The 131,235-nt window shown below is 43.2% G+C and overlaps 1 protein-coding gene across 1 annotated transcript; it reads right to left on the bottom strand.

Moving 5' to 3' along the window:
• Window positions 1–22,434: 22,434 nt before the first annotated feature.
• On the bottom strand, window positions 22,435–116,229 carry shroom3 (shroom family member 3). The gene is made up of 24 exons (XM_071205072.1): window positions 116,099–116,229; window positions 59,834–59,959; window positions 54,445–54,648; window positions 52,975–53,294; window positions 52,657–52,885; window positions 50,899–50,954; window positions 50,344–50,788; window positions 49,851–50,129; window positions 49,021–49,414; window positions 48,765–48,898; window positions 48,523–48,672; window positions 47,299–47,789; window positions 46,443–46,670; window positions 46,086–46,281; window positions 45,205–45,532; window positions 40,236–40,309; window positions 37,883–37,962; window positions 36,702–37,386; window positions 36,356–36,584; window positions 35,804–35,943; window positions 35,266–35,365; window positions 34,786–34,951; window positions 34,577–34,698; window positions 22,435–23,805 (listed from the first exon to the last, which is right to left on the bottom strand). The coding sequence occupies exons 2-24, from the start codon at window positions 59,875–59,877 to the stop codon at window positions 23,413–23,415; spliced, it is 5,487 nt and encodes a 1,828-aa protein (XP_071061173.1). The 5' UTR covers window positions 59,878–59,959; window positions 116,099–116,229; the 3' UTR covers window positions 22,435–23,412.
• Window positions 116,230–131,235: the final 15,006 nt, after the last annotated feature.

Below are 131,235 nucleotides of genomic sequence, written 5' to 3'. Positions count from 1 at the left end.
TCTGAATGACAGTTTTGGAGAGAATCAAGCATAAATCTGTCAAATGTTAAAAACAGCCTTGTTTCACTGAAATAGCCTCAAAATCACAAACTGACATTCAGAATACTTATGGAGATAGTTAAGCATAAATGTCATCTGAATGGCAGTTGTGGTTTTGAGGTTATTTCATTGAAAACAAGGCTGTTTTGGACATTTGACAGATTTATGCTTAATTCTCTCCAAAAGTCATCTGAATGGAAATTTGTGATTTTGAGGTTATTTCATTGAAACAAGGCTGTTTTGGATATTTGACAGATTTATGCTTAATTCTCTCCAAAAGTCATCTGAATGGACAGTTTTGGAGAGAATCAAGCATAAATCTGTCAAATGTCAAAACAGCCTGTTTCACTGAAATAGCCTCAAAATCACAAACTGAAATTCAGATTACTATGGAGATAGTTAAGCATAAATGTCATCTGAATGGCAGTTTGTGATTTTGAGGTTATTTCATTGAAACAAGGCCTGTTTTGGACATTTGACAGATTTATGCTTAATTCCTCTCCAAAAGTCATCCTGAATGGCAATTTGTGATTTTGAGGTTATTTCATTGAAACAAGGCTGTTTTGGACATTTGACAGATTTATGCTTAATTCTCTCCAAAAGGTCATCTGAATGGCAATTTGTGATTTTGAGGTTATTTCATTGAAACAAGGCTGTTTTGGATATTTGACAGATTTATGCTTAATTCTCTCCAAAAGTCATCTGAATGGCAATTTGTGATTTTGAGGTTATTTCATTGAAACAAGGCTGTTTTGGATATTTGACAGATTTATGCTTAATTCTCTCCAAAAGTCATCTGAATGACAGTTTTGGAGAGAATCAAGCATAAATCTGTCAAATGTTAAAAACAGCCTTGTTTCACTGAAATAGCCTCAAAATCACAAACTGACATTCAGATTACTTATGGAGATAGTTAAGCATAAATGTCATCTGAATGGCAGTTTGTGATTTTGAGGTTATTTCATTGAAACAAGGCTGTTTTGGACATTTGACAGATTTATGCTTAATTCCTCCAAAAAGTCATCTGAATGGCAATTTGTGATTTTGAGGTTATTTCATTGAAACAAGGCTGTTTTGGACATTTGACAGATTTATGCTTAATTCTCTCCAAATTCATCTGAATGGCAATTTGTGATTTTGAGGTTATTTCATTGAAACAAGGCTGTTTTGGATATTTGACAGATTTATGCTTAATTCTCTCCAAAAGTCATCTGAATGGCAATTTGTGATTTTGAGGTTATTTCATTGAAACAAGGCTGTTTTGGATATTTGACAGATTTATGCTTAATTCTCTCCAAAAGTCATCTGAATGGCAATTTGTGATTTGAGGTTATTTCATTGAAACAAGGCTGTTTTGGATATTTGACAGATTTATGCTTAATTCTCTCCAAAAGTCATCTGAATGACAGTTTTGGAGAGAATCAAGCATAAATCTGTCAAATGTTAAAAACAGCCTTGTTTCACTGAAATAGCCTCAAAATCACAAACTGACATTCAGATTACTTATGGAGATAGTTAAGCATAAATGTCATCTGAATGGCAATTTGTGATTTTGAGGTTATTTCATTGAAACAAGGCTGTTTTGGACATTTGACAGATGTATGCTTAATTCTCTCCAAAAGTCATCTGAATGGCAATTTGTGATTTTGAGGTTATTTCATTGAAACAAGGCTGTTTTGGATATTTGACAGATTTATGCTTAATTCTCTCCAAAAGTCATCTGAATGGCAATATGTGATTTTGAGGTTATTTCATTGAAACAAGGCTGTTTTGGATATTTGACAGATTTATGCTTAATTCTCTCCAAAAGTCATGAATGACAGTTTTGGAGAGAATCAAGCATAAATCTGTCAAATGTTAAAAACAGCCTTGTTTCACTGAAATAGCCTCAAAATCACAAACTGACATTCAGATTACTTATGGAGATAGTTAAGCATAAATGTCATCTGAATGGCAGTTTTTGATTTTGAGGTTATTTCATTGAAACAAGGCTGTTTTGGACATTTGACAGATTTATGCTTAATTCTCTCCAAAAGTCATCTGAATGACAGTTTTGGAGAGAATCAAGCATAAATCTGTCAAATGTTAAAAACAGCCTTGTTTCACTGAAATAGCCTCAAAATCACAAACTGACATTCAGAATACTTATGGAGATAGTTAAGCATAAATGTCATCTGAATGGCAGTTTGTGATTTTGAGGTTATTTCATTGAAACAAGGCTGTTTTGGACATTTGACAGATTTATGCTTAATTCTCTCCAAAAGTCATCTGAATGGCAATTTGTGATTTTGAGGTTATTTCATTGAAACAAGGCTGTTTTGGATATTTGACAGATTTATGCTTAATTCTCTCCAAAAGTCATCTGAATGGCAATATGTGATTTTGAGGTTATTTCATTGAAACAAGGCTGTTTTGGATATTTGACAGATTTATGCTTAATTCTCTCCAAAAGTCATGAATGACAGTTTTGGAGAGAATCAAGCATAAATCTGTCAAATGTTAAAAACAGCCTTGTTTCACTGAAATAGCCTCAAAATCACAAACTGACATTCAGATTACTTATGGAGATAGTTAAGCATAAATGTCATCTGAATGGCAGTTTTGATTTTGAGGTCATTTCATTGAAACAAGGCTGTTTTGGACATTTGACAGATTTATGCTTAATTCTCTCCAAAAGTCATCTGAATGACAGTTTTGGAGAGAATCAAGCATAAATCTGTCAAATGTTAAAAACAGCCTTGTTTCACTGAAATAGCCTCAAAATCACAAACTGACATTCAGAATACTTATGGAGATAGTTAAGCATAAATGTCATCTGAATGGCAGTTTGTGATTTTGAGGTTATTTCATTGAAACAAGGCTGTTTTGGACATTTGACAGATTTATGCTTAATTCTCTCCAAAAGTCATCTGAATGACAGTTTTGGAGAGAATCAAGCATAAATCTGTCAAATGTTAAAAACAGCCTTGTTTCACTGAAATAGCCTCAAAATCACAAACTGACATTCAGAATACTTATGGAGATAGTTAAGCATAAATGTCATCTGAATGGCAGTTTGTGATTTGAGGTTATTTCATTGAAACAAGGCTGTTTTGGACATTTGACAGATTTATGCTTAATTCTCTCCAAAAGTCATCTGAATGGCAATTTGTGATTTTGAGGTTATTTCATTGAAACAAGGCTGTTTTGGATATTTGACAGATTTATGCTTAATTCTCTCCAAAAGTCATCTGAATGACAGTTTTGGAGAGAATCAAGCATAAATCTGTCAAATGTTAAAAACAGCCTTGTTTCACTGAAATAGCCTCAAAATCACAAACTGACATTCAGAATTACTTATGGAGATAGTTAAGCATAAATGTCATCTGAATGGCAGTTTGTGATTTTGAGGTTATTTCATTGAAACAAGGCTGTTTTGGACATTTGACAGATTTATGCTTAATTCTCTCCAAAAGTCATCTGAATGACAGTTTTGGAGAGAATCAAGCATAAATCTGTCAAATGTTAAAAACAGCCTTGTTTCACTGAAATAGCCTCAAAATCACAAACTGACATTCAGAATACTTATGGAGATAGTTAAGCATAAATGTCATCTGAATGGCAGTTTGTGATTTTGAGGTTATTTCATTGAAACAAGGCTGTTTTGGACATTTGACAGATTTATGCTTAATTCTCTCCAAAAGTCATCTGAATGGCAATTTGTGATTTTGAGGTTATTTCATTGAAACAAGGCTGTTTTGGATATTTGACAGATTTATGCTTAATTCTCTCCAAAAGTCATCTGAATGGCAATTTGTGATGTTGAGGTTATTTCATTGAAACAAGGCTGTTTTGGATATTTGACAGATTTATGCTTAATTCTCTCCAAAAGTCATCTGAATGACAGTTTTGGAGAGAATCAAGCATAAATCTGTCAAATGTTAAAAACAGCCTTGTTTCACTGAAATAGCCTCAAAATCACAAACTGACATTCAGATTACTTATGGAGATAGTTAAGCATAAATGTCATCTGAATGGCAGTTTGTGATTTTGAGGTTATTTCATTGAAACAAGGCTGTTTTGGACATTTGACAGATTTATGCTTAATTCTCTCCAAAAGTCATCTGAATGGCAATTTGTGATTTTGAGGTTATTTCATTGAAACAAGGCTGTTTTGGATATTTGACAGATTTATGCTTAATTCTCTCCAAAAGTCATCTGAATGACAGTTTTGGAGAGAATCAAGCATAAATCTGTCAAATGTTAAAAACAGCCTTGTTTCACTGAAATAGCCTCAAAATCACAAACTGACATTCAGATTACTTATGGAGATAGTTAAGCATAAATGTCATCTGAATGGCAGTTTGTGATTTTGAGGTTATTTCATTGAAACAAGGCTGTTTTGGACATTTGACAGATTTATGCTTAATTCTCTCCAAAAAGTCATCTGAATGGCAATTTGTGATTTTGAGGTTATTTCATTGAAACAAGGCTGTTTTGGACATTTGACAGATTTATGCTTAATTCTCTCCAAAAGTCATCTGAATGGCAATTTGTGATTTTGAGGTTATTTCATTGAAACAAGGCTGTTTTGGATATTTGACAGATTTATGCTTAATTCTCTCCAAAAGTCATCTGAATGACAGTTTTGGAGAGAATCAAGCATAAATCTGTCAAATGTTAAAAACAGCCTTGTTTCACTGAAATAGCCTCAAAATCACAAACTGACATTCAGATTACTTATGGAGATAGTTAAGCATAAATGTCATCTGAATGGCAGTTTGTGATTTTGAGGTTATTTCATTGAAACAAGGCTGTTTTGGACATTTGACAGATTTATGCTTAATTCTCTCCAAAAGTCATCTGAATGGCAATTTGTGATTTTGAGGTTATTTCATTGAAACAAGGCTGTTTTGGATATTTGACAGATTTATGCTTAATTCTCTCCAAAAGTCATCTGAATGGCAATTTGTGATTTTGAGGTTATTTCATTGAAACAAGGCTGTTTTGGATATTTGACAGATTTATGCTTAATTCTCTCCAAAAGTCATCTGAATGACAGTTTTGGAGAGAATCAAGCATAAATCTGTCAAATGTTAAAAACAGCCTTGTTTCACTGAAATAGCCTCAAAATCACAAACTGACATTCAGATTACTTATGGAGATAGTTAAGCATAAATGTCATCTGAATGGCAGTTTGTGATTTTGAGGTTATTTCATTGAAACAAGGCTGTTTTGGACATTTGACAGATTTATGCTTAATTCTCTCCAAAAAGTCATCTGAATGGCAATTTGTGATTTTGAGGTTATTTCATTGAAACAAGGCTGTTTTGGACATTTGACAGATTTATGCTTAATTCTCTCCAAAAGTCATCTGAATGGCAATTTGTGATTTTGAGGTTATTTCATTGAAACAAGGCTGTTTTGGATATTTGACAGATTTATGCTTAATTCTCTCCAAAAGTCATCTGAATGACAGTTTTGGAGAGAATCAAGCATAAATCTGTCAAATGTTAAAAACAGCCTTGTTTCACTGAAATAGCCTCAAAATCACAAACTGACATTCAGATTACTTATGGAGATAGTTAAGCATAAATGTCATCTGAATGGCAATTTGTGATTTTGAGGTTATTTCATTGAAACAAGGCTGTTTTGGACATTTGACAGATTTATGCTTAATTCTCTCCAAAAGTCATCTGAATGGCAATTTGTGATTTTGAGGTTATTTCATTGAAACAAGGCTGTTTTGGATATTTGACAGATTTATGCTTAATTCTCTCCAAAAGTCATCTGAATGGCAATTTGTGATTTTGAGGTTATTTCATTGAAACGAGGCTGTTTTGGATATTTGACAGATTTATGCTTAATTCTCTCCAAAAGTCATCTGAATGACAGTTTTGGAGAGAATCAAGCATAAATCTGTCAAATGTTAAAAACAGCCTTGTTTCACTGAAATAGCCTCAAAATCACAAACTGACATTCAGAATACTTATGGAGATAGTTAAGCATAAATGTCATCTAAATGGCAGTTTGTGATTTTGAGGTTATTTCATTGAAACAAGGCTGTTTTGGATATTTGACAGATTTATGCTTAATTCTCTCCAAAAGTCATCTGAATGGCAATATGTGATTTTGAGGTTATTTCATTGAATCAAGGCTGTTTTGGATATTTGACAGATTTATGCTTAATTCTCTCCAAAAGTCATCTGAATGACAGTTTTGGAGAGAATCAAGCATACATCTGTCAAATGTTAAAAACAGCCTTGTTTCACTGAAATAGCCTCAAAATCACAAACTGACATTCAGAATACTTATGGAGATAGTTAAGCATAAATGTCATCTAAATGTCAGTTTGTGATTTTGAGGCTATTTCAGTGAAACAAGGCTGTTTTTAACATTTGACAGATTTATGCTTGATTCTCTCCAAAACTGCCATTCAGATGACTTTTTGAGAGCATTAAGCATAAATCTGTCAAATGTTCAAATCAGCCTTGTTTCACTGAAATAGCCTCAAAATGACAAACTATCATTCAGATGACTTTTGGAGAGAGTTAAGCATAAATGTCATCTGAATGGCAGTTTGTGATTTTGAGGCTATTTCAGTGAAACAAGGCTGTTTTGAACATTTGACAGATTTATGCTTAATTCTCTATAAAAATTGCCATTCAGATGACTTTTTGAGAGAATTAAGCATACATCTGTCAAATGTTCAAATCAGCCTTGTTTCACTGAAATAGCCTCAAAATCACAAACTGCCATTTAGATGACTTTTGGAGAGAATTAAGCATAAATCTGTCAAATGTCCAAAACAGCCTTGTTTCAATGAAATAACCTCAAAATCACAAATTGACATTCAGATGACTTTTTGGAGAGAATCAAGCATAAATCGTAAATGTTCAAATCAGCCTTGTTTCACTGAAATAGCCTCAAATGACAAACTATCATTCAGATGACTTTTGGAGGGAATTAAGCATAAACTGTCAAATGTTCAAATCAGCCTTGTTTCACTGAAATAGCCTCAAAATGACAAACTATCATTCAGATGACTTTTGGAGAGAATTAAGCATAAATCTGTCAAATGTTCAAATCAGCCTTGTTTCACTGAAATAGCCTCAAAATGAAAAACTATCATTCAGATGACTTTTGGAGAGAATTAAGCATAAATCTGTCAATTGTCCAAAACAGCCTTGTTTCACTGAAATAGCCTCAAAATCACAAACTGACATTCAGATGACATGTATGCTTAATTCTCTCCATAAGTAATCTGAATGTCAGTTTGTGATTTTGAGGCTATTTCAGTGAAACAAGGCTGTTTTTAACATTTGACAGATTTATGCTTGATTCTCTCCAAAAATGCCATTCAGATGACTTTTTGAGAGAATTAAGCATAAATCTGTCAAATGTTCAAAACAGCCTTGTTTCACTGAAATAACCTCAAAATCACAAATTTCCATTCAGATGACTTTTGGAGAGAATTAAGCATAAATCTGTCAAATGTCCAAAACAGCCTTGTTTCACTGAAATAGCCTCAAAATCACAAACTGCCATTCAGATGACGTTTATGCTTAATTCTCTCCATAAGTAATCTGAATGTCAGTTTGTGATTTTGAGGCTATTTCAGCGAAACAAGGCTGTTTTTAACAATTGACAGATTTATGCTTGATTCTCTCCAAAACTGCCCTTCAGATGACTTTTTGAGAGAATTAAGCATAAATCTGTCAAATGTCCAAAACAGCCTTGTTTCACTGAAATAGCCTCAAAATGACAAACTATCATTCAGATGACTTTTGGAGAGAATTAAGCATAAATCTGTCAAATGTCCAACACAGCCTTGTTTCACTGAAATAATCTCAAAATCACAAATTGCCATTCAGATGACTTTTGGAGAGAATTAAGCATAAATCTGTCAAATGTCCAAAACAGCCTTGTTTCACTGAAATAGCCTCAAAATCACAAACTGCCATTCAGATGACATTTATGCTTAATTATCTCAAAAAGTAATCTGAATGGCAGTTTGTGATTTTGAGGCTATTTCAGTGAAACAAGGCTGATTTGGAACATTTGACAGATTTATGCTTAATTCTCTCCAAAAGTCATCTGAATGGCAATTTGTGATTTTGAGGTTATTTCATTGAAACAAGGCTGTTTTGGACATTTGACAGATTTATGCTTAATTCTCTCCAAAAGTCATCTGAATGGCAATTTGTGATTTTGAGGTTATTTCATTGAAACAAGGCTGTTTTGGACATTTGACAGATTTATGCTTAATTCTCTCCAAAAGTCATCTGAATGGCAGTTTTGGAGAGAATCAAGCATAAATCTGTCAAATGTTAAAAACAGCCTTGTTTCACTGAAATAGCCTCAAAATCACAAACTGACATTCAGATTACTTATGGAGATAGTCAAGCATAAATGTCATCTGAATGGCAGTTTGTGATTTTGAGGCTATTTCAGTGAAACAAGGCTGTTTTGGACATTTGACAGATTTATGCTTAATTCTCTCCAAAAGTCATCTGAATGGCAATTTGTGATTTTGAGGTTATTTCATTGAAACAAGGCTGTTTTGGACATTTGACAGATTTATGCTTAATTCTCTCCAAAAGTCATCTGAATGTCAGTTTGTGATTTTGAGGTTATTTCAGTGAAACAAGGCTGTTTTTAACATTTGACAGATTTATGCTTAATTCTCTCCAAAAGTCATCTGAATGGCAATTTGTGATTTTGAGGTTATTTCATTGAAACAAGGCTGTTTTGGACATTTGACAGATTTATGCTTAATTCTCTCCAAAAGTCATCTGAATGGCAGTTTTGGAGAAAATCAAGCATAAATCTGTCAAATGTTAAAAACAGCCTTGTTTCACTGAAATAGCCTCAAAATCACAAACTGACATTCAGATTACTTATGGAGAGAGTTAAGCATAAATGTCATCTGAATTGCAGTTTGGGATTTTGAGGCTATTTCATTGAAACAAGGCTGTTTTGGACATTTGACAGATTTATGCTTAATTCTCTCCAAAAGTCATCTGAATGGCAATTTGTGATTTTGAGGTTATTTCATTGAAACAAGGCTGTTTTGGATATTTGACAGATTTATGCTTAATTCTCTCCAAAAGTCATCTGAATGACAGTTTTGGAGAGAATCAAGCATAAATCTGTCAAATGTTAAAAACAGCCTTGTTTCACTGAAATAGCCTCAAAATCACAAACTGATATAATATCATATATTTCCTTATCTGAGTCAGCTTCTCCAGCCTCATCTGGCCGTGCAACACTCACAGTGTCACAGACTGTATGCAGAAGTATTATTTAACACATTATGTTGACGAAACACTCGAGACAAATGTAATTAAAGTCAGATCCACTCGTGTCTTAGACGTGAACGCGCTCTCAGCTGGAGAGAGAAACCCTGGCTTGATTTACCGAGTTGATAACCAGCGTCGTAGGACCGCTTAGCGAGATCTCGTTTGTTAGTTTGTTGTTGTTAGTTTGTTTGTTACTCAAACATATCCAGGGTCTGTTGAACTGGCTTCGTAGTACAGGGCACAGGTGGCTAGCAGCGCTAATGTCAAAGACACAGACATTATACATTATATTTGTATTTTACCAGGATGCAGTGACACAAATATTTACATATTTACATTTACTATCTACAGCACCCGCCGCCCCTGACATCCCCCACTCCCCTCGTTGACAATTTACTAGCGGTACCGAAGTGGGCCGGTCGAGAGTCCCGGGATGATTTTTAGTCCCATTCCACCACTGGCTACATGACCATATGATCGCCCATATTGACGCACCTCATTCCTAAACTTCTAACAGATACAACATAAACCGATCCTTCAGCCTCATATGAGCTCTCAGACACGTTCAACATTAACCTGTCATCGCTGTCTGAGCTTGCTGTTGTGTGCGCCGTCGTGCGTTTACATCTGACTGTATATATATATATATATAAAGGTTTACATGCAGATGCTGGGATCCTGGACGGTGCAGCTGGAGCGCTGTGCCCGCAATGACGTCACCCATCATTTGGCGGGACTTGAAGAATCCGCGAGAAGATCCAGAAAATTGTCAACATTGAAGGCAGATTAATGGTTATCAAAGTACAAATATCCAAAATCAGTTCAGTAACGGTTTTCAAGGGGACAATATGTACTCAAATTGATGGGTTTGGATGATGGGGGAAAACCGTGTCACAGGCTCTTTAACCAGTAGGTGGTCTGGGTTAAAAAGCTGTAAAGTTTACAGTGTTAACAAAATAAAATATACTGCTGTTTCCGGTTTAGTTTACGACGAATATTATTTTGTTATTGTTTTGATATTTGTAACACAAAAGCGATGGAAAAAACCCATAGCAACACAGAAAAGATGGTCTTAACATGACCCAGTGGTCTAGTAGTTAATAAAAAACAATAATATCAAAACAAAATATGACTACTAACTTTATTGTGAAATTAAAACAGAACAGTAAAAGAATAGTTTCCGGTCTATTCTGAGCCCGATCTCTGTAGATACATAAAGAACTACGACAGATGTGTAATATTTAATGCAGCCAAACCATTTATTACAATGCATTCATGTGATGACTTTCAAAGAGTAAAGCAAGCACTGCTGAATAAAGTATGATTTTCTCTTTTACGAAACCTTTTTTTTCATATGGAATGCAGTTGGAGGTCAACCAATCAAAGAGCTTGAGGACTGATCACGGGGTTTGTCAAGCTAAGCACATGGTGTAGTCCCAAACGATAGCTGAGGATTCTGGGTAGTGTAGTGTCTTCTGACATCCAAAAACTCCGAAAAAATCTTTGTTTCTCCGAATCGAAGGGGGAAAATACAAAAGCATTGTACAACTAATTTAATAAAAATCACAGTTGCATTACACACAATGCACTGTTTTTTGAGAACACAAATTCGTAACTAATGTAATTTTTACATTCTGACGAAAAATAAAAATTATTATGAATACAAATAAAATAAAAGAAGCCTCCCGTGAGTTACTACAAGCTATAAAGTAGATTTAAAAAAACGTTTTATAGAATAAAAAATCACTGCGGGACGTTGTAGAAATGCGTGTGTGCACCACGACAAAGGAGCCTCATTCACTTTATATAGGGGTTGTTTGCGTGGTGCCGACATGTAAATGTAACAAAGTTCGTGACTCCACCACGCATTGTGGTGTTAAGGAGTCGTGGTGGAGTCACACATTCTGGTGAGATCAGGCTGCAACTGATGGTTCCCAAATTACCCAGAGGTGAGTCCGCTTGGACTTTATTTTTTTAAATCTCTCTAAAAAGGTCAAATTTCACTTGTTTTGCATCAATCTTGATACAGGGTACTTATTATATGTTATAGTTTGGATTCCTAAAGCTTTTAGTCTACTAGCCCATAATTCAAGGGTGGTTTTCACTATAAGTAATGGGTTTTTTTTAGGCGGACATTAGAATTTACATGTTTTTACTGTGTTTACTTTAAAATAAAAACATCTATATTGATTCTGACACTTCTACATCCAACTCACAGATGTAACCTTGCTTCGAGAGAAAAGATTATTAATTTACCCCTTTTAGAAGTGAAGATAGTCTTTGTTGTGTTAGTGGCATTTTCAAGCCTGAAACCTGAAAAACAGGCTCAGGGCTTAAGAGGTTAATGAAAAGCAAATCCCTTTATCACTGTCATTTGCATAAAAGGTTTTACATTCATACTTTATATGATGAACATTTATGACATTAATGTCTATGGTGCTATTTTATGCTACATTCCATGCTGGCTAAATATACTGTATATGCTTGCAAGCTGTCCATTCAATGTTAAAATTAAGTACACTGGATATATCAAATCAAGTTTTATTTATATAGCACATTTATAAACGATTTTTGGTCGAGCCAAAGTGCTGTACATATAATAAAACTAGCCTACAGTAGAGACACATTACAGCTAATACAACAGCACAGTTTGTTCAGAATATCATATATAATATAAACTCCCCAAACAGGTGAAAACCTACCAGTTCCACCCACTGTCTCTGCCACCTCCCTCCATGCCTCGCTCCTCCGGTTTGTATCCTGGTAGATGAACAGAGACTGGTCATAAAGCACCGGGTGATTCAAAATTCAACGCCAGCAACGCTCCACGTCACTTCCCAAAATGCAGTTCGGCTAAAAGTGACGTCACCCCATTCAAAGTGAATGGACAGAAGCGTTGGAAGCTTCAACGCACGCCGCTGTGTGGACGGGCCGTGAGTGATCGAAGCAGAGAAAGAGGAGAGGAGAGCCTGATAGTTTAGGAGGTCGTCACGGTGTTTGGATTTCCACCGTTTCCGCTCTGCTGCCCGAAGGACGGTTCTATTAGCACGCAGTGCGTCATTTAGCCAGGGAGCAGGAGGGGACTGACGAGCCTGCCGAGATGTGAGAGGACAGAGAGAGTCCAGAGAGGATGAGAGAGTAGAGATGAGAGTTTCTGCAGCAGAGTTTGGAGGCAGGAGTTGGAACGAGTCGGAGGAAGGGAGGGCTGAGAGCACCGATGAGGCAAAGGTAGAGGGGGAGAGGGAACGAAGGTTACGGCGGACAGGTGCAGGATGAGAAGAGATTCGTTTGTTATGTTTGGAAAGCGGTAGAGAGAATGAAATGAAGAAGTGATCGGATGTGTGGAGCGGGTTTACAGAGAGGTTGAAGTAGCGCAGTTCCTTGAGAATATGAGATCAAGGACACTGCCAGCTTTATGAGTTGGTGGGATGGAGACAGTGAGAAAGCAAAGGCGGTTAACAGAGATGTTAGTTCGTCTATCTTCCCTGTCTGGAGGTTGAAGTCTCCGAGAAGTACAGCGGGAGGGCCAGTTTCAGGGATGTGTGAGAGGAGATTATCTAACTCCTCCAAGAAGTCCCCCAAGGCGCCTGGTGGACGGTAAAGAACAACAATGGCTAATTGTATAGGATGGGTTACTGTGACGGCATGGAATTCAAAGGTGGAAGGAGTGAAGTTAGGTAGCTTGAAGAGGGAACAGCTCCATTTGGGAGAGAGCAGGAGACCAGTGCCACCTCCTCTGCCAGTGGGTCTGGGTGTATGGGAGAAGGAATATGCTGTGGAGAGAGCTGCTGGGGTGGATGTGTTGGATGGAGTAATCCAGGTCTCAGTGAGAGCAAGGAAATCCAGGGTCTGCAGGGAAACGTAGCCAGAGATGAAGTCAGCCTTAGGAACAGCTGACTGGCAGTTCCACAGGCCGCCTGAAACTAGATGTTGGATCTCAGTGGAGCACGTGGGATAGACGAGAGCAGGCCGGTTATATCGATCAGGGGTCCCCAAAGTGTGAGGCATGCCTCCCCTGGGGGGCGCCAGAGAGCTTCAAGGGAGGCGCAGCCGCCAGAAAAAAATAAAGAGAAACAGTGAAATCTAGCTAGTTAACTTCAGCTAAATGTATGCGAGCGGCGAAATATGGATAGATTTTTAGTGAAGTTACCTAAAGTGAGAGAGGAGACAGCTGTCAAAAAACGGAGGAAGTATGACAATGATTATTTGAATCATCATGACACTCCACTGCCACAGTGTGTTATCTGCAACGAGGTGCTAGCTAATGACAGTATGAGACCATGTAAACTCCGGCGTCATATTGAGACGAAACACCCATGTTTGGTGACCAAGCCACAGGAGTGTTTTGACCGGAAGCTCAAGGAATTGCAGTCACAGAAAAATGTCATTGACACATTTAGCACTGTGAATACAAAAGCAACCGAAGCATCATACCGAGTTACGGATAGCTAAGGCAGGTAAACCTCACAACATTGGTGAAACGTTACTCCTCCCTGCTGCTAAAGATATGGTTTCGGTAATGATGGGAGAAGCTGCTGCTGCCAAGCTAGATGCGATCCCAATGTCTAACAATACCATCCACCGCCGCATCTCAGACATGGCATCCGATGTGAAGGAACAGGTGCTGGACGGTATTCGTGAAAGCCCTTTTTTCTCCATTCAGCTGGACGAGTCTACCGACGTCGCTCACTGTGCTCTGCTAATGGCGTATGTGCGCTAAATGGGGGGGTGTTAACCAGATCTGTGTGTGTTGTGTTGTATTCTAAGTTAGCTCGGCTGAGCGAAAGGATGCACACAGTGCGGAGGAAAATAAACCATGCCCAAGGGCTAAACAGTTCATCATCTCCGTCTCAACTATTTCTCTCCGAGTGCAACGTATGAGGAAGATGTCATCCTTAACATGTTTCAAACATAAAGATAAAGAGGTTTAAAAAAGCTATTGTTTAATGTTTTAAGGAGGTGACGCTCAGCCAATCAAAAAAGAGGAAGGTAGCGAGCATTTTATGACATTTTCTCTTACTGGACCTCTTTGAAATGCAATTGAATACCCCTGCACTATAGCAAAATCAACAACAATAATAATAATAGCAATAATAATTGGGAGGGGGGGCGCGGCTGTGATTATGTTCTCTGAGGGGAGGCTCACCTTCCCACACTTTGGGAACCCCTGGATTAGGAGATGCACGGGGCCAGTGATGATTGCGAGAAGACAAATGAACAGGAATGGAGAAAATACACATGTTTTTAGCAAGAGTGGATAAAAACACCAGTGATACTTCGCTCATTTAAAGTAGGATTTACCTCATCTTTGCCTCCCTCGTGACTCCAACAGGACTCTATTGTCTTTGTCCATTTTCTTAATGTCTTTCATTTTTTGTAAAGCACTTTGAATTGCCTTGTGTTGAAAAGTGCTATATAGATAAACTTGCCTTGCTTTGCTTTGCTTTGTCTGACGCTCCAGGAAAGTGCTACCTAAAATGGACACCTGATTTCTGAGTTGTCACAGCTGTGGGGCCACGCCCCTTTAATTAGTTAACTCTCTGCAGCTGGTGGCCCTCAAAAGGAAAATGAGACTGCGTCACTCCTGAGTTGTTATTGTATTTTCAGTGGCACAATAGTTTACAATTACATTAAAACCTAAGTTATAAACTTATGAGTTTAACCCTTAATACAGTTACACCTACTCAATAAAGCTCTTAGTATTCTACAAATGTTTAAATCAAAGTTAACCCTAGCAGTCAGTTAGTTCAGTTTTAAGGTTTCAGTCAAATGAGTTGTCCCAAGTTTCTGCCTGACAGATACTGTAGCGGTTTTGAGATTTAAAATCACAATTTCAGTCAGATCAACTACAGAGCATTGATACAGAGTACACACACTGAAACAGAGAAGTCTAAAAACAGAATGTTACTCACACAGTTCTAGAAGTCACCAGTTGTTATCCTGTCAAAATCGAGTTGCACACTGAGGCCCCGGCCACACGAGGACGAAAACGGTCGTTTGCGTTACTGTTTAGTGTCATATAGACCATTCGGCCACACGAGGACGACAGAATACGGCACTAAACGACTGCGGAAACGATAACGGGTCCCAAGGTGGATAGAACGGCATACGCAACGCTCTGGGGGGTCCAACGGCTCCGTGTGTACGCCCTATACGATCATTTTCTGATAATGATGAGGCAATAGCCCCGCCTCTCCCCACCTCTGCTGCTCACCCCCGCGTCAAAGTAAACTGCACACTGAATTCAGATTATTTATCTTTCTCTCGATATGGACCTAAACGCGAGTGAAGTGTAATCTGACAGGACGGAGACACGCAGCTCTGCTCACCTGCAGCTCCTCCCGCTGCAGCAAAACACACACTTCAAGTCAGATCATCACCCTTAGCTATTTTAATTACCTCTCAAACTCCCTAAACTAGTTATAAATATGTTTATTTTTACTGTCGGCCGGGCCACTCATTACTGGATCAGCTGCTGCATGAGACAGACACTGACGCTGTCCGAAGAGAGGGAGGAAAAAGAGAGGCTCCGTGTATTTTATTATTATATTATATAGAGTCGTTATTCATTTGTTTTAAAGCTCAATAAATAACAAAGAAGACCTTTGATCGGCACTTTTATCATTTTGTCCGGAAGATTTAAACTTTAATACACGTTGACTGGCGAAAAACTCTGCCCGGTTCCCTCGGCCCCCACCGCGGAGAATAAACAGAAGGGCAACCATGACAACCTTCTTCTTCGCTGCTTTTGTGGAGGAAGTTACAGCGCCACGTACAGGCTCGGCATATGTACTGCAGCTTCTCCAGCGGTTGGAGCTAAACGGAGCGGTCTCGTGTGGGCAGACACTATCCGGATAACTATTGCGTGTGGACGAAAGCTTGTTTGCGATTGCGTTTGCGTTAATCCTATGCGTTTAGCCGTTTTCGTCCTCGTGTGGCCGCAGCCTGAGAATTTAGTGATCAGACTGAGAATTAAATACAGTTTCTGGGGGGAAGTGGCCACAGATCAGAGCTGATGGGCCTCTATTGAAACTGGCTCCCTCCTGAGTTGTTAATGAAACTTTTCAGTGGCACAATAGTTTACAATTACATTAAACCCTAAAGTTATGAGTTTAACCCTTAATACAGTTACCCCTACTCAATAAATCTCTTAGTATTCTACAAATGTTTAAATCAAAGTTACCTCTAGCAGCCAGTTAGTTCAGTTTTAAAGTTTCTGTCAAAATAATTGTCCCAAATTTCTGCCTGAAACTGGAGATCATGATTAATTTGACAAGTATTTTTTAGAGAGACACACAATACAATTATTATTATTTACCTGGATGACATACTTATATCCCCTTACAGTCTGTGATTGTATTGTAATACTTTCAATTCTGTATATTTCTCATTTCCGTTTATCTTTACCTCCAATTCGCCCTTCACCTGTGTATGAATGAATTAAAACGTGAAATAATTCCAGACTGATATGCAGACCAAAGAGTTTGGGTAGATCATGAAGTAGATTGAAGCTCCCTGATCACAAATCTGCCTCCTGTGGCTCACCCATAGACTGTATATATAAAGGGCTCACCCCACCCTCCTAGAACCATTGGTTCTTGTTCCATTGTCACAAGATCCGTTGAAGTTAACAGAAAAATCAAGTCTGCTGTTCATCAAGTACGCATTTATGTATTTACAGAGTTACACCCTTGCCACACCTGATCGGTGCGCATTGTTGGGTGGAGCGTGTGTGTAAGCACAACCTTCATTGAGTTATAGAAACCTGAACGTCAAAGAAGAAAAGCAACGACTCCCATAAATCTCCCTTTCCGTTGGTAAAAAAAGAAAAGATCTTCTCTTTTCCAAAATATAGCTTTGTATATGAGATAAAAAAAACTGTAAATGAAAAACAGTTAAGATGTACAGGTCAGGAAAGTATAAACAGGACTTCCGTGTGCTTCCTCGTTTGCAATCGTAATATATTGAACATTTGTACATGTCATGTTCGTGAACGCAAATTAAAAAAAGTTCTGTGTATAATCACAGCAATTTGTTGAAATGCAAAATATTTTGTATATGGTTTCTGAACTCCATCAGAAGTGCCTAAATGAACACATATAATATATAACTTATGTAACTGCCATTGTTTCTACAAACTGTGGACTTTTTGATGGGTTGCCCTTAAACCTGGTTCAGACAGTCATTGTCCCCAGAGGATGAACCCTGATGGCTTTGTTTTTTCCCTCCAGGAGATTCATGGCTGCAATTTGACCCTCTTATAACAGCAACAATTAGGTCACAACATCAACGTAATGGAACAGCATAGCAATACTTTTTAAATAAAGCAAACCAGAAATTAGCACCATTATTGATTCCCACAAAGCAATTGAGCAGCTAGCTTGTAGCGTTAGCATGTTAGAAACATGTAGCATGCATACAGTTACAACCCAGTCTCATGGCATTTCGTGTTCACCCACACGATTTTTAATCTATTGATTCGTGTTCACCAACACGATTTGCCCCTTTTTTCCGTGTTGCACAGCACGATTTTAAAAGCAATGTATTTCTACTGGTAACGTGTTTCGTGCCTGCAGCACGTCTTTTTCTCCAGTCGGGTCGTGGAAGACTGGAAGCTGTGTGGTTCATAAAAACATGTTCTTACTCAATAGCAAGCCACAATTATTGCTTTTATTTTAAATCGTATAATTTCGGACTTTTGTTGCCGTCTGTGAGGAAAATAAATGGGACTCAGAGCCTCAGAATACTGAAATCTGTATTTTTTAAATCTTTTTTTCCTTCTAATTTGTTATTCTTTTCAAAATAACACACTGTTATTTACTCACCAATAACACACAATTATCCTTGCTTTTATTTATTGGTTTAATTCCATAATCTCGGGCTTTTTTGGCGTCCGTCAGGAACTGAATTTCAAAATAAAAATAACCGGAAACAGACGTAGGCATTTCGAGCGATTACCCAATATCCTCAGCTATGGTTTAAGCTCGCTGATTGGATGGTTTAGCCGCAATGCATGCTGGGATTTGGTGTTTATATGATATGAAATCCGGAAAACATTTTAAAAGAATAAAATAATACTTAATTCCGAATGTTCTTGCTTTTCTCTTTGAAAGTCATCACATAACGGCATTGTAATACACGGTTCGGCTGCATTACATATTACAGATCTGCCGTAGTTCTTTATTTATAGAGCCCTGATGAGAAGACCTTTGGAAAAACTGGAAGAAATGCCGCCGAAACTGAATACTTGGATCATAAATATATCAACAATTAAATAACATCTTCAATTTCTCTTCACACAATACGTCTCCTTGCAGTATCAACACTAATTCGGCTGACTTTTACATTTGATCTAATTCATAGAGAGGTTGTATTTACACCATAACGGTGCACAGCTGATATAAAAGGACTTGTAGTTTTTAAAGATATTACTGATTTTCTTTGAATATAAGAATCTAAATACTGAGTCTGAAATAGTATAGCAATATGCTGTAAAATGATGTGAAAGCATGAATAAAACTACACATCTTCAGATGTTGTACATACATAAGTGTCCTACACTAATAATACAAAGTTATTATGGCTGTGTGTACCTTGTGTAATATAATAATACTTTAGATTAAGGTCTTCTTTTAAATAAGAAAAGAACTTTGGGGGTATCTATCTACAGATAAATATTAAGCCTGACAAAGTACTTAACGTCTAATATATTGCTTTCCTGCAATGTTAAAGGTGGGGTAGGTAATTTTGGAGAAACCAGCTCGAGTGCGCTAGAATTTGAAAATACACAGCCGGAAAACATCTGCCACTTCCTCTCCAACACACGAACGCGAACATGACCAATGAGGGCACGAGATAAGTTTGTGCACAAACAAAAAGTGTATCTCGAGCTAGTTTCTCAAACTTACCTACCCCACCTTTAACTACACTGAACAAAAATATAAATGCAACACTCTTGTTTTTGCTCCCATTTTTCATGAGATGAACTCAAAGATCTAAAACATTTTCTATATACACAAAATAACCATTTCTCTCAAATATTGTTCACAAATCTGAAACAATCTGTGATAGTGAGCACTTCGCCTTTGCCGAGATAATCCATCCCACCTCACAGGTGTGGCATATCAAGATGCTGATTAGACAGCATGATTATTGCACAGGTGTGCCTTAGACTGGCCACAATAAAAGGCCACTCTGAAACGTGCAGTTTTGCTTTATTGGGGGGGTCTGGGGGGGTCCGAAAACCAGTCAGTATCTGGTGTGAGGGGTAGGGTTAGGGTTAGGGTTAGGGTAATGTTGTGTATGGAGTGGCCTGTGTTCGTCGTCCATACCATACGCCTGCCCATACCATAACTCTACCACCACCATGGGCCACTCAATACCGGATTCCGGAGCCAATACCTCATTCACACCAACTGTGTTTCAGGGCCGGTTCGGAGCTGGAGCTTGAAAAGCAGCGGAGCAGCCTCTTAGCTCTGGAATCCGTTTCGTTTCAAGCACCAACAAATTGTCCGGCCAGAGCAAAAGCACCGCATACGTCACGCTTACGTTGAGGCGGGGGCAGGGGCGGGATCAACTCCTGAACAACAACAACAAGCCGGCGTTTTATCCAGTTTGTACACAACAATGGAGAAACTTAACAAGCAGCAGTGGTCCACTGAAGAGACCAGCTACCTACTGGGAATCTGTTCTTCCGAAGAGGTATAGAGGAAGCTGGAGCACAATCGGCCATTGTTGTTGTTGTCAGTGTCAGCTGTGAGGGGTTTCCGCGGCGCTTTGGCTTTATGAAGCAGGCAAGCAAACGGTTACATCATGACGCAAACGATGACGCAATTACGCAGCACCAGTCGGACTCTGGGTGGTGTGAAAAGAGCCAGAGCTAAACCGAAGAACTGGTTCTGAACCTAAAAAGCTCTAGCACGGAGCTTAAACCGGAGTTGCGTTGGTGTGAATGAGGTATAAGAGGCTGCTCCGCTGCGGTGTGAACAGGAAAACCCCGTGCTTTTCAAGCTCCAGCTCCGAACCGGCCCTGCAACACTGTTGGTGTGAATGAGATAATGTCTTTTTAATGTCTGTATATTTTGTACTGTTGAGTTCTGCACCTTTTCGTGGGCAAAATAACAATAGCACATATTTGCAACATTTACAGTATAAAAACTAACTAAAGCCGTTTTTGGTTGTGCCAATTTTCTTTGTTATTTAAGTTTTTCATGACCACACAATAACTAGTTCCTAGTTCCTTTTACAGTGAAAAGTGCTGGATAATTAAATAAATACAAAAAGTGAATTCATTTTGACAGTGGCAGTGCAGCTCATTAATACTATGGACAGAAAGGGCATCTGCACCTCTGCTGCCTTGCATTACATTTCCATCTGTTTCTATCAAGCCCCCAGCTTTAAAGGAGTGAAGCACAACACTGCTGCAGTGCTCCTTTAAAATGTGCTATAGCCTTCATCTTTGAAGAGTTCAAGAAAACATGAGGAATGATCCCACGAGTGTCCTTGTGTGATCAGTAACTGAGAGAGTCTGAGTAGATGTTGATACTTTACTGAATAAAAACACTTAAGAAAGAGATTTAAATGAAGTATTTTGTTTCTCATTTATGAAACAAGTAATAGCAGTAGTGTTAGTAATGAATTCCAGTGTTGTAATGTGCAGCCTGTGTTTCTCTGACAGTTTGATCAGAACAGGACTTAAAACTAGATTACTAAATATTGCTTTATTTCACATATACAAACAAACAACACTAATGAAATACAATAATACAAAAAAACGTTCATCTTTCATGTATGGTAGTTTCAGCAGCTGAAACAGAGCGAGTTTAAGGATTCAGGCGATTTACATCTGTCAGCATTTTCATTGATTGTTTAATTGTTGCTTCCTTTCTGTTTTTCTTTTATAATATGCATTAAATATTTGTTGGCATAGTTAATTGTGGAATTTTGAAATTCTTGGTATTTTATGGATTAAATATCTGACCAATTTATCAGAAACTGAATAAGCGATTATTCAGAATTTAAGATTTTTGGGATTCAGTTGTGGCTCTTGCTAATCTTGAAACTTTGAACAGGGAAAAAAAAACATAAAATCAAATCCAAAATTAAACAATGTTGATGCAAACAACTCATCCTGTGAACATCTTTGGAATACAAACTCCATTTTTGACATCAAATGTTTCATCACATCAGCGTTTAAAGAGGCAGGAAAACATCATTCAGTGTAAGGTCTCAACAACAGTTATCGATGCAGGAGCAGAGTTACAGCAGAGTTACAGTAGCAGTGTTACAGGAGCAGAGTTACAGTAGAGTTACAGTAGCAGTGTTACAGGAGCAGAGTTATAGTAGAGTTACAGTAGCAGTGTTACAGTAGAGTTACAGTAGCAGTGTTACAGTAGAGTTACAGTAGCAGTGTTACTGTAGCAGTGTTACAGTAGCAGTGTTACAGTAGCAGTGTTACAGCTCAGAGTTACAGTAGCAGTGTTACAGTAGAGTTACAGTAGCAGTGTTACAGTAGCAGAGTTACTGTAGAGTTACAGTAGAGTTACAGTAGCAGTGTTACAGTAGCAGTGTTACTGTAGAGTTACAGTAGAGTTACAGTAGCAGTGTTACAGTAGCAGAGTTACTGTAGCAGTGTTACAGTAGCAGTGTTACAGTAGCAGTGTTACAGTAGCAGAGTTACAGTAGAGTTACAGTAGCAGTGTTACAGTAGCAGTGTTACAGTAGCAGTGTTACAGCTCAGTGTTACTGTAGCAGTGTTACTGTAGCAGTGTTACAGTAGAGTTACAGGAGCAGAGTTACAGTAGAGTTACAGTAGCAGTGTTACAGTCGCAGTGTTACTGTAGAGTTACAGGAGCAGAGTTACAGTAGAGTTACAGTAGCAGTGTTACTGTAGAGTTACAGTAGCAGTGTTACAGTAGCAGTGTTACAGTAGCAGTGTTACAGTAGAGTTACAGTAGCAGTGTTACAGTAGAGTTACAGTAGCAGTGTTACAGCTCAGAGTTACAGTAGCAGTGTTACAGTAGCAGTGTTACAGTAGAGTTACAGTAGCAGTGTTACAGTAGAGTTACAGTAGCAGAGTTACAGTAGCAGTGTTACAGTAGCAGTGTTACAGTAGCAGTGTTACAGTAGAGTTACAGTAGCAGTGTTACTGCAGTGTTACAGTAGCAGTGTTACAGTAGAGTTACAGTAGCAGTGTTACAGTAGCAGTGTTACAGTAGAGTTACAGTAGCAGTGTTACTGCAGTGTTACAGTAGCAGTGTTACAGTAGAGTTACAGTAGCAGTGTTACAGTAGCAGTGTTACAGTAGAGTTACAGTAGCAGTGTTACAGTAGCAGTGTTACTGTAGAGTTACAGTAGCAGTGTTACAGTAGCAGTGTTACAGTAGCATGTGACAGTGATCAGTTACTCTTCAGGATCTGCACACTCAGTTTTGATTCTTCTCGTAGCAGTAAAATAACAACAGTGCCCCTTACATTTTGGTGTTCATTTACTTGACTGTACATGTGCAAAAACTGGGCTGATTTTGTGAAAATCCCTAAATATTTAACAAGATGACAAATGATATCTTATTCTGAAGATGATAATATTTTGTCTTAAAAAAAACACCAGTTTACTGACGAAAAAGTTCCTGGAAGAACGTCTGAATAAGGTTCCTGAAAGCACCGTCAGGGTGGTGTAAAGACAATTCCAGAGTGATCGTGACTTTTCCTATGTTACATTTATATCAGGGTGCTAATGTTGTCGAATCAGTCTGCAGTATAATAGCTAGTTTGATTAAATCCCTTCGGGTCTTCAGACAGGGTGTCTGAAGAGGCAAGTGAGAATTTATTTTTCGGGTGACCCATTTTCTCTGATCTAAATCATTTCTTGTGAAGATGTGACAAAAAGTCGTGTTGAGCCACAGCGTGGGTTGCTGATGTTTCGGTGAGGTTAACATACAGTCAAGTGTTTATAGAACGAGGCACATTAAAGGAGTTTATTCTTCATGTGTAAAGTCTGCATAGTTGTTTACTATTCCTCCATTAAAGCTCCTTCTCTTTATGGAGCCAAAAGTCAATCCTTCCCAACCTGCTACTTGTAACTGTCGGTGACATCACAGTGAAGTCACAGTGGTGGACCTGGCTAAGTGGGCGGGGCCTGGAATCACAGCAGGTTGATAAGCAGAGGACCAGTGGGCGATGATAGATGACGAGAACAGACACCCTCTCGACCAACCGCGGGCCTCTGCCAGCTCCTGCGGCAGGCTCTCAGCTAATCGCGTCAGCTGCTCCTCCCCCTGCCGGATGAGCTCGTCCAGGTGCCGCTGGCGAATCAGAAGGCATGGTTTGGTGCTGACGAAGCGCTGGTAGACCTGGAGCTGCGGCTCAGTGAGGTAGCTGGACACGATGGTGTGGACCACTCGCTGTCGCCGGTCCAGGTTGTCCTTCAGCTCCCGGGCGTCTTCGGTCTGAGCGAGGAGCAGAGAGCGCTTGTGATGGAGGCAGTCCTGAACAGGAGGAGACAGCCAGATATATACGTCAGCTGACAACTCATATTTGATACTGTTCATGGCAACATGGATCTGCATTTCAAACAGCAGCAGTGTCCTTCTCGGACCTGCAGTCCCTTTGATCCTCTGGCATGATGGACACAGTGGACATTCAGCCATGCTGCAGTTAAAAGCAGGTAAACTGTGCTTTTCCAACTGCAACATAGACTCTGATTAAGTTCAGTATCAGGGTCCTGGTATTGTGCATGCTTGCTCCAGTAGAGATCCCGTTTTTAAAAGGCTTCATTCCATAATGCAATTCAGGACTGTGACTGCAATCCAGGCTAGCCATGATCAGAATCATTTCACACTCTTTTTTTATATAGATGAACCTCATTAATAACCTTAATAACATGAGTTATATATACGATACTAAATGAAGTACTCTATTGAATTGAAATAAATGGAAGCCGGGACTTAAATGATGCTGCACTTCCATCGTCATGGAGACATGCAGAAAATTTGGTTTCTCTTCAAGAATTTAAGGGGAGTAATTGATAAACAAATGGCCACTCTGTTGATGAAATATTTCTTCAAAGTCACAGTTAAACATGAGCAGACACATAGATGGGAAGGTACATAGGCTCACGGGTCACAGAGTCACTGAGTCACTGAGTCGCAGAGTCACTGAGTCACTGAGTCGCAGTGTCGCAGAGTCCCAGAGTCGCTGAGTCACAGAGTCGCAGAGTCGCCGAGTCACAGAGTCGCAGAGTCGCTGAGTCTCGCAGAGTAGCAGAGTCGCAGAGTCACAGAGTCGCAGAGTCACAGAGTCGCAGAGTCACAGAGTCACAGAGTCGCAGAGTCACAGAGTCACAGAGTCGCAGAGTCGCTGAGTCGCAGAGTCGCAGAGTCACAGAGTCACTGAGTCACTGAGTAGCAGAGACACTGAGTCACAGAGTCACAGAGTCACAGAGTCGCTGAGTCTCAGAGTCACTGAGTCACAGAGTCGCTGAGTCTCGCAGAGTCACAGAGTCACTGAGTCACTGAGTAGCAGAGTCACTGAGTCACAGAGTCGCTGAGTCTCGCAGAGTCACTGAGTCACTGAGTCACTGAGTAGCAGAGTCACTGAGTCACAGAGTCACTGAGTCACAGAGTCACTGAGTCACAGAGTCACTGAGTAGCAGAGTCACTGAGTCACAGAGTCGCTGAGTCTCGCAGAGTCACAGAGTAGCTGAGTAACAGAGTAGCTGAGTCACAGAGTCGCAGAGTCTCAGAGTCGCAGAGTGACAGAGTCACTGAGTAGCAGAGTCACTGAGTCACTGAGTAGCAGAGTCACAGAGTCACAGAGTCGCAGAGTCGCTGAGTCACAGAGTCGCAGAGTCGCAGAGTCTCAGAGTCACTGAGTCACTGAGTAGCAGAGTCGCTGAGTCTCGCAGAGTCACAGAGTCGCTGAGTCTCACAGAGTCACTGAGTCACTGAGTAGCAGAGTCACTGAGTCACAGAGTCGCTGAGTCTCGCAGAGTCACAGAGTCACTGAGTCACAGAGTCACAGAGTCGCTGAGTCTCAGAGTCACTGAGTCACAGAGTCGCTGAGTCTCGCAGAGTCACAGAGTCACTGAGTAGCAGAGTCACTGAGTCACAGAGTCACTGAGTCACAGAGTCACTGAGTAGCAGAGTCACTGAGTCACAGAGTCGCTGAGTCTCGCAGAGTCACAGAGTAGCTGAGTCACAGAGTCACAGAGTCGCAGAGTCTCAGAGTCGCAGAGTGACAGAGTCACTGAGTAGCAGAGTCACTGAGTCACTGAGTCACAGAGTCACAGAGTCGCAGAGTCGCTGAGTCACAGAGTCGCAGAGTCTCAGAGTCACTGAGTCACAGAGTCGCTGAGTCACAGAGTCGCAGAGTCTCAGAGTCACAGAGTCGCTGAGTCACAGAGTCGCAGAGTCGCAGAGTCTCAGAGTCACTGAGTCACTGAGTAGCAGAGTCACTGAGTCACAGAGTCACTGAGTCACAGAGTCGCTGAGTCTCGCATAGTCACAGAGTCACTGAGTCACAGAGTCGCTGAGTCTCGCAGAGTCACAGAGTCACTGAGTCACAGAGTCACAGAGTCGCTGAGTCTCAGAGTCACTGAGTCACAGAGTCGCTGAGTCTCGCAGAGTCACAGAGTCACTGAGTCACAGAGTCACTGAGTAGCAGAGTCACTGAGTCACAGAGTCGCTGAGTCTCGCAGAGTCACAGAGTAGCTGAGTCACAGAGTAGCTGAGTCACAGAGTCGCAGAGTGACAGAGTCACTGAGTAGCAGAGTCACTGAGTCACTGAGTAGCAGAGTCACAGAGTCACAGAGTCGCAGAGTCGCTGAGTCACAGAGTCGCAGAGTCGCAGAGTCTCAGAGTCACTGAGTCACTGAGTAGCAGAGTCACTGAGTCACAGTGTCACTGAGTCACAGAGTCGCTGAGTCTCGCAGAGTCACTGAGTCACTGAGTAGCAGAGTCACTGAGTCACAGAGTCGCTGAGTCTCGCAGAGTCACAGAGTCACTGAGTCACAGAGTCACAGAGTCGCTGAGTCTCAGAGTCACAGAGTCGCTGAGTCTCGCAGAGTCACAGAGTCACTGAGTAGCAGAGTCACTGAGTCACAGAGTCGCTGAGTCTCGCAGAGTCACTGAGTAGCAGAGTCACTGAGTAGCTGAGTCTCGCAGAGTCACAGAGTCGCAGAGTCTCAGAGTCACAGAGTCACTGAGTCACAGAGTCACTGAGTCACAGAGTAGCAGAGTCACTGAGTCACAGAGTCGCTGAGTCTCGCAGAGTCGCTGAGTCTCAGAGTCACTGAGTCACAGAGTCGCTGAGTCACAGAGTCGCTGAGTCTCGCAGAGTCACAGAGTCACTGAGTAGCAGAGTCACTGAGTCACAGAGTCACAGAGTCACAGAGTCGCTGAGTCTCGCAGAGTCACAGAGTCACTGAGTAGCAGAGTCACTGAGTCACAGAGTCACTGAGTCACAGAGTCACTGAGTAGCAGAGTCACTGAGTCACAGAGTTGCTGAGTCTCGCAGAGTCACAGAGTAGCTGAGTCACAGAGTCACAGAGTCGCAGAGTCTCAGAGTCGCAGAGTGACAGAGTCACTGAGTAGCAGAGTCACTGAGTCACTGAGTCACAGAGTCACAGAGTCGCAGAGTCGCTGAGTCACAGAGTCGCAGAGTCTCAGAGTCACTGAGTAGCAGAGTCACTGAGTCACAGAGTCGCAGAGTCACAGAGTCGCAGAGTCGCAGAGTCTCAGAGTCACAGAGTCACTGAGTAGCAGAGTCACTGAGTCACAGAGTCGCTGAGTCACAGAGTCGCAGAGTCGCAGAGTCTCAGAGTCACTGAGTCACTGAGTAGCAGAGTCACTGAGTCACAGAGTCGCAGAGTCACAGAGTCGCAGAGTCTCAGAGTCACTGAGTAGCAGAGTCACAGAGTCGCTGAGTCTCGCAGAGTCACAGAGTCACTGAGTAGCAGAGTCACTGAGTCACAGAGTCGCTGAGTCTCGCAGAGTCACTGAGTCACTGAGTAGCAGAGTCACTGAGTAGCTAAGTCTCGCAGAGTCACAGAGTCGCAGAGTCTCAGAGTCACAGAGTCACAGAGTCACTGAGTCACAGAGTCACTGAGTCACAGAGTAGCAGAGTCACTGAGTCACAGAGTCGCTGAGTCTCGCAGAGTCACAGAGTCACTGAGTCACAGAGTCACAGAGTCGCTGAGTCTCAGAGTCACTGAGTCACAGAGTCGCTGAGTCTCGCAGAGTCACAGAGTCACTGAGTAGCAGAGTCACTGAGTCACAGAGTCACTGAGTCACAGAGTCACAGAGTCGCTGAGTCTCGCAGAGTCACTGAGTAGCAGAGTCACTGAGTCACTGAGTCACAGAGTCACTGAGTAGCAGAGTCACTGAGTCACAGAGTCGCTGAGTCTCGCAGAGTCACAGAGTAGCTGAGTCACAGAGTCACAGAGTCGCAGAGTCTCAGAGTCGCAGAGTGACAGAGTCACTGAGTAGCAGAGTCACTGAGTCACTGGGTCACAGAGTCACAGAGTCGCAGAGTCGCTGAGTCACAGAGTCGCAGAGTCTCAGAGTCACTGAGTCACTGAGTAGCAGAGTCACTGAGTCACAGAGTCGCTGAGTCACAGAGTCGCAGAGTCGCAGAGTCTCAGAGTCACTGAGTCGCTGAGTAGCAGAGTCACTGAGTCACAGAGTCGCTGAGTCACAGAGTCGCAGAGTCTCAGAGTCACTGAGTAGCAGAGTCACTGAGTCTCAGAGTCACAGAGCCACAGAGTCACAGAGTCGCTGAGTCACAGAGTCGCAGAGTCGCAGAGTCTCAGAGTCACTGAGTCACTGAGTAGCAGAGTCACTGAGTCACAGAGTCACTGAGTCACAGAGTCGCTGAGTCTCGCATAGTCACAGAGTCACTGAGTAGCAGAGTCACAGAGTCGCTGAGTCTCGCAGAGTCACAGAGTCACTGAGTCACAGAGTCGCTGAGTCTCAGAGTCACTGAGTCACAGAGTCGCTGAGTCTCGCAGAGTCACAGAGTCACTGAGTCACAGAGTCACTGAGTAGCAGAGTCACTGAGTCACAGAGTCGCTGAGTCTCGCAGAGTCACAGAGTAGCTGAGTCACAGAGTAGCTGAGTCACAGAGTCGCAGAGTGACAGAGTCACTGAGTAGCAGAGTCACTGAGTCACTGAGTAGCAGAGTCACAGAGTCACAGAGTCGCAGAGTCGCTGAGTCACAGAGTCGCAGAGTCTCAGAGTCACTGAGTCACTGAGTAGCAGAGTCACTGAGTCACAGAGTCACTGAGTCACAGAGTCGCTGAGTCTCGCAGAGTCACTCAGTCACTGAGTAGCAGAGTCACTGAGTCACAGAGTCGCTGAGTCTCGCAGAGTCACTGAGTCACAGAGTCACAGAGTCGCTGAGTCTCAGAGTCACTGAGTCACAGAGTCGCTGAGTGTCGCAGAGTCACAGAGTCACTGAGTAGCAGAGGGACTGAGTCACAGAGTCGCTGAGTCTCGCAGAGTCACTGAGTCACTGAGTAGCAGAGTCACTGAGTAGCTGAGTCTCGCAGAGTCACAGAGTCGCAGAGTCTCAGAGTCACTGAGTAGCAGAGTCACTGAGTCACAGAGTTGCTGAGTCTCGCAGAGTCACAGAGTAGCTGAGTCACAGAGTCACAGAGTCGCAGAGTCTCAGAGTCGCAGAGTGACAGAGTCACTGAGTAGCAGAGTCACTGAGTCACTGAGTCACAGAGTCACAGAGTCGCAGAGTCGCTGAGTCACAGAGTCGCAGAGTCTCAGAGTCACTGAGTCACTGAGTAGCAGAGTCACTGAGTCACAGAGTCGCAGAGTCACAGAGTCGCAGAGTCGCAGAGTCTCATAGTCACTGAGTCACTGAGTAGCAGAGTCACTGAGTCACAGAGTCGCTGAGTCACAGAGTCGCAGAGTCGCAGAGTCTCAGAGTCACTGAGTCACTGAGTAGCAGAGTCACTGAGTCACAGAGTCGCAGAGTCACAGAGTCGCAGAGTCTCAGAGTCACTGAGTAGCAGAGTCACAGAGTCGCTGAGTCTCGCAGAGTCACAGAGTCACTGAGTAGCAGAGTCACTGAGTCACAGAGTCGCTGAGTCTCGCAGAGTCACTGAGTCACTGAGTAGCAGAGTCACTGAGTAGCTAAGTCTCGCAGAGTCACAGAGTCGCAGAGTCTCAGAGTCACAGAGTCACAGAGTCACTGAGTCACAGAGTAGCAGAGTCACTGAGTCACAGAGTCGCTGAGTCTCGCAGAGTCACAGAGTCACTGAGTCACAGAGTCACAGAGTCGCTGAGTCTCAGAGTCACTGAGTCACAGAGTCGCTGAGTCTCGCAGAGTCACAGAGTCACTGAGTAGCAGAGTCACTGAGTCACAGAGTCACTGAGTCACAGAGTCACAGAGTCGCTGAGTCTCGCAGAGTCACTGAGTAGCAGAGTCACTGAGTCACTGAGTCACAGAGTCACTGAGTAGCAGAGTCACTGAGTCACAGAGTCGCTGAGTCTCGCAGAGTCACAGAGTAGCTGAGTCACAGAGTCACAGAGTCGCAGACTCTCAGAGTCGCAGAGTGACAGAGTCACTGAGTAGCAGAGTCACTGAGTCACTGAGTCACAGAGTCACAGAGTCGCAGAGTCGCTGAGTCACAGAGTCGCAGAGTCTCAGAGTCACTGAGTCACTGAGTAGCAGAGTCACTGAGTCACAGAGTCGCAGAGTCGCAGAGTCGCTGAGTCACAGAGTCGCAGAGTCGCAGAGTCTCAGAGTCACTGAGTCGCTGAGTAGCAGAGTCACTGAGTCACAGAGTCGCTGAGTCACAGAGTCGCAGAGTCTCAGAGTCACTGAGTAGCAGAGTCACTGAGTCTCAGAGTCACAGAGCCACAGAGTCACAGAGTCGCTGAGTCACAGAGTCGCAGAGTCGCAGAGTCTCAGAGTCACTGAGTCACTGAGTAGCAGAGTCACTGAGTCACAGAGTCACTGAGTCACAGAGTCGCTGAGTCTCGCATAGTCACAGAGTCACTGAGTAGCAGAGTCACAGAGTCGCTGAGTCTCGCAGAGTCACAGAGTCACTGAGTCACAGAGTCGCTGAGTCTCAGAGTCACTGAGTCACAGAGTCGCTGAGTCTCGCATAGTCACAGAGTCACTGAGTAGCAGAGTCACAGAGTCGCTGAGTCTCGCAGAGTCACAGAGTCACTGAGTCACAGAGTCGCTGAGTCTCAGAGTCACTGAGTCACAGAGTCACAGAGTCGCAGAGTCGCTGAGTCACAGAGTCGCAGAGTCTCAGAGTCACTGAGTCACTGAGTAGCAGAGTCACTGAGTCACATAGTCGCAGAGTCACAGAGTCGCAGAGTCGCAGAGTCTCATAGTCACTGAGTCACTGAGTAGCAGAGTCACTGAGTCACAGAGTCGCTGAGTCACAGAGTCGCAGAGTCGCAGAGTCTCAGAGTCACTGAGTCACTGAGTAGCAGAGTCACTGAGTCACAGAGTCGCAGAGTCACAGAGTCGCAGAGTCTCAGAGTCACTGAGTAGCAGAGTCACAGAGTCGCTGAGTCTCGCAGAGTCACAGAGTCACTGAGTAGCAGAGTCACTGAGTCACAGAGTCGCTGAGTCTCGCAGAGTCACTGAGTCACTGAGTAGCAGAGTCACTGAGTAGCTAAGTCTCGCAGAGTCACAGAGTCGCAGAGTCTCAGAGTCACAGAGTCACAGAGTCACTGAGTCACAGAGTCACTGAGTCACAGAGTAGCAGAGTCACTGAGTCACAGAGTCGCTGAGTCTCGCAGAGTCACAGAGTCACTGAGTCACAGAGTCACAGAGTCGCTGAGTCTCAGAGTCACTGAGTCACAGAGTCGCTGAGTCTCGCAGAGTCACAGAGTCACTGAGTAGCAGAGTCACTGAGTCACAGAGTCACTGAGTCACAGAGTCACAGAGTCGCTGAGTCTCGCAGAGTCACTGAGTAGCAGAGTCACTGAGTAGCAGAGTCACTGAGTAGCAGAGTCACTGAGTCACAGAGTCGCTGAGTCTCGCAGAGTCACAGAGTAGCTGAGTCACAGAGTCACAGAGTCGCATAGTCTCAGAGTCGCAGAGTGACAGAGTCACTGAGTAGCAGAGTCACTGAGTCACTGAGTCACAGAGTCACAGAGTCGCAGAGTCGCTGAGTCACAGAGTCGCAGAGTCTCAGAGTCACTGAGTCACTGAGTAGCAGAGTCACAGAGTCGCAGAGTCGCTGAGTCACAGAGTCGCAGAGTCGCAGAGTCTCAGAGTCACTGAGTCGCTGAGTAGCAGAGTCACTGAGTCACAGAGTCGCTGAGTCACAGAGTCGCAGAGTCTCAGAGTCACTGAGTAGCAGAGTCACTGAGTCTCAGAGTCACAGAGCCACAGAGTCACAGAGTCGCTGAGTCACAGAGTCGCAGAGTCGCAGAGTCTCAGAGTCACTGAGTCACTGAGTAGCAGAGTCACTGAGTCACAGAGTCACTGAGTCACAGAGTCGCTGAGTCTCGCATAGTCACAGAGTCACTGAGTAGCAGAGTCACAGAGTCGCTGAGTCTCGCAGAGTCACAGAGTCACTGAGTCACAGAGTCACTGAGTCACAGAGTCGCTGAGTCTCGCAGAGTCACAGAGTCACTGAGTCACAGAGTCACTGAGTAGCAGAGTCACTGAGTCACAGAGTCGCTGAGTCTCGCAGAGTCACAGAGTAGCTGAGTCACAGAGTAGCTGAGTCACAGAGTCGCAGAGTGACAGAGTCACTGAGTAGCAGAGTCACTGAGTCACTGAGTAGCAGAGTCACAGAGTCACAGAGTCGCAGAGTCGCTGAGTCACAGAGTCGCAGAGTCTCAGAGTCACTGAGTCACTGAGTAGCAGAGTCACTGAGTCACAGAGTCACTGAGTCACAGAGTCGCTGAGTCTCGCAGAGTCACTGAGTCACTGAGTAGCAGAGTCACTGAGTCACAGAGTCGCTGAGTCTCGCAGAGTCACTGAGTCACTGAGTAGCAGAGTCACTGAGTCACAGAGTCGCAGAGTCACAGAGTCGCAGAGTCGCAGAGTCTCAGAGTCACTGAGTCACTGAGTAGCAGAGTCACTGAGTCACAGAGTCGCTGAGTCACAGAGTCGCAGAGTCGCAGAGTCTCAGAGTCACTGAGTCACTGAGTAGCAGAGTCACTGAGTCACAGAGTCGCAGAGTCACAGAGTCGCAGAGTCTCAGAGTCACTGAGTAGCAGAGTCACAGAGTCGCTGAGTCTCGCAGAGTCACAGAGTCACTGAGTAGCAGAGTCACTGAGTCACAGAGTCGCTGAGTCTCGCAGAGTCACTGAGTCACTGAGTAGCAGAGTCACTGAGTAGCTAAGTCTCGCAGAGTCACAGAGTCGCAGAGTCTCAGAGTCACAGAGTCACAGAGTCACTGAGTCACAGAGTCACTGAGTCACAGAGTAGCAGAGTCACTGAGTCACAGAGTCGCTGAGTCTCGCAGAGTCACAGAGTCACTGAGTCACAGAGTCACAGAGTCGCTGAGTCTCAGAGTCACTGAGTCACAGAGTCGCTGAGTCTCGCAGAGTCACAGAGTCACTGAGTAGCAGAGTCACTGAGTCACAGAGTCACTGAGTCACAGAGTCACAGAGTCGCTGAGTCTCGCAGAGTCACTGAGTAGCAGAGTCACTGAGTCACTGAGTCACAGAGTCACTGAGTAGCAGAGTCACTGAGTCACAGAGTCGCTGAGTCTCGCAGAGTCACTGAGTAGCAGAGTCACTGAGTCACTGAGTCACAGAGTCACAGAGTCGCAGAGTCGCTGAGTCACAGAGTCGCAGAGTCTCAGAGTCACTGAGTCACTGAGTAGCAGAGTCACTGAGTCACAGAGTCGCAGAGTCGCTGAGTCACAGAGTCGCAGAGTCTCAGAGTCACTGAGTCGCTGAGTAGCAGAGTCACTGAGTCACAGAGTCGCTGAGTCACAGAGTCGCAGAGTCTCAGAGTCACTGAGTAGCAGAGTCACTGAGTCTCAGAGTCACAGAGCCACAGAGTCACAGAGTCGCTGAGTCACAGAGTCGCAGAGTCGCAGAGTCTCAGAGTCACTGAGTCACTGAGTAGCAGAGTCACTGAGTCACAGAGTCACTGAGTCACAGAGTCGCTGAGTCTCGCATAGTCACAGAGTCACTGAGTAGCAGAGTCACAGAGTCGCTGAGTCTCGCAGAGTCACAGAGTCACAGAGTCGCTGAGTCTCAGAGTCACTGAGTCACAGAGTCGCTGAGTCTCGCAGAGTCACAGAGTCACTGAGTCACAGAGTCACTGAGTAGCAGAGTCACTGAGTCACAGAGTCGCTGAGTCTCGCAGAGTCACAGAGTAGCTGAGTCACAGAGTAGCTGAGTCACAGAGTCGCAGAGTGACAGAGTCACTGAGTAGCAGAGTCACTGAGTCACTGAGTAGCAGAGTCACAGAGTCACAGAGTCGCAGAGTCGCTGAGTCACAGAGTCGCAGAGTCTCAGAGTCACTGAGTCACTGAGTAGCAGAGTCACTGAGTCACAGAGTCACTGAGTCACAGAGTCGCTGAGTCTCGCAGAGTCACTGAGTCACTGAGTAGCAGAGTCACTGAGTCACAGAGTCGCTGAGTCTCGCAGAGTCACTGAGTCACAGAGTCACAGAGTCGCTGAGTCTCAGAGTCACTGAGTCACAGAGTCGCTGAGTGTCGCAGAGTCACAGAGTCACTGAGTAGCAGAGGGACTGAGTCACAGAGTCGCTGAGTCTCGCAGAGTCACTGAGTCACTGAGTAGCAGAGTCACTGAGTAGCTGAGTCTCGCAGAGTCACAGAGTCGCAGAGTCTCAGAGTCACAGAGTCACAGAGTCACTGAGTCGCAGAGTCACTGAGTCACAGAGTCACAGAGTCGCTGAGTCGCAGAGTCGCAGAGTCGCCGAGTCGCTGAGTCTCGCAGAGTAGCAGAGTCACAGAGTCGCCGAGTCACTGAGTCACAGAGTCACTGAGTAGCAGAGTCACTGAGTCACAGAGTCACAGAGTCGCAGAGTCGCCGAGTCACAGAGTCGCAGAGTTGCTGAGTCTCGCAGAGTAGCAGAGTCACAGAGTCACTGAGTAGCAGAGTCACAGAGTCACTGAGTCACAGAGTCACTGAGTCGCCGAGTCACAGAGTCGCTGAGTCGCTGAGTCTCGCAGAGTAGCAGAGTCACAGAGTCACTGAGTAGCAGAGTCACAGAGTCACAGAGTCACTGAGTCACAGAGTCACTGAGTCGCTGAGTCGCAGAGCAGCAGAGCAGCAGAGCATCCTGTCTCACCCTCTCGCCGGCCCTATCCTCCTGCGTCTGCTCCTCTCTCTCCAGAGCCAGCAGAGCTCTGTGGATCCTGGACAGCCGGCTGCACAGAGACAGCAGCAGGTTGACCATCCTCTCCAGGTCCCCTGGAACACAGGCAGCATGTGATACACTGTGATACACGGCAGCATGTTGACATATTTCTGGCTTCTTAAACCCATTCTGCCGCGTACCTATGAACATGCTGTACTTGTCCCTCTCGTTGGGTCTGAGGTGTCCCTGCAGCAGCGTCTCCACGCCGGCCCCCAGCTCCTGGTGCCCCCTCTGCTCCTCACTCAGCGCCTCCTTCTCCTGCCGCAGCGCCGCCACGCTGCCCCGCAGAGCCTCACACAGCTCCAGCTGCTCAGCAAGTCATACAGTTAATAATACTTTTTATAGTCTTTATTATAATCGTTAAAAGCTAATATGTATAATATTAATAATAAGAATATATTTTATAATCGTAACTATAATAGTAATATTTAATAGCTAATATTTATTATAGTAATAATAACAATAATATCATATTTATAATAATAACAATAAGAAGAATATGAATAATACAAATAGTTTTTATAATCTTTATTATATTATATATGATTATGAAAGAATACAATTATGAATACAATTATGATAATTATTATTGTGATGATGAAATGAGAGAGGCCTCAGACCTTCTTGGTGTTCAGGTCCTTCTCATGCTCATCCAGATCCGTCTCTCTCCCTGGAGCAGCCGCCGCGCTCTGTGCAGGATCACAGACGCCATCTTGGATCCTAGGCAGGGAACGTCATACATTACAAGTGTTGGGGAAATACTGAATGTACTCTTTCAAGGAGGTGCACATGATACCAAAGGCATTGCATTTGAATACTTTGAATACTGCTTTTATATTATGACTAAATAAACAACCTTGAACCTTGAACTATGTTCCTCCATCTTGTGACTGTGTGACTCCCTCTCTTGTATCTCAGCATGTGAAGGACACTGTTCAGGAACTACTTGATGCTCTGTATGTGATGACTACTTCCCTTCTTGAGAGGATAATAAATACATGGATCCTGTTTTGAAACTCAAGCCGGTGACCAGTGAGATTTTTCTTTTTCATCAGTTCACGATCAGGAATATAAATGAAACATTCACGCAGAAAAGAGTTTTGATAATAATAAAAAAAGTAGAAGAATATACAAAGGCAAAACACATGAGGGAATTACCTGTCCTCCAATCTGACACTGCCTTGCCACAGTGAGTTAGCAACCAATCTGCTGTTTGGAAAAGTCTCCTCCATAAGCTCTACGGTGGATTTACCCCCCCACGTGTCCAGGAGGGGCGCCAGAGAGCTGTCCTGCAACACCTGGAAACAAAGACGTGAGAGTTACAATAAAGTGTCCAGCGGATAAATGCTGTAAAACCAATCCATAGGCGCAGTGTATCTGTACATGATCTCAAGTAAAATGTTGAAATACTAATGCTAAACCAGAAGAACTAAGACATCAGCACTTAAACCATGGATGTATCAAGGATTAAATGGAAGTTTGAAAATGAGCGGGGATACATGAAGTGAATTTTACTACACAGAAGGAGTCAGAGGACACACGATGAGTCATCATTTTGGACAAAACAAATAACGTTTGATCCAAGTAAAACAGAGTCAGAAATAGATGGACAAAAACAAAGGTATTATCAGAAGTAAGTATGAGTGAAATCAGCTGTATAGAAGGTACAGCATCCTTTATCCAAACAAAGGTCTGACTGGAGGAACCCACCAGCTGCCGGGCCAGCGCCTCCACTCGCAGCTCGTCCCAGGTCTTCTCCCTCCTGGGCAGGTGCTGGTACTCCAGACTGAGGCTGTCCAAGGGTTGGGTGGATGTGGTGAAGGTTGAGGGCTGTGGCGTCAGGGTAGGAAGGAGGATGGGTTCAGACAGAGGAGTTGAGGAGGAAGAAGGTGACAATGGAGGGGAGGGCAGGGAGTTGTTTAAGAACTCCATGCTTGGACTGAATAAAGGGACAAGAACAGAGAAAAAGTTAATTAATTCAGTCAGTAAAAAAATAATCTAAAAGGTCCATAATCATTATATTTAGATTGAGGTTTAAAATCATTCTTCAACAAACCTCCCAACAGTCTGGTGTCCAGCTTCCTCCTCCAACTCCAGGGGAGGAGGGGGAGGAGGAGGAGGGAAGTCCTCCAGGAGGCTTGTCTCTTTGATATGTGGTGATGGAGGGTCAGGATTTTGAAGGAACACCTCATCAAAGTCGTCCAGCGGTCGGCCTGGCGTAGACTCTACCGGCTGGTCGCTGCAGCTGAAGAGGCTGGACTCAGAGATCCGCAGGGAGGACAGGTGCTGGGGGATGGACGGATGGTAGGATGGGGGCGGAGACGATGGAGTGGTTCCGCTGTCCTTCCTGTTTGGTGGGGATGCCAGCTGGATATGGGGCAGGTGTGTTGGCATCACCGGTGAAACTGCTATCATGTCTAAACTGGATGCTCTCTCTCTACAGATGTCTCCCGCGGTGTCTTCTAATCCTCTGCAGTCACTGAAACTGTGTCTGGTCTGTCCGTCCGTCACCAGGGTCGTGTTGCTGAGTGTTCCGGGGAAGGTGATGGCGTCCAGGTTGGCCTGGCTCAGCCGCTCACTTGCATGCCACTCAGCGCTGCCACTGTCCAGAGCTCCAGGGGGGGAGAGGGGCGAGGGCAGGCCCACAGAGGCCGCCAAGGTGGAAGTGCTGCTGGCTCTCTGCCGCTCGCTGAGCCTCTGTCGCTCCCTACAAGTGACAGGAGTGTGGGAGGAGCCTGGGTCTTGGATCAGAACACAAGGAAGAGTCACAGAGGAGTCAGTGCTCTCACATATGTCCATGTGCTCAAGATGCCAGATTCAAAGAAATCTCATCCGGTCGTGCCCTAAAGTTATATATTTTTGGGGGTCAATTCGAAGCGAGATTAAGAAAGTGTTGGGTATAGATTCATCTCAAAATAGGAACTGGTCCATATAATAGCACTATACATGAGGGACGAATGGTTCAGTGTTATAACTATAGGCATACATCTAACGTTCTTTTTCTCATTTATTTCTATCCTGGTCTGGTCTGTTGTGTGGGTTTTATTATGTGTTGTTGTTTTGTCCTAAATGTTTTAGTATTGTATCACTTTGTAACTGCTGAAAATAATAACATATTTTTTTTAAATGACAGTTTGACCCCAAACTAGAAGAACATCAGAATGTGAGAGACATCTCTGTGTGCTCAGACATGTGTCTTCTCAGTTTAAATGCAGTTAACAGAATGTTTTGAATCACCTTGTGAAGGCCCTGCAGGCTGGACGGAGTTCAGACTGTTTCTGGAGCCTCGCAGAGAGAAGAGTGGGACCACTGCAGGTCTGAAAGACAGACACATGTAGAGACAATTAAAGAAATGGGGGAACATGCTGAAGGTAATATGTTTAGTTGAGTTGTTGCTGTGTCAGAGAATTACATTTGACTTCATTTAACAATCGAATATGGTTTAGAAAAAGACAAAACAAAAAGAACATCTAAGAGCATTGTACACAGTTCAAAACAAACCATACCGAAGAAAGATATTAGAGAAAAACTAATAAATGTTAATGATATTGTTATAATATGTCCGGGTCACATTCCTTCCTGCTTGTAAGCTTCATCTGTACAGACTCAGGCGTGTGCTTGGTTCTGATTGGCTGTAATGACCGCCACAGTCTGTGGGGGGTGCTGACAGGTTGGAAAGGAATCAGGCCCGGTTCTACGGGGGTGCATACGGGTGTCGTTATGCACCCTCATTTGAAAAATGAAAAGTGAAAAAAAGAAAAAAAGGAAAAGTGAAAAAAAAAAGTGAAAAATATTACATATATAATAATAATAATAGTAATAATAAGAAGAATTTAGTTGAAATAAAATACATTGTAATTGTGGTTAAATAACAGTCTGCTGCATTTATTTGGTCAATTTAAATGGTAAGTAACGTTATTATTATGTCAGGTGTGCGTGACCTGTGCCGCTGCGCGTTCGTCACCTGCAAGGTGCTTACACAGCAGTCAGTGATGGACATCAGAAAATGGTTAAAACAACCAGCCCTTATCGCCAGCAGTAACACTGCATCTACTGCAGGTATAACAGTTTAGATCATGGGGATATTACGTTACCCGCGGCCACTGTCGTGGACACTAACGCCCGACTCGTCGGCGTTGCCCGCCTCGCCCACGGAGGTGGAGCAGCCGCAGCCGTTCTTCCCAGGGGAGCATGTCCCTGGACCCCCCTAGAGGAGGTGAGGACCCCCCTAGAGCAGTGTTTCTCAAACTTTTTCATACCAAGGACCACTTAACCAATAAAAAAACACTCGCGGACCACCTAACTCCACAAATATCCAAAATCACATCGTTTCTCTAGAACAGATTACAAATCGCCTGAAAATGGTACAAACAAGTTGCAACATGTGTGACGAAGGTGTTGCGCTGGGCTATATCATACAATCAAAAGTTAAACTTAAGCTCGCTCCATTGCGGAGATATTCCCGCAGGAGTGCGTAAAACTTTAATTTATTTAAAATGTGAAATTGTACCAATATACTCACGGACCACTAGGGGGCGCTCGCGGACCACCCTTTAAGAAGCACTGCCCTAGAGGGTGTTAGGTCCACTCCCCACTTATAAAAATAGCACTTTACCACTGCACCCTCTCTAATCTCAGATGCAGAGTCACTTTGTTCTGGAACCGGGCCTGAAAGGAATACATCTAACGTTTTAGAAGTGTTGTGTATTGGAATTGTCACTTTCTTATTTCTTCAGCCCAGAGATCATTCACATTCCTGAAGTGACCTTTGACCTTCACATTTATAGGGGGAACATATTTGAGAGTTTCAAGTGAATTATGTCGCTGGACTTGTTTATTTTTCTTTCTCCGTGTCAGGGAGTTTTCTCTGCTTCTTTAGATTCCTCAGTTCCTCCCTTCTTCACTCCTCTCACTCACTCTGCCCTTTAGAATCTCACTCCTCTTAAATCTTTCTTCCCTTCTTTCTTTCTGGTCATCTGACTCCTTGATTTCTTTGTCTCCTTATTCACCTTCCTCCTCCATCTTCCCCCTGTAGCTCCTTTCCAAGGACCTTTCCTTCTTGTTTCCCCCATTTCTCCTTCCTTTTCACCTCATGCACTTCCCTTCATTACATTCCTTGATTTGCCCTTTACCTCCTTCACATCTACCTTTTTACTCTGTCCCTTCTTCCCTTCATCTATCCTCCGCAAAATATTTTCTCTTCTCTTATGTTTAATCTTCTGGCTGGAGTGGACCACAGCCACACATTCTAAATAGAACTAAATACATTTGGGTTTTCTTCGCAGTATATTTGAATATCTCTATTAAGAGAGATACACGAGGTACATGATGGCCACGATGAGGGTTACCAAAGCAAACACTTAGAACAATTATCCTGAGAATATACATTCCTAGCTTTTTTAAACCCACTTGTTTTCATAGATGACTTCATAGAATTAGTTTTGGATCATCAGAAATAAAGATCATGCCTGCCCAACATTTACTGAACTGAGAAACAAGATAAATGAGATGACAGGGAGGGGCAGGTGAGGGATTAGAACCATCAGCTGTTTGTTCACGATCACATGACCAGAGTGTGGATGGGACCGACCTGTCCTCAGCCAGAGAGGGGCGTCCAGGTTCAGGATAACAGACCCCCGACATCCTGCCGTCACCTGCAGGGTCCTGCCACACACACACACACACACACACACACACACACACACACACACACACACACACACACACACACACACACACACACACACACACACACACACACACACACACACACACACACACACACACACACACACACACACACACACACACACACACACACACACACACACACACACACACACACACACACACACACACACACACAGTGAGTCATTACTATTGTAAACCCCCCTGAATCAGTAAGGTTTGATCCTATTGCATTTTAAAAGCCATGTGCAATCTTTGTCTTGTTCTCATCTTCTTCATTTGAATACTCCAATAGCTTAAGAGCATTGCTATACTGTTGAAGTCATCATGAGAGTAGTTTAGTGCATGCATAAATCAAGAAAAGCATCTGTCATGTCTCCATTCTTCCCCCTCAACTTTATGGTATAATAACAATGGGCTTTTGATAAGGTTTTTTTTATGGTTGTAATAAATATAAAAATAACTTCAACAGGTTGTGGTTGTTGGCTGGGCACTCTCTATAGTCTGTGCTAAAACGTGAGCTCGATTGCAGCAGCAGAGTTAAGCAGGAGAAGGAGGGGGACAATGAGCAGCAGAGGTCTGTGGCTTGAATTGAACAATAATGATTGCATTCAGACGGGATGTGTCTTAACCACCAGGTCCCCGGGTGCCCTGATATTCATTTGTTCCTGGAACTTTATTGTTTACCTTTGTTTAATTGTACAGTTAATAGTACCAAATTATTGTTTTTAATGATGTGTTTTTAAAATATATATAAACCTTACGCACCTGCTGCTCTAAACAAGTTGTTGCTTCTGTGTCTCTTACGGATTGGAAAACAAAATCCCGGTAGTGGCCTCTGCGATCCCTAAGGGACCACAGACCTCATCACACACTAAACTGGAGTGTGACGCTCCTGACTCAGAGCTGTCAGTAGCTTCAGTGCTCAAACCAAAACCACTGGTGTCAAGTAACTAAGTACATTTACTCAAGTACAATTTTGAGATACTAGAACTTTTTGAGACTTTGTACTTCTACCCCACTACAATTCAGAGGTACATGGTGTACTTTTCCTCCACTACATGTATTTAATACCTTTTAGTTATTTCACAGATGTGGATGAATGATGTGAAATCTAACCAAGTGTTGAATCAGACTTTAGTTCCACCTGGAGTAAATCCACCAGCTACCCTGCAGTCTACAAAGTACTTCAGACTAGCTGAACCTCCACCAGCTACCCTGCAGTCTACAAAGTACTTCAGACTAGCTGTACCTCCACCAGCTACCCTGCAGTCTACAAAGTACTTCAGACTAGCTGCACCTCCACCAGCTACCCTGCAGTCTACAAAGTACTTCAGACTAGCTGCACCTCCACCAGCTACCCTGCAGTCTACAAAGTACTTCAGACTAGCTGCACCTCCACCAGCTACCCTGCAGTCTACAAAGTACTTCAGACTAGCTGCACCTTCACCAGCTCTGAGAACACTTTCATGATCAATCATTATAAAACATATCTTATATATTATTCTGAGATGGACCAATCTCCACAACGACTACTTTGATAATATTTTGATGATAATACTTTTGTACTTTTATTTGAGTAATATTTTGAATGCAGGACTTATACTAACAGAGTATTCCTACACTTCTACTTTGACTTTAGTACAATAAAGTTGCTTCCTACATTGAGTATTTAAAATCTTAAAATTGGGCATACATATTCCAGTGTGGTAAAACATACACCAAAGCAGTGAGTTGTAGGGTTAGGATACAGCCTCCAAAATGGTCCTTGCTGGTATGTTCAAAGACTTCTTAATTAAAAACATCAGAGCCTTAGGCTGCAGTGAGATGTATTGTTTAACCAGGGGTTTTCAAAGTGTGGGAAGGTGAGCCTCCCCTCAGAGAACATAAGAACAGCCGCGCCCCGCCTCCCAATTATTATTGCTATTATTGTTGTTGTTGTTGTTGTTGTTGTTGCTATAATGCAGGGGGTATTATTATCCAGTGGAATGCCCTTACCTACTGGCCTAGTTAAATCAAAGCGGTTACTTTCTTTTGGCTGGGCAGTGTAGTTTTACACACCGTCTTATTTGACTTTCTCAGGACTTCAAACTGTTTTTTGGGGGCAGACCCCACAAAGAAAAAATATATTTACAAGCGTAAGGTCATCATCTTAACAGTTTGTTATGCTTATCGAGTCATCCGTGAGCAGAGCATCAAGTTGGCATGCCTATAACAGCTGAATGCGGCGATTGCCATCTTGTTCAGCAAAACGCCTCACAAACTGATTAAGATCCAAAGCTTTAGTGCGTTTTGATTCAATGCTGAGTGCAGCCACACTGACAGGCTCTTCTGTCATTGTAAACCGCAAATACCTCATTCCTTCAGTGCTTGAGTCCGAATGCGCCGTCCCGTTCAAATGAAATCGCCGCCAATCACATTTCCTCGCTCGCGCCAGGGCCGGGGGAGGGGTTACAAGGCTCGCGTCTTGTGCTGCATTCACTTGCACTCGGACATTAGGGATTTTCTCTCATAAATGTCCGATGAGCCACAACTTTTATTTCAAAACAAAGCTGATGTTTTCTGCCAGACGCTGTCTCCTCTCTCACTTTAGGTAACTTCACTAAAAATTGATCCATGTTGCCGCTCGTATAAAGTTAGCTGAAGTTAACTAGCTAGATTTCACTGTTTCTCGTTATTTTTTTCTCACGCTGCGCCTCCCCTGAAGCTCTCTGGCGCCCCCCAGGGGAGGCGCGCCTCACACTTTGAAAACCGCTGTTCTATACGATAGAGAACTGTAGTGGATACAACGCGTTTCGTCTCTGTGTGGACGGGTCTAAAGTTAGAGGACAGAGTGTCTGTTTGTCTGACTGAAGTGTAATGATGTTTATGTGGCACAGCATGCTCTGATCACTGAAGCAGATAGAAGAGCAATTCATCCTTTACTGCATTCTTTAAGAACTCTGTAGACGTGTGTATGATGAAGTTATGTGTGTTATCTTTGCAGTCATCCACATCGGACAGCGCCCAGCCACCGGCTCTCTGGCACCTCACAGGAAACGTTGAAGACTCTGGGTATTTCCTGTGTGCCTCTGCGCCTAATGTCCCTTAATGGCAACATGTCATGAATGAACTGGATACACCATGAGGGCCGGGAATGTCTACATCCATTCTTTACTCCATTTGAGTAGGATATTTTATTTTGGACCAATAGGTGGCCAAAAAATGTATACTGGTACACCTTTATTGTATCCTTATTAAACATTATACTATTTTTTGAAGCAATATGTACAGTTTGTTTTTATTAAGTATGCCAAGAAGTTGACTAGATGTTCCTCTTGCTTTGTGTGTCTGAATGTCTGTTAGCAGGAGTGAGGAAAAACTGCTGGCCCGACTTCAGGACATTCAGTTAACGATGGAACGAGGATGAATACATTAAATGATGGATCTTAATCATTGGCGGTTAACACAATTATGCTTCACTTTCGTTTATATTGCGAGATATGGAATTTGTGCTGCATGTGATGTTGAACATATCAGAACAATTATTTAGCGGCTACTTGTGTTGCTGATACAGGCAGGTTCTTGTGTATGTAATGTAGCATTTTAACCCGCACTTACATTGTACGGAATTTGAAATGTCCTTCCTCGGGGTCCCTGCTCTTGTAACGGCAGAAGGAAAAGGGAAAGTAGACATGTTGACTAAGTAATCCCTATAAGAACTTTATCGGACATACAGATACCAAACAGAGGATACAACTATCATACATAACTATAAACGCCTTATTGAGCGAAAATACTGGAACCTAAGTGACAATTTAGCCCGAGGGAAGAGAACAGGAAGCACAGGGTCAAACAGGCACCCCACTGGACTATGCACACATTGTAATGAATCACATATTGTCAAACATGTACTAAATCTCAGTATTCCATTGGGGAACTCTCCAGGAAACGCATTAGAGAAGGTTCCTGTTTCTCCATGTGCTAGTTGCAGTAAGGCACTTGGTAATGTAAACGCTGACTAACCTCAAAAAGGTGTCGGCCAGTTTGAACGTGTCCTTTCTAAAGCATTCATCAAACCTGATTCACACACTTGAAAGGGCTCTGAGCTGGTTGAGGCCACAGACTCACTTCTAAACCCTTCGAAGCAGCCACACAGGCACATCTCTAGCAGGCACTGCACTTTCACTCCCGAGTAACCGTCTGCGCCAATAACCAGCCGACACCTAATACTGGCATGATCAACAACTACCAGAGGCTGGAGAAGTACTCAGATCTTGTACTTGAGTAAAAGTAGAAGTACTCAGATCTTGTACTTGAGTAAAAGTAGAAGTACTCAGATCTTGTACTTAGTAAAAGTAGAAGTACCAGAGTGTAGGAATACTCTGTGACAGTAAAAGTCCTGCATTCAAGATGTTCCTCAAGTGAAAGTATAAAAGTATTCTCATCTAAATATAGTGAAAGACAGTAAAAGTAGTCGTTGTGCAGATTGGTCCATTTCAGAATAATATATAAGATATGTTTTATAATGATTGATCATGAAAGTGTTCTCAAAGCTGGTGGAGGTGCAGCTAGTCTGAAGTACTTTGTAGACTGCAGGGTAGCTGGTGGATTTACTCCAGGTGGAACTAAAGTCTGATTCAACACTTGGTTAGATTTCACATCATTCATCCAGATCTGTGAAGTAACTAAAGGGATTAATACATGTAGTGGAGGAAAAGTACTAAGTAGCAGACAATGGAAATAACTACACTCATCAACAAATCATTTCATATTATGATTATTTTATTTCTTGGTTATATTATAATAGGGCAAATATTTGTCCTGCTAACTTGCAACTCGCAACAACGATAGTGATCATTTGAATGGATTATGAGTGGGAGCAGTGTTACCTGATGGCGTCTCTGGGCCGTAGGGGAGGAGCGTGAGCGGCAGTGTTGAGGAGTCATCTGTCTCTCCTCAGACCTCCCCAGGAGGTCCTCAGTGGAGGCTGACCTCCCAGAGCCTCGAGCGGAGCCAGCCCTCTGCAGAGCCCCGTTCAGCTGCTGGGACAGGCCCAGGTGGAGGGGGTGCTCTGAGGCAGACTGCTGCAGGTCTCTGCTGCTGGAGGTCTGTCTCCTGAGCCCTGCTTCAGGAGGGACATCCTGGAGGAGCCCGTCCTGGAGGAGCCCGTCCTGGAGGAGCCCGTCCTGGAGCTCAGGGAGGGAGTCAGAAGGAGCACTGGGAGAACAAACCAGGAACTTTGTCATATATTCATTCATTCATTGACATTATATGAATCCGTTTAAGTCTACCAGACTAGAACATTTTTCATTTATAACTCATAATGTGTGTATATGTCTACATATCTGTATGAGTATGTACAGTATGTGTATATATATATATATAAGGGGGTGTTCAGATGTGTGTGTAAGTATGTATATATACGTATATATTGTTATATATCCTTATTCTTGGGGACAGTGACAATAGCACTTTGGTCTCCCTGTTTGTATCACACACACAGAGAACTTGAAAATAAAGTGACTTGGACTTGGAAGGAGTTCACCAATTGTAATAATACTGTACAAGTTTAACAACAGAAGTTTAGTTTGTCAGTGAATGATTGAACACTTTGAACTGCTGGAGGTCTGAAGTCGTCCATGTTGTTGAGATAGTGTATTTTAGTCTGGCCCACAGGGATAGCCCTCCCCCTGAAAGGCCAAAGCAAACAAGCCTCATTGCTGGCATGGCAACACATTGGTGTTCGATGCAGCTGGGTGGTTTCTATTACCCAGTAGATGAGTGCGATGCTGGCCTTGGAGTGGTCACCCTGCCCGGGTAGAAGAGGTTGGACTGGAGGCTCCACAGGTCCTCTCCAGGAGGGAGGGCGGAGCAGGAGGAGAAGCTTCGATCTGCAACAGAGTCCTGGAGGGAGAGCAGGCTGGAGGTGGGGGAGAGGCTGCGGGTGTCTGATTGACAGGAGGACGCTGGAGAGATGGAGGGAAAGAGAGGAAGAAGATAAGAAGAGGAAACAATCAAGAACACAAAGGTTGGTCTATCAATTCAATATTTACTTCATCTCCCACCTATCCTCAATCCATCCACCACGCCTACATCCTGCTTCTACTTCCCTTCCTCCCCAACCCACCTGCATGGCTGCTGTTTGCAGGCTGCAGATAGGCACTCCGGGGCCTCAGTCCACTCCTCTGTCCTCCCTTGTCTCTTTTCACGCTTCTCTTCCTCTCCATGTAATCAGCCAGAGCGTCATGCTGAAGCTGTCGCAAGTCGGGCCTTGAAGTGGCATTCTGCAGAGGCCCGCCCCCGACTCCATTCGTCTCCAGCTCAAACATCCTCCGACGCTCTGCCACGCTGGTATCTGACGACAGAAGATCAGAGCGCATGGTCGGTCACATGCGGACACTAAATGATATATCTGTTACATATAATGTATATTATATAGATGTTATACTGTATATATATATAAATATATATCTATATATATATATATCTATATATATTTATAAACAGCATATACCAACAAAGACATTGGTTCTCCTTAGGGCTGGGCTCAGTCTTTGCTAAACTTAGTATTAAATAACGTTTCCAGAAGTAAACCTTTATTAGGTACAAAATTAAATTATGTTAATATTTGTTTTTGTCCAATATGAAATAAAAAGCCAATCTTATTAAATGCATTGATGCTGAACATTGTCAACACATAGCAGTCGTGCAATAACACTTTATACATAAGATAACTGCAGCTAGGTCACCACTGATGTGAACTCTTAGCAAGCCTGATTTAGCAGGACAAGTATATCATTTCTGGAAACCAAACGCTTGACTCATCATCATTACTTTTTAACCAACGTGTGGCTAGTTTGTGCAAAAACCTAGCTACGTTTCTGACAATGCAACAGATAACTATATGCCTCTCTAAGCCAAGCCCCTAGCGTGTTGTCAACACCGTGAGGCATGTCGAGCAAGAGTTACTCTGCTTCACTTACCTCCTCCACGCCTGAAGAGGGCAGCAGTCTCAGCATCTGAAACCCCGACCTCGTTCATGTTCTCTGGCTCCGAGTATGATCGCTTCTTTTGGTCTAAATTCAGACGTTTGCGGCCGCAGATTCTCGTCAGACCAGGAGGACCAACGGGCGGGACATTGGGGAGGGCAGGCGGGCTCGGGCCTCCAGTCTCCGGGCTGACCACATGCCGCTCCTTCGGAGTGTGAAGGGAAGTGACCAGGGGGAGCAGCTGTGGTGCCATGACGACACCCTGTGGTTTGGGCATGGTTTTTGGACCTTTCTTCTCCAGCGAGTGGTTCTTGGCAGAGACATGTTGAGTCTGCTCGGTGATAGAGGACGAGACGGGGGGAGGAGCTGTGGGAGGGGGAGCCGGAGGAGCTGTAGGGCTGATTGAAGAGCTCAGGTCTCTCCTTCTGAAGGAGGTGGAACCCAGGACCTTAGACTGGGCATCTTTCAAAGAGTCCCTGTAAGATCTGATAGAGACATGTTTCCTGTGTGAGACTCATGGTACTGGTTAGAATAATCTGACCTGTAGGAGGACCCTGACCTGGAGGAGGACCCTGACCTGTAGGAGGACCCTGACCTGTAGGAGGACTCTGACCTGTAGGAGGACTCTGACCTGTAGGAGGACCCTGACCTGTAGGAGGACCCTGACCTGTAGGAGGACTCTGACCTGTAGGAGGACCCTGACCTGTAGGAGGACCCTGACCTGTAGGAGGACCCTGACCTGTTGAAGGACTCTGAGCAGTTAAAGGACCCTGACCTGTAGGAGGACCCTGACCTGTAGGAGGACCCTGACCTGTAGGAGGACCCTGACCTGGAGGAGGACCCTGACCTGTAGGAGGACCCTGACCTGTAGGAGGACCCTGACCTGTAGGAGGACTCTGACCTGGAGGAGGACCCTGACCTGTAGGAGGACCCTGACCTGTAGGAGGACTCTGACCTGTAGGAGGACCCTGACCTGTAGGAGGACCCTGACCTGTTGAAGGACTCTGAGCAGTTAAAGGACCCTGACCTGTAGGAGGACCCTGACCTGTTGAAGGACCCTGACCTGTAGGAGGACCCTGACCTGTAGGAGGACCCTGACCTGTAGGAGGACCCTGACCTGTTGAAGGACTCTGAGCAGTTGAAGGACTCTGACCTGTAGGAGGACTCTTACTTTTTTGGTGATGCAAACTAAAGGCCTCTGATCTGTGTAAGACTGACCTCTTGAAGGACGTGTCCCCCATGGGGCCCAGTAGGTCCTGGATGTCCTGTGTGCAGGGGAATTCCTTACTGCTGTCGACCTCTCTGGACTCAACAAGCTGGAAGGTGCTGCGGCTCCTCTGGAGGGCTGAGCTGGGATCTGCTGGGGTCCTACATGGTAGGGTGGGAACTCGTCATAAATGGTTACTAATACGTATTGTGATAAATGATAGTAACTATATCTATATAGTTGTATCAGTTACCTGTATTTCGGGTGTTCACAGCTGCCTCCTCTGTAGCTCAGAGTCCGGTGGGCTTTAGTCCTGCTGTTGCTTCTCTCCAGCATATTTCTGAGGTCATCTGGTCCACATGGGGAGTTACGACCCTTCTCAGTCATCTAATTCAAAATCATAAACAATCAAGCAGTGAAACAGTGTCACAGCCAACAAGGGCCAAGCACTTCCAATCAGAGAGGAGTTGCGCTGAATTGGTGACCGCATCACAGCTGGGTGGAGTTACCCTCCGATGTGAGGCGTTGTCCTGTGCCGTGGTGGTGCTGTGACTGCGCTGCTTCCCGGTGCGGTCCCGACACTCAAAGCGACTGACCTTCTCCAGGACAGAGAGGCTGCGTACAGGTCCCTGGCTGCCATCGCCAACGCTGCTGTTGCCATGGCTACCTGCAGAGATGACACTGTTGGGGCTAGAGCCTCGCTGGACCTCAGCAAGGGCGACCTCCAGACGGGTCAGTGGGTGTTCTCTGTCTTTGTCCTGCTCTCGGTGGTCCCAGTCACTGAGGTCACTGAGGTGGGGGGGGCAGGAGAGGGGAGAAGGTGTGTGGGTAGGAAGAACCTGTCCCTGTGCGAGCCTAGGTGATGTCACTGGCTCTGAAAGAGTACTGGTCTGGTCCATTGATCTGTAGGGCGATAGGAAGAAACCATTGAGGAAAAGTACAGGAGGGAAAATCATTTCTGATATTTATTGATTTTGCCTGATACAAAACATACGAGCATTGAATGAACAACACAGCCATTAACCGTCAGGTCGCGGCTGTTATAGATAGACATGTGTTGAACACAGGGTGTGCTAGTGTGTTGTTGTGGCTGTATCTGGCTGCGGTGCCTAGCAGCATGATGTTAGTGCATGAGTTTAATGAAAAAAAAAGCCTCTCCAATGGTTAAAAGATTACAATCCTTGAGCATGCTTTTGGTTTTCTGCAAAGATATCTCAATGTGGAAGCCTCCTATGGACCACGTTGAAGTAGTCTAACTAGAATTCTGACCTAAAGAAGTCTGGCAGATCAATGAAGGACTCTGGTTTCAGTCACCAAAAGTAATTCCTCAATACTTGACCTTCTCCTGTCTCCCCTCGACTGGACAGGTATGCAGGGGTCCCTCCATTCTTCTGAGGATGGAGCCCTGTGTCCAGCGGCCGATTGGATGTGGGGAATATTGAAATCCTGGTTCTCTTCCTGGAACACTAAGCTGTGGGGTCTCTTGCTTGTTTGAACTTGGGACCCTTGGAAGCTTTGACCATGAGGTCCCTGGCGGGTTGTGTGTTCCTCTGATGGATCTCTGGCTGTTTTCATGCAGGGTCTGTCGAGTTCAGAGTAAGACTCTTCCTGGTGAGGCCTGATAAAGGTAGAAGACTGAGTTAGCATTATAGAATAGAATATTATAGAATCGGAAACACCAACAAATAGCATGAAGTTGTGCATTTAGCAATTATTTTATTTAAGTATGACTCTTGGGAACGAACTACACACTAAGCTACACAACTGCTACAGCTACTGGTAGGAAGTAATGACACGAAAAGCACAGCTTTTTGTCAAAAGTATAGCATTACCTGTCTGCCTGTTGTGCTGGAGGCCTGGGAAGAGTGCAGGGAGCTGTGGACGAAGGGGGGTAGGAGTACAGTAAAGAAGAAGGGTTGTTTTGGTATCCGTTTGCTGTAGCTGATATCCTTCTTTCCTCCCGTCCCTCGGTTGTTCCTTCCTCTCTCCCCTCGATGCCCTGCTGCTGCTGGGTGGGGGCAGGGTAGCCTCCCAAGGAGCCTGGCCCCTGGATAGGACTGGGTATCTTTGCATTGAGGGGCTGATGTTGGGGGACATGGTCTATCCCTGTGGGCACAAAGAGCTGGGGGCCGGGGCCTGCATGTCCAGAGGTAGGGCCAGGACAGGAGGGGGGGCTGGGAAAGCCTCCGCCCTGCCGGGGCTTTATGGTGGGGCTGCTCTCCGGACTCTTCTCTATCACGGTGTGGAGCTGGCCCTCGGCCCCGTACGAGCATTTCGCTGCAACCAGAGGAACCGAGTCAGTGATGTTGGGGGTCATTCAGGGGAAGAAGAGCAACCTTTAGCAGATTCAAAAAGTGTACCATCATGGAGATAGAATTGATATCTACCTGCACTTGATGCTACAGGGCCACTGGAGTGGTGCCAGGAACCTTTCTGCAGAGACCTGAACACAATATATAAAACACAATTCATTATAGTGGAAGTTCATTTTACACAAGTATTTTACAACAACAATTTATACTAACTGTTTTATATCATATTGTACCTTACAGGGCAATTCTATAATGTATCGTGTCATAGTGGATCGTAGAGAATGGTAACATAGCCCAGCATATTGCATTGTGTTGCATTGATTTGATCCAAATGCATTTAATCAGAGCATTTTATTGCAGATTCTATCTATTGTATAGTTTTATAGGATAGCAGCATGTTGTTGCGAGATGTTTCTTATCGTATCATGATATCCTAATTGTATCATAGTGTAATGTGTTAATATCATTGTATCATATATTGCATGTTTACTGTACTTTAGCATAATAGGCTATGTAATGTATCTTAGAATATTTCATAATGTATTCAATTGTACAAGTCATTTCCTTGTCATTTACAGAGGTTGTTGTTTGTTTAAAGGTGGGGTAGGTAAGTTTGAGAAACCGGCTCGAGATACACTTGTTGTTATATCCCATGGAATGCTCTTAACGTCCCGATAGCAATGAATATCTGAAGTGCTTTGACAAAAAATCCATAAAAACATAATCTGTGGAAGCCGTGGTTCTGTAACAAGCACGACCAATCATCTGAGCCGGCTAAAGTAACTGGATGGCCTACCTGCCTGTCAGCCTTCCATCTGTGCACACACTTATCTCATGCCCTCATTGGTCACGTGCGCGTTCGTGTGTGTTGGAGGAGGGGCTCTGTGAGGAAGTGGCAGATGTTTTCCGGCTGTGTATTTTCTAATTCTAGCGCACTCCAGCTGGTTTCTCCAAAATTACCCCCACCTTTAACTAGTACTTTACAAACACCTGTATTTTTTACTCTACTACTTAACTTATATCACCTGGTCAATACAAAAAGATATATAAAAACCGTCACATTATTAGCCCATCAGCTATGATGCACATCATTTATAAATACAAGAATAAAATAATGAGTTGATTTTACTGTAAATGAATTAATACCTATTTAACTTAAAGGGGACCTATCATGCAAAATGCACTCTTGTACATCTTTCATACATGAATGTGTGTCCCCGGTGTGTCAGAACACACAACCCTCTCTCTTTTCCTCCGTACCCAAATCTCTAAAAAGGGGCTGTAACGGATCTGACACAGACTGATGCTGACGTCAGAACGGGGTGCTCCGCCTATATGGACAACTCTCCACCTATCAGGGGAATGAGAGGTTGCGTGGCATGGTAACAGCATGGTAACAGCATGGTAACAGCATGGTAACAGCATGGTAACATGACGCTCGTGCCTCGCCCCCCTGCAAAGGTCAGCTGCAGCTCATTTGCCACAGAATCAGCCCTTGCAAAAACAGGGCTGGAAAAGAGCAAATAGAGCGAAATGAGGCATGGCTAAAATGCATGATCTGTTTGGTATTTTGAAAAAACTTCACAGACATGTTTTATATAGGTATGGCCCTACAATATATGTTTCAAATATAGCATGATAGTCCACTTTAAGAGACAGGGTAGCCCAGCTTCATATCTGCATGTCTGGAAGCTTAAATGGATGTAAAACTCATTTTGGAAGGCGAATGACTGAAGTTGGGGCGGACATTGTGCTCTTCATTACAGGCTCAGCACCATTGTTTTGATGAGAGTGCTGTTGGAGGAGAATGGATATCCCTCTGATGTGACTGACCGTAGTGAGCGGGCGTGATCCAGACTGGACCAGGAGTTGGGTCTCTCGTGGTTCCTGATGGCTGCGTAGCTATCGCTGCGCATCGGTGGAGCTGGCGCCCCCTTCAAGTTCTCGTATGAGCAGCGGCTGGCTGAGGGGCCCCATATTGGCCCCACACTGTGTCTTTGTGATGCCGGTACACCCCCACTGCTGCTGCCACTGCTGCTGCTGCCACGGTAACAGACCCCACCTAAAGCACCGAGAACACAAAGAGAAGAAATGATGTCATCAGATAACAATTAGAACATCCCAAAACTATTCCTGAAACAGGAAGTTCACCTTGTTGCTCTCTGCTGTGCCCCGGCCTCGCTTCTCCCTCGCCTCTGGAATCTCTGTTGCTTAGCAATGCGGTGGAGGTGGAGCTCAGCTGGTGTTCGTGGCCCCTCTGGACGTCATACACCGTCTGGGCGTAGCACACGTCCGCCTGCTGCATCTCTCCACCTCTTCTCTCTCTCTGAAGGACCGTCTCGAGAGAATACGAGCGCTCCGGGCTGAAGGAAGGCGTGGAGGCCAGGTACTCTGGGATGCTGGAGCTGGTGGAGAAGGAGGAGTAGGCCGAGTCTCGCTTGCTGTGCAGGTGGTCGATGCTGTTGGAGGACCTGGAACATGACGAGAGATTCCATTTCAAGTCATGACATTGAGATATCTCCAGCTCTGAAGCAAACGTCAAATGGCTGGTGAAGCTGGACTTTGTATTTTCAGAAGGCAACCGGTTCATTATCCAAAAGCTTAATGCATCGTACTAATAAAGCTCCCATGGTCCTTTCATTCTTTCCTGTAGTGTCTCAGCGGTGAATTGGGAAATGGGTTGAATAATAATGAATACATACTTGAATAATTGTGATGTCATATGTTTCTGTATGGTTGTTGCTTTATGTTTTAAGGCTTAATGTGGGCGGGGGTTGTCAGTGGAGCAGCGATGACCCCCAATCATAAAACCTTTAACTAAGTATGACTGGTGAAAGCTTCAACACCAACTTTAGTTACAAGAACAATGTCCCCTTAAACAATAACGTTCCTATACAGAAAAGAACATTGTCAATTAAAGGGAAAGTGTTTCCTCCCAGATGACGTTGGGTTTCACCGTCCTGCTGCATATGTGTGATAAAGAAGACAGGATGGATGGATGAAACAACAATGGATTTCACCCATGATACCAGTATTTAAGTGTGAAAAAGCAGTCAACGTTCACTTATTCTAATTTACGCCTGTAACTAAAATAATGTAACAAAAAATATTTTAAGCCAAACCAGGACCTATGTACGTATGTTACCTATGAACCTATGTTAGCTATGTTACCTATGAACCTATGTTAGCTATGAACCTATGTACCTATGAACCTATGTTACCTATGAACCTATGAACCTATGTACGTATGTTACCTATGTACGTATGTTAGCTATGAACCTATGTACCTATGAACCTATGTTACCTATGAACCTATGTACCTATGTTAGCTATGTTAGCTATGAACCTATGTACCTATGTTACCTATGTACGTATGTTACCTATGAACCTATGTTAGCTATGAACCTATGTTAGCTATGTACGTATGTTAGCTATGAACCTATGTTAGCTATGTTAGCTATGAACCTATGTTAGCTATGTACGTATGTTAGCTATGAACCAAGCAAGTAGTTGCGTCTCCTCAACATTAGATAATAGAGGCGCTTTTCTGTCTCAGCTAAGTCAGACAGAAGCTGTGCTCTGTACTTCCAGACGGTCAGGCGGTAACAGCTGGGGGGGCACCTGGCAGAGGAAAGCTGGTGGCAGGAGGAGTAGGCGGGGTGGGGTCCGCTGTTTGTGTGGTGGTTCTGAGCTCCGGGGTTAAGGTGAGCGGACTGGGGGGGGTCCAGGCTGTCCATGCTGCCCCTCGAGCTGTACTGGTCCGGACTCTTCCTCAGGGAGCTGCCGCCGGAGTCGTAGCCCCCGGACAGGTCTGTGGTGGAGGCACTGACACAGAGACACAACATTACTCCTTCAGAAGGAGACTCAGAAAAGCTCTGGCAATGGGAATGTTGCTAAGTTACCACACAGACTTAAAGGTCTCCTATTATGCTAGTTTTAGGCATATGTAATAGGTGTCAGATATATACAAATGTATACAAAACATGTCTAAGAACAGATCACTCGTTCTAGCCGTGCCTCATAGCCCTCTGCTTCAGCCCTGATAGAGAAGTGCAGGTGTGGGGTCCTTAGCTTTAAGAAGAGAAAGAGGGGTAGTGGGAGCTTGTGCCTGCTGGTCAGAAACTCAGCTAAATGCTGCCGTGATGAAACGCCATGTTCAAGACCTCATCGAGAATGATCTCTGAAACAGGATGCAGCTCAAACGCTTTTCTCTCTCAGGTTTACCACAAGGTGACCTCCTTTCTAGATCCTGCACACTCTCTCCAGCACAGGTTAGCTCGGAGTGTTAGCCATGCCTGCTAATGTAAACAAAGACCATATTACTTCCAAAACACGTCGCACATTGTTTCTGAAACAGCAACGTTTCTGATAGGGCCGTGGGCGTAAAGCCAGCACACATTTTAGTGATGTCGTCAAGACCGCAGCAAATCTGGATCCGCTCCGTTGTAGCCCAGTTCTTTAAGACTTGGGTACGGAGGAAAAGAGAGAGGGTTGTATTTTCTGACACAAAGGGGACACATATTTATGTATAAAAGACATAACAAAAAAAGTGCATTTTACACGATAGGAGACCTTTAACCTGAAACACAACTGTGCTCACTAAGGCCGACGGTAACATGCTGATATTTAGCAGGTCAACTCCTATATCCACATCGCTCAGTTCGGCATGGTAATTACGTTTTACACTCACATTAACATTCATCATCAGCGCTAAGCACAGCGTACAGGTTAGGCTGATGGGCAAGTCAACAGTACTTGACTTTTGCATATTATGGTATGTATTTGTTGATAATCATCTCAATGTTAATGATAATCTGTACTGCTTTGGAAATAAAGGTTTCCAATAAAGCTTATTTAAAACGTAGAGTGAATTGAAATACTCAGAAAATACTATTAAACAGTTTTGCTTACGTTTAATTTCTTAATCTATGCAATGAATGAAATCAAGAGGGGGTCCTGCTGCAGTGTTTAGTTTAGTGTGTAAATATTCATGCAGACAGGTAACAGGTTGGAACAGGTCAGATTGGCGTCGTAACAATTCCAATTAAATAAAAGAAAAAAGAAATTAGGAATATTTGATACTAACAAGATAAATGATGTAACCACTCGCATGTTTCAAAAGGACGAAAAGTCTGTGATTTTCTGCTGAATCTGCTGGAATTTTAATGTGTGTGTGTGTGTGTGCACGTCACAGTTTGACCCACCAAGTCCTTCAACCGAACACAATGCAATTACTGGAAAGTGGACAGTCTCCGTCTTCACCAGTGTCTCATGTCTCCACTCTGTACTCCCTGTCTCTCTTTCTACTTTCTGTTTCCTAACTTCTGTTAAAGCAGAGCTGCAGAAAGGTCCCCACAAACCTTTTATTAAAATCCCCACTTTACTAACATGACACGGCATTCAACAGTGTGTGTGTGGGGAGATGTTGTCATGGGAGACCGGGAGGTGGGGGGAAGGGCATGCCCCTTACTGCAGGCATCCACGTCAATGCCCTATCACACACACACACACACACACACACTTTTATTTTCTCTTCACTGCTGTTTAAAATAGATAGTGGTGTAACTCCTGCTGAAGCGGCTCTGCTTCACACACAACACTAAATAATGATATGTTTTACCCAACAGTAAGATGACGTCGAAAACCATTGTCAAAACCTTCCAAAAATGTCCTCTCTCCCAGGAAGTTCCTTACTTTCTGAAACAGTCCTCTCTTTCCCAAAGATATCCTCACTTTCCAAAAAAAGACCCATTTCCAAAAAGACCCTCTCATTCTGAAAATGTTCTTTTCCCAAAGAATTTCAATCACATATTGTGAGGCGTAATGTCAAATCTTGGGGTCAGTGTTGGTACAAACAGATAGTTTCACTTCAGAATGAAATCACAGCGTGTGCACAGACAGTCAGATGTCAAAGGTCACATCATACCACAGACAGACAGCAGCTGAGAGCTCCTCACATTGATCCGTCATTATCGTGTTAACGGCGGTAATTAATTTTTTGAATTAATTGCGTTAAAATATTTAACGCATTTAACGCATGTGCAGAATGGCCCGCCCCATACGTGCCACCAGTGGCAGCGCCAGGATATGGCTGGGGTAGGCTACACCCATACCAAGAAATGGCTTAGCTCCACCATGAGACATGATGTTAAAGTAAGCTAAATAAAGTCTGCCAACTCGCGCGGAGTAAATTGCACAGACAGCAGTTAGTAAGATTGATTTCAGTAGCCACGGTTTTGAAAACTTTTGTCACGGAGTGATCGTCTTCTCAATAGAACATCTTTGATAACGGCGTGGTGTTGTTGCAGGAAGTCCCGACGGAGAATACTTTTGCTGTAGTACAGGGCAGAGCCATATAATACTAATAATATGGCTCTGGTACAGGGGTGCACATAACTGGTACGCAGGTTATGTGCTTAATCTGAAATGCATACCGTCACTTGTGTCACAAAGCGCATTTGCGTACCGACGTACTTGTGAAGCTTTTCCAGAAGGCGGTTCGATCACCGGACGACAGAGTCGGTCTCCGTGTGCACATACAGGGCTGCTGTTAACGTCGGTCTGTACAACGGAACTATGCCAACCGGCTGCGGAGGGAGACTCCCCCCCTTCACTGGAGAACTGCGCTAAAACAGCTGATCACAACGTTCACACTCTAGGCTTGTTTGAGACACATTGCGGCTTGCCTCGAAAGTAGACGAGAGTAGCCGATCGCAGCCGGGGGAGGTGTCAAAAAGCTCGTCTTAAGTCGGACAGCTCGGACTCGGAGTCGGCTTGACTGGCTGGGTTTGCAATGGCGGAAATTCCATTTGACCCACTGTAGACAAAGGTGATCTCCATTGCTTTATATAGGTTTGTTAATTCAGTCATGATGATGAACCACACCAGTGACTGGGTTCCATAATTAGAAATGCTCCTCCCTCTTAATGTTTGCAAACTGATAGGTGGACAGGCTACAAATGATCAGTCCTTCAGATCCGCACACATGAAGCTTCATGAGCATGAATTGAACAAACCTGCTGCTGTGTTAATTCTTTAGCTGCCACTTTAAGCTTTATGATGTGTACAACATGGATGTCATTTGATTTAATCTTGCCATTTTAAATGATGTATTCAATAAATAAGGTTAAACCAAATCATTACATTACAATAGATTTTATTTTAATGATTTGGTTTAACTTAAAGAGAAACTTTATTGTTATTGCACATATTACAGGTACTGAGACAACGAAATGCAGTTTAGCTTCTAACCAGGTGCAACAAGCAGTGAAGTGGAAAGTAATGTACACAATCTACAGAATAACATATAGAATGAATTGAATGATGAATAAACAGTGGGGTATGAATACACTAGATATCAGCCTGAGAGCAGTATGAACAGTGGGGTATGAATACACTAGATATCAGCCTGAGAGCAGTATGAACAGTGTGGATGAATATATAAAGTATGAAAACGGTAAGCAGTATAGTATAAAAGATATAGATATTAATTTCATGATGATAAACATTGTGGAACAAAGATGAAAAATGGGAATGGATGTGGCGACGTAAAACTGACACAAAACAACAACAAACTTTTGCCAGCCAATGGGAGAGCTTCATCAGCAGCACGTGGTAAAACCCACCAATGAGCGCTCAGCTCGAGATACCAGCGAGCCGTTTCCCATCAAGCATTTCGCTTCCGCAGCTCGTGGAGAGCAACTGCACCACCTCGCCTCGCTCTCAAGGCTGCGGGCGTCTTTGTCCCGCGAGATTTCAAAGTCTCATGTGGGACAAAATGACTAACCATCATGCAACGCACTAGCAAGACGTTGATCGCAACTGCGCAGGTCTGCGCAGGTCTTGCTTGTCTCAAACAAGCCTACTCTGTGGTCACGAAGTACTCCACTAGCCGCCCCCCTCTGTCGACTTTCCTGAAGTACTCCCCGTTGATAGAAATCAACACGTAATGAATTAAGACCCCACGGTTTGATGATTGATAGGTGTGTGGGTTGTCTTTCATTTTGACATGCAGAAAAATGTTATAATAAACATAGATACTGTGTTAAATGGATATATCCGCCTTCTTTCATTTATCTTTCCATTCCCACAACAATACACATAAATAAATGGCATATTTTGGACATAGTTCGAATGGTGATTAATCATGATTAATTAATTTTTAAACTGTGATTAATCTGATTACAAATTGTAATCGTTTGACAGCCCTAGTATATACATTTCAAATGGAAACACTGTGCATGTTCAGTAAAAGACTAAATCATCTGCGTGGGTAAGAGTAACCGTGATGAGACACTGGCAACGTCTTTAAATGCACACTGTGTTTGTGAGATCACAGTTAAACCTAATTCCAGAACACCAGAAGGCTTCTCATGACTTGCTTGTCAACGTTTTCTTGTGCAGTCAAGAACTGTTTCTCCTGCGGGCGACAGTAAAACACATGGAGCACCATGGCAACGGTACCAACAAGTTCAAAACACCTGCAGAGATCATTCATAGGTCTTTGAGCTAGGAGCATTGATATAAGGTGTGACGTGAATGTGAAAACAAGGAGACATGTCGTATCTTTCAAGACCGTAACTCAAACTGTTCTTGGGGGAAATATCTGGGTTGCATGGTTTCCATATTCACATCAGTGTCATTTAACATATGTTGTTCTTAAAATGGATCTTTGTTATTGAATTTAAGCAGTTTTTGTATATTGATCTTGTGTTTTATATACAATTGGGATTTTTTTATATTATTTAGGTGGAAGTTTTAAATAATCCCAATGGGTTTTTTGCCTCATCCGGCACTATTTATCATGTATTATCTGTTATGTATGTGTATTTTTAAATGGTGCAAAACCATTAAATACAAAATAAAAAAATACAAAAGGCTGCTGTCTCTATTTGGCCCTGATTTTGACAGATTGACCTCTGGTAGCTACACAGCTAGCAAGAGCTCTACCAAGGGCCCTAACGATGGATATGCATTGTCGAAGTGGTCTGTTTTAGACATGTAGACAGACCTGGCGTGGTAGTTGTGGTGCCAGGCGCTGCTCACGGTGTCCATCCCGCCCCGGTCCACCTGCTGCGGACCCTCCCCCAGCTTCGTGGAGTGCCAGGAGTGAGGCCGAGACGCTGGCTCACTGCGTCTGAGAGAGGACACACAGAGAGAGGGTTTGTGTACACGCACTCCTTTACTTCCTACAACTCGAGGAAAGTGTATGGCTAGCGGGGACGAACACCATCACACAGTCAGCCATGACATAAACAGCTCTGTGTCATTTTCTGTTCCACCATCGGCACATGACGCGAGAGAAGAGCCTCATGTGAGCGTGCACACATTACTAAATGAAAGAAATCAACATAAGAGGAGAAATGCAAAAGAGCCATAAAGGAATAGTGTCTTTTTGGGAAGATTGATTAACAAATCATCACACCCCCATATCTGTACATCTGCAGCCGAGCCAGCGCCAGCTACGATCAGTATGTTTCAACAAAATAAGAAAACACTGGATTTAACGGAAAAAAGCCACCAGGCCAAGAAAGAAGAAGCACATGTGCGGAGGGATCCGTTTCTGGAACAAGTCGATGAGCACAGTCATGGTTTCTATCTTTGATCTAGTTTGTGTCCTTTCCTTCTTGCACAGATCCTCATTCAAAGAAAGTCTTTTTTTTAAAGCTCCGCCCAGAAAAAAGACAATTTCAACATTACAAATGTTGTCCTCACGCATGCAGGGCACGCACACACGGACACTTGACACACTGTTTTCTGTAAACCCAGACTCAATATGTCCTGAATGTTGTCTTGATAAAGTATAATGCCAGTTCACAGAGAAACAGTCCTATCATCCATTCTGTTCTTTCCACTTCCTCTTTGTCTTCAGTCAATGTGTTGCCATTGGTAAGCTGCGGTCACTGAAACTCAACACTGCACATAGTTCACATTGACAGCTCTCATGTGGCTCAAGGGCAGCATGAGAGCTTCTCTGACTGACGGTTCATGTCAATAGGGTGTTTGAGAAGAGTTGATTTACCTTCATGATAATCCAAAGAGAAATACAACATCTGTCCTCTGTAACAGCAATGTAATGTGATGTGAAGTGAAAAGTACTGTGTGTGAATGCCGCACATTGTGAAAAATATAAAGCAGCGGCCTCGCTGGCGCTGATATTCATTACATTGGTACATGTTTGTGTTTAGTTCAAATAAGAATATTTATGACCTCACCATCGTTATTTGAATGTGTTGTGATAAGAGAGACGTTGTGGTTACAATACTCTTCCCTCGTCTGATGTGAAATGTTCTGTATTTATCCACACAGATAAACAGGAAGAGATTGTATCTGAGTAAGTAGGAGACAGAGACATGTCTGCGGACAGCAGGAACCTGGGTACAGCCGGACGCGACTGGAATACCTCGACAAGTTATCATGGCTGTGACACGTGTGCACATATCCACCCTCTCTGGGGACTGGCCTGAAGACAGTGTGGTAACATTTGAGTTTTACCACGGAGTTTTAAATCAAAATATAATTTTTGAAACCTGGACGTCCTGACGCTGCATTCAGAAGCAACCAGGGTCCAACACATAGATATCCTTTCGGAGTCCGTATGTCATGTCTGAGTAATGAATGTCACATCCTGTCATAAATGTTTTGGCATATCAAAGTTAAAAATGTAGTTTGTTGTCCTAAATACATATCTCTTTCCAGTTATAATAAACCCCCAGTTTACTTGACTTGTCTTCCATTAACTGACCCCCACCCACACTGTGTGGAGCCACACTCTGCCTCTGATCCTTTCTGTTTTAAAGATTGTAAAAAAGCAGAAGAGGGTCAGGTAGTTGTTTTAGTTTGTGCTACAATATAAGTCCAGAATATTCAGTGTGCAATGAGTCCAAATGAAAAGGTTAGGACTAAAGTCAGACTCCATTTCGCCAGCAACCATTATAATTAGTTTGATCCAAGCCAACTGTTATGGATTGAGTTACAAAGACATCCTCAAACAGTTTTCTTTCTTGCACAAATACTAAAGCATAATGCACCAGTCTATTGTTAAGTTACTTACTTCTGAGTATTTATTATGTAAAATCTCTTTCTGCAAAACGTTTCTTGAACAGATCAAAGCTAATCCAGGCTTCCAACGTGTCTAAATGTCTTCTGTGTGCAGGTGCCCTGTTACCTGGAGGTGAACCGCAGGACTCTGGAGATGAGGCCGGTGGCCAGGACGCTGACGTTGGCCTCGGACGGGGATCGGCAGAGCGCCCCGTCAGACCGGCCCAGCTCCGCTTTCTTCTGCTTTTTCCGGAGCTTCCTGCGGTAGAACGCCTCCAGCAGTTCCATGGCTACAATTCAAATGACTCTTCTCTCCAGCTTCCTTCTTAGCTGTACTCTTCCTGTCAAATTGTTTCGTCTTCTTTTAGAAAATCCCAGAAAGTCCCATTTCCACACCCTTGAAATGGTACTGTTTGTTTGGTGCTTCCTTCTAGAAAGCTACAAGAAAATATATGTTGTCTGTGTCAACTGCACCAACCCAACAGCTCACATGATCTCCTGAGTCGAAGAGTACTTCCAAAAACCTTTTGTTCTCTCATGAAATTAGAATACTTGGATGCATAGTCCACTACACAACTTGGACCTTTATTTTCTTTGTTTGCGATATCTTTTCTTACCTTTGTGCTGTACTTTCCCTCTTTTAGACTTTAACCTAAGATACCCTACCTGCTTCTTCTCTGCTTTAACTCAATCAACTGTAGATGGAATTCACCCAAACACCTCTCTCTTTGTTAAACGTGTCCACATGCTGCAGTCCACTGTCAGCCAATCCTTTGAAAAATGTGCAACCCAGAGAAGAAAAATGGCCTATCTTCAGCTATTCCTCATTTCCATCAGAAGTCCTTTGCAGAGACTCTGCACTGCTGATCCGTCTCCACTGTCCTCTGATCTGTCTCTTTGCTGTTGCTCCAGTCTAGGGCTGCCTGGTCAAGTCGCGTTGCATTGGTCCCTGAGCTCGTTAAGCAAACGGAGCAATTAGAAGTCATTAGGCTGTATGATAAAAGCATGAAGTAAACATCCTTGGACTGGCTTGTTCTGGATGGTAGCTGTTGATACAGTGTGTGAGCGAGGGACATTCAGAGTCTGAAGAGAGAGAGAGGGAGGACGGGTACAAGATAGTGAGAAAGAAGGAGTAGCAAGAAAGGGAGGGGAGATGGAGGGAGATAAGAGTTGTTAGGGAGAAGATACTGTGGAATGAAGCAACTGAAAGATTTTCAGAGACATGCGGAAATAGGGAGAGAGGTAAAGGAATGGGAAGAGAGGAAAGACAGGAGGACGAGAGAAATGGAAATCCACAATATCTTCTTTCCTGTCGAACAGTCTAAAAATAAAAATAAAACAGAGAATAGCTTGAGGAAGTGCAAGTGCAAAGAGAGATAGAGTTTGTGAACAGAGGACAGCTGAGCAGAGCCGCGGGGGGGAACATGTCCCATGATGCAGCGTGTGCTCCACACCGAACAATGAACTGACTCTTATTTATTGTTAGATTGTCACTGCAAGACTGGAGCCCAAAACACAAGAACACACATGATGTCAGAAGATAGGAATCACTGACCAGTGGTGGGGAAATCCAGCAAAGGACTTTCTTAATGGTTCCTTACTTTGAAAAGTGATTATTTGGAAGGATATTTCCCTTCAATGCAACTTGACAACTATCAGATGGATGGCCAGGACATTTGCTACAGACACACTAGAAAGTAAATGCTAGTGACTTTGATGATACTCAAGCTGTCCTCTGGCAGCATCAGGTCAACGTTTCAATACGTCCAATATAACGAAAGACATTCCCATCATCCTTAGTTGACTTGTATGTGCTAACTAGCTAATGCTAGCATGTAGCTCAGAGCATCGCCTAGTGCTGCTTGCCTCGTTATGGAATCTTCATTTTCTTTCAATATTAAAAACGAGCTGAAACCAGTAACCTTTAAAAACTAAAATGACTAAATGTTTTCGGTCCTCGCGGTGAAACAGTCCCTACTCAAAGACCTCTGGTAACTTCTCAAGGATCTCTGGAACTCGCTCTGGACTCCACTTTCCTTAAGGAATATTTTCATCACTTCTACAACCCACTGAAGGACTCGATGCTTCCTCAAGAACATCTTTCATTCACCAACGGTAAAGGAGTCTGTGAGGACAACTATGATTTATTCGAGGACTACTGGACCTTCCTGGGGAGATCTCAAGGTCCCTGGAATCAACGCAAAAACCCTAAGCTTTCTCGAAGACCAGTGCATTTTCTCGTAATGTCTTTGGACCTCTGTTACAACATCTGGTAGCCTTTTAAGGAACCCAGCATCTCTCCTGGGACCACTAAAGCCTCCTCAAAGACGGGTGGACCACCAGGACCACCTTTGAGTAGAACTAGAGATGAGACTTCATATATCAGTCAATACTCATTGTTGTGTCTCTGCAGATTTGTTAATATTATTTCTCTGTTTAGTTTATATTGTCAAGTCTGCGTCTGCTAACCCTTTTTGTTGTCTGCCATTTCCTGTTTTACTTTGTCATTTCCTTTCTCATTTCAGGTAGTTCGACTCCTACCTTGTCACTATGCTCACTGACCTGATTACCTGCCCCGCCCTTATTGTTTGCACCTGTAGAGTTCTTTGTATGTGTATATATTCTGTGTGTTCCCTGTGCCCAGTGCCAGATCGTTTTCGACTATTGTGTTGCCTGTCAGCCAGTTGTGTTCTGTGCTGCAGGAGATTTAGGTTAGCTTTTTTGAGAAGTCATTTGTGAGTTTGTGTATTTCCTTTTTAACCCTGAGAGCAGCGCTCGGCTCTCAGGCTCAACGCCTGCAGCAACAGGAGGAGGTCATGAAGGCCTTAAACCAGGGAGTGATGACCCTGACTAACAGCCAGAGTGAGTTTCGTGGCGCGGTTACGATGCAAATCAATCACCTGTCTGGCTCCATAATGTACTTACACGTTTGGATAGTGTGCCCGCCGCTCCTCCCGCCGTGGCTGCCCCAGCCCCAGAGACTACAGCTGATTTCCCCAGTGTTCAGGCGAGTCTGGTAACTGCAGTCCTTTCCTAACGCAGTGCGATCTACATGTTACCTGCCAGCCTGCTGCTTTCCCCAGCGATCTAGCCAAGGTGGCGTTCATTGTTTCCCACCTCACGGGAAGAGCGGAAGCCTGGGCTACGGCGGAGTGGGCACGGAAGTCTCCAGTGTGTAAATCACTACAACTATTCACGGAGACTATAAAAAACATCTTTGACCGAACCACACCGGGGAGAGAAGCTGCCAGAGCCCTGACACAGATCTCCCAGCAGAATCAGAGTGTGGCTGACTACGCCATTGATTTACGCACTTTGGCCACGGACAGTGGATGGAATGAAGACGCACTATATGATGTGTTTTTCAGCTGACTCAGTGACTGTGTGCGGGATCTTCTTGTTCCTCTTGATCTTCCGCCGGATTTGGACAGTATGATGTCCAAATGATCGCCTTGGCTATACGCACAGACACTCGGCTGCAAGAGCGACGGAGGGAGAAAGCCAGGAAAGCGCCACCTCCGCTAACTAAACGAGGAAGCTCACCTCCTGCACGATCTCCATGACAACCCGGATTTCGTACCCACTATCCCTCCTCTACCGTGAAACCTGCTTCGTGGAACACAGAAGAGGAACCCATGCAGCTCGGAAGGGCCAGGCTGTCTCCCGAGGAAAAGCAGCGGCGTCTCCGGGTGCGTTTATGTTTCTACTGTGGGAAGCAGGGACATTTCCTGGGAGCCTGCCCGTTAAAAGACGGGGCTCACCAGAAGACGGAGGGTGATGGTGAGCCGACTGACAACCGCAGATTTTCCTTCACGTTCCATGACCCAAGTTGAGGTTAGTAATAATGAGCACAGCATAGCTTTGAAAGTACTTGTAGATTCAGGGGCTGACGCTAATCTTATGGACTGGGGGTTAGCTAAACGTTTGAAAATTGCCTCCGTGCCATTGACTCAGACACTTGAGGCTCGCGCTCTTGACGGTACTCTCATGTGCAAAGTGACTCATAGAACCATGCCTCTTAAAATAACTATTGATCATGAACACGCAGAACATATGACTTTCCATCTGTTTGATTCTGCACAACATGCAGTCATTCTGGGCTATCCCTGGTTGTGCAAACATAACCCTCACATTGATTGGCGGACTGGTAAAGTTTTGGGGTGGGGAAGCGAATGCTCTCATTCGTGTTTCAGGGGTAAAATTACTGAAACTATTAGAGAGCCCATAATAGACACTGACAGGGAAGATGAAAAGAACCAAGACTCAGACTTCCCCGACCTTTCGAACGTGCCCAGCTGCTACCGAGATCTCAAGGAGGTGTTCAATAAGACTAAAGCGACATTCCTTCCTCCTCACCGCACCTATGCCTGCGCCATCGATCTCCTGCCTGGGTCCCCCTTGCCCAAGGGAAGACTGTACTCTCTCTCAGCTCCAGAGAGAGAGTCTGAGGGAGTACATAGACAGCTCTCTCAAAACGGGTCTCTTCCGTCCCTCGTCATCTCCCGCTGGAGCTGGTTTTTTCTTCGTCGAGAAGAAAGATGGATCCCTGAGACCCTGCATCGACTACAGCCCCCTAAACGACATAACCATCAAGAATAGGTACCCCCTCCTGCTTATGGCCTCAGCGTTTGAACTTTTGAAAGGAGCTAGAGTTTTTTCAAAACTTGACCTGCGTAACGCTTACCACTTGGTGAGGATACGGGAGGGGGACGAGTGGAAGACTGGTTTTAACACTCCAAGCGGACATTATGAGTATCTGGTAATGCCTTTTGGTTTAACAAACGCACCTGCCGTTTTTCAGGCTCTCATAAATGATGTGTTGAGGGAGTTTTTGAATCATTTTGTTTTTGTCTATCTTGATGATATTTAGATTTGTTCCCGTGATGAAGATTCACACGTTCCGCATGTTCGCCAAGTATTACAAAAGTTGTTGGACAATCAACTTTATGTTAAGGCTGAAAAATGTGAGTTCCATGTTAGTTCCACTGCGTTTCTGGGTTTCCTCCTGGCTCCTGACCAGATAATGATGGATCCTGCTAAAGTGAGCGCTGTGGCTGATTGGCCCACACCCTCTTCCAGGAAAAAAAGTCCAACAGTTCCTTGGATTTGCTAACTTCTACAGGAAGTTTGTTAGGAATTTTAGTGCTATTGCCGCACCTATGCATGTACTCACCTCTCCTTCTGTTCAGTTTGTGTGGACCCCACAGGCAGACCAGGCCTTCCAGAAGTTAAAAAAAGTTTTCACAACAGCTCCAATACTTACCATCCCGGATTCCCAACGGCAGTTCACGGTGGAGGTGGATGCCTCCAACGAGGGCATCGGGGCAGTCCTCTCACAGAGGGCAGAGAAAGACAGTAAGCTCCATCCATGTGCCTACCTTTCACGTAAGTTGACTGCTGCTGAAAGAAACTATGATGTAGGCAATAGAGAGTTATTAGCCGTGAAGGTAGCACTGGATGAGTGGAGGCACTGGCTAGAGGGGGCAAAACAGCCATTTATTGTGTGGACAGACCACAACAATTTGGAGTACATACGCAAGGCTAAGAGGTTAAACTCCAGACAGGCACGATGGACCTTATTTTTCAATTGGTTTAACTTCACTCTCTCCTACCGTCCTGGCTCACAGAACACCAATTAGCGTTATCCAGGCTTTTTGACCCAGAGGCTCTTTCCAAGGAGACCGAATCCATTTTACTGCCCACTCAGGTGATAGGAGGGGTGACAGGGCCAAATGAGGCTAAGGTAAATCAAGCTTTAGAGGGAAAAACTGTACCCAGCGGTAGTCCCCCTAACCACCTCTTTGTTCCCCCATCTGTCCGCTCTGATGTGATTCACTGGGCTCACACATCTGTATTAACATGTCATCCAGGTATCAGATGAACTATGTACATGATAAAGCAAAGGTTTTGGTGGCCTAAAATGGAGAAGGAGGTTACTGTAGCAGCCTGCACTACCTGTGCTCGGAATAAGACCTCTACCCAGTCTCCTATGGGTCTACTGCAACCATGGTCTGACATCTCGCTGGATTTTGTCACTGGACTGCCGCCCTCTGCAGGTAACACCACCATCTGCACTGTTGTTGACAGATTTACCAAAATGACTCACTTTATCCCCATGCCCAATTCACCCTCTGCTAAAGAGACAGCAGAAGGGCTCATCTCATGTTTTCAGGCTGCATGGATTTCCTCGAGATGTGGTGTCAGACCGTGGGCCGCAGTTCGTTTCCCAGTTTTGGAAGGAATTCTGCAGCCTGATAGGAGCCACTCCCAGCCTCACATCTGGTTACTACCCACAGGCTAATGGTCAATCAGAGAGGATCAACCAGGAACTGGAGACGTGTTTACGGTGTCTGGTGTCCCAGAATCCCACAACTTGGAGCAAGCAGCTGATATGGGTGGAGTATGCCCACAACACCCAAACTACATCTGCCACGGGTCTCTCCCCTTTTCACTGCGCCTATGGTTACCAACCTCCTCTTTTTCCAGAAGTAGAGAAGGAAGTGACTGTACCGTCAGCACATGCCCTGGTGAGGCGGTGTCGCAGAGTCTGGGCAGGAGCTCGCCAGGTTCTCCTGAAGAGTGCTGCTCGCATGAAGAGGGCAGCAGATCGACATCGTCGTCCGACACCTGCCTACAGACCCGGGCAGAAGGTTTGGCTATCTACAAGAGATCTGCCCCTGTGTGTGGCCTCCAGGAAGCTGGCTCCGAGGTTTGTGGGTCCGTTTCCCATAACTAAAGTTGTTAACCCGGTGGCTGTTTGCCTGCGCCTGCCCAGGTCCCTGAGAGTCCATCCGACCTTTCATGTTGCCAAAGTCAAACCGGTTCGGGAGAGTCGTTTGGTTCCTCCATCCAAGCCCCCTCCTCCACCCCGGATGTTAGACGGCGGTCTGATCTACGACGTCAAGAAACTGTATAGCAGTCAGGAAGAGAGGACGCGGCCGACAGTTCCTTGTAGACTGGAAAGGATACGGTCCAGAACATCGGTCGTGTGTACCAGCATTTTAGACCCTCCAGAAAAACGCGATTCTGCGATCGCAGAATTTACCGTATAATCAGCAAAATGGCGCAGATTTGTAAAAGTCCGCATATTTATCAAAAGGCTGCATAATCCCCGCATTTTTCCACACAAAGTTGAGAAAAAAAAAAAGTTAACTCCTCTTGACGTGAAGTGATGATGTTGACGCGACGTCATCAGCTCGCGCATCACAGAAGGTAGACAACACCGTAGAGTGAACGTGTGGAGCTCACACCAAGAAAACACCAAGATGAAAAAATCTAATCCATCTCATTTACCGACGAACATTTCTGCTAAAGACCGGGCAAAGCAGTTCCCCGATGTCTTGCACGAAAGTGGGGGGAAACTATTCTGCACCCCTTGCAACTGTGTTGGAGCATAAGAGAAAATCCACGGTGACGACCCACTTTGATTCATTCAAACATTCCAAAATGCTTTCTGCTGCTGCGGACAAGAAAGCCAAACAACTCACGTTCACCGAGGCATCGACCTCCAAAACCCTTTCGAGGGCTACAAGAAACGAGGTGAGTAGCCTACAAGATTGAAGCTGGTCAGATAACGAACGAGTAAATGAAAACAGAATGAGGCGGAGAAGTGTGTGTGTGTGTGTGTGTGTGTGTGTGCGCGTGTGCGTGTGTGTGTGTGTGAGAGAGAGAGAGTGTGATTAAAATAGCCCAATTGCTTTTACAATAAATACACATTGAATGTGTTTAATTGAATAGTAAAGGGGTTTAACGTTAGTGGCAGGTTGTGTGTGAGAGAGAATAAATAAATAAGACAGTCCAATATTTATTTTTTCCGCATATTTCGCAACTTTCCGCACATTTCGCAACTCCCCGCAATTTCACCGCATAAAATCACATAAAACCCCGCATGTTTGATCGCATAATTAAGGAGTGTGTGTGTGTGTGTGTGTGTGTGTGTGTGTGTGTGTGTGTGTGTGTGTGCGTGTGTGTGTGTGTGGGAACCTTATCTGTTGCCTTGGGAAACTGTTCCTCAAGAATAATAATCTCTTAGATCTGCTCTGAACCAAAATGGGAGAGAGTAGGTGGGCTAGAGTGGATACTGGGGACACTCCACATGTTTGTGAGACTATGCCAATAGCTTTCCTCTGTGCAGGGGCGGACTGGCCATTGGCAATACCGAGAGTTTTCCCGGTGGGCCGGTGCTGTGCGTAGGGCCGGAGGGTCAAACAAAAAAAAATTAAATATATTTTTTAAATTTTATAATTTTTTGCTTACCGGCCCACATTTGTAAGTGTTCCGGCCACTCCCTGGAGGCCCAGCCCAGCCCAGTGGGGTGTGGGCTGGGCCGTTTTGATAGGCTACCTATGTTCTATCTATCAGATAGTTTCACTTTCACACATCAGGCCCGTAGCAGCTGTCACTGCACAGTGAACGATCAGGAGTGAGTGACTGAGAGACCTAGCTGGCAGTTGCTTACAGATGGATAAACAAGCTCCAAAGCGTAAAGACGTTTTTGTATAGTTTGTGTATACAGTAGGGGTGTAACGGTTCACAAACATTTCGGTTTGGTACGTACCTCGGTTTTTAGGTCACGGTTCGGTACGTTTTCGGTACAGCAGAAAAAATTATCACAAAACATAAAATATTTGTTTTTTTTAATTATTATTAAACTGTGAATAATGTATTCACTCAAATAAATACAACATATAATAAAATAAACATTAAGGTGCAGCATTTCGGTGAACTGAAATAATCTGTATTTGAACTTTACTGTACTAGTACTCACAAAACATAAACTATTAGTTTTGGGTTTTTAATTATTATTAAACTGTGAATATTCATTCAAATAAATACAAAATATAATATAATAAACATTAAGGTTCAGCATTTTGAAATAATCTGTATTTGAACTGTACTGTACTAGTACCTAAGCAGCCAGTTTGACATTAGGACTTGCTTGTCATTGTATTTTCCTGTTTTTTTAAAGAAAGATGAACTTGTCCACATTGCTTTCCGAAAGGGCAGATCTGCTGGCACTAGCAATGTCTCCTGCTGTGGAGAACACCCTCTCGCTAGGGACAGAGGTAGCAGATACAGCCAGGTAGCGCTTTGCTACCATGGCAACATAAGGATATTTGGCGTTTGTAATAGCTTTGGCTCGGTCTGAACTTTTTGCGAGTGGTGGAGGCTTAAAGAGCCTGTGACAGCATCCCAACAACTGTTGTGCAATGAAATATTGGGCTACTAGTCATCTCGAACCGTCAGTTTAAAAAAGAAAAAGCGATACCGCTCCGTTAAATATCAATAATTTCGAACATCGCGGGGAAATTCCTTCGACTCATTTTGAAGTTTTGGGGGAAGCCGGAAGTGACGTCAATGCGGGAACGCTTCGAGAGCCAAACGCGGACAAAGTGTGTTGTCATGCGTAGAGATGGTGAATTACTGAGATTAGGCACGTTAATAACGCTGTAATGAAGTTGACTACAGTATATTCATATTTGTCAGTGCTTTCATGTCAATTCGGCGACATAAACATAAATGATCGTGGTGAAGATGATGATTACATTAGGATTAAAAATCGGTAGTGAGAGCTGCTGAATTTCCTCCCGTCGGATGTGATATAAAAACAAATCGATTATTTTTGTAGTTGTAAACTCAAGTGGATGAAACTACATTTATTAGTGCTTTCATGTCAATTCGGCGAACATATGATACATTACATGATCGTGAGGATGATGATTAAAAATCGTTTGTTTGTGCCGGTCTGCATCTCCTGATGAGAAAACAAACCGATGCTTTTTGTAGTTGAACACCAACATGGATTAAACGTGTGGTTTTTTTACCAGAATGTTTGGGAAATTAATGGATAAAATGCACGGATTATTATCATTATTATTCCCACTCCGATCGGGACACTAGGTCCACCGTTTCCCCGCAGCGAGGCTCCCCCCGTTGACAGGTTACGTGGGCTGGGTGCAGTGGCGGACTGGCCATCGGGACGAATCCCGATGGGCCGGTACCGAAGTGGGCCGGTCGGATAAGTAACTAGCACATCCCCCATAGGCGGCGCGTGAGGCTCAGGTTTGGGAAGGCTAAATAACTTCTTTTACCTGACGCTGCCCGCCTCCGGCGTCTATAGAAAAGAGATCAACTCAGTGTGCGGAGTTTAAATCTCTCAAGTCATATTACAGGATAAAGGAAATACAGTTTAAACTGCCGTATGCAGAGAAGACGCCGACGTGTCGCACTTATCATTCATATTACATCATCAGTCAGATCATCGATCATATAATATCATAATATATCATATATTTCCTGATCTGAGTCAGCTTCTCCAGCGTCATCTGGCCGTGCAACACTCACAGTGTCACAGACTGGATGCAGAAGTATTATTTTAAGCAACACATTATGTTGAGGAAACACTCGAGTCAAATGTAATTAAAGTCAGATCCACTCGTGTCTTAGACGTGAACGCGCTCTCATCTGGAGAGAGAAACCCTGGCTTGATTTACCGAGTTTGTTAGTTGTTTGTTGTTAATTTGTTTGTTACTCAAACATATCCAGGGTATGTTGAACTGGCTTCGTAGTACAGGGCACAGGTGGCTAGCAGCGCTAATGTCAAAGACACAGACATTATACATTATATTTGTATTTTACCAGGATGCAGTGACACAAATATTTACATATTTACATTTACTATCTACAGCACCCGCCGCCCCTGACATCCCCCACTCCCCCCGTTGACAATTTACTAGCGGTACCGAAGTGGGCCGGTCGAGAGTCCTGGGATGATTTTTAGTCCCATTCCACCACTGGCTACATGACCGTATGATCGCCCATATTGACGCACCTCATTCCTAAACTTCTAACAGATACAACATAAACCGATCCTTCAGCCTCATATGAGCTCTCAGACACGTTCAAAATTAAACTGTCATCGCTGTCTGAGCTTGCTGCTGTGTGCGCCATCGTGCGTTTACATGCAGAAGCTGGGATCCTGAACGGTGCAGCTGGAGCGCTGTGCCCGCAATGACGTCACACATCATTTGGCGGGACTTGAAGAATCCCCGAGAAGATCCAGAAAATGGTCAACATTCAAGGGCAGATGGTTATCAAAGTACAAATATCCAAAATCAGTTCAGTAACGGTTTTCAAGGGGACAATATTTACTCAAATTGATGGGTTTGGATGATGGGGGAAACTCGTGTCACAGGCTCTTTAAATGCTAGCGGGAGTTGGGTTTGCACTTCAGTCTTTTTTCTTTTGGTACCGGTGATATTCACGTTCGGGTGATGCCTTTTCAAATGAGTGTGAAAGTTTGATGTATTGCCAGCCGCGTAATACATTTTAGTTGAACAATGCCGACAAACAGCTTTGGTTCGGTCCACCTGTCTTTGTCCGTCATCCTTGTACGTTACTGCGAAATCAAAATGTTCCCAAACCGGAGACTTCAATGATGCTGGAGGATTTTCAAGCTCAACTTTATCTGCGTTCGCCATTTCGACAGTTCCTCAAATTACTGACTACATTTTAACGCATCCCTCTGACCAGCTCTCATAGTATGCCTCTCGTCCAATGAAATGACTTGGTCGCTCTATGACGCGTTGAACCCAATGTGAGCAAATTACTCTGAATGCTGCGACGCAGCACCTGAGATAACTTCCAAAAAGTTGTTCACGTTCTCAATTGTTTACGTTTAACGTTATAGTTGTTCGGTACACTTCGGTACACACGTGTACCGAGCCGAAGGGCCCATACCGAGTAATTTGGCAGGGAAACGGGGTTCAGGGGGAGTGGCTGTACCCGTAGGATAGAAAAGAGGGAAGTGACGTCTGATTCAGAGGTCGCGCGGCTGTGGATAAGAACGTGTTGCCCACATTCTGTTACTGAGTTTAGGCTAGTTAGCTAGCAGGTGTATTGTTTTGGGTGCAGTCACTTTTGCCTCCACTTGCTGTTCAAATAAATGTTGAACGAAAAAGTAAATCTGTTTACAGTTCTGTTTCATATGGGTGTTGAGAGATGTATCCATAGATGTAGTCCCAAATGTTGTTCTCAAAGTGCACCAGATTGACGCATTTAACTTCAACATTTAAAAAAAAAAAAATCTGCCTGGGGGAGCATGCCCCCGGACCCCCCTAGAGGAGGTGAGGTCCACCACCTGCCCACACCCCCTGTTAAATGGTCTCACCCACATTGAGGATGTTTTATTCCATGCGTCAAGTCAGGCAAATTGGGTCCAAATGTTATTGTATCAATGAGCTGTTAACATTAAAATCACTAAATATATGCTGTAACTATTCTGCTCTAGGCAACTCAAGGGCTCAGGTAATGTGATTACTATATGAATAATGGTCCAAAATAACATAAAGTGCATAGGGTTTTTTGTTAAGTAACATACTTTCGTCGCCGGCCGGCCGATACATGCCGCGCATTAAGTGGGCCTGTCTGTCAATTAATCCCCGGGCCACTTTTTCCTCCCAGTCCGCCCCTGCCTCTGTGTGTAAAATATATATGTAAATGCTGTGTCTATGAAGGAAATGTATCGTTACTAATCCTGTTTTTTGATTGGCTGGCAACAAAGTTCTAGTCACCAATTGAACCACTGCTACACTTGGCACTGAAACGGCAAGAAGCCAAACAACAGTTATTGATCATTATTGGACATTATTGATCCTTCATACCATGTTACCAGGGGATATTGTAGGCTAGGTACAGCATGGGAGTGCCGTAGGGGGTCTAGGCACCACCTAGACCAGGGGTAGGCAACCCGTGGCTCTAGAACCAGATGCTGCTCATCAGCCACTATGCCGTTTCTTCTTGTACCTTTGACATAAATAAGAGCTATTTTTCCAGTGGACAGCTAAAATATGCCTCACATCCCACTACGTCTATGGGGGAGGCTAATCCTACATTTTACGAAAACTAACCATGAATAAATCCAGAAAAATAGGTTACAACAATGCTGGTATGCTATGCTTGATACTGTTTGGGATAAATTAGCAAACTACAAAAGTGTAATTTTGAAAGACATTTCCAGGTAAAAATAGCAATAGACTTTCAACATGTTTCTGCGTTGTCGATATATAAGTTTGCAGATGCTACAAACTAGTTATTGCATATAGTATACAACTTGAGAATCTGTGTTGTCAAATATGTCTTGGGCTCCAGACATATTTCATTTTGTGGCAAAGGGGGCAAAATGCCTTTTTTGACAGTGAAGGTTGCTGGACCTTGACCTAGACAGGCTAGATGACACGTCAGGCGACAGGAAAGCAGCAGGTTGTAGAGGACACTCAGAAAGGCTGATAGATGTGCCGGAGCGTTCTGTACGCGTGCTGCCGGAGGACGTGAGGGGGGAGGGACATGGAAGTGTCTGACAGCTAACTAACAGAGCCCAGCTGTGCGTGTGTGAGGGAGTGTGATGGTACTGCGCATGCATGTGTTTTGTGCAATTACACAATGATGTAGTTTTAGAAAAATGTGATGATTCAACTAAAGAAACATGTTCGGAGAGGAAAGGAGAGATTAGGAGAGGAGGAGAAGGAAGAAAAGAGAGATTAAGGACAGATGAGAAGGACAACACAGGAAAAGAGATGATGGGAATTGAAATATGGAGAAGTGAGGGGATGAAACAGGGAAGAGAGGAGGAGGAAGAGCAAGGTAGGACAGGAAAGGAGAGAAGAGGAGAGGAAAGGAAGTGAGGACAAAGGGAAGAAAATGAAAGGAAAGAAGGAGTCAGATACACACAGTGTCCTCTCAAAATAAACACCCAGCCCACTTCCTGCCCACTAAACCCCCTACTCTCTCTTTTTGAATCTGATAGCCACCCAGAGCCCAGGGGATTGTGGGTGGAAAGAGCCAGAGCTTCATTAGCATACATTTTAACAACTCTGTTGTTACAACCACCTGCAAACATGTTGCTGCTTAAAGGCACTTCAGCAGGAGGCTGAGGAATACCTTTAAACCTGCAAGACGTTCAATAGAACTGTCACCCTTCCAACATAAAAGTATTCTAAGTATCATGGAGCTGTGAGTTTTCCAGATCACAAGACCATGTATCTGTAACTTCACAGTTCAAAATATTTCAAGTATTTGAACTACTTTGAGCAATGAGAACCTCTCCTACTTAAGGGTTTAGAAAGAAAAGAAAACAGGGTAAAAGTCTGTAGTGACACTAGCACCCTCCAGAGGCTGAGCTGTTCACCACACACACACACACACACACACACACACACACACACACACACACACACACACACACACACACACACACACACACACACACACACACACACACACACACAAAGTGTGTTGACCCTTTCTTGTTCATATGTTATGTCATTATTATATTACAGCTTGATGTCCGATATAATAAGGGGAGGGACCACTTTGAGTGACAGGTGGGTGCCATCTAATGTCTCTAGCTGCTTGCTGTCTGCCCATCTCATTTAACAGATGATACCCATTTTAGATGATCTGGAGTTAGATGCTGGCGTCCCCCCCTCTCCCATATGTAAACTGTCATCCGTCCAAGAAATGTGGAAATGCTAAATAATAGAACAACATAATAGTACTTTTGTATACAGTTCCAATTGCACTGCTGCACATGTTGACAGAGACGTTTCAAACACAGGAACCCCACAAGGTTGTGTGCTTAGTCCCATTCTCTTCACACTCTTTACCAACGACTGCACCCCCATCCACACCTCCAACTCCATATTCAAATTTGCAGACGACACCACAGTAGTCGGTCTTATTACAGTTGCTCTCCCTGAGGTTTCTCCCATTTTTCCCTTTAAACTGTGGGTTTTCTCTGGAAGTTTTTCCTTGTACGATGTGAGGGTCTGAGGACAGAGGGTCTAAGGACAGAGGGTCTGAGGACAGAGGGTCTGAGGACAGAGGGTCTGAGGACAGAGGGTCTAAGGACAGAGGGTGTCGTATTGTCATACTGATATTCTGTACACACTGTGAAGACCACTGAGACAAATGTAACATTTGTGATATTGGGCTATATAAATAAACATTGATTGATTGATTGATTGATTGATTGATTGATTGATTGATTGATTGATTGAATAAGGAGAGGTGGAACATCTGACTGACTGCTGTAAGGAACACAACCTTGTCCTTAACACCTCCAAAACTAAGGAGCTCATCGTTGATTTCAGGAGGACAAACAAGGAAGTCCATCTCCCCTCCACATCCATGGAGAAGCAGTGGAGAGCGTGGAAGACCTACGGTTCCTTGGAGTCAACATCTCCAATAAATTAACATGGACCTCAAACACCTCAAACCTGGTGAAAAAGTCTCAGCAGAGACGTTTTTTCCTGAGGAAACTGAGACAGGCCAGGCTTCCACAAAGACTGCTGGTAAACTTCTATCGGTCGACCATTGAAAGCACCCTGTCCAGCTGCACCAACAGACTGAAGAACAGCTTCTTCCCCAGAGCTGTGGCCTCCATCACTCCCATCCCTGTCCAACCACAACATGCACTATAACATGCACACACACAAACACACTACTTCCCATCAAAGACTGCCGCCTAAAATGCCATATGTTATTTATTTGTATAATTATTAAATATCAAACAGATATTTTTAGTAACTATTTATATTTAAACATTGTAGCTTTTCTTTATTAAATAATCTTTACAAATGTATTTTAACATTCTGGTAACGTGCATTTAAGTGATGACCCTGATTATACTATCTCTGCTTTATCACTGCTTTTATGGATGTGTTCTTATTTATGTACTGCAGTGAGAGATGCCAACTGAATTTCGTTACACTGATGTGTGATGACAATAAAGATATTCTATATTCTATTGTAAAACAGGCTTTTTCCTCCTTCTTTCTAGAGAAAATGTTCCAGTCCACAAAAGCACGGTTTTCCCTGTAGCTGTGACCTCTGTAGCACGTTCCCCAACATAGTGGGTATTAACTATACTTTTATGCGTAAACATGTAAACCCTCCTCTTAGCGAGGTTAGAATCAGCACCACACTGTCCATGTCCACTGTCTGCACCAAATATTGGCTTCTAAAAGTGAATAACAGATCACACTGAAGTTTCAAGTTTCCTGTCTAGAGGCCATCGTCTGAAGATATGTACCTGAAAGGAGTTCAACAGATGCACCGTTTTCACACACCTACAACACTATTCTGGTGTGATATTTAAATAATGAAATGTCAGTACTATGTCATACACATAATATACTATTGTGTAAATAACCTGATGTCTTTTAAATAATGTACTTACTTTACTTTCCCTGTTTTGATTCTTATCCCAGCTTCGATCATATTCAGGTCAATATTTGGATGGAACATCACTTTTCGGTTACTGATATCCCTATAGTACATAAATGATTCTTGGACAGTGACAAAATCACAAACTAAAGCAAACTAACAAACAGCTGAACTGAGCAGCTAATAGAGACACAGGAGGTGGTTACCATAGCAACTTATCAGACTGCTCGCACAGTTTGTTTTTCTTTCCAAACCCTGAGTCACAAACACACAACAGTGTTAGGGAATAATTTTGTCTTTACTTAAAATATTTGACCTTTCGGCCTGTTGACATTTACGACAAAGCCTAAGTCTGTTATCTGTCTTAAGGAATGGGAAGTCTCAGCTATTGCTGACATTATCAGTTTTATGACCGGTCAACTCTCGGTCACAAGAGCCATAGAGTCTGATAAGTGATTCAGTGTCTCCAGGTGTTCACATATACCTTCCCCCAATATGCTGATTAGCTCTCTGTAAACTAGTTAAAAGGTCTATCGAGAGATAGGCTGATCAGAATTGACATGACAACCCACCCATGCAGTCAGAACCTTTTGCTGCTGTGACTTGTGATATGAATTCTCCGACCGATGCTTGTAATAAACTACCAGTGTTTGACATCAGAACTCCTGCTCGTCCTGTGTCTCTCTGAGTCCTGACTCTCCATTGCTGCAGAAGTTTCCCTTACAAATTGGCGTTGTCGGCAGGATACCAATACATCTTCAGAACTGGTAAGTGTAATTTCAAATCCACATTTGGACATTGCCTTACCAGAATCTGTGATTGACGGTATCCTAAAATTACCTGTGAAACTGAGCGGTTGTGTTTCGTTTTTGGTTAATGAACATTTGGCTGATTGCCTCTGTGCATGCTGCTTGGGACGAAATTACCATACAAGCATGCACAGCTTATGTTCAGAGTAACCTTAAAGAAATACATCAGTAAAGTGGAGCTTCTGTATGAAAGCAATGTAAAGATTTGTATTGAACAAATCGCCGAATTCTGGGGGTTTCAGCGGCCAAACACAGCAGTTAAAAATAAGCAGCCAGAGATATTCCCCCCCATCGCCTCTGTGAACACGGCTCTAGCAGCAGCCGCGGGTGTGTGTGTGTAAACATCCCCCGTGTCTGGGTGGCTGCAGCCGTGCAGCTGAGAGGAAGAAAGTCACAGCCTTTTTGTCTATAGCTTTAACTCACACCACCGCCGTCTCTATTAAAAACGAGATGGTCTAAAAGCACTCGTTGTTTGCGACCATCTTCTGCATTGCTGGTAAGACCGGGGCAGCGCGAGGTGCGTGCATCGCCCGATGCGCCACAGCTCTCTACTCTGCTCGAGGAACATTTCCTACGTTGTTTGGAAGCGTTCCCTACGTTGCTGGACCAGCTGGTGGCGGTCCGGGGTGCATACATAAAATTATAGGCTAATTGATCACGGGTGGGCAGTGGCAAGCAAGCGTAGAAACAAAACTGTGTTTCATCGTTGTGATGAACTCGATGGTGGGTGTATAGGCTGGTCGTGTAGGACTACAGTTAACTGTGCTGTTGTTGGAGAGAAAGGGTAGTGGAAAAAAGTCATGTTCTCCTGGTCGGGGGGGCATAGCGCCACTAGAATAGAGTAGTGGTTGTCGCAAGAGGATAAGCTAGTTATCGCTTTTGGACGGTCTTCAGGCACGATCTTAGCACTTGTACAAGGGTGGAAGCGCGAGTAGGTGCTCCATTTCTATAATTCCCTACCCCCTCTGAAACCTCTTAATTCGGACTAAATTGAGCTGAATGAACTTTGCTGTCGCGCTGGTGTTTATTGCGAGTTCATGTTTGTTTGTCTAATTGTTTCTATATTGGTTTGCCTACCCGCCGTCTTGTGTATGCTTTGTAACAACTAATAATGAATCAGTCCACAGCCAGGGTAAAATGAACTAAACTTTAGTTATCTCACCAAAAGTAAATGACTTGAGAAAAATAAATAATGTAAAGATGTAAAGCAAAATTATATATTGTAGTATAAATGTGCTGCAAAAGGAAAATAAATAGCAAAAGAGTGTTTTTATGTCCTGCATCTGTCTTACACCCGGGACCCTCAGAGGCATCACTGCTGGTCATAAAGACCTGCCTGAGGAGATCAGGGTTGCAAAAATCTGTCTGCTAAAATAGGTCAATGTTGTATTATTTGTTTCATTTATTCTTAATCTATGTATTGTATGGTAATAATGAATAAAAACGTAATGTATTGAACACATTCCGAAACAAAGCAGATAAGACAGAACTAGACTCAGACATGATACTAATTGTGGTTGAAACCTTTTGCGCTGTTGCTGCAAAATGGAAACTTTGTTGATTGTCTGTTCCAACTGGCCACTGGAATCAGATAATTGATATAAGTTGAAGTTCAATTACAGTTTTAAATATAGTTTAACATTCTTTATTAAACTGTTTCAAATTATTTCTAGTACAATTGGTCTACAGACATTACTACAATTATAATAGTTGTTAAACTACTGAGCTTATGAACAATAGAGTAAAGGTCGCTGGTTAAGCCAGGATCAATATATTTGTTGAGGTTTTTATTGTGTGCATAATAAATGTGTTTAAATGAATTGAGCAATTTTTAAAGAAGTATAATGTTGCAATCTCTTTAAGATAAGTAATTGCAGTTCCAAGATAGATGTTGTTTTCCCTGGGCCTCTCCTTCACAGGCCCACACAATAAATCATGAGACTTCCAAATCCGAACAGACAGAGATCAGTATCACAAATCCATGAAGGGGTTCTACTTGGCACAATTTAAATACCATAAAGAGAGTATTCACCCAGCTGTTTTGATTTCTTTAAAAAAAAAAAAAAAATTCAGTCTAGTTTCCTTCGAGTTCAGTCTAAGCTACGAATTGTTTCTCATAAACATTCGCATTGCTGGTTTTAAACCTTGAGCAGACAAGCTGCTCACACACACACACACACACCCCCCCCCCACACACACACACACACACGCACACACACACACACACACACACACACACACACACACACACACACTTTGGATGAGTATTTGCACTTTTTGCCTTCTTTAGAGTTATTAGTAATTCAAGATTAATTATTACATTGAATGTGCTACATAAGATAGAATACTGAAGCTTTGACTTGATCATTTCATTCACAACATTAGACCTTGTCATCTCATCTCTACTAGAATAAGATACGTGTGCATGTTTGGGTGTTTTAACACTCCTGTAATGTACCTAGTCTTGTCAGGGATGCAAACTCATCAGGTATGAAAAAGGTGACAAGGATCCGAGCCCCCCGACCCCACGGAATATCAGCTTTAAAATGAGGAATAACAGATGATTTTAGCAGTCAGAACAACTAAAGCAGCAGTGGTAATTATAACAGAAACGCTACATCTAATATAAATATACAAAAGCATTTATTTTAATTGTGTAGCAGTCAGGTTATAATTTTGGCAGCACTGTTGAGCATTTTGAAAATGTATTTTCATGCCTCTGCAAGGCTTAGTCTTTCTATCTGTATAGCCACTGGTGTAAAGTAACTAAATTCATAAACTCAACAAGTACTATACGTGGGTACAATTTTGAGATACTGGTACTTTATTTAAGTATTTAAATGTTTTGCTACTTTGTTCTTCTACTCCACTACAGTTCAGAGGTACATGGTGTACTTCTACTCCACTACATGTATTTAATACCTTTTAGTTATTTCACAGATGTGGATGAATGATGTGAAATCTAACCAAGTGTTGAATCAGACTTTAGTTCCACCTGGAGTAAATCCACCAGCTACCCTGCAGTCTACAAAGTACTTCAGACTAGCTGCTCCTTCACCAGCTACCCTGCAGTCTACAAAGTACTTCAGACTAGCTGCACCTTTACCAGCTTTGAGAACACTTTCATGATCACTCATTATAAACATATATATTATTCTGAAATAAACCAATCTGCACAATGACTACTTTTACTACGGAGCCCTGGAGGGTTCATAGAGAGAAAAATAAATAAAACGTGGCCACGCTTTAGTAACTCGTGCGCACGAGTTACTAAAGCGTGCGCACGAGTTAATAAAGCGTGCGCACAAGTTACTAAAGCGTGGCCTTGTTTTGTGTGTGTGTGGGCATTTGTTTATGATAGTATCGTTCGTTCCGGTGCACTCCGGCAGGACTATAGCACATCGAGATTAAGATTAAACACATTTCTTTCACTTGGGAATACACATATAACTATGGAGAACCAGATTTGTGTAAATGACTATTCGTGGGAATTTGAAAACAAATGCCGGGGGTGTCGGACACACACAAACACACCGAACACGCACACACAGAGCTGAACACACACACACACACACACACACACACACACACACACACACACACACACATCATGTGCCCCGGTGACAGGACATCTCCTTCATAAAACGAGGGGGAATACTCTGGTAGTTCGATGTGTGTAGAGGTGTGTGTGGTTGAACGTAGCAGCCAGCGGTTCTAATGCAAGTGAAGAAACGCAGTGAAGTAAACAGTAAAAGGCACCGCTCTTTGCAGCTGGTGCTGCTCTTCTCAGATTCTGCTGGGTTACACGTTACTGCCTCCAGCACCCTGTACGACGAAGCCAGTTCAACAGACCCTGGATATGTTTGATTTACCCGGCTTAACAAATCCTAACAAACGCGATGTCGCTAAGCGGTCCTACGAAGCTGGTTCTCAACTCAGCAAATCAACCAGGGTTTCTCTCTCCGGTTGAGAGTGCGTTCACGTGAAAGGGACGGGGTTACCAACATTTGACCAATCACAAACATGGAGACGCGTGCTGACAGCGCAGCGTCATACTTCATGAATGAATAGTGTAAATAGCAAATCCTGCTTCGTAGTACAGGCCACTGGTGCCACAGAGATTTCATAAAGTGAAGGATGTTTTCCTTCTATAAAACAGCTGTGGGCAGCAGCAGATTCTGTGAGTCACGGACAGGAATCCCTCAATTTAAATAAAACGAGGCCATGCTTTATTAACTCGTGCGCACGCTTTATTAACTCGTGCCCACGCTTTATTAACACGTGCGAACGAGAAAGTAAAACGTGGCCACGTTTTATTTATTTTTCTCTCAATGAACCCTCCAGGGCTCCGTATTTTACTGTCGCTATTTCCACTATATTTGGATGAGAATACTTTTTTTTAGTTATTTTAAATAAAACGTTGAAAACTGAACTTGAAAATTGTTTCCTCTTTTTATTTTATTTATCATTTTCGGGACGAGGAGACGTGGGGAGACGTGTGTGATTAAAAATTAATTTGCAGAAATGTAAAGTGATCTAAGTTCTATTCATATTCTAGACGGGAAGAGCTGTGTAAATGGGTGGCCATATATGCATCTGAAAAGCAATATAAATCACACAGTTATTATACAATAGGCTATAAAGGCACCATCGATAACCATTACCTTTATCCAATTCAAACTTTGGACGGGAAAAAAGGAAGGTGTACATGGTTGGGCTGTACTGTAGGCCTACTGTACACATACAAAGGCCATTCAAGCTAGAGTTCTTCTGGAAATGTTCACATCAGGCCAGAGTCCTGCATCGGGTGACCCGCAAAAAAGGTGATTCGCGGGTGGTATTTTTTCAAACGCTTTTTTCCGGGTTCGGTTCTCGGTAAAACAAAGATGATGCGGGTCGGGTCGCGGGTGTTGCATAATAAATATATTCAAATAATAATAATTTAGTTTAATGTTTAAATCCTCAGACCTCTCCCCCGCGGGACCGTGCATAATCATAACCTCTGCAGCGCATCAATCTGCTGCTGTGTGCGCCACTTTCGAAATGGCTGAGGTGAAGCTCTCTAGTGGAGAATACAGCATTTTCAATAACACTTCCTCAAGATCGAAATCCAACGTCTGGGAGGCTTTTGGTGTCACCCTAGATGGAGAAAAGAACCAACATCCCACACTTTTTGAGACAAATATGCAACTGCAATAAGAATTGCACGTTTTCACTACTCATATATAGGCTAGGCTATGCGGGTTCGGGTCGGGTTGCGGATCTTGTGCCGACGGGTCGGGTCGGGTTGCGGAACTAATTGGCAATATGTGCGGGTAGCGGGGCGGGTTCGGTATTGCACGTCGCGGGGCGGGAGCGGGTCTTGAAAATCAGACCCGTGCAGGACTCTGCATCAGGCACCTTCAAGTTAAACAATACTACAGTAAACAATTAACACAGTAGGCCTAAATTATGTGGATTAAACCACATTTATTTCGTTAAAAAGAAACGAAATATGATTTTGTTTGAAAGATTAAGTCATCAGGCACCTTCAAGTTAAACAATCAGGTGCACACTTGAATGTGCCGCCACCTCCGGACTCGGCTTGACTCGGTTTAAAGAATGCACAAATGTGTTTAATCGTTTATGTCAGATATGTACTAAGTAGCCTAAATCTGCTCAAGATTAGATTCAACTTTATTGTTATTGCACATATTGCAGGTACTGAGACAACGAAATGCAGTGTAGCTTCTAACCAGGTGCAACAAGCAGCGAAAAGTAATGTGCACAATACTACAGTAAACAATTAACACAGTAAATTATGTGGATTAAACCACATTTATTTCGTTAAAAAGAAACGAAATATGATTTTGTTTGAATGATTAAATGTAGGGTGAATTGCCCTAATGTGGGACATTTTTGCATTTCAGACTTCGGGAATTTATTGCGATATGAAGCCGATACAATAAATCAAAATCCAGTACCATTCCGAAATCGCCAGTAATATTAGACACTAATAATACAGTAAACTATGAACACTGTACATATTATTGTTTGCCCGTGGGATTAGGATGATCTAGTGAGAGCCGCTGCATTTTCCTCCGGTCGGATGTGATGTAAAAACAAAGCGATTATTTTTGTTGTTGTAAACTCACGTGGATTAAATTTAGTGCATTCATTTCAACTCGCGAACATATGATACATTAAATGATTGTGAGGATGATGATTGGAAATCGTTTGTTTGAGCCTGGATGCATTTCCTGATCTAAAAACATAGCGATGGTTTTGTACTTACGCCAACGTGAATTAAACATTATTTTGTTAAATAAAAACATGGTGATGTTTAGTAAATGATTATATGTCTCTTATTTAGCACAGAATATGATCCTATCCGTGACATATGGATCTTAACAAATATCCGCTATATCAGATACCTGTAGATCAGCTGTTTATTTCACATGAGTTCCAGTGTGGCAGCTTTTCACGGCTCCCCCTGGTGGATCCATGATCCATTGCAGCTGGTTTCATTATAATTAAATGTATTTATCAAGGGGGCGTTTCAAGTTCTGCGGCAGGGTTTTCCTTTTCAGCCGGGGCCCACCCCGTGCAGATCACGGACCCGCACGGGTAGGCGTCTGAAATGAAGCGCTACATCTGTACGTGGTTCCATTTTGTCTATGGCCGTGGACGGCTTTTCTAAGAGTCACCCAGTTCTGCCCTGCTACAGTCCGGCTGAGTGCAGTCACAGAGATGCTATGGCTGCTCTACATGACATTAATGGTCTGGTCCGAGAATGGACACCATTCCCTGCTCACAGAGAGAATGACACTCCTCAAACTGAACATTACAGCCGTTGATACTGTCTCACATGGGTCTGCTTCCCCCCCACCGAGCCATGAACTGAAAGCTTGACATCTGCTTTGAACACTTGGAAGCCTCCCTGTCACACCAACCCTTGGGTCAGTCAGATGGGACTAACGGCTTCACTTAGGGCATTTGGTTCAGATACATGACTCTCGTTACCACGGAGTGGGTTGTTTGTTTTTTTAAGGCTATTCATACTGCTATGCAGAGGATGCCTGTAAGTTGGCAAACTGTTAAAAGTCCCTACTATTTTTAGTATAGGCCTAATGTCAGGGGCCTCTTACAGTCTACTTCTGCATGTATTCACATTGTATGGACCATGTTTCCACCTGGTGAAAATAGAGGCTGCACGAAACTCAGGCTACAATACAACCATTCTGTTCTGCTCTGACGATTCAATTGATAGATTCTAAATCAAAACAATTAGCTTTTATTGTTTTCCAATGATAACGTCAAGTGGAGGAATGCAAACCTGTTTTCAAATGTAAGGTTTTGAATTTGTTTGACATTTCTCAGTAATGACACCCACTATCATTCATGCTATGCCTTCAGTGGTAACTCAGATGTTAAGGGGGATGAAGCTTTTCCTCCCAAATCGGCTATGCCTTGTTTTTTCAACAAAGGTGTGCATTTCCTGCATAATATATGTTTCTCACAATTGTTTTTTGTTAGCTGCGCACAGCTGATACTGAGTCTTCTCGAGTAATGGATTATGACCTCTACCATGCTTACATGGACTTGTATGTTGTATTTCATATCTAACAGAAGTGAGAGAAGAAAGACATGGGAAAGTAAGAGAAGAAAGACATGGTAAAGTGAGAAGAGAAATACATGGGAAAGTGAGGAAAGAGGGAGATAAGGATGAGAGGGAGATAAGGATGAGAGAGAGATGAGGAAGAGAGAGGGATGAGGAAGAGATACTGAGTTTTCTCGATTAATAGCTTATAGACAATACCATGTTTAAATAGACTCCGACGTTGTTATTACATATGTGACATATGTAAGAAAAGGGAGGGGAGAGTCAATTATATTGAGTAATTGATTTCATATCGGAACATTTATTTCAAATGTATTTCTGATAAACTAATCTTTTATCAAACGGTAAATGGTGAATTAATATAACATTTAGAATCATTGAGAAGGGGTTATATCCACAGGGACAAGCTCACCTTTAACTTAAAATAATATTTCTCTGCTTTGGACTGATGAGTATATGATTCTTGCATGTTAAATGACTAACACAAACATTACGTTTATGCATGTGCATGTGTCAGGAAGGCTCCCAAATCATTCTGAGGGGCCTATCCTATTTTTGTAATTGAATGATAATGTGCTAATCCATTACCTTGAGTTGTCTTCACTCAGGAAAACATCCCTATCAATAACTAGGACAGCTCTGAGGGCCAAGGGTCAGAGAGAGAGGATCACACTCTCCGGCTGCAGAGAGCACCCCCAACCACGGGCAAGGAGGCACGAGGTCGTTCGAGATGAGGATTATAATCTTCAACTTTCTGATGAGATTTATCTTTCTGCTCGGTGGGCTTAAACAGACAACTCTGCAGGACGAGCGATGGCTTCAGAGGCTTCTATAATACAAGGTTCCATGTTTCTTGGAGGAGCAGATGTCTTCCTAACCTCTCCCATCACGGGGGGGCATCTGGATGTGCCACTTGGAATAGGCTCTGCTCTCAAGCAGATAGCAGAAGGAATGCAGGCAGATGAGCCTCCGTTTCATTGGGGGATCATACAGTGCTCACTGAATGAGCCACAAAAGCAGAGCAATTGGGGGGGTTGAAATATGGCGCTCTGATGAAGAAGAGTTTTGAGCCAATCAGCACCTCAGTGCTAATTTATACAGTATCAGGATGCCTTTACACACACCAGACATTCTGTGTCATAAAGAGAGGAGGAGGACGAGTCAGGAGGACATGTTCTTCCAGCTCTTGTACAAAGATAACATTTGAATTGAATGACCAGATGTTTACAGATGTACAATTAATGATTGTTCTTATATTTCCGATGAACAGACATGTGTTAAATAGTGGTGATAAATACATTTTGTCAGATCAGATTACACTTTCACACTAAACAAAATAAATTAATTGATATTTTCAGATTATAAGGTATTGAACAATAAGATATTTCTAATATTATAACAGATAATGTTACTATCCTTAATTGTCCAGCAATCAGGTTTAACAACACTACTCTTCAATGTATTATCCATGCACAGAAAGACCTACAATGATGTTTCAAGTTTTAAATGTTTAAACCTTCCTTTCCAGGTTTTTTCCAAAAGTCTTTGAATATTTGCCTAACTTTTCCTTTTCAGATTGTTAAACGTTTTGAGAATTGTTTAATTTTCCTTTCAAATTTTGAACAATGTACTTGATTAAAATGAAGGTATTGATTTCATTAAAACTGAGTGCCTTACCCTTGATTTAATATGTAATGAAGTAAACGTAAAGTAATCCTAAATTGAGGACACTGTAATTTTGCAGATTACAAATTGATCAAATCACCACTGTGAATTGTATACCTTAACTGATTGTATACCTCACCTGGATCTCTTATGATCCTATGTTTTAAATGCATTTGACTAGTGATTGCCTTAAACTAAATCTTTAAACTGCAAGCTGGTTTTGATTTTATAGTTTGATAAGTGAGATCAACATGTTAAAACATATTATTTTAAAGAAGATGTTCTTGCTATTATGCGTCTGTGTTTTATGTGTGTTCATTATTGTGATTTTGACAACAGATGATCCAAACATTGATGAGAGATGATTTTCTATTGTGATTGTCTGTGTCAATCATTGTGGTTGAATGTTTCAGTCTTATTCTACTTTGTGATGTAAATTGATGTACAGTAAGACCACATTCAAATCCGAAGACACCTATTGATTTAAGTATTGACCACATTATTATTAGACTAATGTTTTCAGGTTATCATAAATGATAAAAAGAGTGGACTGTTAGGGAATAATTTTGTCTTTACTTAAGATATTTTGTTGAGATTTAAGACGAAGCCTAAGTCTGTTATCTGTCTTAAGGAATGGGAAGTCTCAGCTATTGCTGACATTATCAGTTTTATGACCGGTCAACTCTCGGTCACAAGAGCCATAGAGTCAGATGAGTGATTCAGTGTCTCCAGGTGTTCACATATACCTTCCCCCAATATGCTGATTAGCTCTCTGTAAACTAGTTTAAAAGGTCTATCGAGAGATAGGCTGATCAGAATTGACATGACAACCCACCCATGCAGTCAGAACCTTTTGCTGCTGTGACATGAATTCTCCGGCCGATGCTTGTAATAAACTACCAGTGTTTGACATCAGAACTCCTTCTCGTCCCGTGTCTCTCTGAGTCCTGACTCTCCATTGCTGCATAAGTTTCCCTTACAAACAGGACAATGATGAATCCTCTGCCTCTGCAGGACAAAGGAAGCACCGACAGGACATGCTAACCCAGAGATGATGACCTCTTCAGCTTACCGCACTAAACCTGTCCCTTATCTGACATCACTTCCTGTTTTAACCCGTACAATAAGGTTAGAAAAATAAGAAGATTTATCTATGACAGAAGAAACTGTTATCAGCTTCCAGACAGGAGGCGACAGCTACTACTCTGAGGGCTTTCTTTGAGTTGTCTCACATGGGCCGTCCCTCTCTCTCTTCAAATCACTTTTTTAAAATGTATTATAATTGGCATTTATTATTTGTATTTACATTTTCTTTCAGTTTAACACTACAAGAGGAGAGATTTTAAAGATGAGAACTGCAGTGCAAACGTGCTACAGCAGCCCAAAACATTTCCATTCAGAAAAACAGATTGCCCTTAAAAATACACAAATGTGTGGTGCACTAGATGTAAATGAAAAAAGATATTCACCAGCTTGACAAAAAATGTGCAGCATTTACTAAAAGCGCTGCTTAAACCAAACGCTGATGTTCAGGGATGATGAAGTTGGCCAAATGTAACTGTGTCACTGGAAACTTACCTAAAATGTTTAATCGGCTTATTTTAACAATGTGATCACATGACTCCTTCTGATGTTACTGGAGATCTGCTGTAAGCTAGCTAGCTAGCTAACGTAGGTAACCTAGTCATTTCAGATATACTGACAAACACTTACTGTTATGAGACAGACTAACTCTGCAACAGAGAAAGTTGTCCAGCTTTATAATCCTGAACGTAACCAAGCGCTCTGGTCCCAGCTGTGTGCCTCACTTTTTAGTATCCCCTGGTCTCCCAGCTGTGTGTATCACTTTTCAGTGTCCCCTGGTTTCTGTTGTGCTTTGAGCTATTGCAGCGTTTCGTTTAGGCAGCGCTTTGAGTAAACGCTGTTCGTGTTTCGTCAAGTTAGTGAAGATGTTTCTTATTTGAATGTGCTTTGCCACATTTGTGTTTTTATATTTGAATACATTTTGAAAGTGTAGCACGTTTCTCCTAATGGAAGTGTTTTTGGCCGTTGTAAAAGCCCTGACACACCAGGCCGAAATCGGCCGTTTTCGTTAGTCGGACGACGAAGCGTGCCCTGTCGCCCAAACTCAATTTAGTGTGTCCCGCACCGTCGGCCGTGACACGCCTTATTTGGCCTTTCGTGGCTGTCGGACAAAGAAATCACTCTGATTGGCTGTTCAGCTAGCGAATCAGTGCATGAGTAGCGAAACGGTTGCTTGAGAATGTCTTCCACAAGCAACACTCCAATGACAGCTCCAGTACCGCACGAAACATGTTTTCGATGGACGAGAGTACAAATGGAACGCACACGCTATTTGTTGTTTGTTTATATCACATAGTCTGTTCTTCTTCTCTGTCTTCCGGTTGTTGCCTCTTTTGAATGACGAATACACACTACCGCCGCATGCTGGTAAGGAGAGTTATTGCCACTCACGCATGCGCAGTTCGTACGTGCTCAGCTGAAGTATTTGCGGTGTGTTCCAGTGCGACACATGGCCAAGACGCAGGAGAACACGGCAACGCAACAGTCGGCATCGGCGAGTTCTCTGGTGACTGCTTGGTGTGTCAGGGCCTGTCTGCCACCATATAGGGAACTGGTCACTGTGTGTGCTGAGCACTATATTGAGGAGCCAATATTAGCTAGGATTGATGGAGTGTTAAGTTAAAAGTCCAACAGAGCTGGACTGAGCTGCTAACAGTAGCCTAAACTCTGATAGCAGCCACGAGGGAGGGTTCAGGGTCTCAGCCGTCTCCTACCTTTTCTTGATGTGCAGTTGAACTCCTCCTGACGAGCATGGTGTACTGTGGTGGGATGAGGGTGGTGATGGGGGTGATGGGGGTGACGGTGATAGAGTGGATGGAGGAGGAAGAGCAGGCAGAGAGGGACGTGAAGTACCACACTCCTTGATGTATCCTGGATCCAACTCCCTGAGGAGAGAGGCACAACGTGGTTACGGTCCCTCCTCATGCTGCATGTTGTTTCATCATTTATACACTGGTTTACATTTGAAGCAAGAGGTTTGCTTACATATGTTTATAATGTAAATTTCCAAAATAAAAGCGGATCGCCAAATGGCTCAACATTGAAGAGAGGTGGAAAACTCCCAAAACAATTCTGCCTCAGAGCAGATTGGCTAATCTACAACCATCACTCACATGACTGCCAAAATAAAGCAGGCCTGCTGCGTTCAGGTCCGACCGGTTCAAACAGGACTGTCTGCATGTCTGATTCTCTTTCACTTCACATCACATTCATAATTTGGTCAGAACAGTGGCTCATGGAGCTGTAGTCCCAAGATGGTTGATGGTATCAAAAACAGTGAGAGAGAGTACAGGTCACATTATCCTGGCAGTAGAAAAACTCCTTTAAGACCTTTAATTATCCAAACAAACAGATAAGTAAATTACCTTCGGTTTAAGTATTTGAGCCAATCACCTGTCAAAAAACACAAACACACACACACACACACACACACACACACACACACACACACACACACACACACACACACACACACACACACACACACACACATACCATGTATACATCACTTCAGGGGACATTACATTGACTTACATGCATTTCCTGGAGACTTATCCTAACCTTAACCCTAACCAACACATGTCTAACCCTAACCCTTACCCTTAACCGTACCCTTACCCTAATCCTAATCCTAAACCTAACCAAGTCTTCACCCTAAAATGCATACGATCATTAGTTATAAAAAAAACAAGACAATAAATGAAAAATAGTTATGAAATAGCCTACTATATGGCAGTAAAACAAGAATACAGTTTGAAAGGGGAGTGATTTGTAAAATGTCCATAAAGAAAAAGAAAAAATCTGTTTACAGTTCTGTTTCATCTGGGTGTTGAGAGATGTATCCATAGATCTCCTCATGTTGCTCTCAAAGTGCTCCAGATTGATGCTTTCAACTTCAATATTTAAAAAACAAATCTTCCCGGGGGAGCATCCCCCCGACCCCCCAGAGGAGATGAGGACCCCCCTAGAGGATGTTAGGTCCACTCCCCACTTATATAAATAGCACTTTACCCCTGCCTATATGCCGTGAGCTGATTATCGAGCCTTCATTAACAGTCGTGGGTACACTGTGTGTGTGTGTGTGTGGGGATTGTTGCAGTAGAAAATTCCACTCTAGCGTCCGGTACCTAAATGGGAAACCCTACATGTTTGAGCACCCTCTATGAAACGTCAAGCTACCCCACAGCACCCCCAAAAGAAAATCTCTGGCGCTGCCACTGTGGGCTAAGCCCGAATGTTTCCAGGTCCAGGAAACGCCCCTGGTGGGTACGTAGGAAAAAATAAAGGGTTTTATTTTCTGATGCTGCGTGAGTTCCCCGACACATAGGGGACACATATTTAGGTATAAAAGACATCAAAAAGTGCACTTTGCATGATAGGTCCCCTTCAATGTTGTATCCATTATGTGACTTATAAATCCTTATAAGTTATTATCAGTTTTTGTTTGATTGTTTTTCTGATTTGTGGATTGTTATGTAGTTATGTTATGTATTTAAGTGTTTTTTTATAATGTATGCCTTGTAATCAAATAATTTCTTAAAATGCAGAAAAGAAAAAAAAAGAGAGAGAGCTTGGGGCCACTGATGGTTAGAGCAAGTGAAGTTAGAAGTTCATATAGTACTTGTTGTATACATTGGATTTAGAATATGTGACAAAGCTCTGTATTAGTATGTAGTATTATACAGCTCAGACCCTCACTACGGACCCTTTGAACGTGAATGCTGGGGGGATTTACTGCAAGACACTACAGTAGGCGATGAGAGAAACAAAACCCTACTGGATAGGCTCGTCTCACTGCCATAGAGATATTTCAATAAACCATCTTCAATGAAGTCAGAGCTCTTCCTCCCTCCACCCAGCAGAGCCATTTAAATCTACAATCCTTTTCAACAGAGAGAAGAATACAGACAATACACAACTGACAAACACACACAGTAACACACCCAAAGATATATTATTCGCCGGGGACATTCCACTGATGAGTATTCAGAACAAAGTTGTGTTCAACAAACACACACGCACACACACACACACCCATTAGAGTGAAACCTGTCGAGCTGGTCAGAAGAATGTGTGGCAGCCACAACAACCTGAACACACCTGGGGCCTGTTCTACGAAGCTGGTTCAACCTAACCTGGATGTGTTTGAGTTAGCCGGTTGGCCTAATCCAAAACATACGCGCTCTCGCTAAACGGTCCTACGACGCTGGTTATCAAGTGGATCGCTCAAGCCAGCCGTGTCCTATCTAGTGAGGTGCGCGTTCACATGAAAGGGGTGGTATCTGGAGCATTCGACCAATCACAAACATGGAGAAGCGCACTGACAGCGCAGCGTCATACTTCCTGAATGAAAAGTCAACTCTAATATTAGACATATGAAGAAGTTAAACTTTAAACATCCATGACTTGATGACTTGATCAGGATCAAAGCCTCAGAGCTGCACCTGCAAGGTGAACACAGCTGGGAACAGAACACGTGTTTGAATGCGTACATTAACAGGTTTATGATATCACTGCCCGTCTAAGACACGATCTGACTTTCATTACATTTGACTCGAGTGTTTCGTCAACTTAATGTGTTGCTTAAAATAATACTTCTGCATACAGTCTGTGACGCTGTGAATGTTGCACGGCCAGACACGGCTCAGCTGACTCAGATCAGGAGATATATGATACATTATGAAGTGATATGCCGCGGACTGTACTTAATGTACTCTGATCCGGTTACTTATGTTGTGGCCGATATTTAAGTAAGCTTTCTTAACGCTAATGTTATAATAGTCAGATTGCTCTGAAGATGGAGGTGATATTCTATTAATGTTCACGTTCACACAGTCTGTGATTTTTGCCGGCCGTCTTTCCTGCAACGGCAGCTTTTCTGTATTTCCTTTCTCCTGTAATATGACTTGATCGCTTTAAACTCCGCATACTGAGCTCTGATTGGTCAGCAGGCGGTGCTTTCACTGAGTTGATCTCTTAGCCTGCAACCTAACCTGCTCCCGACCAGGTTAGCCGCTAAGCATAAGTTACCATGGAGATCTAGCCTGCTAAAAAGAGAACCAGCTTCGTAGGACCGGAAAGCCGGAGTTTTCCCTGAATTTAGCCGCTAAGCGAAAATCCTGCTTCGTAGTATACGCCCCAGAACACACACACACACACACACACACACACACACACACACACACACACACACACACACACACACACACACACACACACACACACACACACACACACACACACACACACACACACACACACACACACACACACACACACACATAACCTCAGGTTGAACCTTGTACCTCGTGCTTTTTTGTGAAACCTTGTTCACAGTATGTTCATTCAAATTAAAGAGGAGATGCACAAGTTTCCAAATATACAAGGCTGCATGAGGCTGTACATTTGTATGGATGTGAAATAAAAAATGGGGGGGGGGGTACAGGTCTCTTCTGCGTGGGGCCCGCAGAGTGTCTTGAGACAAAACCAACCAGAAAGGCTGAGCAGCTCAGGGATATTTTGCTAATCGTCCTATAGCAGCAGACCATAACAGATAAATACAATGTGGTAACATCATCTAAAGAGGAATACAATTGGTAATATTATTATAGATTAAGTACGGAAGAGGATTAGGGCCACATAAAAGGTGAGATATTAATTTAAACTTTAATTAAAGTCAGAATCCTGGGAAAAAAGTCTGAATTCTGCGATTTTCAAGAAAGATAAATATTAAAAAAAAGAAAATCTGGAAAGAAAAGGTATTTATCTTCTTCAGAGAATAAATACCTTTTTCCTCAGAATTCTGAGATTAGAGACAAAATGCAGATTTGTTCTCAGAACTCACTCTTTTTTTAAAACTATTTGTGACATCCCAAACATGTTTTCTCGTGTGGCCCTAATTCTCTTCTGTACTACAGCCTGCCGCCCACTGAGTTAAACAAAGTTATAAAGCTCCTTGAAAAGGTTGTCCTAATTCCTACGGTAAAGGGCTAGGAGCCACCGGGCCTGGTGGGTTACATGTTAGCTTTGTGATCCTCTCCACAGCAGGCTGACTTTAAAAGACGTTTTAGGATCACTAACATGTACACAGTGATTCCCTAAAAGAGGGCTGACAGATGACCCCTCCCCCCGTCCCTGTGGGGGAGCTCTGAGTCCCACAATGCTGTCAACACACAGACACGCACATAGAGCAGTTGCCCAGGAAACGGTTGTGCTGTAATGACTTCTTCCTCTTCTTTTTCAGCGAGAAACTCAAACATTCATTAAGCTCCATTACGTCAAGCAACAACAAAAGAGCACAGAGAGATACTGGAGATGAATGGAAGAGGACAAAGAGAGAGAGAGAGAGAGAGAGAGAGAGAGAGAGAGAGAGAGAGAGGGAGAGAGAGAGAGAGAGACGGAGGGAATACCTGCAGTCAGCCTCACACTGGCTGATAATATGAGACAGTGTTAAAACGTGTGCATTTACATATACATATATATATGCACCCAGAAATATGTGTAAAATATGATATATTCTTTTCCTAGTACACTGTATGACTGAAGTACTGTGCTGGGGCTTTTGAGCTGGCTTTGCGTGGGCATGACGACACTGACTCTTCAGTCAACCCTGGCATTTTCAGGGGATTGGTGGATTTAGCTTCCTCCCTGCACCCTGTGCTGGGGGAGCACCTGAAGACCGCCACCCTTTTTAAAGGCACGTCAAAGACCTACACCACATTGATTTTAAGAATAAGAATAATCATTATTAGTTTGAAACATCTTCAGCTTTTTGTATTACTGTTGACTATGCTGTTGTTCTGTATATATATATATATATATATTATATACATATATACATACATGCATACATATATGTATGCAAGTATTGCTAATGCCATTGTTTTTAAGTTTTTGTACATAGTCCTAAGTCTCAAATGCTTAAATTGTTTATGGAGGCATTAAAATGTAAGACTGGTAAATGAACACTGAAAACTCCTGTTTTCTTTGCATGGAGTCGTACTGGGATGTTGCTGAAATGGATTGCATGTGGCACGGCCCTACCTAGACAACATTCCACCAGCCGCCACTGGGGCCAGTATAATACCGGCATAAACGAAACAGGCACGTTTCCATGAACTGGTTTGGAGTTAATAAACTACGCTACCACTACCACTTCCTCTCAGCATCAATCCATACTATTGATTTGACAGCCCTGAAGGAGCCAACATGCTCATTTAGCTGGAATACATTATATGTATTTATTCCCACCACGTTTGTCACATGGGTGTGGTTTATGAATTCACCTGTTGCATGCTGGTTTTGTGGATGACAAAGAGGGGGAACTTGCCCATATGTTCTGTTGACTGAGTGGTCCTACTAGTTATGGTTTGTTTCTTTGTTAAACCAACGTTAACTTTTCCACTTTACAACATAAAGCCGAAATTAGTGGGAATTGAACCGACACAAGCCCAATATCACAAATACACATCTGTCTCAGGGGGCTTTACAGTGTGCAGAGCATACGACCCTCTGTCCTGAGACCCCCGCAGCGTACACGTTCATGCTGCGTAGTGTATATCAAAGTCACTATGATTAAAGGTATCGTGCTCGTCATGGCAGAAAGGTTCTTTAGTTTATTGGGTGGAGGTGAATCTCCGTGGTTTGAGACAAATCTTTCCAGAACACACGGACTGGCCCGGTTAGCTTTGCATTCTGTCTGAGTCACACACACAAAACAAACAAAGAACATGCAAATACTCCTGCAGAACAGGAACCCTAACCCCCCGCTGCTCCATGACACCAGCTGACCGACTGCACGGTGGGGTCATTCATATGGAGGAGAAATCTCACCACATGCTGAATGTCATACGGCTAAATTAATGGAAAATCAACAAGTCACATTTGTTATTTGTCCAAAGCTTTGGTTTATTTAAAGATGGATTTAGGTGAGATGAATGAACAAACAGGAAGCTTTAAACACACAGAGGCGCTGGGTGGTGATCAGTTCAGAAATATGTGGAAAACTGCATCCCTCAAAATGAAATGAAAGTTTGGCCTTGGATCTGAAAAGGCACGTGCAGTCCGTACTCTATAAGGGTGGGACACAGTGGACTGCTCTGTTGGTTACGTATAAAACATGGCAACATTACAAGCTGCTGCAGCTCACAGAGGCAGCGCTGCTGAGGACCACTACAGACCAGACTGAGAGCATTCACATGCTGACCCGCTGAGTTCGACCCGAAAGAACCAAGCCATTTCTGAGGTTAAAAGCTGGCCCAAAATGTGAGTTTAGACATCCTGCTCTGACACAAAATATTGCAATCAGGGAATTACTTAAAATGATACATGCTATTGGAGTAGCTCAGGTGCCTCCAGGAAAACAAAAACTCTTCATGTGTAACCAAACGCCATGAAGAGCAGACTGCTAACAGGATCAAAGACACACACACACACACACACACACACACACACACACACACACACACACACACACACACACACACACACACACACCCACACACACACACACACACACACACACACACACACACACACACACACACACACACACACACACATAACCTCAGGTTGGACCTTGTACCACAAGTTTTTTGGTGAAACCTTGTTCACAGTATGTTCATTCAAATTAAAGAGGAGATGCACAAGTTTCCAAATATACAAGGCTGCATGAGGCTGTACATTTGTATGGATGTGAAATAAAAAAATGGGGGGGGGGTACAGGTCTCTTCTGCGTGGGTCCCGCACTGTCTTGTCAACAAAACGATTGACTACCCTCACTATCACCACAATGAAACACATCCAGAAGAATGTCATGCAAAGCTGCCTGCCTGCCTTCCTTTGATTCTCTCTGAACTGCCTGGTCTTTTTAATATTTAATGTCAACCATTTGTGCAGATAGCGTGAAGTAGAAAAGATCGCCGATCGCCGATGCTAGCGTTAGCATTTCTACCCCGGGCTTAAATTGTGTATTATAGAATGAATGATCACACCGGTGTGACAGTACTCTTCAAAGGGTTCACGAAATATGACTACTACTCTTACTGTTTAACATTTTGGTTTACTTAATGTTACTTCATATTAAGGCTAATAAAAATGACAAGGCTGTAATGCTAACTAACGTGCTAGCTACTAGCTAGGTAGCTAACTTGATCCAGCCACTCCTGGTCCTTTCATCAGACGGGAAGCGAAAGAACGAGCAAGACCCATTGCTGGTATGATAACAACCTGGTACTAAGCACACAGGCATCTTGTTAAAGTGATCTTATCTTAGCCAGCGCCATATAGATAGATTATATCTATATGGCGCGGATCTTAGCTATCTCTTAGTGGAGGAAAACAATAGAGAACCGCAGTGACGCGTCGTAAAACCCGGAAGTAAACTTCTTCCGGTTCCTTCGTGAAAAACCAATGCAAATTCTCCACAGGATTTTGGAAAATAGCTCGAAATTAGGTCTGTGGTTGACACACATTTAAGAGAGGGATCACGTTTTGTTCAGCCGGATATTATCCACATGTCTCCCCTACTTTTATAATTTTTGAATCATAAATCTAGTCGCCAAAAGCGAAATGCTAACGTTATGCTATAAACGAACTACAAGCCAGTACAGCAGCAGGGTCGCACGACTTCAACGTCACGCCAACTTAAGATCGTTTCAACTGACTTGCACTGAAACTGCACTTTAAATATATTAACATTTTAAACTGTATACCCTGGTTATCTAGGCCCGTTTTGTTTTGTTTTATGTATACATGTCACACTGTGGGAAACGATATTTCGATATTTCTGGATGTATAACATGTAGAATTTTTGACAATAAAGCTGACTTTGACTTCCGCGTGCTTGCATATTTTAACAAAGCTTTTCATTTTAGCCACACTGAATTTAACTAGAAGTCATGGCTGTGTCAATTACCAGTCTGATATCGTTTTACAAAGATGACAAGAAGAGTGTAGATAGAGGAGAGAACCACTACAAGTCAGGACACGTACAGCAGTGCAGCCTAGATGAAGGTGTGCTTACCGGTGTTGTCAGGGCTAGCATGAGGGACAAGGTTTATAGAGTGTCGGTGAGTAGTTATAGCAAGAGTACCGTTAACCTAGAGTTCATTTATTCACATTAATTCCCATCAACAAATCCATTTTATGTGTCACATGAAATCTTTATTAGGCAAGGCAAGTTTATTTATATAGCACTTTTCAACACATGGCAATTCAAAGTGCTTTACAAAAAATGAAAGACATTAAGAAATGGCATTTAAAATCAGTCATTAAAAAGAAAAGCTAATAAAATAAACATTAAAAGAAAAAGTACATGGATAAAAGTTACAGTGCAGTTTAAGATATGAATAGTTCAATTAAAAGCAGCGACAACAAGAAAAGTCTTCAGCCTGGATTTAAAAGTAGTCAGAGTTGCAGCGGACCTGCAGGTTTCTGGGAGTTTGTTCCAGATGTTTGGAACATAATAACTGAACGCTGCTTCTCCATGTTTAGTTCTGACTCTGGGGACAGAAAGCTGACCAGTCCCTGAAGACCTGAGAGATCTGGATGGTTCATAGTTTAGCAGGAGGTCAGAAATGTATTTTGGGCCTAAACCATTCAGTGCTTTATAAACCAGCAGTATTTTGAAATCTATTCTTTGACACACAGGAAGCCAGTGTAAAGACTTCAGAACAGGAGTGATGTGATCCACTTTCTTAGTGTCAGTGAGGACTCGAGCAGCGGCGTTCTGAATCAGCTGCAGCTTCCTAATAGATGTGTTAGTGAGACCTGTGAAGACACCTTTGCAGTAGTCCAGTCTACTGAAGATAAAGGCATGGACACGTTTTTCCAAATCCTGCTGTGACATTAGTCTTTTAATCCTAGATATGTTCTTTAGGTGATAGTAGGCTGATTTAGTAACTGTTTTAATGTGACTGTTGAAACTCAGGTCAGAGTCCATGACTACACCTAGATTTCTAGCTTTATCTGTTGGTTTGAACATTGCAGACTGAAGCTCAGCGCTAACTTTTATACGTTCTGCCTTGGCTCCAAAAACCATTACCTCAGTTTTATCTTTGTTTAATCGGAGAAAGTTCTGACACATCCAGTCATTGATTTGTTCAATGCACTTACTCAGTGTTTGAATTGGAGCATAGTCTCCTGGTGAAATGGTTATGTAAATGTGTGTGTCATCTGCATAGCTATGGTAACTTATTTTGTTGTTCTTCATTATCTGAGCCAGTGGTAGCACGTAGACGTTAAAGAGAAGAGGCCCCAATATTACAAATATTACACACCAGAAAACACAGAAATATCCATGAAATAAACATACAGTAGGCTATAAACAATTAAAGGGATAATTGGGAAGGCATTACAAATGTAAATATATTTTAAATAATAAAACAATCCCACCACCACAGGTATCTACAGGAGAAGAGGGAATTCTCTCCACAAAATGTGAATGCCCATGTGGAGAATGGAAATGCAGTCATGCGGCTGCATTAGCCATCTTTGCCATCCACAGTTTCAGCTGCACTGACACCCCCTGTCAGTGGAAGAAGCCAAAGGCAGCTAAACGTACGCATTCAGTGGAGCAGCTATTTCCTCCAACCAATAACTCATTCAACCCGCTGACAAGAGAGCCCACCTCCGAAGATCGTGACTGGCTGAGGAACAGACTCGGGGGCAGGTTCTCAGGAATGTCTTGGCTTCTCTCCCCCGAGCCAGAAGAGGAACACTACAGCTTGGAAACACTTACTGTTCCTGAAATTCTCAAATCTGTTGGGCATCAGGGACCTGAGGCAATTGTGGCAAGCATGGCATTGTCTGAGGAGCAACAGAGGGCAATTCAGGTGGCTACACTGGTCAGCGAACCAACCCAAACTGGCATTTGTTCAGGAAAGGAAGGTTGACTGCCAGCACTGCTCCTAACACTAGGATGGGTCAAATGCAGAGAAATAATTTCCCCATGAGGGATTAATAAAAGTTCATCTTAACATCTTAGCAACGTTGGAGCTGTCCTGAGGTCAAAGCGTGTGACTGCTTCCCTTAGTGCCAGGGTGCTCGGGCAACAACAGACCCTTGGTGGTGTTTTGTCTGTACAGTGCGGGACTATGAATGAATGTGAGGGCGTCAGGGCATTCACCACTGCAACCCAGATGCAGGTCCATGAGTCAGGTTTGTGGCTCTCCCAATCAGGAGTGTTGGGGGCATCTCCAGATGGTCTGGTAGGGTCTCCCGCTGTGCTGGAGGTAAAGTGTCCCTACGGAGCCAGGGAAATGACAATTAGTGAAGCATTGCAAGTCAAGGGCTTCTGTGTCAGTAAGGAGGGAGAAACATTCAGCCTGCGTGAGGAGCATCCTTACTGGCACCAAGTGCAAGGTCAGCTTCACCTCACTGCAAGAGAGAAGAAGAAATTAAAAAATTGTGAATCGTTTTTAATTTACATTTACTCGCCTTTGCAATGTTGTGGTTGTTAGAGTGTTAGGCTTCCTGTCAGCTCGTCTGTTGGGAAGATATCAAATATTAGTTTCATGGAAGTCACACCGTCACATATAAGAGCATTAAGACATACAGTACATAGGCTAAAACAAAACATCTAAAGATATAACCTTGCACTTTGTCTCGTGAACATTTTCACTATTTTGACATTTTTATAGATGAAAATTGAACTAAAGAAATAAATGGTAGATTAATCCATATTGAACATAGGTGTCAGCTGCTACACTAATTATAATAGTTATATTTCTTAATTAATTAAGATAAGATATTACTGTATTGATCCCAATTTGGGAAATGTTTGTGTTGCAGCAGCATAACAAGAAAAACAAAATATAAGTTATTATATATACAAAAGTATGTGAGGGATGGAATATTAAATTGAATATAAATGTAAAATGTACATGTGATGTTACGTCCAAGAGAAGCTATGGAGCAGAGAGTTCTCTGCCAGCCAGAGGTGATTTGTTATTAGTTCAATATGTCAAACTGATTTCCCTGACTACAATCTTTAGTTACATGGTGAAACGTTATGCTGCTTGTACTAATTAGACTTATCATATAAGCCACACAGGTTTTAATAGGATGTATTCATTATCTTTACTTATTTTGCGGTCTTTTCAGAAGCGCCATCTCTAAAACGGCGATACACTACCCATCATTTACCTTTCACCGTGACATGGACAACAATGTAACCTCAGCTTACCTCATGGCACGAATCCAGACTCTCCTTTGGAAAACATTGGCCGGGAAACGATAGAACGAGCACGTTTCATGCGAAGACCTGTGGCTGCAACCCGGAGCAAAGCAACAAACCATTGCGTAGCTAACTAGTAGCGCTAGCTTTAGCTAATGTTAGCTAACGAAACGAACTGCGGAGTAAAATTGGAAAACACTGGTAATTAATTATTCTATAATTTGCAAAACTACGGTGTTAAAAACGACAATTTCAAAAATACAGATTCTAATGGTCAGATATAGATATACAGATACTAAAGATAGGCAGGTACTTGCTTTCAAGCAGAACACAGGGGAAAACAAACTTAGCGGGAGTGTTTACGTGTTCGGCGTAATGACGTACAACGGCCTCGACAATTTCTGTAGTCCTATTCAGCCACTCGGTAACAACCATCGTTTTTCAGACACGTAAACTCTTCAAAAATCACCAGTGGGGTCACTGCTGATGTATTTAATGTCGTAGAACAAAACGTGATTTATCTCTTAAATTTGTGTCAACCACAGACCTTATTTCCAGCTATTTTCCAAAACCCTATAGAGAAAATGCATTGCTTTTTGACGAAGGAACCGGAAGTGCTAAAAATGCTAACTTACTTCCGGGTTTTACGACGCGTCACTGCGGTTCTCTATTGTGACATCACTTACGCGACTCTGGGATTTGTAGTCTTTCTAGTTGCGTATTTTTCATAGTCTTATATTTCAACAGTTTTACGACAAACTGTGACTTTTTTGACATGGAAATCATTTTTTTAAATTGACAAACATCATATGTGTAATTCATGGCACATTTCAAACGGGATCGAAAGATAAGTTTTCTCTCTCCATTGACTTCAATCCATTATTTTTCCGAAATAAGGTCCCATGGACCGGAAGTAGATGGGCGTGACTTTGCCACTCTATTCTTGTCTACTTTCGAGGCGAGCCGCAGCTCGTCTCAAACAAGCCTAGTGTGTTTGTACCGGGGACAGGGTTGCGTTCCAATAGTCCATTTAGCTTAGGAACCTTCCTAACCAAGTGAAATGACCCGGAAGTCCCTCAGTGGCAGCCATGATAAGTGCCGTTCCAATTCTCCAAATGAAAGGAAAGGAGGTTTCAAACTTCCTTTATAACCTCCTTTAGCTTAGGAACCACTAGACCTCCCTTGACGAAAGGAGAGGAGAAAATGCTGCCCCACAATGCATTGCAGCCACTGCATTTGCCGTCACACAACAGTCGGCCGTTCACGGAAACAACCGATTATGACGGAGAAATGATATCATGTTACGGTGCTTATTAAGCATTTTAAAACGTAGGTGGTAAGTTGCCAAAGTGCTTTGTTTTGAACGTTCATCAGTATTATAATCAAAAAGAGAAATATGAACGTTAGTTTTTACTGACATGATCAAATACAGTCAACATTTCACAGTCTTTACTGAGCTGTGTAGTTTGTTCAACTTTTAAAAGATGTTTGAATGGTGATATACACAGTGATAGATGTTAAAGACTAACGTTTATAATAAATACATTTGTATTGATTTTAAGATCTTTTCATAGTTCATACAATCATACGTATTGGGATCATTGGTATTAATGTGGACCGGAGGGAGAGGGTGACGAGCATAAGTTTGACTTTCCTTTTTTATTTCAACTCCAACTTTGGTCCTGAAGAATCTGTTTCTCTGTTGTCCATGTTCATAAAGCAAAGCAGCAGCATCAGAGCACGGTGCAGAGTCTCTAGATGAATTCACAGTAGTCCCTCGTTCTTATTAAACATCCATGTTGTATATCATGAGACCAGGAGGCAGAGTCGCAGTCTTACACGCTTCTCTGCGCTCTCTCCTAGGCAGTCACCCATAGGAATCCCGAACCCAATAAAATACCCAATATTAGCGGTGTGTGTGTCTGCCCAAGGACAATTTAAGGTAAAACCTAATAGAGGTGTCATACATAATAACCTAATAAAAGTAAATGTAACAACTACTACAGTGCAACAAAACAGGAAGATTAAATGTGGTCTCTTAAACATAAGATCTCTAGCATCTAAAGCAATATTGGTAAATGATTTAATATCAGATTATAATATTGATATATGCTGTCTCACTGAAACTTGGTTGAGACATGAAGAATATGTCAGCATAAATGAGGCCACTCCACCCAGCCATGTCAACACTCATATTGCTCGAGGCACGGGCCGAGGAGGTGGAGTTGCAGCAATCTTTGACTCAAGTTTACTTATCAATACTAAACCAAAATGTAATTATACCTCTTTTGAAAGCCTCGTTTTTAGTCTTACGCATCCGACCTGGAAAACTTTGCAGCCAATCTTATTTGTTACAGTGTATCGTGCACCAGGTCCTTATTCAGAATTCTTATCAGAATTCTCTGAGTTTTTATCAACTTTGGTTCTTAAAACAGACAAAGTAATTATCGTAGGTGACTTTAATATTCATGTTGACGATGATAAAAATAGCCTTACTGTTGCATTTAACTCTATATTAGATTCTGTTGGTTTCTGTCAGAGTGTAAATAAACCAACCCACTGTTATAATCACACTCTCGACCTTGTTCTGACTTATGGTATTGAAATTGAGCAACTATTAGTCGAACCGCATAATCCTGCTTTATCCGACCATTTCTTAGTAACTTTTGAAGTACTGTTACTAGACTACAAAGCATTAGTCAAAAGCTCTTGCAGCAGAAACCTATCTGTTAGTGCTATAGCCACATTTAAGGAAGAGATTCAACCAATACTTAACTCGATAGCATGTCTGCATGTAGGGGAGGAAACTTATACAAAATGTACACCACCCCAAATTGATCATGTTGTTGATAGTGCTATAGATGCGCTGCGAATAAAATTAGATTCTGTTGCTCCTTTGAAAAAGAAGAAAATAAAACAACATAGATTAGCTCCATGGCATAATGCCGAAACCCGCAAAATAAAGCAAAAGTCTAGACAACTTGAAAGGATATGGCGTTCCACTAAACTTGAAGAATCTCGTTTAATTTGGCATATTACTCTCAATGAATATAAGAAAGCACTGCGTAAAGCGAGAGCAGCCTACTACTCTTCATTAATAGATGAGAATAAGAATAATGCAAGATTTCTTTTCAGCACTGTAGCCAGGCTGACAGAGAGCCACAGCTCGATTGAGCCTTCTATTCCCTTAGCACTCAGTAGTAATGATTTTATGTGCTTTTTTAACGATAAAATTGTTACTCTTAGAAACAAAATTAATGACCTCTTGCCTTCGACCAGTATAGTGTTATCAACAGCTCCCGGAATCGTAAGTTCTAATATTACACTAGATAGTAAACTAGAATGCTTTTCAGCCATTAACCTTGAACAATTACATTCAATGATTCTCTCTTCTAAACCATCAACGTGTATGTTAGACCCAATTCCAACTAAGCTGTTGAAGGAAGTTTTTCCATTAATTAGCACTTCTTTATTAAATATTATGAATATTTCTTTATTATCAGGCTATGTTCCACAATCATTCAAAGTAGCAGTGATAAAACCGCTTCTTAAAAAGCACAACCTCGATCCAGAGGTTTTAGCCAACTATAGACCTATTTCTAATCTTCCGTTCCTCTCAAAAATTCTTGAGAAAGCGGTCGCAAAACAGTTGTGTGATTACTTAAAAAACAATGATTTATTTGAAGATTTTCAGTCTGGCTTTAGAACACATCATAGCACAGAGACAGCTCTGGTTAAAGTCACAAATTATATTCTAATAGCCTCAGACAAGGGACTTGTCTCTATTCTTGTTTTGCTCGATCTTAGTGCTGCATTTGATACTATCGACCATGATATCCTATTGCAAAGACTAGAGCACTTAGTTGGCATACAGGGAACTGCTTTAGGCTGGTTTAGGTCCTATCTATCTGAACGCTCTCAGTTTGTACGTGTTAACGATGAATCTTCCACGCAAACCAAAGTTAGCCATGGAGTGCCACAGGGCTCAGTGCTCGGACCTATTTTGTTCACATTATATATGCTTCCGTTAGGCAATATTATAAGGAATCATTCTGTAAACTTTCATTGTTATGCGGATGATACTCAACTATATTTATCAATCAAGCCTGATGAAATTAATCATCTAAATAAAATTCAAGACTGCCTTAAGGACTTAAAAACGTGGATGACCTTAAACTTTTTGATGTTAAACACGACCAAAACTGAAGTTATTGTACTTGGCTCGAAGAATCTACGAAACAAATTATCTAAAGACATACTAACTATGGATGGCATTCATTTGGCCTCCAGTGAGACTGTAAGGAATCTTGGTGTTATATTTGATCAGGATTTATCCTTTAACGCCCACATAAAATCAATTTCAAGGACCGCCTACTTCCATCTACGTAACATTGCAAAAATCAGGCATATCTTGCCTCAAAACGATGCAGAGAAACTAGTCCATGCATTTGTTACTTCTAGGCTGGATTATTGTAACTCTTTATTATCAGGGAGTACCAAGAAGTCAATCAAGTCGCTTCAGCTGATTCAAAATGCTGCGGCTCGTGTACTAACCAGAGTTAGGAAAAGGGACCACATTACTCCTGTTCTGGCTGCCTTACACTGGCTCCCTATAGAACACAGGATAGAATTTAAAATTCTTCTTCTCGCCTACAAAGCCCTTAATGGGCAGGCGCCATCTTACCTTAAAGAACTCATTATACCCTACTGTCCTACTAGGGCATTGCGTTCCAAGAATGCAGGGTTGTTGGTTGTTCCTAGAATCTTTAAAAGTACAATGGGAGCCAGAGCCTTTTCTTATCAAGCTCCACATTTGTGGAATCAGCTTCCAGTTTGTGTTCGGGCGGCAGACACCCTATCCGTTTTTAAGAGTGCGCTTAAGACCTTCCTTTTTGATAAAGCTTATAGTTAGGGCTGATTAGATTCAGCCCCTAGTTTTGCTGATATAGGCTTAGTTTGTCGGGGGACATCTTACTTCTTCCTTCTCTCTGTCTATACCCGTGTACACTCATGTTCCGATTAACCCAGCTTCCCCAAATGTCTTTCTTTTTGGTGTCTATATACGCTGGGATCCGGAGTCATGGATGATCCTGCGGTCCTGTGTCCTGGATCGCGAGCGCTGGATCTTGAGTCGTGGCTGTGGTCCTGGATCATAGGTCCTGGATGGATATCCTCGTGGATTCATCTTCCTATTATACACACATGCATTTCCAAACATTTGGACTACCTATGTTGCAAATGTATTATCTTTTCAATTTACACACGGCATCTATTGCACGTCTGTCCGTCCTGGGAGAGGGATCCCTCCTCTGTTGCTCTCCCTGAGGTTTCTCCCATTTTTCCCTTTAAACTGGGTTTTCTTTGGAAGTTTTTCCTTGTACGATGTGAGGGTCTAAGGACAGAGGGTGTCGTATTGTCATACTGATATTCTGTACACACTGTGAAGACCACTGAGACAAATGTAACATTTGTGATATTGGGCTATATAAATAAACATTGATTGATTGATTGAATGGTTGTAGTCCGCTGTATAGAAAACTGTAGTTTCCATAGTTCCCCCACAGCAGCAGACGCACATTCATGACGTCCGCTGGCGCATCATAAACATGTCAGATAGCGAAAGTGCATTCAGATTCTCTAAAGTACCGCAGTCTCTTCTCCTACTGTAAGTCCTTTTGAATTCTCCTATCCACTATCCCTTAACCCCGTGGCGTTTCACTCAGAGGTCGAGGAATAGGAGATAGGGTTAGAATTTAGGAGCTGATTTTTGGATTATCGGAACGCAACCCAGGAGAAACCCCCTTGATGAGAAACTCTAAGAAATGATCGGGGAATCCCTCCGGAGTGGAGTCATGACGACTGGATTTGAATACTTTTTTTGTATTTGGTGGTTTCTGTTCCAGCTGTCGAAATACAACTAATGTGTTGTGTTATATTAGCTGTTCAATTTACCACATAGGTGTTCTTAGTTTCATACCTCCTGTGTTTTACGAGCGACTTATCAAGTAGGCGGCGAACGGCATAAACCATGATTAAACATGATAGTATATAAAACCATGCTCGTATCTACAACCTATAGAAATGCAAAACGGCGTCAGTTTAGACATAATTCTGTCCTCCTGCTTACCGCATCATTTATGAGAAAACATTTCATAACATTAACACAACATATTCGAGGTGGTTTTAAATAACATATCCGTATTTATTTATTTCTCCAAGTTATGTTTTTGTGTGCACTGAGGAGTCGCAAACAGGCGTTTGTTTAAACATTTTAAGATTGGCTTTAATCAATGTTTGAAAATGAATTCTTCATATATGATAAATGAGAGGTAACATTTTATTTATGGTATTATTTCCACATATTTCTCTCCATTCTTCCTTCTGCCAACGGTGTCGCAGTTTCTCGTCTCTCCCGTTGTTGTGCTTAGTGCGTACGCATGGGTTAGAGTTTGCGTGGAGGACCGCACGTTTTCCCGTCAAGTTAGTATTTATTGCAAATATTGCATAGAAACTGGCGTACGCCATTTTTTGAGCGTATATCCCTTTATAAATGAGGCCCCTGATGGGTTACATGTTAGCTTTGTGATCCTCTACACAGCAGTCTGACTTTAAAAGACGTTTTAGGATCACCAACATGTACACAGTGACTCCCTAAAAGCAGTGGCGCCAGCAGGGGGGGCCAGGGGGGACATGGCCACCCCACTGGCCCCCCCAACACACACACCGCCTCACCAGTCACATATGCAGTTTATCTGATATTTAACAACAAATACACAGCCAGCGAGTCGCTTGATTTGAGCTTCCAACGCTCATGAAGCCCCTCCCTCTCCCTACTACTGATACTTGCGCGCACCACTCTGAGATTCGCACAGACAGCAGCAGGTTGCAGCAAAATGTTTCTTTCGAATGACTTTTCTACTGACTTGATAAAAATCCACCAGACTTCTAGAAGGTAAGTCATATACGTTTGTTGCCTGTTAAGCCCCACAACACTCTAGGCTTTAGCCTGTTAAGCCCTGAGCCTGTTTTTCAGGTCTCAGGCTCGAAAATGACATTCCCAGAACAAATGACCATATCTTCCCTTCTAAAAGGGTTAAATTAATAATCTTTTTTCTCAAAGTAATGATAAACCTGTGAGTTGGATGTAGAAAAGTCAGAATCAATATAGATGTTTTTTATTTTTAAAGAACATTCAGATTGAACATGGTAAAAAACTGTAAATTATAGTGTCCTAAAAATATGTTGTACTTATAGTGAAAACTAACCTTGGATGATGGGTTAGTAGACTAAAAGCTTTAGGAATCCAAAGTACAACATATAATAAGTACCCTGTATCAAGATTGATGCAAAACAAATGATATTTGACCTTTTTAGACAGATTTAGCAAAAAAAACCTCTTCTGGTGCCATTTGGGTGGATTTTCCTTATCTCTGGCCCCCCTTCTTCGATTTTGACATGTGACATCTCTTCCTGACCGTTAGAGCCAATAGAATCGAAGGGAAATCGTCCTGCACACACTCATGTTATAAAAAAAAAGATAGCGTCTCCGCGCACACAGTTTTGTTCCAGAGTGAAGCTGTCTCTAGGTCTGACATCTCAAAACTGAAAAGCAGATTTATTGCTCATGGATTATCAGAAATCATTCAAAGTGACACAGACACATTGGATTAATCTATGGATTAACTTCAGCAGCGTTTTTATCGTTTTAATGCCATTGAAGACCACTTTTGACCAGACTACCACACAGGTGAGCCATGTTAGCGTTTCTCCTAGCTCCATATGTTTGATGTTGTATGATGTGTTTTCTTGTCATTATCTCCGAGAATTCGTATAATTGAGTGATAATGAGGGTATCCATAGATTCTGTGTCACCTCACGATGTGAAACGATGGGTTGGATGTGCAGCAAAGATAAATAATAAGGTTTTATGAGTGAATTTTGGTGCAGTCATCTGTTAGCAGTGTTCGCTCGTTGCTAATTCAGAGGCTCAGCGTTAGCATTGTGGGGGTTTTTTTGAAAAAAAAATTAAAATGATCAGTTAGATGAGTTTCTTCCCGTTACATGGATATAAAACATTCATAGTTTATTAAATGAACATGGCCTCAGACACTGTTTTCTGCAAGATATTGCAGGAGGCCCCCGTTATCGGGGTCTCTCTGGCTTAACAGGTTAGTGTGTTAGCTATAGGTAGCAAAAAACGGAGATATGCTTACCTTTAGCTGTTATGCTGATCAAAATGTGTGTTCAATGGCATTAAAACGAGAAAAACGCTGGAAGACCTGGAAAACAGGCTCGGGGCTCAGTAAAGGCTGGCTTGGCTTCAGGTATAATTCGTCTGTAAACACACTGGCAGATCTATCCTAGTCAGCGTTAGTTTAGCTTGCTAAGCTAACGTTAGCTGATGTCGGTATGCTGGGCTGGTGTAATGCGTAGGCTACTATTAATCACTGCTGTGTGTAATGTCAATCTGCAGAACATGAAGAGAGAGTCAACAGACATCTCTTCTTATTTTAAGAAGAGATGAGTAAAGGAGAGACAGAGCTGGCAGGGGAGCAGCAGCATAGGGCTCGTGAGGAGATGGCCATACATGCTAGAAAGTACACGTGGAACTCTGTTTTGTAAAAGTGAAACTAAAACCTAAGTACAGTTTTATTAATGTGATTGTGACCTTTGTAATCATTTAAGTCTTCTACACACTTTAGGTCTGCAGCTGCTTCAAAATGAAACGAGAATCTATGCAGTTTTTCCTCTTCTGTGTTCTGAGGTTATGAGCCGACCATTAGTCAAGTTTGTTTTCATAATGTGCTGCATGCTCATTTAAAAAAAGGGTAACCAGTTTGTTTATAAAGTATAAATATACATTTTCAAAACAAATGGAATACAAGCTATATGTATTACTCTCACCACAGTGGCCTCATCTAAAAAATAGAAATATGTTTCGTCACCTATTTTTTAAGGTGGTGTTTTGTATCATTTATAATGTTTTGATTTTGCTATAAAGGTCAATAATAGATGGTGTTTTTGTGTTCAATCACAGTATGTATTTACCATGTTATACCCCTTGTGTTTTTGGGTCCTGTTGAAATAAAATAGTCATGTTTTAAAACTTGATTTAATAAAGTCATGTCAATCATCTTTGATCCCAGTGTGACACAAACAGCTTTGTTCTAAAACTATTTATAACCTAGAGACAGAATATAGCTGAAGAACATGTTGTGTTGCTTTGTGTATTGTATGTGTTGAGAATGCTGAACATTTTGTGCCTGACAATAAAGGAACTTGTTTAAATTAAAGATGGGGTAGGTAAGTTTCAGAAACCGGCTCGAGTGCACTAAAATTTGAAAGTACACAGCCGAAAAGAATCCGCCCCTTCCTTCAGACTTCCTTACAGAGCACCTCCTCCAACACACATGAACGCGCACATGACGTCAGCAGACTGGTGAAAGTGGCCGCCTGTTGCTGGCGAGTCATTGAAGTACTGCTGCAGTGCACGCCCAATGACGGCACGCCCAATGAGGGCACGAGATACATTTGTGCGTGCACAAGATGGAAGGCTGACAGACAGGGCGGCAATCGGTTGTACTTTCTACAGCACCACGGCTTCCACAGATGACATTTTTTTATGGATTTTTTGTCAAAGCACTTCAGATATTCATTGCTATCGGGATGTTAAGAGCATTCCATGGAATATAACAAAAAGTGTATCTCGAGCCGGTTTCTCAAACTTACCTACCCCACCTTTAAACTGTATTTGTCTTTTTAAAAGGAAAGAACAACTAGCATATATAAAAAACAAAACAATAAATCACCAACACATGTATACATAACACAAAACAAGGTTATTTTAAATGTTGTTTGAAGTAAAATGTTAACTATCCATATTATATTCACTTCAGATGAATAGTATCAGAAAATGTAAAATAAGAAACCAAAGTATATCAGTAGGTGATTCTCTTTGCCATTGTTTTTATCTAGTCTATACTTTTACAACAATTAAATTCTTGGTTTTGAAGGGCCACCCCAAGATTGTCAGTGGCCCCATTTGGCCACCCCTATAAACAATCTCTGGAGGCACCACTGCCTAAAAGAGGGCTGACAGATGACCCCCCCCCCCAGTCCCTGTGGGGAGAGCTCTGTGTCCCACACTATTTTCACTGAGACTTCCTTCCCTACAATTTGTTGGGGTTCCGAGCCAGTTCATCTCCAGGCACCGCTGACGGACCCTTAATTGTATGAATGATTGTAAAATAATAACCACCAGTGTGGATGAAATTGAAGTGATATTTCAAACTACAGAATGTGTGGTACAGTTGATGGACCGGCCCTGCAGACAGCCGGCTGAGCACATTACTGTATATATATCACTTATTCGACAGAGGTCAGTGTGTCCCCCATAGTCTGTATAGAAGAAGTGGGTGTAGCCACTGAAACCTCACAGAGAGCTATGCAGCCCAACAAGCTGTCTCATCTAATGACGAGTGTTCAGTGTGGAGAAGGTTCAATAAGTAGAGTGATATTCTCACTCCAAGGGTGACTGACAATGGGTGCACTTCAAGCTGTGTTCATTTTGTCAATGAACACTAAATAAAAACTACTAATATATGTTGCACCCTTTTTATCCACGAATATGACAAAAGGATGATGAAAAGGAACCGATGAAAAACCTACTATGGTATCAATAGTGTTGATGGGACAGACAGGAGTGGATTGCAGTTTGACAGTGAGCAGTGTTTGATGCTGCAGAGCTGAAGCGGAGACCAACACAAAGCTCAGCGCTGGGATTACTATATCTTTATATTGCAGGTTGACTAATAGGCGAAGACAAAGAAGAACACAAGACAAAGATATATAGCTTACAAAGAGAACACTTCCTACAAGGTGTTGATGGATATGTATCTCTCAACAGCTGTGTTGGAAATACACTGAAAAACCTGAAACGTTGAATTAAATAAAACATATTATGTTCAACTTAATATTATTGCAACTAACCTAACACAGTTATGTGGAATTTGTTGACATAATACGTTTAATTAAAGTCAACGTTTCAGTTTGTTCAGTGTAGATAGAAGAAGCCTTAAGACGTAACAAAGAGAGGAGTCAGCTACCTGTGCTCTCTGTCAAGGATAACCTGGGTCAACTCTACGAAGAGCAGCGGTTTATCATCCTCCCCTAGCCCAGATGTTCTGTCTGCACCGTGAGAGTTGCAGCTGTTAGCTGACTCACACAGTGTGTATGTTATTAGAAATGAGCTTGTTATTGTCTGCTTGCCAAAAGACACTATAGTCCAAAGGTGAGTCCCAGGTGTGTGACTGCAGTCTGACCTGCTGCAGCCCCCTGACAGCACGCACACCAAGGTCCACTTTGAAGCTGCTGCTGAACAAGCCAGACAGAACGCAACAGATATGAGCACACAAGGATTTAGGATATATATATATATATACAGGGTAGGGAGGGTTACTTTGTAAATGTAATCAGTTACTGATTACTGAATACATGGCTCTGGAAGTAATCCGAATACAGTTACAGTTACGTGTCTTAAAAAAGTAATCAGATTACTTTTAGATTACTTTCTTTTTCCATCACAGACGGTATGTTTTGGTGTACAGGAGACACAAAAAGCAAAAGGAAACTGAACGTGTTTTACTGTTTTAATGGCGTATCAAGAGCACAACTGAAACATCACATCTGAAACGATGTAACAACATAATACACTTGTTGGGGATGCAGCTTGGGATGTGAGGAGTGAGGGACAGGGCTTAGAACGGGCGTGTCGCCTTCTCTCCTGCCAGTGTTGGCAGGACATGAATTAAAATGTCGAACTCGGACTTCATTTTAAGGACATTTCGGCCAGGGGTGTAGAGCTATATTTGTTTAAGCACCGGATCGGCAAAACAGGAGAGAGTGTGCACCAGTCTGCCTTGATCTATGAATTCATGTCTGTGACTTTCACAGTATCTGCTGCCCACAGCTGTTTTATAGAAGGAACACCTCCTTCACTTCATGACATCTCTGCAGCACCAAGAGGCAGCGGGAGGGTTAACTCAGCCTCTGAGAAGAGGAGCGCGCTGTGCCTTTCACGCAGCGCCTTTCACGCAGCGCCTTTCACGCAGCGCCTTCGCTGTGTTTACCTTCAGAAATAATCATTAGTAAGACTAAAGAGCGACCGCAGGCTGATGTGTTTTAACCACACACACCTATATATACATACACACGCGCGATTTAAACGCAGACTTTTGTTCCTCCATGTTTCGTTGTTATTGTTTCACTGAGCGAGCGGACCCGCGATTTTTTTTCAAACGCTTTTTTCGTCCATCTGCGGCGGTTTTGTGGGCTGTGATGATTCGGCTGTTACTACTTGAATATTAAATGTTGAGAGGAAATCTTTCCACCAATAATTCCAATAAGTAATCCAAAATGTATTCACTTCAGGTTTACGAAAGTAACTGTAATCAGATTACTCGTTTTTCAAATGTAACGCGAGCTGAATACAGTTACTTGATTTTTGTATTCTGATTACGTAACGCCGTTACATGTATTCCGTTACAACCCAACCCTGTATATATATACCTTTACAGCAGAAAAAAAGACCTGGGGGACTTCTCGTGGATCCCCATCAGGACGAAGATCAAACCAAACACTGTGCTGCACACACCCTCCCATAATGCCATGTGAGCTTCTACACCTGTCCTGTGTGTGTGTGTGTGTGTGTGTGTGTGTGTGTGTGTGTGTGTGTGTGTGTGTGTGTGTGTGTGTGTGTGTGTGTGTGTGTGTGTGTGTGTGTGTGTGTGTGTGTGTGTGTGTGTGTGTGTGTGTGTGTGTGTGTGTGTGTGTGTGTAAAGTCCTGCTTTGTGTCATGCCTCTCACGCGTCTTTCGGTGAATACAAGCTGAAGTAGCGACATGCTAGCTGTCACACCCCAAACCCAGGTGCACTCCTTGCTCTGCACCTGCATCACCCTCCACTCCTCCATCCCACAGTACATGACTGTGACCGGTGGTGGGAGAAGATCTCAGATCCTGATGACATTATTACTTGTTATGGTGCCAGATGTCTCTATCCATAATAGTACACAGTGTATTAGTTAGTTGTATAAATAATATAAACCTGCAAAAGTAACTAGTAACTGATGTTTTCAGATAAATGTAGTGAGTAAAAAGTACAATATTTGCAGCCAAAATGTAGTGGAGTAGAAGTACGAAGGAGCATAACACGGATGTACCTCAAAATTGAACTTAGGTACGTACTTGAGTAAATGTACTCAGTTACTGTCCACCACTGACTGTGACTGATATAGTGTGTGTCCATCTCCACTAAGCTAAACAGATGTGGTTAAAACCTGTCCACATCTGTCTAGAAATCCTTCATTTAGTAAATGGTAAATGCAACAGTATGGAAAGTGAATTTATGAAGGATGTTGAAATATAATGTTGTTAACTTAAAACACCTTTACACACACTAAGTTCAATATGAGGTAGATCAAACTAAAGAACGGCTTTGGAGTTCAGGTTTGGTTTTGGTCAGTCTCAAATTTGACAACATTTATCATTATAGATATGCTGGGTTTGGGTCTCAGTTATATGCTTCGGAAGAAAACACACACACACACACACACACACACACACACACACACACACACACACACACACACACACACACACACACACACACACACACGTACCTGCGGACGGTGAGCTGCAGAGTCTTGTAGGACCCTTTGACCAGAGCGATGGCCTCCTGTCTGAACCCGGTCAGCTCCACGTCGTTGATGATGACGATCTCATCCCCCGTCAGCAGAGGCTGGTCCAGACTGTCGGCTTTACCGCCCTCCTCTACCTGCACACACACACACACACACACACACACACACACACACACACACACACACACACACACACACACACACACACACACACACACACACACAGACACACACACACACACACACACACACACAGGTGAGGCCAGATTCACTGAGGAAATGGAATAAGAGCTGCAGAGGTCAATGATTCTTTAGCTACTGATTTACAAAGCTCATAATGCATGGCAGTCCTGAGCTCCAAACACATTCTCTAAGTCTCGACTGGGTTCAAGCAGCCCTCCGGCTGTTTGCCGGAGGGCTTTGTCCTTCTCACGTCCTGTCTCTCTCTCTAGGGGTTCATTTGGAAACCTCAATAACTACACCTGCGTATTATGGATGTTTAAAGAGAACTGATTATAGACGTGGATGCGTTGAAGTAAGTCAAACATTGGAAAGAAGTATCAGTGTGAAATAAAAACAATTGTATCATAAAATATAGGACGAATAAGGAACACAATTCAAGGACCTTGTTTTGCAGTACAGCGCTCGTTTGTCCTTGTATAGTCCTATATGTTCTAAACACGTGAATTATCAACTGATAACCAACATGTTTGCATTATTGAGTGAGTTTTCATGTTCTCGAGCTACAGCTGGTAACATCTTAGTGTCATTTCAACAAGCAAACTCCATAACAAGACACACACATACACATTCTGTATTTATCAGCATGACCCCCTGCGGTGCTGCGATGACGCCTTCAGCAGCCTGTCAGCGCGTGTGTATCACTTTGTGTCTGTGTGTGCGTGTTCGGGGTCAGGCTGTGGCTCAGTGGGTAGTGTGCTGGACTCCGAATCAGGGGATAGCAAGTTGGAGTCCCACTGCAGGCAGCATGTCGCTGTGTCCCTGAGACACTTCACCCCAAAGCGCTCCTGTGGGGATTGTCCACAGAACTGAATGCATGTTAGTCGCTTTGGATAAAAGCGTCTAACAAGTGACACTCAGGCCCATTCCCAAACCGCCCCCTACACCCTACCCCTACACCCTACCCCTCCGTTTGCGCGTTCATCTGAAGTCAGATTACAACTAGGTAGGCCTCTGTACTCTGACTTGATACAGGACAGATTTGATCACAGTAGCAATAGTTTGTTCCACATTTAGACTGCAGGCAGCGTGCTCCGTGTTCCCCTGACATTATAACACGTAACCCTTTTGAATGGCTTCACAGTGCTGCAGCTGGCCTGGTCATTGTCTTCGTCTTTATGAACACAGAGGACGTTAAAGCTGACCATATAATGTGAGTGCAATGTAAGTGTCCATGTCCACCTGGTACTACCAAGTGGTCTGTATCTGTGCATCAGCTAGAACTCATGTGTGTGCAGGTGGAACAGGCGAAAGCACACACAGTAACCAGCATGTGGCTGGAGCATCAGATCACAGCCAGGTGTAATGACCCCTCTCTTCCTGCTTCAGTGTCTCAGGCTGCCTGTCGGAGGTTCCTCTGCCGGGGGAGTGAGGAGAGCGCATGCTCCAGGCTTACCAGCTGAAGGTGAGACCTCCCAACATCCAATGTCAGATGTCCAGAGTATGAATGGTCTTTTAGTGCATGCTGCCGTCCTCCGTATCTGAGGTGACTCTCGTCAGCCAAGTCCAAGTGGCCCATGCACAGTACCCAACATGGCTTCCATGCACAATGTTTGTTCAAATTCCACCAGCGTATCTAATCAGCATATTGAGATCTGATCACAACTAGGACCGAATCAAGATGATAAGAAGGATTTATCATGTGTGTATTTGTATTGTACACCTGTCATTTAGCAAACAATGCCGGATGTGCTCTGAACCTGAAGAAACGTTCAGAACGCTCCAGTGGAATCAGCCCTACTATTGACATGATGTCAGAGAAACAGCATGTGGTTCCTGTCATGGCTACAAGATGCTAATGCAAGAAGCCTCTGACGATAGTCCAAAGTATCCCGTACTAGTACAGATCGAGGTAAATACAGTTTGCATGATTTGCTACTTCATTGACTCACTGACATACATCCTGTCTTTGCCTAAATCTAGATTTCTGAAAACGAAACGTTGCGCCCCTCAGGTACCTCTATGCCCTCGCAGATCAAAGGTCTGCGTTACCCTGAGGGAATCCGGCAGCACCGAGCACCAAAGCGCCAGTATGTGTTTGACAACCCTCAACAGTTTCCAGTGATCCACAGTGGTTTCTAGCTCTGTTCTGAAACAATGAACCCCGCCTATCTGGACTCTTTGAATGTTTAAAACAACTGCTAAGAACTCCTCACAGGGTGTGTCTGACCCTGCTGCATTACAACATGTGTTACCTTTCATTCAAAGCATAGTGTGTTTTGGCCCACACACTGAATGAGCTGTATTCACTCAGGGACTTGAATCCACTATGTGTGATGGCCCTGAGGGGGAACTCACAGCGTCACACAAGACAACATGGACGTTCATAAAATGCATCACCCAATGTGAGAATGAGGTGAGGCCCAGGCCACTGAATGATACAGATGTGTTTTCAGAAGAATCTAAATTGTTCAGAAGTATGTCTGAGTACATGATGTGTTGTTATTCAGAAACATCCTCTCAGAGCTGTTCAAAAGGTTCTCAATAGTTTTGGAGCAGTATCTACACCCAGCCTTCATCACAGGGTGAGACGTTGGTGTGGATGCGAGTGGTGCAGTTCAACCAAAAGGATTCCAATATTTGAAAGGGGGGGGGGAGCTAAATATCTAAATGTTAAGCTAAGAATCAAAGTGGTTAGGGCAAACGCCACACACTCAGGGACTTCTGCCTCTGGTCTGTTACTACACTATTAGTATATCTTAAAGGCAAACAAGCGAATAATTGAAGCTACAGAGACCTGGATAAGGTGACCAACTGTAGGGACTTGGTCAATGTTAGGTTTGTGATTTAAAGCAGATTTTGTGATCCCCTTTCTTACAGTTGGAAAAAATGTTGTGGGTAAGATTATTAATCATCCCTAGCATGGGTGTATTGTGTGTGTGTATTTGTAGCACAAATGCCTGTGTGTGTATTTGTAAGTATAACAAAAAAGAAATGCATGTGTATAACAGAGTGGAAAACTTAAAGGGGACCTATCATGCAAAATGCACTTTAGTACGTCTTTTATACATGAACATGTGTCCCCGGTGTTCCAGGGAACTCACCAAGTGTCAGAAAACACAACCCTCTCTCTTTTCCTCCATGCCCAAATCTCTAAAAAGGGGCTGCAACGGATCTGATACAGACTGATACAGATTTGAACACTGTCCTGACGTCAGTAAAGTGGTGCTACAGCTATTGGTCAATTCTCCACCTATCAGGGGAATGAGAGGTTGGGCCACGGCACGGCCATTGCTGCTGGAGACGCTGTAGTACATATGCCAGGCCTGTAAGTGGCGCAAGTCTGCCACAAAAGCAGCGAAGAAGACTTCCCTTGCATGGTTGCCATGGTTGCCCTTCTGTTTATTCTCCGCTGTGGCTCTTTTTCTCCCTCCCTGAGGCAAGCGTTTGCGCCTCCTGCTTTAAAACAAATGAATAATGACTCTATATAATCACATGTAAGGGATAATGTTCAGCGACGTGGTCATTATGGGGAAAAGAACACCGACAGGCTGATCAGGAGCCCGACGCGAAGCGGAGGGATCTAGATCGGCATGAAGGCAATTATGCAATGTGCACTGTGCACATTATCCCGCGTATTACATGGCCACATTCTCAACAAAGTAACGACATGACTCCCAATATTAATTGAAATGCTTTTATGGATTTAGAAATTGATTTTATTGATTTAAAAAATAGTTGTATGTATTGGTTTAAATTGACATGCATCCGCTAAGAAAGTAGTCCGTTGTTACTGTGTGACCTAACGTAACAACGGCAGGAACTGCTTCGATAGTGTTTTTGAGGAGCTTTTTGATTACAGATTTGAAAACATCGTTGCTTGCTTTAAAAGTAGCACAATTCATGATGTCAAACCCTTGGAGAGTATCTAGATATCCCTGCCCTAATGCCAATGTAACTGGCAACTAAATATGTGTCGCCGTTTGATGTCTATGTCTGGACCGCTGCGTAAAAAGGAGGGTTTCTGCCCCATTACTTCTCTTCTTACTTCTATAAGAATAAACACGGAGGACGGAGATCTCTTTTTGTCCCCCTCTTCTCCCCGCTGCAGCCCAGCAGCTGATCTCAGAGCACGCTCCCCTCTCCTGCAGGGGGGCGTGGTCAGCTGCAGCTCACAGAATCAGCCCCCTGCAAAAACAGCGCTGGAAAGAGCAAATAGAGCGAAATGAGGCATGGCTAAAAGCAGGATCTTTTTGGTATTTTGAAAAAAAACTATATTTGTATACTTTATATAGGTATGGCCCTACAATATATTGTTAAAATATAGCATGATAGGTGTCCTTTAAGTTCGCAATGTAGTCGTTAAAAAGCCATCTTAATGTTATGTTATTACTAGGGCTGTCAAGTTAACGCGTTAATAACGCGATAAACGCGATTAACGCATGTGTATTTTTTGTCCTCGGCCGCCCCGTAGTTTCTGAGCGCATCGAGTTTAAAATACCGTCTACAAGCTGATGCTGACAGCCCCGCTCCTGCTGCCCGCTTGTGGCAGACCACACTTCCACGCTCACCGGCAGGCACCGACTGGCCATCGGGAGGACCGGAGGGTGTGTGTATGTGTGGCGCGAGCGAGCGAGAGAGAGAACGGGCACACCTTACGTGTTGTTGTTGTTAGCATCTGGTGCTAGCTAGCTGCGCTAACGGATATAAGGAGCTGTTCAATGAAAACAGAGGAGCGACATTTCGCCGAGCACTTGACTTTATGCAAGAAGCAGACAGTGGGACATTGTACGAGAAGTCAGCACACTCAGCACGGATAGTGCGCAACATGATTGCAGCGTCCAGGCAGCTCCCGTTCAAGCATATGCCTTGAGTTGCACATAGCTCCAACGATCCATCACAGTCTCTCCACACACACAACACACACACAACACACACGCACGCACGCACCGCTGCGCGCACACACTCACACACACACACACACACACACACACACACACACACACACACTGTATGTATTATTGTATGAGAGGGTTCCAGGTTGAATTGAGGCCCTGTTGAAATAAAATAGTCATTTAAAACTTGATTTAATAAAGTCATGTCAATCATCTTTGATCCCAGTGTGACACAAACAGCTTTGTTCTAAAACTATTTATAACCTAGAGACAGAATATAGCTGAAGAACATGTTGTGTTGCTTTGTGTATTGTATGTGTTGAGAATGCTGAACATTTTGTGCCTGACAATAAAGGAACTTGTTTAAATTAAAGATGGGGTAGGTAAGTTTCAGAAACCGGCTCGAGTGCACTAAAATTTGAAAGTACACAGCCGAAAAGAATCCGCCCCTTCCTTCAGACTTCCTTACAGAGCACCTCCTCCAACACACATGAACGCGCACATGACGTCAGCAGACTGGTGAAAGTGGCCGCCTGTTGCTGGCGAGTCATTGAAGTACTGCTGCAGTGCACGCCCAATGACGGCACGCCCAATGAGGGCACGAGATACATTTGTGCGTGCACAAGATGGAAGGCTGACAGACAGGGCGGCAATCGGTTGTACTTTCTACAGCACCACGGCTTCCACAGATGACATTTTTTATGGATTTTTTGTCAAAGCACTTCAGATATTCATTGCTATCGGGATGTTAAGAGCATTCCATGGAATATAACAAAAAGTGTATCTCGAGCCGGTTTCTCAAACTTACCTACCCCACCTTTAAACTGTATTTGTCTTTTTAAAAGGAAAGAACAACTAGCATATATAAAAAACAAAACAATAAATCACCAACACATGTATACATAACACAAAACAAGGTTATTTTAAATGTTGTTTGAAGTAAAATGTTAACTATCCATATTATATTCACTTCAGATGAATAGTATCAGAAAATGTAAAATAAGAAACCAAAGTATATCAGTAGGTGATTCTCTTTGCCATTGTTTTTTATCTAGTCTATACTTTTACAACAATTAAATTCTTGGTTTTGAAGGGCCACCCCAAGATTGTCAGTGGCCCCATTTGGCCACCCCTATAAACAATCTCTGGAGGCACCACTGCCTAAAAGAGGGCTGACATATGACCCCCCCCCCCAGTCCCTGTGGGGAGAGCTCTGTGTCCCACACTATTTTCACTGAGACTTCCTTCCCTACAATTTGTTGGGGTTCCGAGCCAGTTCATCTCCAGGCACCGCTGACGGACCCTTAATTGTATGAATGATTGTAAAATAATAACCACCAGTGTGGATGAAATTGAAGTGATATTTCAAACTACAGAATGTGTGGTACAGTTGATGGACCGGCCCTGCAGACAGCCGGCTGAGCACATTACTGTATATATATCACTTATTCGACAGAGGTCAGTGTGTCCCCCATAGTCTGTATAGAAGAAGTGGGTGTAGCCACTGAAACCTCACAGAGAGCTATTGCAGCCCAACAAGCTGTCTCATCTAATGACGAGTGTTCAGTGTGAGAAGGTTCAATAAGTAGAGTGATATTCTCACTCCAAGGGTGACTGACAATGGGGTGCACTTCAAGCTGTGTTCATTTTGTCAATGAACACTAAATAAAAACTACTAATATATGTTGCACCCTTTTATCCACGAATATGACAAAAGGATGATGAAAAGGAACCGATTGACAAACCTACTATGGTACTCAATAGTGTTGATGGGACAGACAGGAGTGGATTGCAGTTTGACAGTGAGCAGTGTTTGATGCTGCAGAGCTGAAGCGGAGACCAACACAAAGCTCAGCGCTGGGATTACTATATCTTTATATTGCAGGTTGACTAATAGGCGAAGACAAGAAGAACACAAGACAAAGATATATAGCTTACAAAGAGAACACTTCCTACAAGGTGTTGATGGATATGTATCTCTCAACAGCTGTGTTGGAAATACACTGAAAACCTGAAACGTTGAATTAAATAAAACATATTATGTTCAACTTAATATTATTGCAACTAACCTAACACAGTTATGTGGAATTTGTTGACATAATACGTTTAATTAAAGTCAACGTTTCAGTTTGTTCAGTGTAGATAGAAGAAGCCTTAAGACGTAACAAAGAGAGGAGTCAGCTACCTGTGCTCTCTGTCAAGGATAACCTGGGTCAACTCTACGAAGAGCAGCGGTTTATCATCCTCCCCTAGCCCAGATGTTCTGTCTGCACCGTGAGAGTTGCAGCTGTTAGCTGACTCACACAGTGTGTATGTTATTAGAAATGAGCTTGTTATTGTCTGCTTGCCAAAAGACACTATAGTCCAAAGGTGAGTCCCAGGTGTGTGACTGCAGTCTGACCTGCTGCAGCCCCCTGACAGCACGCACACCAAGGTCCACTTTGAAGCTGCTGCTGAACAAGCCAGACAGAACGCAACAGATATGAGCACACAAGGATTTAGGATATATATATATATATACAGGGTAGGGAGGGTTACTTGTAAATGTAATCAGTTACTGATTACTGAATACATGGCTCTGGAAGTAATCCGAATACAGTTACAGTTACGTGTCTTAAAAAAGTAATCAGATTACTTTTAGATTACTTTCTTTTTCCATCACAGACGGTATGTTTTGGTGTACAGGAGACACAAAAAGCAAAAGGAAACTGAACGTGTTTTACTGTTTAATGGCGTATCAAGAGCACAACTGAAACATCACATCTGAAACGATGTAACAACATAATACACTTGTTGGGGATGCAGCTTGGGATGTGAGGAGTGAGGGACAGGGCTTAGAACGGGCGTGTCGCCTTCTCTCCTGCCAGTGTTGGCAGGACATGAATTAAAATGTCGAACTCGGACTTCATTTTAAGGACATTTCGGCCAGGGGTGTAGAGCTATATTTGTTTAAGCACCGGATCGGCAAAACAGGAGAGAGGTGTGCACCAGTCTGCCTTGATCTATGAATTCATGTCTGTGACTTTCACAGTATCTGCTGCCCACAGCTGTTTTATAGAAGGAACACCTCCTTCACTTCATGACATCTCTGCAGCACCAAGAGGCAGCGGGAGGGTTAACTCAGCCTCTGAGAAGAGGAGCGCGCTGTGCCTTTCACGCAGCGCCTTTCACGCAGCGCCTTTCACGCAGCGCCTTCGCTGTGTTTACCTTCAGAAATAATCATTAGTAAGACTAAAGAGCGACCGCAGGCTGATGTGTTTTAACCACACACACCTATATATACATACACACGCGCGATTTAAACGCAGACTTTTGTTCCTCCATGTTTCGTTGTTATTGTTTCACTGAGCGAGCGGACCCGCGATTTTTTTTCAAACGCTTTTTTCGTCCATCTGCGGCGGTTTTGTGGGCTGTGATGATTCGGCTGTTACTACTTGAATATTAAATGTTGAGAGGAAATCTTTCCACCAATAATTCCAATAAGTAATCCAAAATGTATTCACTTCAGGTTTACGAAAGTAACTGTAATCAGATTACTCGTTTTTCAAATGTAACGCGAGCTGAATACAGTTACTTGATTTTTGTATTCTGATTACGTAACGCCGTTACATGTATTCCGTTACAACCCAACCCTGTATATATATACCTTTACAGCAGAAAAAAAGACCTGGGGGACTTCTCGTGGATCCCCATCAGGACGAAGATCAAACCAAACACTGTGCTGCACACACCCTCCCATAATGCCATGTGAGCTTCTACACCTGTCCTGTGTGTGTGTGTGTGTGTGTGTGTGTGTGTGTGTGTGGTGTGTGTGTGTGTGTGTGTGTGTGTGTGTGTGTGTGTGTGTGTGTGTGTGTGTGTGTGTGTGTGTGTGTGTGTGTGTGTGTGTGTGTGTGTGTGTGTGTGTGTGTGTGTGTAAAGTCCTGCTTGTGTCATGCCTCTCACGCGTCTTTCGGTGAATACAAGCTGAAGTAGCGACATGCTAGCTGTCACACCCCCAAACCCAGGTGCACTCCTTGCTCTGCACCTGCATCACCCCTCCACTCCTCCATCCCACAGTACATGACTGTGACCGGTGGTGGGAGAAGATCTCAGATCCTGATGACATTATTACTTGTTATGGTGCCAGATGTCTCTATCCATAATAGTACACAGTGTATTAGTTAGTTGTATAAATAATATAAACCTGCAAAAGTAACTAGTAACTGATGTTTTCAGATAAATGTAGTGAGTAAAAAGTACAATATTTGCAGCCAAAATGTAGTGGAGTAGAAGTACGAAGGAGCATAACACGGATGTACCTCAAAATTGAACTTAGGTACGTACTTGAGTAAATGTACTCAGTTACTGTCCACCACTGACTGTGACTGATATAGTGTGTGTCCATCTCCACTAAGCTAAACAGATGTGGTTAAAACCTGTCCACATCTGTCTAGAAATCCTTCATTTAGTAAATGGTAAATGCAACAGTATGGAAAGTGAATTTATGAAGGATGTTGAAATATAATGTTGTTAACTTAAAACACCTTTACACACACTAAGTTCAATATGAGGTAGATCAAACTAAAGAACGGCTTTGGAGTTCAGGTTTGGTTTTGGTCAGTCTCAAATTTGACAACATTTATCATTATAGATATGCTGGGTTTGGGTCTCAGTTATATGCTTCGGAAGAAAACACACACACACACACACACACACACACACACACACACACACACACACACACACACACACACACACACACACACACACACGTACCTGCGGACGGTGAGCTGCAGAGTCTTGTAGGACCCTTTGACCAGAGCGATGGCCTCCTGTCTGAACCCGGTCAGCTCCACGTCGTTGATGATGACGATCTCATCCCCGTCAGCAGAGGCTGGTCCAGACTGTCGGCTTTACCGCCCTCCTCTACCTGCACACACACACACACACACACACACACACACACACACACACACACACACACACACACACACACACACACACACACACACACACACACACAGACACACACACACACACACACACACACAAGGTGAGACCAGATTCACTGAGGAAATGGAATAAGAGCTGCAGAGGTCAATGATTCTTTAGCTACTGATTTACAAAGCTCATAATGCATGGCAGTCCTGAGCTCCAAACACATTCTCTAAGTCTCGACTGGGTTCAAGCAGCCCTCCGGCTGTTTGCCGGAGGGCTTTGTCCTTCTCACGTCCTGTCTCTCTCTCTAGGGGTTCATTTGGAAACCTCAATAACTACACCTGCGTATTATGGATGTTTAAAGAGAACTGATTATAGACGTGGATGCGTTGAAGTAAGTCAAACATTGGAAAGAAGTATCAGTGTGAAATAAAAACAATTGTATCATAAAATATAGGACGAATAAGGAACACAATTCAAGGACCTTGTTTTGCAGTACAGCGCTCGTTTGTCCTTGTATAGTCCTATATGTTCTAAACACGTGAATTATCAACTGATAACCAACATGTTTGCATTATTGAGTGAGTTTTCATGTTCTCGAGCTACAGCTGGTAACATCTTAGTGTCATTTCAACAAGCAAACTCCATAACAAGACACACACATACACATTCTGTATTTATCAGCATGACCCCCTGCGGTGCTGCGATGACGCCTTCAGCAGCCTGTCAGCGCGTGTGTATCACTTTGTGTCTGTGTGTGCGTGTTCGGGGTCAGGCTGTGGCTCAGTGGGTAGTGTGCTGGACTCCGAATCAGGGGATAGCAAGTTGGAGTCCCACTGCAGGCAGCATGTCGCTGTGTCCCTGAGACACTTCACCCCAAAGCGCTCCTGTGGGGATTGTCCACAGAACTGAATGCATGTTAGTCGCTTTGGATAAAAGCGTCTAACAAGTGACACTCAGGCCCATTCCCAAACCGCCCCCTACACCCTACCCCTACACCCTACCCCTCCGTTTGCGCGTTCATCTGAAGTCAGATTACAACTAGGTAGGCCTCTGTACTCTGACTTGATACAGGACAGATTTGATCACAGTAGCAATAGTTTGTTCCACATTTAGACTGCAGGCAGCGTGCTCCGTGTTCCCCTGACATTATAACACGTAACCCTTTTGAATGGCTTCACAGTGCTGCAGCTGGCCTGGTCATTGTCTTCGTCTTTATGAACACAGAGGACGTTAAAGCTGACCATATAATGTGAGTGCAATGTAAGTGTCCATGTCCACCTGGTACTACCAAGTGGTCTGTATCTGTGCATCAGCTAGAACTCATGTGTGTGCAGGTGGAACAGGCGAAAGCACACACAGTAACCAGCATGTGGCTGGAGCATCAGATCACAGCCAGGTGTAATGACCCCTCTCTTCCTGCTTCAGTGTCTCAGGCTGCCTGTCGGAGGTTCCTCTGCCGGGGGAGTGAGGAGAGCGCATGCTCCAGGCTTACCAGCTGAAGGTGAGACCTCCCAACATCCAATGTCAGATGTCCAGAGTATGAATGGTCTTTTAGTGCATGCTGCCGTCCTCCGTATCTGAGGTGACTCTCGTCAGCCAAGTCCAAGTGGCCCATGCACAGTACCCAACATGGCTTCCATGCACAATGTTTGTTCAAATTCCACCAGCGTATCTAATCAGCATATTGAGATCTGATCACAACTAGGACCGAATCAAGATGATAAGAAGGATTTATCATGTGTGTATTTGTATTGTACACCTGTCATTTAGCAAACAATGCCGGATGTGCTCTGAACCTGAAGAAACGTTCAGAACGCTCCAGTGGAATCAGCCCTACTATTGACATGATGTCAGAGAAACAGCATGTGGTTCCTGTCATGGCTACAAGATGCTAATGCAAGAAGCCTCTGACGATAGTCCAAAGTATCCCGTACTAGTACAGATCGAGGGTAAATACAGTTTGCATGATTTGCTACTTCATTGACTCACTGACATACATCCTGTCTTTGCCTAAATCTAGATTTCTGAAAACGAAACGTTGCGCCCCTCAGGTACCTCTATGCCCTCGCAGATCAAAGGTCTGCGTTACCCTGAGGGAATCCGGCAGCACCGAGCACCAAAGCGCCAGTATGTGTTTGACAACCCTCAACAGTTTCCAGTGATCCACAGTGGTTTCTAGCTCTGTTCTGAAACAATGAACCCCGCCTATCTGGACTCTTTGAATGTTAAAACAACTGCTAAGAACTCCTCACAGGGTGTGTCTGACCCTGCTGCATTACAACATGTGTTACCTTTCATTCAAAGCATAGTGTGTTTTGGCCCACACACTGAATGAGCTGTATTCACTCAGGGACTTGAATCCACTATGTGTGATGGCCCTGAGGGGGAACTCACAGCGTCACACAAGACAACATGGACGTTCATAAAATGCATCACCCAATGTGAGAATGAGGTGAGGCCCAGGCCACTGAATGATACAGATGTGTTTTCAGAAGAATCTAAATTGTTCAGAAGTATGTCTGAGTACATGATGTGTTGTTATTCCAGAAACATCCTCTCAGAGCTGTTCAAAAGGTTCTCAATAGTTTTGGAGCAGTATCTACACCCAGCCTTCATCACAGGGTGAGACGTTGGTGTGGATGCGAGTGGTGCAGTTCAACCAAAAGGATTCCAATATTTGAAAGGGGGGGGGGAGCTAAATATCTAAATGTTAAGCTAAGAATCAAAGTGGTTAGGGCAAACGCCACACACTCAGGGACTTCTGCCTCTGGTCTGTTACTACACTATTAGTATATCTTAAAGGCAAACAAGCGAATAATTGAAGCTACAGAGACCTGGATAAGGTGACCAACTGTAGGGACTTGGTCAATGTTAGGTTTGTGATTTAAAGCAGATTTTGTGATCCCCTTTCTTACAGTTGGAAAAAATGTTGTGGGTAAGATTATTAATCATCCCTAGCATGGGTGTATTGTGTGTGTGTATTTGTAGCACAAATGCCTGTGTGTGTATTTGTAAGTATAACAAAAAAGAAATGCATGTGTATAACAGAGTGGAAAACTTAAAGGGGACCTATCATGCAAAATGCACTTTAGTACGTCTTTTATACATGAACATGTGTCCCCGGTGTTCCAGGGAACTCACCAAGTGTCAGAAAACACAACCCTCTCTCTTTTCCTCCATGCCCAAATCTCTAAAAAAGGGGCTGCAACGGATCTGATACAGACTGATACAGATTTGAACACTGTCCTGACGTCAGTAAAGTGGTGCTACAGCTATTGGTCAATTCTCCACCTATCAGGGGAATGAGAGGTTGGGCCACGGCACGGCCATTGCTGCTGGAGACGCTGTAGTACATATGCCAGGCCTGTAAGTGGCGCAAGTCTGCCACAAAAGCAGCGAAGAAGACTTCCCTTGCATGGTTGCCATGGTTGCCCTTCTGTTTATTCTCCGCTGTGGCTCTTTTTCTCCCTCCCTGAGGCAAGCGTTTGCGCCTCCTGCTTTAAAACAAATGAATAATGACTCTATATAATCACATGTAAGGGATAATGTTCAGCGACGTGGTCATTATGGGGAAAAGAACACCGACAGGCTGATCAGGAGCCCGACGCGAAGCGGAGGGATCTAGATCGGCATGAAGGCAATTATGCAATGTGCACTGTGCACATTATCCCGCGTATTACATGGCCACATTCTCAACAAAGTAACGACATGACTCCCAATATTAATTGAAATGCTTTTATGGATTTAGAAATTGATTTTATTGATTTAAAAAATAGTTGTATGTATTGGTTTAAATTGACATGCATCCGCTAAGAAAAGTAGTCCGTTGTTACTGTTTGACCTAACGTAACAACGGCAGGAACTGCTTCGATAGTGTTTTTGAGGAGCTTTTTGATTACAGATTTGAAAACATCGTTGCTTGCTTTAAAAGTAGCACAATTCATGATGTCAAACCTTGGAGAGTATCTAGATATCCCTGCCCTAATGCCAATGTAACTGGCAACTAAATATGTGTCGCCGTTTGATGTCTATGTCTGGACCGCTGCGTAAAAAGGAGGGTTTCTGCCCCATTACTTCTCTTCTTACTTCTATAAGAATAAAACACGGAGGACGGAGATCTCTTTTTGTCCCCCTCTTCTCCCCGCTGCAGCCCAGCAGCTGATCTCAGAGCACGCTCCCCTCTCCTGCAGGGGGGCGTGGTCAGCTGCAGCTCACAGAATCAGCCCCCTGCAAAAACAGCGCTGGAAAGAGCAAATAGAGCGAAATGAGGCATGGCTAAAAGCAGGATCTTTTTGGTATTTTGAAAAAAAAACTATATTTGTATACTTTATATAGGTATGGCCCTACAATATATTGTTAAAATATAGCATGATAGGTGTCCTTTAAGTTCGCAATGTAGTCGTTAAAAAGCCATCTTAATGTTATGTTATTACTAGGGCTGTCAAGTTAACGCGTTAATAACGCGATAAACGCGATTAACGCATGTGTATTTTTTGTCCTCGGCCGCCCCGTAGTTTCTGAGCGCATCGAGTTTAAAATACCGTCTACAAGCTGATGCTGACAGCCCCGCTCCTGCTGCCCGCTTGTGGCAGACCACACTTCCACGCTCACCGGCAGGCACCGACTGGCCATCGGGAGGACCGGGAGGGTGTGTGTATGTGTGGCGCGAGCGAGCGAGAGAGAGAACGGGCACACCTTACGTGTTGTTGTTGTTAGCATCTGGTGCTAGCTAGCTGCGCTAACGGATATAAGGAGCTGTTCAATGAAAACAGAGGAGCGACATTTCGCCGAGCACTTGACTTTATGCAAGAAGCAGACAGTGGGACATTGTACGAGAAGTCAGCACACTCAGCACGGATAGTGCGCAACATGATTGCAGCGTCCAGGCAGCTCCCGTTCAAGCATATGCCTTGAGTTGCACATAGCTCCAACGATCCATCACAGTCTCTCCACACACACACACACACACACACACACACACGCACGCACGCACGCGCGCGCACACACTCACACACACACACACACACACACACACACACACACACACACACTGTATTGTATTATTGTATGAGAGGTTCCAGGTTGAATTGAGGCGGATATTTGTAATGTTCAGAGGTT

The sequence above is a fragment of the Pseudochaenichthys georgianus genome, chromosome 12 (genome assembly GCF_902827115.2).
Source record: "Pseudochaenichthys georgianus chromosome 12, fPseGeo1.2, whole genome shotgun sequence".
NCBI classification, from domain to species: domain Eukaryota; kingdom Metazoa; phylum Chordata; class Actinopteri; order Perciformes; family Channichthyidae; genus Pseudochaenichthys; species Pseudochaenichthys georgianus.
Note: the sequence above shows the minus strand (reverse complement) of the source record. Positions and strands in the feature narration are given on the sequence as shown.

Bases quoted from the DNA above. Each gene is read 5' to 3' on its own strand.
- shroom3 (XM_071205072.1), bottom strand. From the start codon at position 59,877: ATGGACACCGTGAGCAGCGCCTGGCACCACAACTACCACGCCAG. The intron at 50,955-52,656 runs GTCAGTCACATC...TATTGTGTTCAG, and splicing joins GATCACGCCCGCTCACTACG to GTCTCTGCAGAAAGGTTCCT. The intron at 37,963-40,235 runs GTCGGTCCCATC...TCTGTCTTTCAG, and splicing joins CCCTCTCTGGCTGAGGACAG to ACCTGCAGTGGTCCCACTCT.